The 144,179-nt window shown below is 35.7% G+C and overlaps 1 protein-coding gene and 2 pseudogenes across 1 annotated transcript; 1 reads left to right on the forward strand and 2 right to left on the reverse strand.

Moving 5' to 3' along the window:
* Positions 1–4,596: 4,596 nt before the first annotated feature.
* On the forward strand, positions 4,597–78,280 carry FUT9 (fucosyltransferase 9). The gene is made up of 2 exons (XM_054569731.1): positions 4,597–4,624; positions 77,193–78,280. The coding sequence occupies exon 2, from the start codon at positions 77,201–77,203 to the stop codon at positions 78,278–78,280; it is 1,080 nt and encodes a 359-aa protein (XP_054425706.1). The 5' UTR covers positions 4,597–4,624; positions 77,193–77,200.
* LOC129067645 (nuclear distribution protein nudE homolog 1-like) lies at positions 8,729–9,928 on the reverse strand (annotated as a pseudogene).
* LOC129067644 (heterogeneous nuclear ribonucleoprotein A1-like) lies at positions 48,489–49,723 on the reverse strand (annotated as a pseudogene).
* Positions 78,281–144,179: the final 65,899 nt, after the last annotated feature.

Here is a 144,179-nt window from a genome sequence, read left to right on the forward strand (position 1 = left end):
GAGCCACAGAAACAAGCACAAATCACACACTTCTCCCACAACCACTCTTTTATTCCAGCTCCTACAGAGATATGGACCAAGGAAGATGGCTATTAAGCCACCTAGACTAGAATTTGTCCCACAGTAAAATGTTTAAGAAACATTCATTAATTTCTCTTTCTCTCTCCTTTCTTCCTCACTTGGTTTGGTGTTTTTAGGTCCAGGATTCTTACTCCCATTTTTACCTCATATAAAGAACAAATCAACATTTTGTACTGTGAGAAGAAAAATATTGAAAAGGAGTCTTACATCTAAATCATCCTGTGTTGATCACATGAGGCAGAATGTGGGACCAAGAATGAAGCTCTGGAATCAGTCTGTCTGAGTTCCATGTTAGTCACACCATTTACAAGCTGGGTGACGTAGGACAAATCGCTTAAGCTGTCAGTGCTTCATACTCCTCTGAAATAATATCTTATAGGGTTATTGACAGAATTTAATGAGAACATGTATGTGAAACTCTTAAAACTGGGGCTGGTATATAGTGAACACTTTTTTTATTATTAGTGTTAATGTTGTTCAAGCTCTCAGCATGACCAAAGGGTCCTGCCATGACCAGCCCCTCTTACCTCCACTGCTTCCTGCATGGGCTGCGTGCACACACTGCTTGTCTCTTTGTCCCACTAAGGCCAGGTTAGCTTTTAGTCCCAAATATTTTACCTCTGTTCTCCTTATCTTTGCTCATACTGCACTTCCTAGTTGTAATTCAACATTGTCTTTACACAATCTATTTTCTGTTAAGCTTCAGCCATGTAAATTGAATACTGCTATATTTGTGCCCCTGGCGAGACATTTTGTGCAAATTTCCTCATTCCCCTTTCTTCTCTTCCTCCTCTGGACTATGAACCCTTCAAAGACAGAAGAGTGTTTTAGCCACCCTTTTAGCCATAGCATCGAGCAGCTGTTATATAGAACTCATTTAGGAAAATGTATGTTGAATTAAAGAAGGCTTAAGGGCCAAGTGTAGTAATTCTGAAGTCATAAAATTCTGTTTAAAGTACAGCCACAGGAATTGGCTCAGTGACCTCTTCTGGCAGCAAATCTCATTTATCACTATAAACTGCATAAAGTAATTGTCTTTATTTGTTCAAAATTCAATGTCCTTTAATCACATCTGGTGAATCGAATTAAGGAACTTATCCTTATTAATGGAATCCAATTTTTTAGTATATCTGAGATATTTCGAACATCATTTAGAGTCCTGCAAAATTTTCCTGTTGATAAGTAATGCTCCAATTTTTTTATTCCCCTATTCTTTTATTTCTAAATATCATGTAATGTTTTTGTAATCAGTTATATTATCTTTAATCAACAATAATTAAAAACAATTATAAGATATAAATATATCTCCATATTTTTTCCTTTAGTGAATTTTACTTAAATTAACTGAAGAAGTCTATATAAATAAATATGTAATTTATATTTTTCAAATGGACTCTTTGCTAAAGAAAAAAGATAACCTATCCTACATGATGGATCAAAAAATGCATTTGTTTGTGAAATGGGTGAGAATGATTTTATACTTTATTCAAATACATCACAAGTCCAAACATCTCTCTCCATTGTCATCATCTCCCATCACTGCTACTGCAGTAGTCTTTAGACTGGCTACCACGTCCAAGCTTGCCTCTCGCTATTATCCACAGAACATTTGAAGTGATCCTTTAAAATTTTGATCAGTTACTTAGTCAAACCCCTCCTATCCCCACTGCATAATGAATAAAGCCTGACCTCCTTACATTGACCGACAAAGCCCAACATGACCTGGATACCTGCCTACCTGCCTACCTCACTCTACCCCAGCGCCACTATGCCCTGGGTCACTATGTGATCTGAATTTTTCCCCTCCCTGAATATACCATATTTGTTCCTATCCTGGGCTTTTGTACCTCATGTCCTCTTTCCTTGCAATGCTTGATCCTGAAGATAAGAGTACTTACCTTCAGACCAAACATGGATCCCTTCACGCAGCCTACCTCCCCTGTCTGCCTGTGCTCAGGGAGACTGTCCGGTCCTGTTGTGGGCCGCTCTGCTGCTGACACCTCTCACAGTTCTTTCTCTGCTCTGTCTCTACCTCATGGTCCAGCTAATTCAGTCTGCTTCCGCTCTGGGCACTCAGGTCCATCAGAGTCCCCACTGTTACATACGTTGTCGCCTCCCTCTTCTGACACCTAGTTAAAGCTGAAAAACCTCACACACCTCTGTAGCCAAGCCATTTTGCTTCCGGTACGCTCTGTTTTTCTCAGCCCATTATCCATGCCACACAACAACCAGAGGAGATTTGAGATTGCAAACTGGGTTTATTTTAACCATGGGAACCTTGTGACACTACTGAGTGTCTGTGTGTTAGCGTGAGATTACGCAGCATAGTGGTCCCTTCCCAAAAACACTGAGAATTCCCTTAACTTAGCTAAGAATTTCTAAAGCTACTCCCACCAGATGTTTGACCTCAAGAAGCTGAGAGGAGAAAACAAGAGCTGTGTCAGCCACTTTCCTCTCCCAATATGGTCTTTCTCTCCACTTTTTCTGTTATATCTCATGGGTACACATGAAGAACGCTCTCTTCCTATTGCTTTCTGCATGGTTTCAAACTCTATATAAAATTCCATGAAAACTTAGTCATTTGTGCTTGCTGAATAACATCTAGATGAAAAGTAGATCAGTCAGTGAATCAGCTTAGTGTTTTATGCTTATGTAACTAAACCTCCCAATCTTGACAAAACATCCAAATCATGGACTAATCCACCAAGTCTAGACTTTATAGGGAAGATAGGACTAAAGGAATTTAGAAATCCCTGTTTCTCAAGCCTGACTCACTTTAAACCATTCATCAACATAGATGACAGAAACTGAGTGTCTTGTGCTCCTCTCTGCCCCAGGTCAGGTGGATGTTTTGACTGCTCTAGCAGGAAAGACAAGGATACAGGAAATCAAATGCCATTCTTGCTCTTTTTACTGTACAACATCTGATTTGACGCTTTTTAAATGCTTTTTGCTGGAAATTCAGAAAACCAAACACACAAATCTGAGTTGCCAAGTAGAAAACGGGACTCGGGCCACTCACTGGTCCTAATCATTTGCTCTTATTTTAGATAGGATTCTAAGTGTTTGATTTGCTGACTCCAGAAAAAAAAATTTCAAAAGCATCAAATTAGATGTTGTAGGGTAAAAACAGAGCAAGAATAGTATTTGATTCTGAGAGAATATTATTGTCAAAAGTTAACAGATGCTCAAATACAGTCTGTAACCAGTTGAGATAGGTGTAGAATGCCCCTTTTCTATTTTTAATAACATTAAATATATTAATCTTTAATTTCAAGATATACAGCCAACACTTTATATATATATATTACATGTAATAAGTGTGTTTGTAATGTTATTCACTTAAAAATATCAAGCACAAGATACATACAGTTTCAGAAGAGAAACGTGATCTACCTTATAAAACAATTTTTTTTTTCAAATTGGGGGCTCAAATAATATTGAAAGTAGATATCCAGGCAGGATTTTCTTATGAACAGTGTCCAGGAGGACATGTGCAAGTGAAGACTTTTCTGAGTAGACATGTGAATTAGGGCTGAATTGACCCCAGCTCCTCACCTACAATAACTTCTGGCTTTTTATATGGACTAGATGTTTGAATGATCAAAACCCTGTGAAATGAGGATAATAAAACCCACCTTATAGTATTGCTGGATGATTAAATTACAATTATACACACCAGAAAATATTGAACAGCTGATACAGAATGTAGACATCTTACTCATTTACTGCATTTTATACCTTTGAGAAAAGATTAAGTAACATTCAGTTTTACAGATAAGACAGATACCCCAACTATTCTCCATGTTTTGATTATCTTTAAATATGTTTTAAATACAGTTGCAGTATAACTGAAGTATAACTAAATTAAGGGGAAGATTAAATTATTTTCCTCTCAAAGGCCCCACCTCCCAATACCATCATCTTGGACATTAGAATGCAGCATGTGAATTTGTGCGAGGAGGGATGGGGATCACAAACATTGAAACCATAGCAGCTGACATAAATCAATATGCAAATTAAAGATGTTTAGACAAATCATCTAATTATTTGGTCTTTATTTTATTAGGCATTCAGGTAATTATAAACATCAAGATGACTCATAAACTTTTTGTTTTTATTCTATTTTTGGTTTTTGAGTTATGGACTTAATTTATTCTGTTAGTAACAAACAAAAAATAGAGAACATGAAATATATTCAGTTAACAAGATATACCTATTTCCTTAGAGTTTCAATTGCAAGATTCAATTTTAAAAATAATATTTATTTTATTGATTCAATAGCATTTTGCTAAAATTAAAAGAAATCATAAATTAATGTAAACAAAGACACAAAAATACATCTAGAAAGATCTATGATTGTAAAATGAGTAATTTCTTTTAGCTTTCCTTTGGTTAGTTACATATATAGTACACTCAGCATATTTAACATAATTTTTCTCTCTTTCCCAACAGGTTAAGAATTCACTAATTCAAGAATATAAAATACAGTGGGATAACTTAACAACTATCTATGTGCTTTCCATGATATGTTCTCTATATTGTAAGTATACATATTTATATTCCCAAGCTAGCTTGATTGTGAAAGAAATATGTTTAATTAGAACTTGTAGATAATTTAGGTTGTTTTAGAAAAGTATATGCTACCATTCTTCCAAAATACAAAATAGTTTTAGGTTATCTTATATGAAAAGGAGTTCTGCAAATTTAGGTTTAACATTGTATCAAACTTAAAGCTTAATATAGTTGTCTATCATGGTAGAATAATATACCCATTATGTTTAATTACATTTTTATAGGTATTATACTTAATGTCCTTAAGATTTTTGTGCCACTCTTATTTTCCTAGAAATTTAAAAAAAAATTGGATATGCAGAATTGTATGCTGAAGTATCAAAATTTACTGAAATGTCTTAAAATATAATGTTTATTATTTCAATGTCAGCTCAATTTTTCCTATGTTAATTATCTTTTTGAAAAATTGTTTTAGTTCTGGCAAGATAATACCTACAGCACTAAATTACCCATATATAGATGTACAAGGGGGAACCCCAAAAGCCCAGATTTATCTTCTGGATGTGGGTCCTTTGTGGTGCAGGCTTCCCCCACTAGGTGAGTGTCCTAGGAACCCATCTGTATCAGTGCATCAGCTGCCATTGTTGTGAGAGGCTGCATTCGGCTTCAGTGAATTTTTTTTAAAGACTCTTTCAACTTGTTTGCCCATTTCCTGATGGGTGATTTATGAAAGCACCTGCCCACACACTGCTGAGTGTTCAGCAGTTTTTGACCAAGGTAGTATGACCCCATGGCCCACCCTCCCTATTCACCTGATCTTGTCCCAAGCAACTTTTTTTTTGTTTCCCTGGATGAGAAATGTTCTCAAAAGGAAATGTTTTGCCAGTGTGGAAGAGGTGAAACAAAAAATGGCAGAAGCACTAAAAGGCATCAAAATCACTGAGCTAAAAAACTGTTTTGAGCAGTGGAAGAAAACATCTTAATAATTGTATTACATCAATCAGGGAGTATTTTGAAGGGGACTGAAGTTTAAACATACAAGAATAAATACACAATTTTTTATAAATAAATTCCAGAGGTTTTGGGTCCTCCGAAATATATATATAAATGTGTGTGTATATACACAAAATTTACTTAATAAACTGAAGAAAAAGAAGAAAAGTTTTCTTGGTTCAGTAGTGAAGACTTTTACTATTAATTTCACGTTGCTTAAAAGTAAGGAGAGAAGTGAAAATCTGGGCTATTATGCTTTGTTTTTGAGTTAATAAGTACTAACCACTAAGCACTAACTCACAACAGTGGGAAGGAGGCAGCCCCATCCATTTTTGCTCAGAAGAAAGTAAAGTGACTGGAGCCCTTATTAGTCAACAGTGTTCCCAAAATTTATAACACATTTAGCGCCTCAGGAGATGCTGTTCCTGAACAACACTTGATTCTACCAAACCTACCCTACCCATCTCAAACATTACCCTCCATTCTCTCAGCCCTTTTCTTGTGAGAACCCCTTTCTGAGGATAAAAAATATATCACTAGGGACTTGAAATTTAGTGAGTCTTGATCTTTCTCCTCAAAGACAGGAGAATAAGCTGTGCCTGACTATGGTGTGGGGGTTGGGAGTTGTGGTGGATAGACAGTCATTAGCATGCCTTTTTAGAATGCTGAATGAATGCCTTTTGACACAAAACATAATTTAATACACAATATATGGTCCTAAAGCAGTGTTATCTAATAGAATTATAATGTGAGCCATATGTGTAATTTAAATTTTTCTTGTGGTCACATTTGAAAAAGAAAAAAAAAAACATAACAGGTATAATGGGTTTTAATAGTAAATTTTATTTAACTTAATAGTATCAAAATACAGTCATTTTAACATGTGATCAATGTAAAAACTATTAATAAGACACTTAACATACTTTTTTTTGCATACTAAATTCTTTGAAATCCAGGGTGTACTTATATCACATCTTAATTTGGGTCATTTGGATACTAAATTTTTATTGGATATACTTGCTCTGTATTTAGATTTCATAAATTTATAGCTGAAAAGAGGAGATTCACAAAGCCAATTTGTTCCACCCTAATAACTAAATTGAGTATCAGTATTTTGATTTAAATTAATTAAAATTAAATGCCATTTAATTTATACCAGCCACATTTCAAGTACTCTACAGTCCCATGTGTCTAGGAGCTATTGTATTGTACAACTCTTTTCCAAAGGACTCTGGATCTAATGTTGTAATTCTACTTAACGACTTTTGTAGGCTGATACCAGAGCACACCAGTGAAGTATATAACTTTAAATTTTTAACGAAGAAAAATTGTCAAATCCTACACATCTGATTAAAAAGACATTTTATAGAACAACATGTTTTTGAGAAATTATGGATAAAATGTACAAGAAATAATGGATAAAAATCTCCAAGCAGTGAGACACATTGAAATGTTTTTTTCAGTGTACATGTTCTTTTGTACTATAAAGGAATTAATGTCCTTCCCCATTACAGAAGAAAGAAAAATGAAAGAAAAAAAGACAGTTCTTTTTCTTTTATTTTTCTTTTTATTGTTCAAACACATTTGTCTCCATTTTTCCCGCCACCACTTTCCCCTGCCCCACCCACCCCCACCTCCCACCCTCAACCCTTCCCATTTTGGCTTTGTCCATGGGTCCTTTATACACAGTCCTTGACTTGACCTTTCCCCTACTTTTCCCGTTACCCCCCTTCCTCCTTCCCTCTCATAACTGTCAGTTTGTTTTTTCTTTCCATGTTGCTGGTTATATTTTTCCTGCTTGTTTGTTTTGTTGATTAGGTTCCACTTATAGGTTTGTTCATTTGATATTTTTTAAATGGCTATGTGAAAGATGTTAAAATAATGAAAATATAAGCTTCAGACTTGTAAATCACATAGCTGATAAAGGATTTATATCCAGAATATATAAAGAACTGTTAAAACTTAATAGTAAGAAAACAAACATCCCATTTTAAAAATGAGTAAAAGATCTGAACTTCATCAATAAAAGAAAAAGATGTATAGATGACCAATAAGTATATGGAGTATTTTTAACATCCTTGGTTAAGAGAGATGCAAAATTAAAATCACAGAAAGATACCTATTAAAATGGATCTATATGTGTATTTAAATCTGACAATATCAAATGCTGGCAAGCATGCAGAATCACAACGACTCTCCTTCATTGCCAATGGAAACTACAAATGACACTGCCGCTTTGGAAAACTGTATGCTAGTTTTATTTATAAAATTAAACATATACTTACCATATGATACAGCTCTAAGAGTCCCACTTAGGTTTTTACTGAAGTGAATCTAAAATTTTACACAAAACCCTATATGTGAATATTTATAGCATCTTTTTATCTTTAATTACACAAATGTTCTTCAAATGGTGAATGCATGAACTAACTGTAGCATATCTATGTGTGATGGAATACTATTCAACTGTAAAAAAGAAACAATTATTGATTCATGCAACATCGTGAGTGCTTTCTTTTTAGTGTCCTTGATTTTATTGTTTATTTAAAAAAAATAGAAGTACATCTTTTACTGATACAGGTTAGAGAATGTTTCTAGGATAATGAACTAGACACTGAAGCTTAATTCTCTGTAGAATTTCAGTAGCACTTGAAAATTGACTTTTTCAAATCAAGGATATCTTTCGTGTTCTTTTGGAAAAATAACTTAGTAACAAAAGGAAGGTCATTAAACTACACGCATGCTCCTGAATTCATGTCTTCTTTTCACTTGTGACTGAAAGCATGAGACAGCAGTTCACGACAAGCAGAGCTAAGTATATACACCAACCAGGACTTGGGTCAGCTCAGAATGGTGGCGCAGCCTCAGCACCCACACCTCAGAGCCCTTTCCAGAAGGTCCAGTCTGTCTCTGTCCTTCTGCAACACACCAACAAGGAGGCTGGGGATTAAGAGACAACATTTCCCATGTCAACTACCTGGGGCCACAGGTGATGGCCTCAGTCATTGGCTAATGGGACTGCTTGCCTATATTTCTCAAACTAACTTAAAAAAAAACACCACCAAAAACCTAGTGTGAAGAAGGGAAGATAGGTAACAGCTCCTGCACAGACACCAATGGCTTCACTTCTGTGAATTTCCTAAAGCAACATCTTGACTGCACCCTAGGCTGATGGCAGCGATGGTGAGGACAGATTTGAAGGTGGCTTCCCAAATTCCAGGTGTTCTCCAGACCTTCAGACAGAGCAAACCAAATTAAGTGGACTTTACAGCGGTTACAGATTGACTATCATCGGGCCCACAGTTATAAGAGGGAATATCTAGAGTCAGAAGCAGTGTCACTGTGTCTCAATTTTCTCTCCCTCTATCACCCAGAGGAATGCAGGTGCTGCTTGGCCTTCTGTCACCGCCATCTCTGTACTTGCTCCCCAACCCTGACGGGGGACCACTTGTTTGGTTTGGGGACTGCTCGTTCAAGAAATTCCGGCAGGATGCAAGTTTAGGCTCCAGTGCCCCTACTTTCCGCAGTGGGTCTCCCACAATGTTGAGGGCTGATATCTGGGCTGCAGACATGAGGCGGTTCCACCCATGGAGTCATCCATTCGATGTCTGAATGTCCCTGGTGTGGTTAATCTAGAGCTGGGCTCCCGATGAGCCATGGGAGTGGATGGCAAGGAGCCAGTGGCCCACACGGCTGTCTGTCCTTTCGGCTTCCACCAAGCTGGGCATGGGGGTTCTGGGTTGCTCCTGCTTTTGCTGCACAGCCAATTCCTGCCCCAAATCTCTGGCTTTATCCTTCAGCCACTAAACAGCTTCTAGGAGATTCCCCTTCTCATCAAGTTTACTCTCCAAGAAGGCATTTCTTTCAATGGCTTGATTCAAGCACTGCTCAGAGACTTCCAGAGACATAATTGTGGTCTGTTTCACTCCTTCCAAGTCATCATTTGCTTGCTCCAGCTGTCAGGTATATTTATGCAGCTGATCTTTAATTGCCTTTGTCTGGGCTGGGTCATCCTCAAAGGTGGAGATCTGGGGGCAGCCTTCGGAATGCTGCATCTCAAACTTCGCCTTGACGGTTTCTAGCTCCATGCAAAGGCGATTGTTTTCTGATGGGAGGTACCTGTTCCTGGTTTCAATTCGTTGTAGCTGTGTCTCCAATTCAGCTTCATCTTCTCAGCTTCCCTCCTGGATTTCTCGGAGTTCTTGTGTATTCTCTGCCCTTTGCTTGTAGGTCATAGCCAGATCTTTCCAATAATTACCTTCTTCTTCCTCAGAGCTGAAAGTCTTCCCAGCGTCCTCCATTGTGAAAACAGGAATAGAGAGGTCACCCTTCTTGTGGCGTGGTGTCCGGGCTCGGATGACGAAGACGAGAGGCTACTGCAACAAGGGGGCGGCTGAGGGCGTCATGGATGCATCTTAAGTGCATTTTGTCAAGTGAAAGATGCAGACCCAAATGACTAAATATTGTATAATTCCATATGTATGAAATTTTAGAAAAGGCAAAACACAGAGACAGGAAGCAGATCAGTAGTTGCAGGGTTTAGATATGGGAAAATTGACTATATTTGCATCACGATGTTGGAACAAATATGAAAGACTGTTGTTTTCTGTGTAGTTTCTTATAATTTTCTGCATAAGTGAATAATAAATTATTTGGGATGGCAATTTTGTCCCTCTCCATTAAGCTTATTTTTTTCATACTCAACATAATTTAGGGCAATTGAGCACAAAACAAAGATTCTAAGAACTTACATATCTTCTGTTCCTTTCCCTACAAGCATTGATAAGCTGCTTCTGACATGAGCAAAGTGTGTTAGTTCTACCGCAAATAGGAATATGCCCTCTGGCTTTGGCTGCGTGTTTCAGGCTAGTTATTATGTGTAGGTGTGCATCCCAAAACAGAACCATGGTTCAGATAGTAAAGATGAATTAGACTATAGAAAATATATAACATGGAAGCATATCTTAATATCTCTACCAAAACAAAAAGCTGAAAATTGTCCTTGGACTTGTAGTGAAGGGGTAAGGGTCAGTTTGGGAATCTGTCAACTCTCTGCTTGGCACTTTTTATTAGCCATTTATACTTACTCATTTATTTTGTTTATGTTCTCCTTTTGGTGATTTACACAAATTTTTGATATGAGGAATACTTTTTAAGATGTTTTGAGATACTTTAATAGAATCTATGCTAAGCCAAAAGTTCCTATAAGACCTCTTAAAAATCTTCATGAAATATAATCACCATGAGCAAAGACCTATAGACAGACTCTTATTCTAAAAATGCTAGGCAAAAATGCAAAAAGTATATTATTCTGTTTAGTTCAATGTGCTTTTTATTATTTTTGCATATTATAGACAGTATGGTTCATTTATGTGTGTGTGTTGTATGTTTTTGTGTGTGTGTATATATGCTGGGTAATGGTATAAAATATGTTTCTTACTGTGGGTGACAGCTAAAAACTTTAAATGCCACTGTCCAAAAAATACCCTAGAGAGATAGAACTCTCTCTATGAATATGGGAAGAAATTTTTCCCATATTCAGAAGCCAGTACTTTGCTTTAAATATTATCTTAGCTTCTATGGTGCTTTACCTACATAACTATGAAAGCATCTAGAAGAGTACAAGAATGAAGTAAAACTCAGAAAAGGAAAACAGTAATGAAATTATTGCAAATACTCGAGAGTAGTCCATTAAAAAAAATACAAATATACCCTAAAATTCAGTTAATAAATGGTGATTGCAGACTAGTGGGATTTAGACCTCAGCTGTAAAAATTGCTGGTTAAGGGGCCCTGAGCAAAATTATTTAACCACTCTAAGCTGCACATCCTTATCTAGGAAGTGAAGATAAAACTACCTCCTGTCTCCCCAGGCAGTTAAGAGAATGAGGTTATGTAGTTCATAGATTGGATTTAGCGCCTCATGTGTAATACATTTTCAACAACTGTTAAATATTAGTCGTACAGCTTTACAGGAGGGATTACAAAGTACTAATTTCTAGATTGACTTAAAATTGTTTATGTTTTACCTAGTTTTGCATGCCTGTATACTTTATAGCCTGTTAGAAGTTATTTGCAAAATTAGTAAGTCTCTCAAGTAAAAAATATAAAGTTTGTTTTTTTGATCTTTGAAGAGATATTTATTTGTAAGGCTCTAGGTCCAATGTTAGATGATGATAGTTCCATTTTGCTTCATTTTTTTACTCTAGATAGGAGTGAACTAGATAGGAGTGATTTTTTAAATTATTTCAGGCAGGCATGTTTAGAGATGTGTTTTTAAGAATGTTTACATCCTTTTTCATGATTTCCAAATACAGAATCCCACAAAATATGAGATTGACAAAGTTAAAAATTTTAGACACAAGAGTTTTGGAGAGAATTGAATGTGAAACATGAAGAGATATGAACAGAGAGAAAGAAAAATGTACTTTTAAAGTAAAATATTTTCTGATTATAAAATTAACATATGCTCATTATAAAAACACAGTTAATACCAAGAGATAAAAAGAACAGTGTTAATATTTTGGTGTGTAAATTTTAAATATTTTTTCTCTGCATATATAAAGCCAATAACTTCTTTAATTGGATCATATCATACATAGAGTTTATTTTATTTATTTTGTCTTCTTACTACTTCTTAGATGCTTTTTATATCAACGTATATGAGTCAATAGTGTTGTTTCAAGAACTGGATAGTATTTTATTCTTTATCTGGACCATAATTTTTTTTAACCAATTACTTATTTAAGAACATTTACCTTATATCTAATATTTAAAAATTGCAAACATGCTTTTATTCTTGTATAACACTCTCACTGTCCCTCTCCAGATATTTTTTTCCAGTTCCCAGATGTAGCCACCAACTATTAAATGCCAACTATATGATAATCACAGTGTTAAGAGAATTTTATATATTTTGTACAATAACATACTATATATTGTAATTTTGTAATAACATACAATATATTAGTATATATATTATTATTATAATAACCTTGTGAGACAAGTTCTAGCATTAACTCTATTTAGAAAAATAGGCAACTGAAGATCAACAGAGTTGAATAATTTGACAGAAGTCCACAGAAAGCTAAAATTATAACCAGTACAAATGATTCCAAAACTCATGTCTGTAAATATTACTCTATTCTATCTCTATCTTGTAGTATATACATCTTAAATTTTTATTAGTATTGATTAATTTGTTTCAAGAAAATTTAAATTAATTTTGATGAATAAGTTAAATTCCTTTTTTGTAGGACAACTGTAATTCATTTGTCCCTAGTCTCCAGTTCATTATTTTTATGGAACCTTGTCAGATAGCTATATGATGCATTCAAATTTCATGGCATTTTCAAAAAAAGGCATCACACAATTGTTGAGGATTTTATAAAATTAGTGGCCAAGTTAAGAGCTAATAGGTTGTTTTGAAAGAAAACAGAACAAGTTATTGGCAAAAATTAGCTTATCAAATGGCTTTATTAATGTGAACTAATAATAAATGGCAGACAATATCAATGAGAAACTATTATTGTCTTAGTATTCTGGCTGATCATTTTCTCTGGCTGATAGTTACATGAAGGCTCAGATGTGTATAGTATAATCGAATGTTAGCGTATGCATAATTCATATACATAAGGAATGTTTTGTTCACTAAAAATTTGTGCTAGTAGAGAAGAGATATTTCGTTAGTTGCTCCTTATTGTTCTTTTGAAAAATATTGTAACCTCAGACAATATTCTACTGAAATTAGAAGTGAATTAGCACCCGTTATTGTACCCCAGTGAACAGTGTTAATACTCAAATGTCAGCAGTTGTACCTTAATGACACTATTTAAGCTAGGTTTAGGCCAGAGACCAGTTGGCAGCCAATCTAATTAATCCCGACCATGGTTCAAAATAAAAAAAAGCTGATAATGAACATGGGAATAGTATAAGATTATGGATATTAAGTATACTGTGTGAAGAAACACATAGCAAATGTAAAACTCTGCTTTTCTCTTCTAGAGTATGCTCGGTGTTGAAAGGAAAGGCACTTTTGAAATTAGGCGGAGGAAACAAACATTTCTTCCCAAGACCAATACTACCATCTCTGTAATTTCAAGTCATTCCCTCAATTAGAATATCTCAAAGATATATTCAATTAATAACAAAGCCCAAACCATACTCATTGCCAGAGAAATTACTTTTCTGAAATAAAGATAATAGGATCTCTTAACAAGACCAAAAGAAAATCATGCAAAAGACCTGGTCACTTATATATTGACTTTTTTAAATACTTGATCATTTCCTTTATCTCCTAGTTGGCTAAGAAATATATTGATGCAGTATGATGGAGCATATTTAAAAATCACATCTGTATGCTGCATTAGATCATGAACAAAATCATTTCAGAGTAAAATATCACTAAAGAGTAAATTAGAAAGCCATTTACCCTTGACTTTCTAATAGTTGAGTGAGTTGAATCATTTAACCTCTTAGCTTTGAACATGATATGTTGACTTAATATCTGATGAAGCACCAGAAGTTGGATCTCAGAATTCAAAACTATGGAACAGAGACTCTGTATTCTTGCAGTGAATATTAATAGATATAATGAAAAGTTTATATTTAATTTTACTAGGAAATGAAATGTATTAGAGCCTATTTATCCTAGAGTCAGATATAAGCAGCATCATCTTTCTTATGAAATAATTGTATTATGTTTTATTATATTTTATCTTTGTATTTCAATTGTGATAAACATTTTACTGTATCTAAAATTGGAAATTCTTTTGCATACTAATTATCTATTAAGAAGTCTGCAGATGCTGACAGATTGATGTCATGCTTAGGACTATCTTTTTCACAGCCCTTGGATGTTATTTCAATGCTTTTAATATTCAGGAGAGCAAATTTTATTCCAAAAAAAAATAAAGAATCACTTAAGTGTGGCAAAGTAATGTGTATAGGAGCTTGGGGATATTCAATGTTTTAAAGTAATGAGATAAAAAAAAATAATTTTGATGGAACTCTCAAACCAATATTCTCAGTATCACAAATAATCAACTTAATATAACTTAAAAATCAGACTTGTTCTTTACAGCATACAAACTACATACTGAAAAAAATAGAGTAGGTTATGGGCACATGAAAACTTAGAATTTATAAATCTTTGACACTTACTTTTTTCTTGTTTTCCATATGCATCAAACAAAAATTTATCCCTGGCTGATGTGGCTCAGTGGATTGAACACCAGGCTGTGAACCTAAAGGTTGTTGGTTCAGTTCCTGGTCAGAGCACACGCCTGGGTTGCAGACCAGGTCCCTTTTGAGGACATGTGAGAGGCAACTGATCGATGTTTCTTTCCCTCTTTTTTCCTCCCTCTCCTCTCTTTAGAAATGAATAAAATATTTTTTTAATTTAACAAATATTTATGAACGACCTTAATTAAAGACATATAGTGAAGCACTGTAGGGTTGGAAACCATGAGACATGGCTCCTTTCTGCAAAGACTTGGTAGTTTTACTTTTCTCTTTCTCATGTCCTAAATTCTTTCTTTCACATATGTTTCATTTGAAAGAGTACCGCGGTCTTAACATACTCCATGGAAGTTGTCAAATAGATCATTTGTAAAGGGACATGGTCTGTTTTTTCTTTTTTGACCAATTGTGTGCCTTAGCAAAAATCAACCCTAGATTCCTTTACATTGCTGTAGATCCAATCAATACCTGTTTCATTCAAAATGTAAAGACATACTAATATTATTCTCTAAGGAAAGGAAACAGGGCTCTATGAAGGAATATCTGATTCCATGGCTGGGGCAAGGAATACACAGAAGGATCTCATTTGTCAGAATAAAAGGAAGTGTTTAAAAAAATAGAATGGGGACCAAACAAAGGAACAAAGGAGAAAACTCAAGGAGCTCCCAGTGGCTAATTTGAGTAGCATATAATGGAAAATTTTATCAACAAAATAAATACTTTAGTGTCACAGTATAACCTAATGGATTAAATGAATAGCTATGAATGCATACTTTTATGTATAATTGACTAAATAAATAAATGAGGGGGGAAAAGTTCTATACAGAAGAATCCCAAATAATTTATATAAAGAATCCATCCTCAAGGAGAGGGAGCATAACTTCCAGCTCCTTAGTGTGAGCTGCAGGTAGTGCCTTCCTCCCAAATAGTACAATATTAACATGGAGAAAAGTAGGAACTTTACAATGTTGAAACCTGATAAACACTACCTCAGTCAGGAAACACCAATACTAGGTCAAGGTGATTATGTGTATCTTTGGTACGGTGTGATAAGAATGACACTTCATCTCTTTGGTCTTCCTCCTCAAATCCTATAAGCTCAGTATAACCAGGAGGATAATATCAACAATCCAAATTGAAGGACATTCTACAAAATATGGTATCCTGGATGGGATCTTAAAACAGAAAAAGTGCATTGGGTAAGAACTAAGGAAAGCTTAATAAGTTATGAAGTTCAGCGAACTAACACGTTAGTATTGGTTCAGTAGTTGTCACAAATGAACCATAGTAATGTAAGATGTTAACAGTAGGGGAAATTGTATTTGGAGTATACAAAAATTCTCTGTACTATATTTGCAACATTTTTGTAAATTTCAAACTATACTGAAATTATAATTTGATTAAAGAGGGTATATATAAAAGGGCTACATGGAGCAATAATTTAAGATCTATAGAGCCTCCCAGGAACAACTAAAAGAAAACTAAAAAGTGTGTGTGACTGCACATCTGTTGAACTGCTGGACTGTTCTCTCAGTTTCTTGTGTTGATGCGTAGTCTACATATGTCACTGTTCTTACAGTCTTTTTTATGATAAGCTACAGACCTTATGAGTTTTTAATTAGCCCTGCCCACTCTAGATTTAAAGAATAAGGTAACAATTATTTTTCAATATATATGGAACTAAGTTTGACTATTTCTTTGGGAAAAATATCTTTGTAGAGAAGGAAAGAGGTATTTAAGGTCTTAGATGAAAGAAGCAGAATAATCCTAGCAAAAAGGGAGTCTTATTTAATTTTTTATCCTTTACTCTTTCTTTTATGCACATCTATTTTTCCTTACTACATTATAAAAATAGATTTAATGCTGACAATGAAAAATAACAGCTTCCAAAGAAAAATATATGAGAGAATATTCTTTAGTAACAGAGCACAAGCACTTATGTGTTTTTCTAACACCTTGATTTTACAAGGAAAGAGACATTTGAAAATGGCACTTCCTAATGTAGAAACAGAGAGCGAAAACTATTAGCACAGATGGTTAGCAACAAGGTTGGGGACACAATTAACAGGTTAAAATTATATCAGTGTAAAGTCTATCAGCAATACAAAAGCTGTTGGTAGCAGCAGGCAGGACTGAAATTGGCTTCATTAATAAAGCATCCTTTCATTTCCTTTCTGTCAGCCTCTTATATCATTTGTCATGGTAACATAGAGACATTTTTAAGAGTCTACAAATGAATTCTACTAATCAAGAAAGCCTATCCTTTGTGCAGCGTGTGTTATCTGTTTAAAGTAAAAGTTTCCCTTTCAGAAATACTTAACCCTAGTTTGATGTGTTCAGGTAAAAGTTCACAAAGTGTCACAATAATTAGACACAATTAAAGCAGAGGTCATCCTTTCAGAAAAATTCATTAACCAGTTATTGATTGTCTTCAGTGCAGAAAATGCATATCTCGATTTAATCTCCATATTTTTTTAAATTGTCCAGATGTTAGAAATAAACATTGTATGTGCTAGAAACAAGACTTTTGCCTTGTAAACTCTTATTTCCAATGAGAATATTCATATCCTTCCATTTTACTGTTCAAATATCTAAGATATGCCATGCATTATATAACAAATCTTGACAGAAATGGAGTTACATTCAATTGATATAAATGTTTTATGTCCTGTATTGACCTTAGAATTAGGTAATAATTAAAACACTTCAATTTCCGGATACTAAACAGGAGTTTTTGTAAATAAGCTTTTTTTGCTAAATCTAGACAAATAGAGGTTTGTTTTTATTTCTTTCATTATAATTAAAAATATTTCTCAAATTATCCCAAAGTTACTGTCTGTTACAGGTCGTCTATAACACAATATGAAAGCTATGATGTAACGATCAGGTTCTTCTGAAATGTGCTTTTTCTTACTGGTTTTTATATTTGAACAATATTTATCCTGATGATGAAATTTGGACAAAATATAGTCTAGAGAATCATTTCCCCAAAATTTGAAAACTACTAGTTCTAAGAGATTTTTTAAAAATTATTCTATGAAAAAAGAAAACATTCCTTGAGAAACAAATTTCAGAAATTTTGCTTATCAGCCTCCTCTAAGTTTCATCCAATTGTCATATTAAAGGTTCTTGTAAGTCCTATAGAAATGATGCCTGCCCAAAATATCTTGAAAGCAGTAGGAGTAAGACTGCAGAAACAAATAGCATCCAAACGATGAAGGATCTTATATGTCTTGCTGAAAAGTTTGGAACTTTTTTCAAACTTTCCCTTTAGAATGACCACTTAGGTAGCAATTTGAAGGATCGATTAGAGGTATATTTAGGGAACTTTTTCAGTAACCAAAAAAACAAAACTTTGCAAAAGTAGTTATAATCATGCTGCAAAGAAGTAGAAAGATTACAAATATATTAGAGATGAATGACAGGATTTGAAAATTGGCTGAATGTGACTAGAATTCATGACTTAAGTGCATGGCTTTGTTGCTCTGTGGATGTTGGAGTCCAGTTACCAAGGATGAGGGACATAAGAGGGAGCATCAGAAATTAGATGGAGTAAAATGGAGAATCTGTCTTTATGTATGCTGAGTTTCAGATACCTGTAAAAAATCAAGAAAGATTCTCAGTGTATAGTTGGATAGAAAACCATAGAATTCCAGAAAGGAAGAAAGAAAAATCTCCAGACAGATACTACTAAATAGGTAGTAAAGTCACGGAAATGGTTGGAGGCAGTCAGAGACAATAGTCAGAATGTGAAACATAGAGAGTAAAGTACTCTGCAAAGGGAAAGACGTAAGTGAGCAGTGTCACAGAACATAAGTGCAGAGAAAAGATCAAGAAAGAGGGAGTAATTATCATCACAACTGAATAGGTCAAGTGGGACATATGTATAAAACACTGTACATTGGATTTAGTAATGAATCCATTGTGATTATGGCCAGAACAATTTCAGTGAAACAGCAAGGCAAAACTGAGCAAAAGAGGTTTTTTTTTTTTGCTCTTAAAAGAGTTCTTTTTTAGTATCCAGGTGGGGGGTGTAGAGTGGAGAGAACAAATGTTAGCAACTATTTACTTTGGTAGGAAAGAGAGTGTGACAAGACAGTGAATATGAAAGACATAGGTAGAGAATATTATTTTGTTCTTCCATTTTTTGTATATTAAAGGAGCAAGAGGTCCGGTGAAGAGGAAAAACACTGAATGTATAGGCAAAGGGATCGTTGGTTGATTTACATCTTGCAAAAGCAGGAAGGGATTGGATCTAGAAGGACTGATCTTTCTCAGTGACTAAGGAAAATGATAATGATAAAATATCTGCAGATAACATGGTAAGTTCAAATGAGGAATACTGAGGAATTTCCCCTCCGCTAGGTTTTATATTCTTTTTAAAAAGTAGAAGGCGATTTTTTTCCTGCTGAGATGAAAAGAAGTTTAAATCATAGGGGCTTTAGGAAAGTCCTGAGGATTAGGAGAGAGGCAATCTGAGGAATGGATGAGTGGCTAGGGACTTTCTGTCAAGCTGTTGATGACACAGTTGAGTTAGGAACAATGAATTTATAACAGCACCATGCCATTTTGTTGTTTGATTGTTTGAATGCAGGAAGTGAGAAAACAGTTAGATTGACCCAGGGTTAAGGTTTAAAGGAATTGAGAGTTTTAGTGAGATAAAGTCTAAGTAAGGCAATGGTAATAAATATAGGAGGAAGACAAAGGACTTAGAAGGTTTATAGCTCAAGTGAATTCAGTGGCACATCCAACGGAAGTAAAGAAGTGAGAAACGTGGCAGTATAAGATGTCAAAGAATATTTCATGTTAGATTTTGTGGACAAAGACATAGATTATGGTAATCAGCCATGAGGATGATGGTTGAAGGAGGGTGCAGATGGAGATCATTGAAGGTGACAGGTTAAGTATCTAACAGCCACATGGTGGATGTCTTGTCTGTATGAACACTGTGGTTGCTGTGGTTCCCTCAGTTAGGGCAGGATTAGTTTAAAGAGGAAAACTGAGAGTCAGGCGTCAAAAAATTCAGGGGTCATTGGAAACACACAGGAAGCAGAAAAGTACAATAGGTAGTAACAGAAAAAACATAATCTACCTGAATAGCCAGAGCATCGGATATATAAGAATATTTTACCCAAAGGTGGAGGATAAAAAGTAAAGGGTATTGAGGAGAAAGGACTCCAAGGCTGGTGAAGTATAGAGGAATGAAGAGCCTCTAGTGAGAGCCAGGAAATTAAGGCAAGAGGATTCCAGAAGGCACCAAGGAGAAGCAGGGGTTTGTGTCAGAAGAGAGGAAGTCGAGCTGCAGAGCAGTGCGGGTGTGAAGGGAAGGAGGGGGTAGATTTTCACAGGGGCTTGAATTTTCTGTAGGGATCCAGCATGGCAGAGATAGGAATCTGCATGAATTAATTCACTCTCAAGTTTTCAGAGAGCTCTAGAATTATGTTACAAGCTAAGGACCCAGAAAATTTGAGGAATAAGACAGTGATAGACCAGTCCTTGCTAGGACTTGATACACTAATATACTACTTCAAATTCTGACTGTCTTTTCTGAGATATGGCTGATTATGACTTGGCTACTTTTCTTTATTATGATTCATACCCTCCCCCTCCCTGTCTACTAGATACGCCTCTCCAAATTCAATTCTTAACCCTTTTCCATTTTATGTCCCTGGCCTCTGTAGGGATTAATTAGTCCAAACACATCTAAGCAATATACAGATATCTCTGAAAGGATATTTTAATGGTACTGTCAGGGATAAGGCCAACCACATATACACATGGGTATTCTGCTCATAAACTTGCCTTAGCTGTAAAATCCTATTAAAAACTAGTAATTTCAGAGGTGGAACAGGTTAGAGAAAGATGGCAAAGAAAGTCAATCCCATTAAAATTTTCTAGTCCTAAGGCAAGTTTCTAGTTCTTAAATTCATCTGCATAGCATTTTTTTTTGTATTAACAAGTGATACTAAAGGCCAGATTAATATGTGTTTGTAGAAGTACTCAAATTATCTTGGAAAAAAATAAGATATGATCAAGTAATAAATAGGGAAAATGACCAGAAAAGGGCTGAGCTATGTCAGTGTCCGTATGGCTAAAGCCGTAGTCTGGGAGAGAACTCCCAGAGTTTTGTAGTCTCAGAGAAATGCAGCCCATAGTCTGGCTGCATTTTGTCAAAAGTGAACAAAGGACCTAATCCAAGAAGATCCACAAGGAGGAAAATGATCAAAATCAAGACAGATTTGGATTAACAGCTACTTTGAGGTTCATCATTAATGAACATAGAATGACTAAATGAATCTGATCTTAGGTCAGAGGCTGTTTGTCTGTTTTACTCTCTTTTGTGTTTGTCCAACTCCGCCCACTCCAAATAGTTCATTTTTTCTGTATTCAGGTCTATTAAGGGATAAATATTGCAGATTATTCATAAAATCTGACAGGAAAGAATAACTACCAGAAAGACTATGATACAGTTTTTGTTTATGCATCCTCAAAAATCTCATTAAAATACACATACTATGTGCAGGGAATAGTGTTTACTTATTAGCATGCTCCATCTCTGTAATTGTGCTAATACGGGCTTCTCATTATTATTATAGTTTTCTTCTTAATGTTATTTTTACCCAAGAAAGAGCACAGCTAGAGAGGAGAATATATAGCATTATCAAGTTTTTATCATAATAATGAACTTAAAATCATAGCAACATATGATTTCTAAAAAAATATTTTGCCATAGTTCATATCATATGACCGTCGTAAAAGCTCTGTGATATTGACAAAACAGGTATTTTGCCTGCATTTCAGCAAGAGAGAAATTGAATCTTAGTGAAATTTAGGGCCTTTCCATAAATAGTGTAACTAGTCAATGTCAAATGATGTCAAAACCATTTTAACTCTACAGACTGTGTCCTTACTATACTGCCTTCAGACAGTATATTAAGTAATTCTCTGTGTGTGGTGGTGCTTTGTTTGTTTGTAGTGGCATGACCTTGGAAAAGTAACTTAACCTCCCAAAACCTGAGTTCCCTACCTGGAAAATGTAGGCATCAATGCCCTTTACCTCAAGTTTGTTATGAGGATAAAATGAGATACTGAGTGTAACTTCTCAGCTTAATGTCAAGAAGCACAAATGCTACTTAAGCTAATTATGCTAATTATGCTAATAATTCACCTATAAAATAAGAGGAAAAATTAGAGAAGTTGTGGATTCCTTCACAGGCATTAATTCAATAAGCATTCATTGAGTATATATTTTATGCCAGGCACTGTGCTAGGTACTGGACAGAAAAAAACTTTATAGTCATAGTTCCTTGACTGCAGTGGTTTCTTGCCCAAAGAAGGAGAGTACACATGCAAACTAATACTTGCCAAGTGTATTCCAACCATTAAGGTAGAAAAAGTTGGGAAGGGGGCCCTACCTGGTGTGGTTCAGTGGATTGAGCACTGGCCTGTGAACTGAAGGGTCATTGGTTCAATTCCCTATCGGGGCACATGTCTGGGTTAGGGGCCAGGTCCCTAGCTGGGGGAGTGAGAGAGGCACCCGACTGATGTGTCTCTCACGCATGGATGTGTTTCTCCCTCCTTTCCCCTTTCTATGAAAATAAATAAAAAATTTTGTAAAAAGGAAAAAGTAGGGAAGGGGGTTTTGTGGCATCCAGCACACAGTGGTTAGGAAAGGCCTGGAGGTTTAGGAATGTTTCCTAAATGTGGCATTTCCAGAGAGAGAAGAAAATGAGCTGAGGCAATGAAACAGCAGCTGCTTCAGGGTGCTTGGAAAACTAAGCATTTTAGAATGGCTAGAGTTTAAGGATGATAAGGGCCCCAATGGGATAAGCTAATGGTTAGACAAGGTGATAATTTCTCAAATGCACCTTCCCCCCTCCCTTATCCCTCCCTTTCTTCCTTTCTTTTTTCTTACTTTTTACTATAGCAGTTCCCATGCTCCAGCTTCCCATTGTCAGGCACACCATAACCTCTGTACATGTTGGTGCTGACCACAGGGTCATTAGCAGCAGTTATACCAGCAGTATTTGTTCAGCAGGGTTCTTTTAAATTGTAAAGATATGAACCTGGTGAGTTGACTGAAATTTCAGACAGAACTGGGCCAAGTTGTTTGTCTATTTGAACAAAGGTAAGTGGGAAGCATATGACTGTCCTATTAGAAGCTAGAAAGGAACCATATGACAAAGGATAGTGAAAAAACATCAATAAAATAGTATAAGCAGATTCCCCCACCCCAAGCCTCTTCAACCCCATTTGTTTTGCTTTTGCCACTTGGAGACAGATAAGCCCAGGCATAGTGAATGAAGAGGTAACGCTTCTCAGATAAACAGTGAACGGCACCTCTTAATCAGCGTGCTCTTCGCCTCCACATTGCGTGTCCTGATTAGCCCTCTCTCCTTCAGTAGTACCCTTACCTGGATATATTTTCGCAACATGAGGCCTTCAGCTGGGTGAGCATGCATGCACACACTCGCACGCACACACTCTCACGCACACAGTGAAAACCTGTTCGTTACATCATCTGTTACACTGTGGGAAGTTAGTTTCTAAATCCTCTTTTTTCTTTAGTGACTTTTTTCAATTAGTTGAACAAATGATGATATTTGTTTGTAGTTTCCAGTGCAGTTATTCATTTAGGAAAATTGGTTGATCAATGCTATGCAGGGCTATTATATCTTTTTCTGCTGAGAAGAGAAAAAAGTGGTATGTCAGATTGAAAGAACTGGAAAAACAGATTGCTGAATTAAAAGTGATATCATTAGATGCACCCTTCAATAATTGGTTAGAATTGGAAACATTTAAGTCTGTACATAATCAAATATTGTCTGGAAATGTTACAGCATCCTTATTTTATGCTAAATAGATTTTTATGGAAGCAGAATAAAGGAGGAAATCTGCTTTCTAATTTGAATAAAAACACGATGGATCTCTGTTATTTCAGCTATTGAAACACCGAATAGGAGCATGCTGATTAGAAAAGGAAAAGAAGAAATTAATTTCATATTTGAGATCTATTATCAAACACTGCATATTTTTAAAGTGAAATTATTCATAACAATTGAAGATGAATTTTCATAATTACTTGCAGAAAAGAATAGTATTTCTAGCTTCTATTCAAAATGAAAAGCAATCTAAAGAAATAACAGCACTCTATCATCAGTATTATTGGGAGAGAGAAGGTGGTTTATTAACCCCATTCACAGTAAATACAAGAAAGATTTGAAAGAATTCCACTTGCTCCATTCCAAAACAAAGAACTGTAGACTCGCATAACTTAATGACTGTACCCACTCTTTACTTTTACTATTTGTAATTTCTCTATTATGTCATAGTTATTAGTGAATGCATCCTTCTGCCTTATTATTCATTCATTGAGTAGGCAGATATTTACTGAACACCTATTTTGAAACAGGCAGTGTTTCAGGCTGTAGGGACACAGTGGAGCATGTAGAAAACAAAATTTCTTACATAAAGAATCTTGTAATCTATTTGAAAATGGACAATGTAAAAAGTAAATAAGTACAATACAGAGTACGTTGGATAATAATAAATGCTAAGGAAGATAAACGTGTAGGAAAATACAAATTATGGGAATGGGTTTTAATTTTAGTTATAGTGATCAGAAAAGATCTAATTGGGAAAAGTTTTGAGCAAATATTTAGACATAAAGGAGCTGCCCTTGTGAATGTATAAAGTAAGGCTTTAGGCAGATGTGCAAAGACCCTGAGGCAGGCAACAGTGAGAAAACTTGTCTTCAAAGCACATTAGAGAGGCTGCGGAATACTGGGAGCACTATTCTGTTAAGACTTATAGACTTCAAGGTCACAGTGAGATTGGACTTTTAATCAAAGTGAGATGGAAAGCAGCCAGATTTTGCACAGAAGAGAAATGATCTGTCTTATTTCATTAGATGTAAGCTTCTAAATGCAGGGGATGCTGTAGACCATGCAGTTTTGCACCCTTCTCTAAGTGGCATAACATGGTACTTCTTACATCGGTTCAGAATATATTTTAAATAAATCATAGTTTCAAAGACAATCCAATTTATTTTCTGATTTGCATCCTATCACTCTACTGGTTTGTAGAAAGCTCAATAGCCTTTTTATCTACTTGATTATTTAGTGTGTAATCAACACTGGAAATGATTTATTAATGATGCTGGTTACCTTTTATATGCCAGATCTAAAGTGAAATGTGGCTCTAACTTAAACATGAAAAAAGATAAATTGTTAAACTTCAAATGAAAACATGAAGGGTCATATCTTCATAGTTCAGTTTAAATGTCTGTACTTAATTGCTAAACTATAGCACACAAAATAGAATTCATCCCATAAATAAATAAATAAATAAATAAATAAATAAATGCCTATAGATTGCTTCTTAAGAATAGGTTAATTTGATAAGAATAAAAAAAGTATTTTATTGCATCCTGCATAGGAAAATCCCTTGTTTTTTCTCCTTTGAGATGGCACATTTAAAGAGGAATAAATTGATTTTGTAGTGCCACTTTCTTACAAAAAGATGCCAAAGAGATATCTCTAAATATCTATTTTCTGTATCTTTTCATTCTTTTCCATATTACCATAAAACAAGATTATCACTTGGTGAAAGTTTTGTTTTATTATAAAATGGTAAAATGAATTTTAAATTTATTTCAAAGTATGCATTCAGAAGCCAGTTAAAATACACCCCTGGGTCTGCTGTATCCATGGTTTTATTGCTGTTCATTGATGAGCCTTATTGTATAATACTAAACTTGGAACAGAAAATTCTCCATCTTTGGATAGCTGTAATTTAATCACGCTTGCTTTCACTCTCTTATTATTTCATAATGAAATATAAAATACCATACAAGCAAATGCCTCTCTTCCAGAAATTAAATAGAGAGCAAAGAATTCACAGGCCAAAGAGTAACAATCAGTACATACACAATTACCTTCTCACATGCGAGGTAATGCCACTCTCCTTTTTTTATTTCTTATCTAATACTAGAGTAGCACAATCTTTTCTACCAGCTTGTATAAGAACCTATTATCCTCATCTTTATAATAAAGCAAAATAAAAGGATAAGCAATTGTGGGGTATAGAAATACTAAAGATATTGTTGTGTTTTCTGGGAAAAACTAAATTTCAGAAAGCATATAATTAAAGATTTTAAACCTAAAGACAAAAGTAAGCCTTCCTTGTATATTTAAAAGTAATGGGAACATTTGCACCGGGAGTGAAGATTTCCTTGTTCTCCATCCTTGCTTTTCTAATTGAAGTATGAAGACCCCATGGGTGGTCAAACAGTCACCTCACACAAAGTGCTAGAGCATCAGTTGATGGCTAGCCCTGATGGATTCAGACTTGCATAACTAATCTGCAGGAATCCTTTGAAGGTATCACAGCCATGCTAGATAAGAGGTATTCATGGGCTGAAATGTAGCTAATAGTTTAGGGAAAAAATATGATTGATATGGTTTCACATCAGAGATAAAGGTAAAATAATCACTGAATGTGGGATAAAGAGCACCAAAGGGAAAATTAATTTTAAAGACGACTACAAAGAGAAGCCTTCAAAAGAAACATTTGTTTTGGGAAAAAGGTGTTGAAGCAGGGCAGTGCATGTGCAATTAATTGAAGGCCAGTCCTTCAATAAAAACTATTTTTACCTTACCACATACTCACAAAGCTGATAGCTAGAATTCTAACTGCTTATCATAGCAGATTAATCAATCACTTCTAAAAATGTGAAAATGTAGGTTCAAGTGACGGTAAATTAGTAAATGACCTTGAACAATTCAGTTTATCACTCTAGGTCTCAGATTATTCCTAGAGAATGAGAAATAAGGGCCAGATAGATCACTAAGGCCCTCCTGTCTCCAAAATGATTTTATTCTAAGAGCCCTATAGATCTCTGGAGAATTTGGAGGATAGAAGACTGTCAACAACCACTATCAAAAATTAAACAAGCAAAACATGAATAAATATTCATCAAACGAGTCCCACCATGGCGGTGGATAATGTATGAATGCTTAGTACATCAAAAACAGACTCTCACTGCTGGCTTTTGTAAAGTTTACACTTTTGCTTTTAACAAAAATTACACGGCATAATCAGTTATGCTTTGGAAATGTGATCTGAAGGCTGTTGTTCCTGAGGTCTTGTATACTTCATTGACCCTATGAGGACAGTGAAATATTCCAAAGCCTGGAGTGGCAGTTGGGGAAGTTCAGGTTGTAACAATTGTACATTGCCCAAGATACATATCGTTCTGGGTATATATTTTGTAATAGGGTTGCTATGACACTAAAATAAGAAAAATTAAATAATGACTCCTATAGTGATATAACTAAAAGAAAATGTAAACAAATCCAATGTCTTTTCTATACATACAATCCTGACAAAATGTCCTCTTACTGCTTTTAAATGACTATGGCTTAAAACTTGTGCTGTTTGATTTTGAACTACTTAAGCAAATGGACTACTTTCATTATATAGTTCCCTACCATCATCTTACACAGTGTACTCTATGCATTTTTGCTAAGTCGAATTTAATTTTTCTACCATCACCAGAGTTCATTTGTTTTAATGAAGAACATGGTTATCAATTTAAATGACAAGCAACCGAATTTACAACAGGCAGAAAGTCTCTATTAGAAACCAAAATGAAACATTTTCATTTAGAATGGAATAGAATAGAAATATTGAGTTAAAATTTGTTCCCTCCCATGTCTTATAACCCAAAATGGGCAAATATTTTAATACCTAAAGGAAATGTTTTCTCAGGATAACCCTTCTTGAAAAGTACCCTCATTTCACTAAGTCACAGAAATTCAGTTGCTTTAGATCAGACCCACGTTATCAACGTCAAACAAAATTCAGTTATTCACACTCATAAGCAGAGCCAAGAATAAAGCTGGTGAAATATGGACATTGCTTAAAAAAAATACAGCTGCATGTTTCATCAAAAGGAAACCTTTTTTTTTTTTTACCAGAATTTTAAATAATTATCCTTCTAGAGCAAAGGTTCACCTGGAGCTTGGTTCTTCTAAGGAAGAATATCCAGTAATAACAACCATATAGGAAAGAAAATGCTGTAAATTTGAGACTTTCAAATAAAGCACCATGAGAATTCAGGAGAAGAAGGGATCAGGGATCAGCAAGTCATTCTGAAGAAGGGGCATTTGAGGGTAGGCCTGGGCTGTCAGAGTGTGGGAATTGAGGGCAGAGGTTGGGGGGAAGGACTCCCCATCCCCAGCAGAGAGAGAAATATGAAGAAAGGGAGACAAGCCAGTGAGCGAGGTGCAAGGCGCCTACTGAAAAGTGTACTTCCTTTCACCCCGTCCCTACAGTGTGTGTGGAACAGCAGTGGGCAATTAGGCACTGGACAGACAATGGAGCACTTTGGACACCTGACATGGCCCCTGATCATCCGATTGGATGATGCATGGGGGATTTTGAGATGGGGACAGACAGACCGAGAGCTGCGCTTTAGGAGCCTGGTGCTGGCAGCACTGCACAGGGGGGACTAGGGTGCCCCCTCAACAGCTCAACATCAGCACCTGATCCATGTGCCACTGAAAGTCAACCTGCGTTCCATGGGCAGCACACAACCGGAAGACTGCCTGCCTCTTTCCAAAATACCCCAGTTCTGGGAGCTATTAAAACCCTTCTCTACCTGAGGTTTGGGAGCTGGCCCGATACAACAGTTATAACAAAAGACATATGTACTTCCCCAGGATTGAGGGTAAGAAGCAAAATAATATTTTAACAGCTCCTACTTTGTTCCTCTTTTGGATTTTAAAGTTTTATAATAGCACGGTACTTAATTTATCTTGATATTTGAGCTACACCACTGATATCAGCTTTCTAATTATCTTTATCAATGATGCTATACAAAGGAAAAGTGTGATCCCGTAACTTAGATTTGCAGGTAACAGATAGAAGGCTACCTGATGTTTTGGATATATGATTTCCAAAGTCTGCAGATGTGGTAACAGAAAGAAAATGTTTTACCCTAAAGTCATTTGAAGGCTAAATAGATGTTAAATTTAGATTTTAAAAGAAAGTGATGAGAGCTTTGCTTCCTTGAGGCTTAAATGCTTTGAAAAACTTGATAGTGAATGATCCTTAGAGTGAATCCTACTTCAATATAAGCCTCATTCCATGGGTCAGACCATTGCAGAGTATGTATAATAGAAATTGGGGCTTTTTTCCCCAATATATATTACAATGCCTGAAAAAGATAATCTCATTTTAACACAGAGAAAAGAAAATCTATCAAAGAAAACAAGAGAAATTATACTTTCCTTTCTAGCCTTTGCTGCCTAAAATGAATTGAAGTTGTTTGCCTGTTATCAGATCAAGTGCTTGAAGGAGACCAGCCTTCCTTAAAGATTTTATCAGGTAAGAACATCAGTCTTGCCTTCCTACTTGATTCAGGACACTGTAAATGGCCTCAGAGCACATCCATATACCAGTCCACTTGCCAAAGTTGTGCAGAACTAAACTCCACCAAATTCTCAAGAGACCTGTTACACAAAACTCAGAGAAGAATTTTGTTATATACAGATTCACCATCCTCATCTCTCCTGAGCTTTGAGTTCCAGCTAGGATATTTTGGACCTAAGGAAGAATTTATCCTTTTTCTTTTTAAGGCAGCAGCCATCCAATATAAAAGGAGCTGCAGAAAGAAGATATACTGTGAGCTTTGAAACTGTTTTTAATCACCAGAGCCTGCTTCATATCATAAAAGCATCTCTCAAGCTCTATAATTTGTGGTAGAAAACAATGGCAATCCTGAAGAAATACAAGCAATGGATTTGAACGATGAAATTGAGAAGCATCTAGAAAGTTATTCACAGGTCCACTTAATGCCAGGACCTGCCAAAAAAGAAATCTAGAAATGTATTTAGTGCCATTGACACTGTGCCCATCTTTACTTAAGGTGAGGTCAGTGTTATGCTTTGAGAAGCTATAGGCAAGGAGTTGGTATAATAAAATGCGCTACCCAGGATTCTGTGCTTTAGACACGGGCCCTTCTCTGGGTCTCCTCTTCCTCCATCATGGTTTTAACTACTACATCCTGTATATGCTGGTGACACCCATGTCTATAAATTCAACCCAGGTCTGATCCCTGAGGTTCAGATTTCAATAGTGACCTTGATTTATACATGGACATCCATCCCACAGGCATCTGGTGTCCACCTTGCCTTTTACAACCCCTCTGTTACCTCTCATGGGACTCTCACATTGAATTTAAAGTGCTTATTTCACTGCCTATCTCTCTCACTGGACCTAAAGTCCTATGAGGGCTGGGGCTATGTCTGTTTTGTTCATCTTTGGAGATGTGGAGTCTAAAACAAAACTAATAATACTTTTCTTCCCGCCTTCAAAATTCTTCTAGCTGGGCAACTATTAAATTAACAGAGACAGATTAACAGGAGAAAACCAAATTTTAATACATGTGCATGGAGAATTCACATAAGCATCGCAATTTAAAAAATGATGAGGTAAAATTGGGTTATATCTCCTTCCTATATGTCATTTTTGACTAAGGAGAAAAGGCAAGTAGGTGTCTGAAATTTCAAAGGAAGTAGACAATTTACAGATAATTGAGGAAGAGTTGAACATCCTTGGCATGCAAATATTTGTTAGGCAACCAAGAAACAATGAGAGGGTGAGGAGAATCTAGTCAGTAGGCCCCTGCCTGAAGCCTGTCCAGCCACCATACTCAATGCAAATTAGGATGCTAAGGGAACATTCTAAGATTTCCCTTCTGGAGTAGGCCTTTCCCTGAATCTCTTAGGCAGGAAAGCGGGGAGGGTCAAAGGTTTTTTTCTCCGTCTTTTTCCTTAAAATCAATCCCAAAAGGCAGAACTTTTGGTCCCCTTCAGAGGCCTAGCTCCTGGTATATAGCAACTGTTCAGTAAGTATTGCTTAAATAAATTAGTCAATGGAGTGGGGTGAATAATTCTAGATGATTATACTTTCATAAAATGTCCTGAAGCAATGTGTTCTCTAGCCATTGCCATTTAAGATGAAAGGATTCCATTAGGACTTGTCTGTGTGCCTTTCTATTTAGAATCATAGTTCCCTGAGTCGCTAGGTATTGTTCTTTCCAACTACGATTTGCTGTGTGACTTTGCCTATGAAGATATTCTGCCAAGTACAAATAACTTAATATTACTGTCCATTCAGTTGATAGAGTTGTAATTGGAGAATTGTTGCCTTTCAGAAGAATGTTGCTAAAAATGCATTCAAAGCAATTCCTGAAGAGCATAATATGAAAAGTGTTTCATTCCCACATGTACATACGTTTCGGTGAAAGCTGAGCTTTGCCTCCCAGAGGACAGGGCAACTGCATCTGGCTACCTCCTGGGAAAACTAGGAATCTGGTTAGAAACAGCATTAAATAGACGTGGCAATTTTAAGTATGATAGGAAGCTATTCTTCACATTAATAAAGAATGAGTGCCTTAGGTCAAGCCCGTCATTTTTCTCCATTTATTAGATGGATGTCAAACAGGGGTATGTACATTTAACACTATCATATATTTGAAAGTTGCTAAGAGAGTAGATCTTTAAAATTCTCACTACAAAATATATTGTGACTATGTAAGGTGACTGATGTGTTAACGAGCCTTTTCCGGGTAACCATTTTTTAGTACATATATATCGAATTATGTTGTACACCTAAAACTTATACAATGGTATAGGTCAATTTTATCTGTTGTAGGTAATTGGTAGGTTAGGAATCCAAATTCTGTAAATACAAGTAAAAATTTTCAAAAAGCAATGAACCAGGCCGTCTGAGACTTAATTCCTCTCAAGTAATCTGGGGTATGCTTTGTGCCCTCTCTTTTAGGAGACACTGCTTCATTCCTCCGTGCTGTCTTCTTAAAACCCCAAGGGGACATTAGGCTTTGATCGACACCTTGCATTGATCTATACTCTGGGGCTGCTACAAAAAACTGACTTAATGTCACTTTTTTATAAGTGTTTGGGATCCCTTATAAGTAGATAATGTAAGAAAATTATGAATACTTTCAAAATTTCTACCTAGGAATGAAATTGAGAAATATCCTTAAAAAGTCAGCAAAATCAGACTGAATTAAGCTTTAAAAGAAACAACAACATATGTTTCCACTGGAAAGCTGTCTGTGCCCTGATAAAGACCATAACATATCTTAGATCTCTGCAAAGATCTTCACTCAGACAAGACAGAAATAATAACTTGTTAAATGAGCATATGAGAAATACTGCTTACCTTCTGAAGTCTTTCATTTATGGCAGTATCTCAAATCTTACTTTTTCAGTTTCTTTAGTTTTCCATTATGAATGCTAGAATCACTGCTATTATTTTTTTTAAAAAAGAACATCTTTATTTCTGGGTTCCATAGATTTAATTTCCTGCCCCTTTCAGAAACATTTCTTTTGCTGTTAATGGCCAGCAGCTTTTCAATCTGGAAGTGAAATGAAATGATTGAATTCTTAATTTTCCTTGAGGGGGAGCTACTACATTTATCTTTTTTTTTTCCTGAATTTAATCATCAAACTATGTTTCTACCTCATTAACCATATTTCATGACTGGATTTCAGTGTGAGTAATGGGAGAAAGTGGCGCAGATGCTTTTGCTGGGCCAGGAAACTTTCCCCCCACCCCTTTTGTTCTTCTTACTAGTTAAATAATTGAAACAACATATGGCAGATTAACAGAAGAAAATCAAATTTTAATGCATGCACACAGGGAATTCACATAAGCATAAAAATGACAAAGACGGCAAGGTAAAATTGGGTATATATGTCATTCCGGACAAAAGAGAAAAGGGGGAAACAGGGTCTTCGATTTCAGTGGGGCACTGGGAGCAAGAGGCAGACATCCAGCTAACAGGCCCCTCCTTGGATTCTAAAGTAAAATGCTTAACATGGTTGTGCTGAGGTCCCCTTCCTGAAGCAGGTTCTTTCTGAGTTTGTTGCGCTTCACTCGGCATGCAACGGTTGCACATTCTGGGGGCACTCGCTCCCAACCTCCATGCTTTCCATCCAATGGTTAATCTTGCTTGACACAACATATGCTTCCATATGCTAATGATTGTACTTCATATTACTCTCTAAATAAGAACTCAAAGTACTTTGTAGTTAATCACTTTAATAATATTCATCCTGCTTCTTGGAGTTGGATATTAGCAAAAGGGAAAGAAATACTAGGGCACAGAGTACTGAAATCGTTTTTCCAAATGATGATCTGCTGTTAGTTTTGAGTTTTCAGTTCTGCCTTCTTTAATTGTCTATATAGCCACAATTAATGGGCTGGGTTTTAATTTTTAAAAGTATAAGGATATTTTTTGGATTATAACAGTAATAAAAAGGCAAACAATATTTACGCTGTTAGTTGGAAATTATAAAGTATGTTAGTAAAGATGGTTTGGGTTAGAAATCACAATGCATATCTTAACTTCTTTTTAAAAGTAAAAGAAATGCAATAACATATAATTTAAGAGTCAGGAGGTGAGGGCTTTGGGTACAGTCCGATCAAGTCCAACTCAATTTTTTTATAATTCTCAGCTCTTCATTCTTCCATAAATATTTTCATTCTTAGACTTATTTTATTCATGGCTGCAGAATGGCTACTACAATTGCAGGTATCATTTCCATGCACCGTATTATCCAGATAGAAAAAGAACTTCTTTTTTTCTAGTGATTTGAAAATTCTGGGAGCACCCGTCTCATTGCTAGGTGGGATGCTACCTGATTCATGAATCTCTTAATAAAGCCAATTAGATCTTTAAAAAATTCCAGGCTTCATTCTGCTTGGACCGAATTATCATATGCCTACTTCTGAAATAGTCACTATACCTGGACTCAAATCCTGTATATGCAGATTGGAAGACAGGGATCAGGTTTGGATTGGATCTCAAAGAAATTCTCTCCTAGGTGGGATCAATCCTCCAAAGTGCTTGCCTGCTATGCAATACAGACAGACAGGTACAGTGAATGCTGAGGAGGCAATGACAGTTCTAGTGCTTACTTACTCTTTTTTTACATTTCTATAGGTTTTTCTTTATATCAAAAAATCATTCTCTCTATTGCATTTAAAATGGCCTCTAATCAGCAGAGCAAAGTATCTCTCAGTTCTATAGTTGTTGAGGTTCCCTTTCCTATAGTACCTGCCATTTTTCAAAGTTCTTAGAAAGCTTATAAAAATTTTAAAACCTTGTTACTAGATTTCTTTTAAATCTCAAGAGTTATTGATTGGAAGTTACAAATTTTAAAAAAACACAGTGTTAAATGATTTATTGTAAAAGGTCTTTCTTGTCTTTTGCAGGGAGGGGAGAGGTTTTATGAGCTGAATTGTGTCCCTTGTAAGTTCCTATGCTAAAGTCCCAACCTCCAGTACCTCAGATATAACATAGTTTTGAAATAAGGTCTTTAGAAGAGGTTATTCAGTTAATATGAGGCCATTAGGGTGGAAGCCTAATCCAACATGATTGGTATCCTTATAATAAGAGGGAGAGACACCAGCAGTACCCACAAAGGAATGATCATGTGAAGAAACAGCAAGAGGCTGCCTATCTGCAAGCCAGGGAGAGAGGCCTCAATAGAGCCTAACCCTTCCAGCATCTTGATCTTGGACTTCCAGCTTATAGAACTGTGAGAAAATTGATTTCTGTTGTTTAAGCCACCAGGTCTCTGGCATTTTGTTTTGCAGCCCTAGCAAACTTATACAGAATGGTTGTTTCTTATGTGCCATTAAATATTTGATTGTTAAATCAATTAATTTTTAGTTTTGTTTTTTAATATGCCTTTGTTAGGTGGTTTCTACCTGTTTCTGGTCTAGGACTTTCCCCTGTTGCTGGTTCCATTTTTTTATATAGCTGTACCCCTTTGGAAACTATAAAACCAACCTGCCTCTTTCAGCTTTTTAATTTAAGGTTTTGTGGTTTCAGTAAGGAGAGCTGATTTTGTGGAAGGAAATAATTACTTTGCTGCTGTTCAAAGCATACTTCTCATATTGGATGAGACTGATGTATTTCTCTTCAAAAAAAGGAATATGCCATGTTATCAGCAAATTTTTAAATCTTTACCCTGGTCTAGAACTGGTCATTTTGCTTTAGACCTTAAAATACTTGAGGATAAGACCTATGAGCCAGCATACCTATCACAATGACCCCTTTTTAATTTTGTTGTTTGTAGCTCATTGTTTTCCCATGGGGTCTTGGAAACATTCTTGTTTTTTTTTTTTTTTTAAAGCACTTTGTCTCTTTATTTCATAGCACCATAATTCTGGTTCTTATGAGCTATAAAGGAAACATCCCCTTTTTACTATACACTGAGATTTGGATGTTGAATGTATAAATTGTGACTGCCTATCTCTACAGAACTGAAGTATGTTACCAGTAAATAAAATTATGACCAGGAAATGTTCATTTGAAATGTTCTTTTTTTCCCCTCAGTTCTCATTAAAGTTGGATTGGTTTGTTGTTAGAGAAAAGGAGAGAAGTAAGAGACAAAACTTCTGCCTAAACCTTGTCCACAAAGTAACTGAATTAACTAAAGCTAGCCCTAGACAAAGATGTTATGAAATCATGACTAGCTAGGAAGACTAAAGATCTAGTTACTTGTATTTACTACTAACTTTTTGACCCTATATAATATAATCAATACCTTCACCTCTATGTTAAATGGGTGTGAAAATTCTTCTATCTATTTTACCTCAGAAATCTGTTACCAAAATCACTGAAAATATCACAGAGGAGGCCCTTGACCACCTCAAAATTTATTAAATAAATATTAAATAAGGCAAAGTGTAAAACACTTGAGACTTTTCATAATTTTTCCTTTATTCTGATGACTTGCTTTCTGGGTTTTTCTCTTATAAGAAATTATGTAATAAAACTACTTCAGATATGTGCACCAAATCACAGTGAATGATATTCCTACATTTGGTGTTGCTTACATCAATGTGGGGGAGGAAAAACTTTCCCCTACCTTCCTGTGTTCTTCTGGCTGGTCTAATAATCAAATAGCCATGCAACAGATTAACGAGAAGATTGACCAAATGTAATTTCATACGTATGTATGGAAAGCCCACATACTTGAGAAAGTCAGAGACACCATACACATGAGAAGTTTAGAGAGAGAAAGGTAAAACGAGGTATGTAAGACATCCTGAGCTAAGGAATGAGGTAAGATACCCTGAGACTTCAGAAGGGAGAAGCGTCATTATTAGGAAGATAATTTAGCTTTTGGCACGCAGTAATTAGATGCCTGCCCTGCCCTATAGATAGATCATAAAAAGATATTTTTGTGATGACTCTTTCTATGGACAAGGTCCCTAAGTGAAATTCTTTAAGGGAGAGGTAAAAGTTTCTCATTAGCCCACAGGGTCCCATTTGCTCTCAGCTCAATATAATTTTACATGCCAAAGTAGCACATCTTGAGCAGGCCTGTTCTGAATTCCTTCATTAGCTAGAAGGAAAGTTCTAGTTTAGAATTTATTCTAGGCAAGTAATGACACTTAAAAAATTAACAAAGATTTAAGTAACTCTTTAAATGAAGCAAAACTGTATGGAAGTATTTAAAACTTTAAACCTGAAATGCCAAGGAGGATGGTAAAGCTAATTCAACTAATCATTTCAAAATGTTATGTAACTTATTTTATTTTTATTATTTTTTATTTTTTATTGTATTTTCCCATTACCATTAAGCCTCCTTATACACACTACTCCCTACCCCGCAATCACCACACTGTTGTGTATGTCCATGGGTCCTTTTTCCCTTCCACTACGTCTCTCCACCCCTACCCTCCCTCTCACTTAGCTGCCGTCCTGCTCTCTGTGAGTCTGTTTCTATTTTGCTGGTTAGTTCAGTTTGTTCATTAGATTCCACATATGAGTGAAATCATACTGTATTTGTCTTTCTCTGACTGGCTTATTTCACTTAGTATAATGTTCTCCAAGTCCATTTATACTGTCATAAAAGGTAAAACTTCCTTCTTATTTTTTTTTTTTTTTTACAGCTGAGTAGTATTCCATTGTGTGAATGTCCCATAGTTGTTTTATCTACTCATCTACTGATGGATACTTGGGCTGCTTCCGTATCTTGGTGATTTTAAATACATATTTTCTGAAACAAGAAATGAACCTACTTGTTAGAACTACTTAGTCTTGCAATTATAATTTATATCAGTAACATATAATACAGACTAACACTGCCTTGCATTTTTCTATTTTGATAATCCAATGATAACTTGTCTCCAAGCTTACTATTATCTTCTTTTTAAAGAAAAACTCATTACAGAAATATATTTACTCATAATATGATGCAAATGAAAGTAATATATCTACAGCAAATATGATTTTCACTGCTATTTTTCTTTCTATGTAAAGAATTTCATCTATATTAATTACATAACCCAGTCTCTAAGTATCACTAGTATAACAAATATTATTAGAAAAGATAATTATATATGGCTTTAATAATAATGACTTTTAAATAATACTTTAGTAATCTGGTTTTCTGAATAAAACATTAGTGTTTACCATAATTTTCATAATGCTATTTGCCCTAACTTTATATTCCATCATATTTTGAAACAAAAAAACAAAAGAAGAAAGGAAAGAAAGAAGGGAAGCAGGGAAGGAGGAACAGAAGGAGGGACAGAAGGAGAAAGAGAGAGAGAAAATCAGAGACAGAGAAATGAGGACTCGTACTAATTTATTTCCAAAATGGATTTTCTAACAAGGTGAAAGCTTAATGGCCTTTAATCATCCTCATGTCATAATGCTGGAGAGAAGGATTTTCTCCACTATATAGGTATACAATCTTTTAAAAAATTTTTAAATATTTTATTGTTGTTCTATTACAGTTGTCCCCATTTTTCCTCCTTTGATCTCCTCTGCCCAGCCCACCCTCCCGCTCCCACAGTCAATCCCCACGCTGTTGTCCGTGCCCATGGGTCATTCATAGATGTTCCTTGACTTACCCCTTCCCCTTCTTTCACCATTAACCCCCCTCTCCTCTCACCCTCTGGTCCCTGTCACTCTGCTCCTTGTTTCCATGCCTCTGGTTCTATTTTCCTCATTTGTTTATTTTGTTCATTAAGTTCCTCTTATAGGTGAGGCCATATAGTATTTGTCTTTTGCCACCTGGCTTATCTCACTTAGCACAGTATTCTCCTGTTCCATCTATGGTGTTGCAAAGGGTAGGAGTATCCCTTCTTTCTTTCTGCTGTGTAGTATTCCATTGTGTAAATGTACCGCTGTTTTTTGATCCTCTCATTTATTGATGGGCACTTAGGCTGTTTCCAGCACTTGCCTATTGTAAATTGTGCTGCTGTGAACATAGGGGTGCATAGGTTCTTTTGAATTGGTTTTCAGGATCATTAGGGTATAATCTTAGTAGTGGATTATATATTTTTTATGATATATAATAAAAAATTATATTTTTATAAAATATAAAAATACATAAATAACTACAAAGGGAACTAATAATGAAAAAATAATGCAAATTGTAAACTATAGGACAACCATTAAAAATGAAAAAAAAGTGTGTTTCCTTGTAAGCGTAGCAAAGCCCCGCGAACTCTCCCGTGCTGCCATGGGTTTCCCACTTTTTCCTCCAGTGAACTTTATATATTTTGGAGATCAACCCCTTGTCCAATGTGTTATTGGAAAATATGTTTTCCTATATGGTTGGTTCCTTTTTCATTTTGATGATGGTTTCTTTAGTCGTACAGAAGATTTTTAATTTGATGTAGCCCCGTTTGTTGATTTTTTTCCTTTATATCCCTCGACCTAGGAGGTATATCAGCAAAAATATTGCTGTGTGAGTTTTCTGGAATTTTCCTTCCTATGTTGTCCTCTAGGGCTTTTATGGTGTCATAACATATTTAACTCTTTTATCTATCTTAAGTTTATTATGGTGTTTGGTATAAGTTGATGGTCGAGTTTCATTATTTTGCATGTACCTGTCCCCATCTCCCAACACCATTTATTGAAGAGGCTATATATACTCCACTCTATGTTCCTGTACCCATTGTCAAATGTTAATTGACCCTAAAGACATGGGTTTATTTCTGGGCTCTCTATTCTCTTCTGTTGCCAGTCCCAGACCATTTTGATTATAGTGGCATTGTAGTATAGTTTGATACCAGGTATTGTTACAGGTGTCTAATCTTAAATCAGTAAACACTTTTCAATGTAAGTTAAACTTCCTATGTTATACATATTAAATTTTTAACCCATTTGAATTTATGACCTGGCAGGGAATTTATTAACTTTTCATGTGGAAACCATTTGCAACAGCGCAAAAGAGATTGGTTTCTAATTCTTTAATCACTCCTTCTGGGACACTAGGGACCAGATACTCATTAACCAGCCCTCACACAAGGAACTTGCTCTGTTCTCTTAGTTATCAAATATTCTGGGGAAACATTAAAAAATCTCTAACCATCTCTGCTGCTCATTGATCACCCTAACTGTCCATGACTTCATTCTCTGCCATTAAAGACTAAAATCCAAGCTCTTCTCACCTTTATTCTGCATCAGCCAACAAAGTTTGAATCCTCAGAACTTTGGCATCATTTTTTAATTTTATTGTTAAGAACTTATTCATAGAATATCTGCTCTGTCCCTGACTTTACATTCTACACGATGATGTACAAACCATTAAGTTGAGCCAAACAGGAAAAAAATGATTTAAAGCAACTCTTCTCTAGAACTCCCTTCCAAATATCATAGAATGGAGTAAGACAAGAAAAATTAGACTATGTTATTAATATGGGTTCTGTAACACCAAAAGAATTAGTAGACCTATATGTCTGTAAGATGATTTTAAAATGTATAATTTCTAGAAATGTCTCCCAAAACAGGCTTTCAGAGTCAGGCTTATTACACTCACTAAATCTTTTTGACTTGTTTTCTTTCGCTCATATAAACTCTACCCATCATATTTCAAATTACCGTTTGTGCTTTAAGCTGTCTTCCACTGGAGCCAGGAACCACGTTCCAGTCATCTTTCTATCACCTCAACCCCTAAGCATAGCACTTTAATTTAGGATGTAATAAGAGGCAATTATTTGTTGAATGAATGACTGGTTGAATCACATTTTAGCTTCACAAATGAGTCTTGTATGCATAGGATTTGGGACATATTTATTCTTTTGGGTTTAGAAGTAATTAATAGTCTTGGTAAATTGTGCCACACTATTCATGCTTTCTTAGTGACAAAGTTAAACTTATGTACTTCTTGTTACTACCTCGTCTACATTTTATTGTTCTACGTTATATTCACTGATTGTTCCTTGGATATATTTTTCACTGGTTTATATTTATATTAATTTAAAAAGCAAAAATAAATTAGGCTTAACATAAATACAATTAGAAAATGGCAGAAGAATCTTTGGGACACTTCTTAGTTATGTAAAATAAAAGATCAATTTACTTCTTTGTCTATATAGGCTTTCTGACTGACCTTTAAAAATACTGCCATACCACGTTCCCAGTTTAAAATTTTTTAAAAAGCCTAAAATGGTGTGGAAACCACTAAGGTAGTTTTCGGTACACAGAATTAAACTTGAGAATTCTAAAATCCGTGCCAGCGATGGGATCATGTCTGTATGAAGAGTTGTGGGAAGGAAGAAGTGCAGAAGGGACTCTAAATAAAATTCTAGATTGCCCAGTCCTTGCAACACCTAGTTATCTGTTCTGATGAAAGATATACAGTTATGTTTCCTGGGTTTGCAGAATAAATAGCTTTAATTTCCATTACTATGTTTCTAGTTGAATAACAAAGATTTTGTTTACTTGGTTTGGTTAACAGTCACTCGAATCAATCCAGTGAAATAATTGGTCACTGTAATTAGAACAGTGTGTATGAAAGCTTTCAAAAAGATATAAAATACTATAAATTTTCAAGGTATATTTATTGGATTATTCATTTAAAGTGTAATAAAAATTTGTCCCACTTGGTAACTCACTGAATCATCCCAAATCAATAAAAAATATGGGAAAGAAACCTAATAATGTGCATGGATAATTTTTAAAAATTTTACCATCCTAGATAGTTTGCTCTTAACTATTTATGGAAATGAGCTTTGGTGATAACATGAGAAAATGAAAATGTGGAGATCTATCCAAAAGATAAATACATTTTCATTACAGATATCCTTTTCCATGGAAAATCATTATCACATTTGGACTTTTTCTGCTATTGCTTACTATTAATGTGGTAGAAATAAGCAGGATGAGGTAATGATGATCATGAGTATTTGTGTGCATGTACATGCATGTGCATGAGAGGGAGAGGGAGGGAGGAATAGAAAAAAAAAGGTATTTTGTTCCTAAATTATGACTGTGGAAAGACAAATTAAAAGTCACTGAAAAACTTCTATAGGGTAAACTGATTAAATTGGGTTAGTTTAATTTTGTAACACTAGATTAGAAACAATGATTATCACAAGAAAGACCAAGCTCATGGAATAGGCTTTATAGCTATAGCTATATAGCTGTAGATGAATATAGATATGGGTATGAATATTTATAAATATATACATTGACTGATTGGATTTAATTTATTTGGAAGGAATAGTAAATAGTTTCAGTATTGGAGGTTACTGCCTAAATGTAGTACATGATTACACAAGGACCGCACAAATATTTATGATACCTAGAGACAACTTCACACATCTATCTGTATGCTATACTATGAATTCACATTTTCTGTAAAATAAAAACCACATTGTGCTAGCAGATTTCTTTAGTTTCTTACACTAAACACTACTCCAAATACAGGGTACCCTTAAACACATCAAATTAGTTTTTAATTTCAGACAGTCTATATTCAGTTCTAGAAGGTCCATTTGGTTCTTTTTATATATTCTAGTTGTTGCAACTCTGTATCTTTTAATTCAGTTTGTCAATTTTTTAATCATAAAAGTGATACCCAAGATCACTAGATTCTCCAAGCTTTTCTCACTATTTCACATTAAACAGAATCCCAGGGACAAGCAGTATCTGAAGATTGTATCACTAGTACCTTAATTTTTTATGTTATCTGCAGAATGTGTTACATTTCTCATTAAATCTCTTTTGTAATAAACCTGTGTACTCTCAGTGACATTGCGGTCCCGGCTAAACAATGAGGTCACACAGCAAGATGGAGAAACTGGAGGAGCACTGGCACTATTTCAGCCCTGGGGCAAGCTCACTAGCTGACACAGCAGAAGAGTGGCCCAGCTAAAGTGAAAAAACAGCATTCTACTGACTGAATCTTTTATTTGGTGCACAAATAACTGGTAATTTCAGTTAGGAAACAATGCCTTTATCTTTCAAAGAATGTCTTCGATGCACTACACCTCAGGTAAAATATGCCAAAAATCCAGGATGAAACTTTTTCAGTCAGTCCATATTTTCTTTGAAGGCAATAGAACTGTTTGCATTTTCAACAAGTCAACCAGTCCTTCTTCTGCTTAAATTTACAACAGTTGACTCACAAATCTTTGCAAGGGTAAGGTGTTTAAAGATTTTTTTTTCCCTGCTGAATTACTTGGCATTATTCTAGTATTCAGGGGTATTGTATTTAGAAACAAGTTCTATCTAAAAAAGGCCTAATATCATTCTGTAGTATCATGATTTGCTGATGGTTTCTTAGACAGGTACACCCAACAGTTTAAAGGAAGTTTTCATATAAAATACAAAAGCCATCAAGACCCACCAGAATAGGCTCATGGTCATTTGATTACTAAAAACCTTTGGCAAAAATTGTGACAGTGCACAAGGACTAGGGTGCCTTTTGATCTGTTCGCTATGGGAAGAAGTGGGAAACCCATGGCATCGCTGGAGAGTTGGTAGGGCTTTGCTATACCCACAAGAAGACGCACTTTTTTTTTCCTTTTTAATGGTTGTCCTAGAGTTTACAATTTGCATTATTTTTTTCATTATTAGTTCCCTTCGTAGTTCAGTTTGAGTAGTTTCTATTGACAAATCTTCAAACTCACTGATTCTTTCCTTGGCCATGACCATCAAAGACACCTATAATGAAGGGAGGGAGGCTAGATTAGATAGAGGAAGAAAGGGATGGGCCATGGAGCCACACCAAAGGTCACAAATGACCATAAGAAGCTCTGGATACGGGATGGCCCTTTAAAGAGGGCCTGCACTGAGGCAAGAGGGCCAGGACTTAGTACTCTTGCCTTGACAAAACAGTGACTCTAGGGACAAATTTGGGAAAGGCACGCAACTCTAGAGGGGCTCAACTGTGAGCTGCCAGTAGCTAACAGGCCCTGCAAATGGGGAATGAGTGAGTGCGAAGGTCGTAAAAGAGGGAGCTTAGTGGTGGTGGTGGGCAGCTCAGTATTGCCTATGGGAATTTTAATGAATGCGTAGCAAGTAGGATCATGTCAATTCTAACTTCAAGTTAAGCTGTTCTAAGGGTTTTAGTTGCATATTAAATTCACCCTCACTTAAATATGGTAAAATACTTTCATTACCCTGGAGGAGAGAGTTATTTCAGGATTCAACGATATAATGTAAACAAAAAAGTACTCAGCATAGTTATGGGCACATAATAAGTACTTGATAAATGCTACCTAAGTATGTATGTGTGTGTGAATGTGTTTCTGGTTTGGTTTTGTTGTTGCTTGTGTTTTGTTTTGTCTTTCTGCTAAAAGTTAGAATTAGACTCATCTCTCAGGAAGTTTTATTTTATTGTAGAAGTGCACAATAATTTTAAACTTAGATTTTTTAATTGAAGAACTATTCTAAAATGAGTAGGCATTGTAACAAAGCTTTTTTATCTCATTTTCAAATATTTTAAAATACTTTTAAAACTCTTATTTTTTTGTTTTATATTCCACATATGAATGAAATCACATAGAATTTTTGTCCTCTCTCATCTGACTTAATTCATCTAGTACAATATCCTCAAAATGCATTTGTTTTGTTATCACAAATGACAATATTTCATTATTTTTCAGTCTGAGTAAGATATGGCATATTTATATAGGGTGGGGCAAAATTAGTTGTTCCTATGGAAAATAATATGATCATTAATAAATGATTATACAAGAATAAACTGTATTTCACATACGCTCAACTATATACCTACTTTTGCCTCACCCACCCTGTACAATGGAATACTATTCAAATCTTTTTAATTCTGCTATTTACCAATTTTTTTCTCCTCAGCTTTTTCAAATTGTTTGAATTTGACTCATTTGGGGAAATTCAAATCAACATTATTTTATTATGTTGAGAAAGAGAATTTCTTCTGGTGATGATGACTAAGAGATTCTTTCTGTCAGCCAAATAAATTTGGAATGAAGTTGAGTGAGTGATTTTTTTTTATTAGCCTATGAAAAGGCTATTTATTTCCACATGTAATTAGACAACAAGTAATCCTAACTTAATGAAATAAAACCAACTTTGAAAACAAATAGGCCTCATCTGCTGTTCCAGCTAAATTAGATACTGAAAAATACTTCCATTCTGATGTGTTTTGAAATGTCTACTGAAATTACAGGTATAATATTTCAAAGAATTAGGATAAAAGCTTTGATCAGAGAAGGAAATGTATGTGCACAGATAACATCTCAAGATGCACAAACCCACTTTGCCATTTTAAACTTTCTCTTATTTATAAGTCAATGATATTAAATAATGCAAGAAAATTGAGTTTCCACCTGAATATCACAGAAATGTAAATTTCATGGGAATTGAGTATAAGTACTTTACAATTTGCACAGTAGGTCAAATTGATATTGTGATTTATGAGAGTTAAATGTTTTATTTGATAGACATAGAAAACCAAGATTGTCTCTGGCAGAAGTTTAAAATAAGTTATAAATAAGATTTAATGTTAACAGCAGGGATTTATACTAACCATAAACAGAAAACAACTCACATTAATACAATAAAGTCATGAACTACATTACATCAAACTTAAACTGTCCTTTAAAAACTAGAATAGGCAGTTAAAATCAGTTAAACTAAAATGAAATCTATTTCTTTCATACACACATATACATACATATAGTTGAATAGAAATAAAATAAGAAAATATTATTGCTGTCACATAGAATCACTGCCTTAGAGATTGAAGATAATGGTTTTCCTTTGGTTTCTCTTCTAAGCTAATAGAAGTCCATAAAGTATGTAATAATGTCAAAAAGCTACTGTCCTGGGATTAGAAGGAAATGGATTTCTCTAGCTCTTCATTCAGACAACACATTTGAAACCCTGGAGAATGAGGCATTTGGGGATTGTGCTCTGAATCAAGTAGAAACTAAAAAAAAAAAAAAAAGCAACAACAAACAGCAACCAAAATCCCAGTATTTTATAAAACTCACTTTCTCTAAGTTACTCACAGCCTTGATTTAGAACATAAATCTATTAACAGTCTACTGTTTGGGGGACAATCTGTGGTTTATTCTTCCTGCTTTCTTCCTAATTTCTCCTCTTAAGTTCTCACTACTTGAGTTTCAGTCCCGGAAGCAGAGCCTGAAACAAAGACCTGATTGCCAGTAATTTTGAGGAGCATCTGATTTTAAGGAACAGGAGCATAGAACAGGACAGGTGAAAAAGGAAAGATAAAAGAGGCTCCTCCCAGGATGCATTATCAAGCTGGCCACCAGTCAGTTGGCTGGCCCTGAAGCTCATGGCACATTCTGAGGAGTCATGAGATGTGTCAGAGCTGTTTGCCTTGGGGATGAAAGACAAAAGTATTTTTCTGTCAGTTCCTAGCCCCATTTGGACAAGGTTGACTCCCTAGATGTTAACTAGCCGGCACTTCTGAATGCTGTGCAAGATCCTGAGAATGTCCTCATACAGTCTGTGTCAGAGAATTCTCAAGGCAGTAAGCGGGTGGCACATGACCCAAAGAGAGGTCTGTTTTGCATGTGCCAGAGCTGGCGGAGGCCTGGCTGGGGATGGTCGCCTCACTGCGGCAGAGGTAGAGTGGCAGGCCAGGCTCAGAGCCTGGGGAGGTGGGCACCAGAGTTGTCTGAGACCCCAGTCTTCTTCCTTATGCCACCTGGATTCAACTGCCCATTTAGTGTTTCCAGACGTCTCATTCTTGTTGCCATTTTCCACATCCTGAGATGATTTTATCTCCGATGTATGACCCTTATTTCTGAGATCCCAGATAAAACAAAATAGAGATATTTTTAACCTTAAATACTTAAAACAATTTAAATAGCAACTTTAACAGCAAAATTTTGAATCCCTCTACCTCATCCAAGGGCTCCCATTAAATCAAGGAATGCCATTCTTGATCTTCCCTCATTTCTCCCAATCCTAAAATTCGGCAAGTTGACATGAAATGCCATCTGGAGATCCTGTGCAGAGACACCTAACAGAATAATTTTTCTAATATTTAAGAACATTTTGGTTGACTATCATTTGACAGTTCTAAAGGTAGAAAATATTTCCTCAAATCATCCGTGTGAACTAACTAAAAGAAAGCTTTCCTTTAACGTTTTTCTTTGGAACTGCCATTTACCACCATATGTATTTTTACATGTAGTTTCTTCCTGCCAAAATGCTTGTTTGTGATTTTTTAGGAGTCTGAATACAATTTTAAGTGATTATTTTGCTTCTGCATTTGGAAAACAACACTACATCACTGAGACATGTTCAGCTTATTAAGCACATAACCATTATAATCTTCTGCCTCCTTTCTTAAAGACAGTCTGAGCAGTGTGGGTTTCTGCGCCATAGCAGCAATGTTTAGAGACGGCTGCCAAAAGTTAAGATGAGAAAGGAACCTTGCTATTACAAAGTAAAAGGGGTGATTGTTGAAAGTTTATGGATGGGAACAGACAACTAGCTAAGAAGCATGTTTAAATCCTTTAAGTTAAACCAAGGACTAAGTTTCTAGAACACATTGGTAAATGTGGCCAATCTGAGCAGCTCAGTTTGCAATCTGAGCAAAGGACCTAAAGCTTCAGGTCCTTTACTTTCATCTAACATGTTGTTGCCATGTCACTGTTGTGCACGATGCTCTGGCTATTCTGCCCGGAGGCATTCCTCTTCCCTTTTTAAAAGCTGCTTTACAGGGAGAAAATCTAATGAGTAAGTCATAATTCCAGAGTCAATGTCGAATCCTGTAGATCTTCAACAATTTTCAAAGTTTTTATTTTCTCAATACCATTTGTCCAAAAGGATTATCACTGTTTAGAGCAAAATAAATATAGCAACACAATTCACATTCTTGAAGAGATGACTATATACACTCAAAACATAACAGAGTGATGTACAAACATTTACATAATATGGATTTAGGTATGAAATTTCCCCAGTGTCATTGAAATATTAAAAACATTATTAATGGGAAAAAATTGTAAAGGGCTGGAGTCAAAATAGATGGTTTTATGAACTTGGGAGAAGAAACAGAAAATGGGAGGTTTAAATTTGGACTGAGAGAGGGGCAGGAAATGCATTTGTTGTAAAAAGTAAAATACAAACAGTTCCACAAGGCACATGGCTTTCTGTTTTGTCACAAGGGTATTTTTTTCTATTGTGTTTTAGTTCCTAGCTTTACCTCCACATCCATGAGGGACTGGTTCCCATTTGTCTTTCACATCTCTCTTTAAATATCTCTCTATCATATAATTTACATAGACACTTGTCACTTTCTTGGACTGTATTTTATTTTCTTCAGTTTGCCTTAACTGATATTGTTGTGTTACTTGTCTCTATTTATTATCTTCCGTCCTCCACTAACATGTTAACTGTGTGAGAGAACTTCTGTATCTTCTTTACCAGCTCTATTAAGAGCAACTTGAATAGTACTCAACATGAAGATGATAACAAATCATATTTATTAAATGAATTGATGAGTGTACCACATATAACACCATGACCTTTCCTATTTCCTGGTGGGAAGTGGGACTTAAGCATGTCTTTATCTCAGTGTCTTTGTCTTCACTTGTGGTTTCCTTGACTATGAGCTTCCTTCACTTAAAATTGGTCATCAAGGAACATGTATAAAGGATCCATGGACAAAGCCAAAGTGGGGAAGGATCGAGGGAGGGAGGTGGGGGTGGGTGGAGAGGAGGAAAGTGGTGGCAGGAAAATGGAGACAACTGTACTTGAACAACAAAAAAAAAATTAAAATTAAAAATAAAGTCTATTCAATAAAACAAGAAATGATGAATATTTTATGAGATAAAATATTCTTACATCAGTCTTATAAACATACAAATTTGGCAAAAATGGAACACCCAGTCTTTTATAATTACAATATGATAATTTAACACATATTATGAACACTTAAAAGAATGTTACAGATTTTCTTTCATTTTTCAAACACTATTTTATAAGATCCACCATCATTTTAGAGCACTGTTAAGAATTTTAAGTTTTTAAACAATTGTGATTGCCACATTTGCTAAGATTTCTTTTAAGAACTATTTGCATAACAAAGTAGTTAATAGTTTGTTTTGCATAGGTGGTTGTTTAGTTTTTCTAAAGAAGAATATGAAATTTTATTCTGTGGATCCAGACTAAGAGAAACCAAGGAAGTGTCTTTTTTTTTTTTTAAGACACATTTATTCAGCGTCATGATCAGACTATTACATTTAGCAATCAACAGCATGGATGCAAAAAAAAGAAAAAAAGAATAAAGAAAAACTGCATTAAAAACCCTTTGTTGGAATGCTTTATACTTTCCACAGAACAGAAACTAAAATAACCTGTTATACAATTAGTCACAAACACAGTCCTCGAGTTTTTTGCCCATTCACATGAGTATTGTCTAAAACATGTCTTCTTTGTGGCAGCTAGGCCCTGCCACCACTGTGCTTGGCTGAGTTCACAAATCTGTTGTAACCTGTAGCTTCCCTGTCACTTCTCTGGCTCTCCTCTCCTGCTAAGCTTTGTTTCCTGGCAGCAATTAAAACCTTCTGCCACTGCCATAGCTACTGCTACTGCTGGAACCGCCATAGCCACATTGATTTTGTGGTTTGGCAAAGTATTGGCCTCCACCACCATAAGGGCCTGAGCTTCTGCCTTCAAAGTTTCCTCCTTTCATGGGTCCAAAATTTGAAGATTTAATGTTGTTGCCAAAATCATTGTGGCTTCTGCCACCTCCAAAATTGCATCCATTATTACCAAATCCATTATAGCCATTCCTACTGCCACCATAACCACCACCACCATAGCTACCACCAAAGCCACCTCGACCGCTGAAGTCTCCTCCACAACCAAAGTTGTCATTCCCACCAAAACCACCTCCACGACCACCTCCAAAGTTTCCAGAACCACTTCGACCCCTTTGGCTGGATGAAGCACTAGCCATCTCTTGCTTAGATAGGGCTTTTCTTACTTCTCAGTTGTGGCCATTTACAGTATGGTATTTCTGAATGACAGTCTTGTCTATAGAGTCAATGGTCATCAAAGGTTACAAAAGCATAAACTCTCTTTTGCCACTGGCTCGATTAGTCATGATTTCAATCACTTCAATTTTCCCATACTGTTCAAAATAATCTCTTAGGTGATGTTCTTCAGTGTCTTCTTTAATTCCACCGACAAAAATCTTTTTCACCGTTAAGTGGGTACCTGGTCTTTGAGAATCTTCTCTTGAGACAGCCCTCTTTGATTCCGCAACTCTTCCATCCACCGTGTGTGGCCTTGCATTCATGGCTGCATCCACCTCCTCCACAGTAGCGTATGTGACAAACCCAAAGCCTCTGGAGCGCTTGGTGTTTGGATCTCTCATCACCACACAGTCTGTGAGCGTTCCCCATTGCTCAAAATGGCTCCTCAGGCTCTCATCTGTTGTTTCAAAGCTCAAACCTCCGATAAAGACCTTCCGTAGCTGTTCTGGCTCTTTGGGGGACTCTGACTTAGACATGACGACTGCAGGAGAGGAGACTTCACCGACGCTTACTCAGAGGCGTCCACCGGCAGAGAGGAGTAGTCTAACGAACATATCCTGGAAGTGTTTATTAGGACCTCTAAAAGGAGGAATTTCCCTCACTGATTGAGACAGGAAATATGGAATCCCATGGCCTGATAATTCTCTCATTTGCTTTTGAAGTCGCAGACCCCTACTTGCCACACCTTCCCTTAAAGATGCATAAGCAACATGTTAGGGATTGAAGTAAAAAAGATGTGATTGGATAAATGCAAACGTATCACCACTCTATGAAACAACTCAAATTAATGTCTTAACAATTATAGCTTTGTATTTAAAGATCAGCACATTTTTTTTAAAAAGATGTTAAAGAAACTTAGATTACTATTAAAGATAGCCAAGGATTTTTTGATAACTTTTTAAGAATATAAAATAGCTCTGTTAAAAAGTTGACCAGGTGTTTCCAAATTACATGGAAACAGGACCAAAGTAAATGGTAGCAAATGTCAAGAAGAAAAATGTAAATTATACCTAAAAAAATCTCTTCACCGAAGAAGTCTACTGAAATAGAACAGTTGTCTTTTACTAGTTAAATATAGAATAACTTGGAGACAGAGGTTAAACAATATAGCTTTGATCAGAGTTTTCCTCCTGGCAAGCAATAGACAGACACAAGGGTCCCCAAATAAGAGAGGTTGACCACTACCACAATAACAAGATTGACATGCACATTATAATCCTATTTTCATCTTTCACCGTAATGCTTTTGTTTGGAACCCAGAAAAAAGTAATAATAAGATGAACGCAGAAAGTATGAGTAAGTTCAAGAGGTTTAAGAAGGTGGAAATAAATGGAGAAGAGAAGAACTTACAGAAAGTAATCTGTGTTTAATAGGAAACCAAAGAACTTCTCTCTGGCCCAGATCTGGAGTCCTCTGCAAATTATCTAGAAAAATCCCAAACAACAGCTTCCTGAAATTAAATGTAAGCCATTTCATATATATGCTTTGTCTTTTTTTCTTTTCTTTTTCTGTACGTTTTAAGATAAGGGTCTAAAATGTGTATCTACTCCAAAGGAATAGTTGACTCCAGAATGTGTCAGGCTTGCACACTAAACCTTGCTGTGCTCTAATTGTGTTGCTATGGCAATCATGACTTCGCCTTAACAATTAGGAGTTAGCTAGATTGCAGGACTTCTCTCTTGAAGCAGGACTGAAAAAAATGTCTCAATAAGGAATCAAGATTCTTTCAGGGACTATTTAATGCTAAAGTATGCCCTTTTGGCTCCCACTCCCTCGAGGCTACAGTTACGCAGACAAATCTTGGAACTCATCAAAGAGAAAGGAAGGGTGCCTCAGGGAGCCCGGCCCCATCACCTTCCCAGCTAGCTTGCTCAGCTGTGCCTTCATAGTGTAAGGCAAGGTACCATATTTTTATTCCCTTTCTGCCCCACTCCCACCTTCTATGTCACCTAATTATGGCCCTAATACTACATTGTATGCTAAGAAATATATATAAGAAATATGGTCACTTCAAAAGAGGCAGAGAAAAATTATTAGTCATCAAGTATTGTAACTACTCTGTAGCTAGTAGTGATAATTACCTATACACAGATGTCAGAGACACCTAATTTAGTGTAGGTTTAACTAGCAATACAAAGATGATGTAGAATTTGTTGCTTAAAATTACTCTGGTTTTCCACTTGAGCCATCAAATATCAATAAAGATATAGAAATAAAAAGATGCACATTATATTTTAAAATAAGTTCAACCTGATGTTTTAAAGCAAGGGTTACAAACTTGTTCTGTAAAGGGCCAGGTATTAAATACTTTACCCTCATGGGCCATACAGTCTCTGTCGCAGCTTCTAATTCTGTCCATGTAGCACAAAAGCAGCCACAGACAATGCATTAAGGGTGTTGCTGTTGTCCAGTAAACAAGCAATGGCTAGATTTGACCACCAGGCATATAGTTTGCTATCCCTCTATTTAAACTGACCCTTTTGGTCATTTTAAATTTTGTGTTCTCTCAGATACTCTCTCCTTTCACCTGCTTTCTCAAAACTTTAGGTAAAGCCCAGGAGAAGGAGGAAGAGCATCTTCTTGTCCAATATCTTCCAAACTCAGGATCAAGCTTCTTTTCTAGTTGTTTCTGGCTCTCCCTGCTGGTTTAAGTTTAAGGCCAGGATAACTTTGATCTGTGACTTCCCCATAAGGACACCCAGTCCTGCCAGCCAGGAGCTGCCTGGCTGCTGTGGATTCCCATCAGTCCCTTTGGTGTTTTGACCTTTAAAGGGACTGGCTGTGGGCAAGCTCAGTCCCATCCCAGACAGTCAAATCTGCAGACCCACAGGGCTACACCTTGACCTTCCCCACAGGCAAGCTTCCCAGGCGCATCTGCATCCCACATGGAACCAAGGACAGCTCAGGGAAGCCGCTCCTGAAGATTTAAGGTATCTGACTGCATTCACCAAGCTGACTGGGATGGCTCCTATGGCTTCTTAGAGGCCTCCTTGCTCCCCAATGTGTTTAATATTACCTTCAATTATCTGACATCCCCCTCAACTTAGCCAAAACCCAGAGAGCTTCCGTTAGTCTTAGATCTTGATAAAAAAAGGAATAGGCATTTGAAAAATCCTCTCTCAGAATAATATTTGAGTTTGCACCTTCTACTACACATCAGAAAGTGAAATTACATTCTCTTTTTTATTCTCAAATCAACCTTAACTTACCTACCCCACTCTCCTGATGACTTAGGTAGATAGATCAGTTAGGATAAAGGTCACACACTGAGAAAATTCAAAACAGAAAACGTGTGCATAGTTCCAAACTACTACTCTGTTATATGTTACCTTACATATATTTCTTCAAAACCACCCTTCTAGGGTGGATGTCATTATTCCAGTTTAGCCATAAACTAAGGTATGGGGAACATGTTAATAATGCTTGCTCAGCTACTGTATAAGGAACAGGAGATGCACCTTAGTCTCTGACCCCATCCCCACTTCTCATTCCACAGCAGGTCCTGAAAAATGCAGAAGCTACCCGATGGTGAAGAGCATGGTTCTGAGTTCTGGCCTCAAAGTCCCCAGTGTTAGTTCTGACCACTTGACAAATTAATGAACTCTCAACCTTTGCATAGGGTAATTGAGATTAAATGACGTAGCAGTTATAACAGCTATCTTTTATCAAGAAAGATATATCTATGTGCCAGGCAGTTTGTAGAACACTTTGATTTAGCTCATTTAATTCTAAAACAATTCTATAAGGTAAGGATTAAAAATATTCTTATCTATGGACACTATCTAATAAAATGCTCAGCACAGAATGTGCCATATAGTACAATAAATGTTCGATAATAATAATGATCTGTTTTATTAGTGCTCCTCTATTAGAATCCTACCCACCAGAAAACACTTCTACAGATATCTGTCTCCCCAAAGCAGAAATCATTCTTGATAGACAGGCTTTGTTGGCTTACATTGTGGAGGTAAAGGACCTCCCATTATCAAAGGACTAAGAGTGGCAGACTGAAGAACAAATTTTAACGTCCACCTACACTGCCATTCTGCTCAGCTCCCATTGTTGGTGACTTCTACAGGTGCAGGGCTCAGGACACAATGGCAGTGTCATGAAGGAAAAGGAGGGAGTAAAAGGACATGTACCAAGGTGGCCAAGACAAGCTACTGGACTGATTCAGTATCTGGGCAAGACTTTTCTGTTTTCAATTTATTTGTCCGTTTGAGTTATTTTTTCCTAATCTACTCAATAAGTTGAATTTGGACTTTTTTTCATTTTGAATTCTTAGTATCACAACTATATTTCCCTGTGTCATGAGAAGAGTTATTGCTATGGAAAGAGTATTGGACCAGAAGCCAAAATATATTATTTGAAGTTTCTACTTCATCACTAAGTATGTGATATTAGTGATAATTTAACTTTACATATCTATTTCATAATTCTATCAAGCTATAAAATGAGACTGTCAGATTAGATATTACAAAGATATCTTACAGCTAAGAATTGTCTTAAATATTTTCTCTTATCATTGATGCAAATGCTCAAAAATCTCTTCATCTTTAGTCAGTGTAAGACTTGGGAATATTTCCATTGTCAACCACCTGACAATCATTAATAAAGGAGCTCTAACCCCAAGCTTTGAATAATGCCATAATTTTTTGAAATAATTACTAATGAATCTCAATTCTTCATTTAATTTACTATTTAACAGAAATATAAATGGAAGGAATATAAGTTACTGGTACAATAACTAAGGGTACTCCAGCCCTATCAGCATGTTAATCATTTAATATTATAAACACAGTTAAAAAGCATCAGTCTCCCTTCTCATCACTGTATGAGAGTTGGCTTTTGGACTTTACTTATGTTTGCTTCACATCAGCATCTACTGTTAGCAATTCATAAAATCACATCGTAAAAAATACTGTATTTTTTTGCCTTAAGGATCTAATTTATGTTCTTATTTTATATAATTACCATCTGTAAACAAACAAACAAAAAATACTTTGTCCTTTCTCTAGCTTTGGGATTTCTAAAGGATCTGAACCTTCATATCACAAGGAGGAGAAACCCCACTCCCTCAAAACGTTGACCTTATTGTAGTTGGACATTTCCAGATATTGGGAGTTTGGGTGTTGTCATTATATATTGCACATGACCATAGAAAATGTATCCCTCTCCACTCCATACAAAGAAAAGAAAGAAAAAAAACATGAAGTCAGAATGTTTGCTTGAACTTTCTTTCATCCATTCATTCATTCATTCATCTACTCAAATCGTAGATATTTGTGCCTCCCATGTACCAGAAATTGTGAAAGGTAGCTGGAACAGAAAGTCAAAATAAATTTGGTTGATGCTTCCGTGAAGTTGATGGTGAAATTGGCGACGAATACAGGCAAACTGACTATGGTCTTCTTATAATAAAGTATGTCTGAAAGATGCACAGCAGCTAGGGGAGCACAAAGGAGGAAAGGCTTTTTTAAATGAAAAATCTTTTAAAGAATGTATTGTTCAACAGGATTTTGTACTTTACTACTTTTTTTCCTTACGAGTTCTTTAAGGAAGCTTAATTATATTTGTGATAATGCCCATTTCTAACATTGTGTCACATAAACACAGAAAGTTAAAAATACTTAATGAGCATGTGTTATATGCAAAGCTTTATATCAGTTAGTTTGCCAGCTTTAAGAAAAAATGGACTTTCAGTACACAAGTACAATGAAAATTAAGAAAATGAAAATGAATGAAAATCACTTACTCCAAAAGAGACACCTGAAAAATATGTTTTTAGAAATTGAAGGTTAAAGAGCGGCACAGTACATAAGAGAAAATGAGTTTCTTAATCTCATGGAGCCAGATTTGCCTAATGAGCATACAGCTTATGACAAAATAATTGTCCAGTAATTACTCTAAAAGATGAAACAAAATAAAAATTAAAATGGAGCAAATTTGCTTTTGCATTGTGGTCAATGACAAGCAGTGACACATTCATGCTACAAAATACCACTTTCTTTTTGACTGACCGCTCAGTGGTTAAGTAAATAGGTCACACCATGTAAAATTTCCTGCAACCCTGCCCCTCAAAGGAAGTAGAAAGTTTATTATTGTTACCACTGTATGTGATAGTTTTATATTCAGTATTTAAAAATATCTATGTCTTAAGCCATTTATATGTGTGTGTAGCATATATTACACTTCACAATTACTGAGTGCTTGCTATGTGCCAGGGCCTGTTCTAAGTAATTCACACATATCAATTCATTTTCTATGCACAAAACTATCGTGTGGTAATTTTTCTCACTTTTTTATATGAATAACTGAGAGATGGAGAGGTTAAGGATGTTGCCTAAAAATTTCACAGAGAGCCAAGGTAGATCCTGGAGTGGAAACCAAGCACGCTGTGTCCAGAGCAGCTGTCCCCAGTGACAGAACAATGTGCCAATGTGCCAGAAGCCCCGGATGGTCTTCCTATCTGCATTTTTAAAAGACACATCTAGCATGTCTTTCACATGGCATAAAAGTAAGAAAAATTTTAAGTCATAGATGAACACATGGTGAGCGAAGTAGTTGTCACCTTTTTATCTACTACATTGTGATATTTTTAAAGTTAGAAAAAGACAAACAGATGATATTGTAGAATACCTACTGGTGCTTCAGACACCAAAGACAAGATATTCAGGATGTGTCTCTGCTTTCCAAGCTCAGAAATATGATTTTTTTTAAGTGCACCTAAAGATAATGAGTGATATTAACATATACACACATGGGTAACTGAATGGCAAGTTCATTCGTTCAGAAAGGAGGATGAGGGTTTTTTTTTAATTTTATTTTATTCATGTAGAAATTTGTATGAGCAATACAATAAAGAAAGTATTGTGATAGACATTTGTAATAACAGGTATGGAAATGTAGAACAATTTAATAGGGAAGTATATTAGTCCACTAGGGCTACCATAATAAAAGACTATGTGGCTTAAACAACAGAAATTTATTTTCTCACAATTCTGGAGGCTGGAATGGAAGTTCAAGCAAGGTGTCAGTAGGGTTTGTGTCTCTTTGTGGGTTTGTGGGTGTAAGGGGTAACTTCTTAGAAGGACACTAATCCTGTGCGTTCATGGTTCCACCCTTGTAACCAGTTAAGGCCTCAACATTTGGCTTTTGGGAAGATATAAACATTCACTTCATAACAAGAGGTAATTATGCATCTGATTTCTATAAAGATAAACACAATTACATCCATGGAAAATGACATAAAAACACTCAGAAGAGGTTACTATTTCTGTCGCTGTTGTATTTTAAAGGTATATATACAGTGAGATGTTAATATTTTTTAAAATAATGCCATAGGCAATTTGGGGAAAATGCATATGATCAAAATTAACTCAAATAGTAGAAAAAAATAAAATACATAATAAAAGTAATTGGATGTGTTATCAAAGAACTTAAAAAGAGGGGAATCAGGGTCTACTAGTCTCAAAATCTCAGGGAAATATAAACTTCATGCTGTAAATGCTTCTCAATATACTACCTGCTGCATTAAATAAGTATTTATAACAATGCTTAGCATTTATTTTACATTTAAAAATTTGCTAGGAACAGTGCAATGCTTTTATTATTTCATCTAATTCTTTACATAGATATCCTAGTCTTAACACCAAAATTTAAAATGGAGGGCCCCATGACAAAAAATACATAGTCATTTCTAGAGATGTATGCAAAATTACTCAAATAAAATCAGTAACAATTTGTACAGAAGATTAACATTTTGTCAATAATTTAAGGAAGATTTACATAAGGAACTCATACATTAAAGTCCTAATAAGAAAAATCATATTCTTAGTACAAGGAAAAGGATGTAATGAAAGCAAGTAAGTGAAAAAATAAAATCAGTAATTGATGTAAAGATGGACTAGAAAGCAACTTCCTTAACATAAGAACAGTATCGCCACCTCACAAATACAAATGTGCCGAAGATGACTATCACCATTCTTATTTACAACCTTATTCCAAAAATTCTAAGCCATGAAAAATATATTTACCTATTGGAAACTTTAAAAATATATACATTGTTTATAAAGGCTATGCATATATATATTTTTTAAAAACATATTTCATTTATTGTATTTTTTCCTTTACCATTTATCCCTCTATATAAACTCCTGTCCCCTTGCAATCACTACATTGTTGTCCACGTGCTTGAGTTCTTTTTCTTTTTCACTTGATCCCTCATTCCCAACCCCCATGCCCAGAGCTGTCAGCCTGCTCTCTATCTATGAGTCTGCCTCTATTTTGCTTATTCAGTTTGTTCATTAGATTCCACCTATGAGTGAAATCACATGGTATTTATCTTTCTCTGACTGGCTTAGTTCACTTAGCCTAAGGTTCTCCAGGTCTATCCATGCTAACACAAAGGATAAAATTTTCTTTTTTATAGCTAAGTAGTATCCCATTGTGTAAATGTCCCATGGTTGTTTTATTCCTTCACTTACTGATGAGCAATGGGGTGGCTTCTATATCTTGGTGACTGTAAATAATGTTGCGATGAACATAGGAGTGCTTATGTGCTTTCGAATTCATGTTTTGGGTTTCTTCAGATAAATTCCCAGAAGTGGGATCCCTGGGTCATAAGGCAGTTCCCATTAAAGACTCGGTAAAACCAAAATGAAATTCTTAGAATTAGGAGTCCTGTAGCGTCTCCCAGTAAAGTATAAATTGCAAAATCATTGGTTTTACTTTATTTCAGAAATAATTAAGAAAATGAGGAAATATAAGATACTACCAACCTTTACTCTGGGATATGAACAATTTTAACAGAAAGAAATGTTTTCATTGAGAAGAACAAATAATTTTGATGTGTCATTGTTTTCAAATAATTTAAATAGACAATATAAAATGTTTCTTCAAAATGCTAACCATTTGTTTATTCAAGGATGGACTTGACAAAAAAATAATTCTAGTCTTATTTAGAAGAATAAACAAGTCACATAGAATTCAAGAAAAAATTAGGAAGGGGAAATTTATATAAACAATGTAAAATATCACTATAATCAACAGATAAACCAATGGAATAGATATATATTCTTGAAATAAATTCACAACACCTGAAATTGTTTGATAAATAAAGCATCATTAAACATTATGCAAAGGAAAGATTATACAATAAATATTGTTGGGAAGAATCTGCTATGTATTTGAAAAAAATATATTAAGTTGTTCTTTGCTATATAAAAAGTATGTAAATATTCCCAAAGATGTTGAAAGTCACATAAAACAAATTACAATTAAAACTTAGAATAGCATATTGATTTGACTGATCTTTAGTTATGAAATACTTTCTAAGTATACACAAGGGAAGCAATAGGGAAAGATATATACTTGGCTATATAAAATTTAATAATTTTTGTATACACAAAATGCCCTCCAAAAATCAAAGGACAATTTACCAAAACTTTGAAATAAAGATGAATTTGAAATATTGAAGGGATATTATCATTGATAAGTATAACTGATAAAACATTCCTTCAATTCAGCAAATTAAACAGTAAAAGCAATTTGGAAAATAGACAATTGGTCTATCCATTTATAATTAAATATGAATAACAAATAAATATAAATTTACTAGTTATCAAAAGTGAATAAAATAAAAACTTGGTTATAATTTTTAATCAAATTCAAAGAAGCACGTTGTGTTGTGACTGATCAGTGCCTGGCAGGTTCATGGGATTCATGCATATGAAGGAATATTCATGGAGCCATTGGGATGTCTGACATGCCTTTATTCGATGGAGCCATGCAGGCCACAAGCATGTGTCTAAGTCTGTGCCCCCACTCAGAAGCCCCTACCTTCTTAAGTACTAGAAGGAACAAATCCTGCCTCAAGCCAAAATTCTTAGGTAACATAGCATGAGCTGTGCAAGCGAGCCAACTTCATGTTATGGGAACCATTTATCAGACCCAAGGCTCCGAGACCCAGACTCAAGGCTGTGAGACCCCGTCTCAAAGCTGTGAGAACACTACTTTGTCAGACCATTTCAAGGTTGTGAAAAACTGCTTTCCTTAATTACCCAGACACCTAGGTGAGGACGCCAGACTGCCTCCATTTACCATACACACATATACCTTAAAAGATAATGCTCTATAATGTCAAGATGCTGATAAACAGGGTTCTATCCTTTAAAAAAAAAGATATGAGTTCCTACATCATTTTTAAGAAAAAAAAATATATATACGTGTGTGTGTGTGTGTGTAATCTCCTTGAAATTGTCCATGCTCTTTCATCTAAGTTTCCCCTTTCTCTACATCAGTCCTAGGGAGATAATGCCATCATAGATTCATTGTATAAATTGCATATTGTGGTAATATTTACATCAGAACAAAAGTGAAAATGTTCTTTATGACCAGCAGTCAGCAAATGGTGAATAAATTATGGTACATTCATAAAGTATATGGTACATTCATATAAAGAAATGTTATCCTGCCATTAAAAATCAATTTTTGTTCTTGGTAACAAGAGCAAATGCTCACAACTTAAAGTTAAGTTAGGAAAAAACTGGCAAGAGAATAAGATATCTGTTGGTTCTCACTATTGTGTAAAAAAAAAAAAAAGCATACATTGTTGCTATTAAATCTACACAGGTAAGTAGTTGAGATAACTAAATAGGTTTATACAAGACTAGAAAATAAAGACAAAATATTTCTGTATGTTGCACTATAGACTGCTTACATTTATTATGTTTGTGTATTTTCAAAATAGTGTACAGTAAACATTAAGCTAATACAAAGGTTCATATTATCCCATAAGATTCCCATCAATCAGAGATTATTTTACTATGAAGCTTTATCAGTATGTGCAACCAGTGAAGAGTCAGGGAGAGGTCCAAAACATCCTGCTTATCTCCATAGGCCCCTGCATTTTGCATTACATGTTGTCTCTGGTCCAGGGTAACATAACGGGTTCCCAATGTCACCTTACAAGAGTGTGGAGCATTTATGTTATTAAACATCTCTATTTCATACTTGAAGCAGCTAGCCTGTGATCCCTCCTGACTACCAGAGAGATGCTTCTAGGGACGGGAAGGAAAGAAAAAAGGTGACCTGGTCTAATGTCCTTAGTTTGACTCACAGGCCAAGAGACTCATAATATTTTCTGAATCTAAACTTGAATGGGTTTATAAAGCATGGCTCCCTAGAACACATCACATAAGCTACACAACTCTCTTAACTCCTTACTCCCCAACATTACTTTTATAATAAAACTGTTTTTGAAACATTAAAACATGGAAAAAACATTCAAGTCACAGAGTTTACTATGAATTGGAGGAAAGCAAGACTAGTATCAGTGGTAACAGTTAGGGGTTCATTACAATGAAGTCACAATAGGAAGGAAAAAGAAAGTGAGATTTAATAAATACATAGCATTGCATTTTAATTGACTAAATGTAGTAATTGACTAGACTTCGGGTTAAGGGAATGGAAGGAAAAATTATTGATTTCCAGGTGGAGGCTTATGCAGGAATATGGATGGTATGGCTATTTGTAAAGAGAGGAAAAATAGGAACAATGTTTGGGAAGGTGAAGTTTCTTTAACTGTGATTATATTTCAAGTATAACTGTGATTATATTGAAATTATAATTGAAAATAGAGACATAGAAGTTGAAGACTTATAAAAAATCAGAGATAATAAGTGGAATGAGGTTACTTTAGTTATTTAGATTCCAGAATTATGAGGCAGGGTCAGCCTTCGATGGGAAGACAGTTGTATTTTTCCACTGTGGTGGGAGAGGAAGAAACAAATGTGTTCTCTTTTAATCTAGTCTCTTATCATGTTTGCCAAATATGTCACTTTCTTTTGAGCATTCAACTACTTGGTAATTTAGGATCATGTATGCTACAGAGAAAGATGCCAATGGGATCAGTTTAATTGTGTAATTGAAGTCCTCCCCTCTATGGACTTGAGTATTTGTATCTCTAAAATTAAACATTTCTCACTTGTGGATTTTTTTACTTCTAAATCCCTCCTTCCTGCCTTTTTTCTCATATCATCTTCTATTAAGTATGTTAATCAATCAGTTCATTTTCAGATTATTCAGCTGTGAGTTGATTAAACTTGCCTCTTTCCTACAATCTTTCTGTCCACACTTTTATCATATTATCTCTTACTTAGGCTGTTGACTTCTTTGTGGCTCGACCTTCCTATTCTCTTATTGTAGGTTTCACTTGAAGTTTCAGAAACTCCTCATTAATGACAGTGATGTGTTTTTATTTAATCCTTGCAAAGCTAGTGCTAATTAGTTTCACATGAGTTCAAAAGATGATCAGCCTGCAAAATTTGGTCTGATCAGAAGCTGTTGTCATGGCAATGCCCTATCTAATGCAGTGTTTACCTCTATAGATAGATGTTTTTTCTTTTATTCCGGTGACCTTCTTAGTATCTGTTAATGTATGTATGGTATGTACAATATTTTGTTTCTGTTTTCATAACTGTAAGAGCAAGAATTTTATGTTGAAAAGGGTGAAGGAAGGAGCCAAGGAAAGTGGAGAGTTTGTTTCTCACAGTCACTCCCTTGCCCTGCAAACTGGCCTAAAGCCTCTACTGTTAGCAGAAAACAAGAAATTAAGGGTAATGTTCTGGAAGAGATGGAGTATCTCGGCACAATCAAAGCTGCTGGAGAGACAAAATTTGATTCAAACAGCCAGTTTTCAAACTGCAATGTGAACCCAAAAACTCTGGCACCCTGAGGGGTAGAGTTCTGGGAAAGCTGAGTGTGGAATTTGAGGCCCACACATTCGAAGGGTAGTAGCAGAGATGAGGCTGCATCAAGTGGTTCTCAGACTTGTAGTAGACAAAGGAAGACAAGGACAGAGCAGATGGGGATTGCTGCTGACAGACAGGTCTGGGGTCCAGATGAAACTCCCACCACCTTTTACAGATACAACTGAGAAACATCTTAAAGAGGAGAAAGCCCTGGCTGGTGTGGCTCAGTGGATTGAGTGCCGGCCTGCGAATCAAGGAGTTGCCAGTTTGATTCTCAGTCAGGGCACATGCTTGGGTTGCAGGCCAGGCCCCTAGTTCGCAGTGCACAAGAAGCAACCACACATTGACGTTTCTCTCACTCCCTTTCTCCCCTTCTTCCCCTCTCCCTAAAAATAAATAAATAAAATCTTTTAACAAGAAAAGAAAAAAAGAGGAAGAGAAGTTTCTGGCAGTAAGACCAATGGAAGGCAAACCATCATAATGTGGTCATGAAAAGCATATGACTTTATGTAGTAGTCTAGCGAGATCCAGGGAGATAAAATTTATAGACAAAGCATTCTTTTTTCTGTTTTAAGTAATTGTTGCAGTAAAAACTTGTAAATACTTTAGAAATATTAACTGATGAATTATGTGAACACACCCTAAGATATAACTAAAAATTTAATTAAAAGGCGAAAGATTTATACGATCTGAAGAGAAACCAGAGTATGAAAGTTTAATTAAATTAGCCCTTTTCTCTACCTTTATTGTTTTTGGGCAACGTGGCTCTATGAGGGAAGTTAATTTTTAAAGCTGACTCAACAAAGCAGCCTATAAGGAATTCATCTGAAAGACAGTGTGGATAGCAGGAACACATACAGAGAGGCTTTGGATTAGCGACTGTGAGTGTGTCAATTGTCTTGAATATTTCTTTATTTGCATTATATGCACCCCAATAATATAACAAAGCTAGACTTCTCCCTGCTCTCACTCAGCCCTCCACACTCTCTTGAGGACAGGAAAATTATCTAGAACTTATACTATTCTGGACCCAATGTTCTTGGCCACTAGTTTCCAGAATAAGAGCAAGGAGGATCTACTTTGTTCTAATGAACAATGAATGACTCCAGAGGAACAGATATTTTTAAAGAAATTTTAATTCCTATATATATTTCTTTGCAATTGTAAGCTGGAATCTCAATTCTCAACATCTATTTTTAAAGCAACATGTTTTGAAGTCTAGCTACCAGTGTCCACATATTGACTGACCATTTTGTGATAAATACGTCAGTTTCCTCATTTGTAAAAATGAACATAATTGTTGTATATATTTAACCTGGTCATTATCGGATCTAAAGGAATTGATATTTGCCCTGGCCAGGTAGCTTATTGGCTGGAGCACCATCCCATACACCGAAAGTTTGGGAGTTTGATTCCCAGTCGGGGTGCATACAAGAGGCAACCAATCTATTTCTCTCTCACATCAATATTCCTCTCTCTCTCTCTCTCTCTCTCTCTCTGTCTCTCTCTCTGCAGATCCTCAGGTAATTAAATAAATAAATATTTGCTAAGTGCTTAGAATCATGTTTGGCATATAGAATGTGATACATATTTATTTGCTAAGTGAACAAAAAGAATTTTTCCCAAAGATTAAATGATAAAATCTATATTAAAGTCTTAGCCTGGTGTCTACAAAGTGAATGGTCAATGGTGTTAGCTACTGGGTTACTAAAAATCTTTTGTTTGTTGCAATGGTATGTCATACCTGATTAAGTAGTAGGGATTGAATACTGAGGAAGAATACCCAATATATACCATGTGAGCCCAGCAACAGTTAAACAGATGTGACAATGTTAATTAAATAATCAGAAAGATAGAGGTAAACTTGCTGATGGGGCAACAGCCATGCAAAATGGGTGACATGTACTTGGGGCCTTTGGTTTAGTTGAGGGGGGCAGTGTTGGAAGGTTGTCAGGAATCCCTGGATAAGCAACTGTCAGTGGAACTGAGAGCTGACAAGTAATACGTAGCAAATCGACATAGATTTTCCAGGGAACAGGTAGGCAAGAGCTGGTGCAGTGACCGTGCGCAGGAGGACAAGTGTGGCGACGCAGAGAATGCAAAACGGAGCTCGGTGTGCACTCAGGCTGGGGACAGAGGCAGAGTCCCCAACATGCAGGATGTTTAAGCCACATTAACACTTCTTACCTTTATCTTAAAAGCAAATGGACTTCATCAAAGGTCCTTGAACAGAAATATAACATTTGATCTCTGCTTTGAAGAGATCGCTCTACTTTTGGGACTCAAACTTCAGTGCATGTCAGGATCACTTGAAGTACTCTGTAAACTGGATGGCCTTACCCCAAGTTTCTGATCCCATTTGTCTGGGTGTGGGTAGGAGAATTTGCATTCCTAACAAGATCCCTGTTGATGTTGATAATGATGCTGTCAGTCCGGGGACCACACTTTGAGAACCACTCATCTATTGTACTGCGAATGAAACGAAAGGATCAAAAGTGAGTGCCTGGTAGACCACTTAAAAAGCAATGTTAGTGGTCTATACAAGAGATGATAGACACTTATCCTATGGAGATGCAGAGAAGTTTACTAATCTAAGGAATACAGGAGGCAAAATTGGCAGGATTTGGTGCTGGGTCAGGTATAAGATTGGAAGGACAGGGACATATGGAGGAGAATACACTGGGTTAATTGTGCTACTTTGTATATATAAGGAGGGAAGTCTCATCTTCAGAATCAGGAGTGCATAGGAATCTATCAGGCCAAAATGAGAGGTTTTTTAAAAAGGCTTTCATTGACTTTCACTGGCTGGCTACTATGGGCTAAAACGTGATAATAATCATAGAAAGCACCAGAGCTGACAGCCAAATTATGAATGACTGTTAGCCTCTGGAGAAGCCAGAAAGCATGTTCTGGGAAAATGCCAAAAAAGCAGCACCTGGCTCTCTTTGTGGTATTCCCTGCGGGGAGGTGGCACATGGGCCAAGTTACTTTTGGGCTCAGTGTCAGGTCTGATTGTTCCATTCTCCGCTGAAGCCATAAATAGAGCTTCTAATTTGAATAAAGATAGCGATTAAGAACTAGTGATTATGACCAGAGAGAGAAGAGAGCAGACAAAAGATCAAACTAAAAAAGGTTAATCCCTGAACTGAAAAAGGAATTTCAAAGACAGTGAATATCAGAATTGCCCAAGATGAAGTTTACTGAGCAGGAAAACTCGCAGTTGACAGCTAGTCAAAGAAAACAAATGTCTGAGACAAAAATGAAAGTGAGACTAAACAAAGAGAAAGACATTTTTTGAGAAATTTAAAGGTAATATCCCTGAAGATGAAGCTAGAGTATGTTCTGAGGAATATTCAGTTAAAGAATTGGTGACTAAAACTGGCCTATCAGTGGCTGCTTCTCCAGTGTTTGAAGAAAATAAACTGAGGCTTGCCTCTGGATATATCCAAAGGTCTTTGTGAATGGTCCAAAACACAAATCTGATAGCATTCCAGAGATCAACCAGTGTCTTCTTGCCAAAGAGTAAACTGCATCTCTTCCAAAGGCAAGAGGCATTTCACTTAGGCTCTAATGTAAGAATTGTGGGAACTTGGAGCAGGAATGCGCAGGAGAAAGGTTCATAGGAATGTAAGAAGGCTAGGAAATCTTTGAAAGTGAAGCAATGAATATATAAAATTTTACAGTACTTTGAGGCAGAATATATCTTGGTATATAGGCATAGAAAGTATAGGGTAATATACAGGATCTGGCAGAAGTAATGCCTGCTTAAATGTGGTTGGTAAGATAATAATATTGGTGTAATAATTTATAGTTTTAATTTGGACATTTCACCTAAAATGTTACATGGTGTGCTTGAATATCATATTATGTTACAGAATTACATGATTATGACTTTGTAATAAAAGATTTTGTAATAAAAAAGGAACATTATTTGTGCCAAACCCTGTATTTATTCTTAAAGGATCTTAGCATAAAAATTTAGGGAGAAGTAAAAGCAAAACAATAATAAAAACAAACAAATGCCCCAAGTAAATAAGACCAGCAAACTTAAAATATAGTATCCAGAAGAATTTTGCAGAATCCCATACTGCTATCATGGCACTAAACATCATGATGATGATACGGGGTACAAATTGGTCTCTGAGCCTGCCTACACAGAGTACTAATTGTTCAGTTAGCTCCCTAACCTGCCAACAAATACCTGAACTCTGAGTGGAGTCTGTGGTTTAACATAAAGTGAAGATAGCCTTTTGCTGTTTATTTATAGTTTACTTTAAATTCAAGTTATTATGGGCACATTTTGAAAGATTCAAATTATATACTTCATATCCTGCAGAAAGGGAAAAAGGAATGGAGAGATAATCAGGTTTTTTATTAAAATTATTATTCTTTTGCTTAATTAGGGTTTTTTATTTATTTGTTTTAAGCAATAAAAACAATGATAACTAATATAAATCAAACGTGAACACTTGCAAGCTTATGGAGTAGCTCTTGGAACTCAAAGAATTTCTGGAAAGCCAGGCCCAGGAAGGCAGGGACCTGGGTACCTCCTTGGAGCCAGGGTTTACAAAATTGCCTTCTCAGTGAATCTCACTGTGATTAATTAGCTTCAGTATTTTTTCTTTTAACCCTCACACTCAGTTCAGAGTCCCAGAGAGGGAGTTTAAATGACCTGGCTCCCCTGTTCAGCACTGATTAGGAAAGGGTGAGACAGCATTCTCTGCAGTCCCAAAAATTGCACACTGGAGAGAAAAGTAGTATTCCAATAGAAAATTGGGGTGCTAGTATCAGAAGGAGAGAGAGTAATTGCCAGGCAGTGAAAACCAGCAAATATCTGCTATAGAATCCTTTCAGTACAATATGCTTATGGAGGAACATTTTATAAAAAGGCTAATTCCACTAATGACTAAAAGACCCTGATCCTTATATTCAACAGAAATTTTTATTATTATTCATAATGAATTATGTTTTGAATATAGAAAAGATTGTGTGTGTAATAATAGTAATAGATACAGTAATAATTTACATAGAAATCAGAAGGGATCTATTATTTCAAGAGAGTTTCAGCTATGATGAGAATTCTGATTCTTGACCAATTAACAGAGAATAATAACAACTGCAAACACATCGTGCACTCTATGGTCCAGGTACTATCAGAAGCAATTTTACAAATACCATTTTATTGAAGCAGGAAAAAGTCACAATGCGTCTATATGTGATAAGCTTTTCTTCTTTTTTTCCCCTACTATTTCTAACTTTAGTCTACCCACCAATTTATCAACAGTTCATTTCTGGACTTTGGGATTGGTCTGAGTCGATCTGAAGAACCCCAAGTGGATCTAAAGTTCTGTTCAAATTGTCTATGACCTGAACACAATTTCACTAATGATAAAAAGTCTCACCTTACCAGGAATACTTGTTTCTGCACCCACATCACAAATAGAGTCTATGTGTACCGCAAAATTATTGTGAAACACTTTGACACAAGAACTCCTGAGAGCATAAGGGAAAATCTCTCCCAACCCCACATGCCTGAGAGCATGAGACAAGAGAGGAGGGCTGAAGAGGTAGGTGGTAGCGGCAATCTAGGAATAAAGTCCCAAGTGGCAAGTTACAAGCCCATTGTCCTATTAAGTTTAAAATAAGTACTAAAAACACACACACATGAACATAGTAGAATTACCATTCCTTAAAGAAGCCTCCTATTCCTAGTTTCACAATCCTCTCCCTAATACCTTGGAGTATATTTATGGTTTGAGAGGCACAAGTCACACCTTTTATATTCCAGTCTCTCTTCCATTCCTTAACATTCAGTAGAGCATTCTTCATGTCCGCCCGAAGGTCGTCTCTTAGTGGAAAACAGAACGATGTGCATACCAAGTCTTATCAAGTAGGGCTTTTACTAAACATGCTGTTACTTTTAATGCTAAAGTCTTTAAATGACATTTTTCCTAGTACTTGAAACTATTAAAAATAATTGGAGAAGTGTTCTATACAAGGTACTGTTACAGTTTGTTCTACGCAGTTTGTTCAAAGGCAGTGCCTGCTGCCTGTGGCTAGAGCTGCCGTGGAGGGGCTGCGGGCGCTTTAAGAGCAGGTTCTGTTCGTGAGCAGCTCCAGGCAGCCGGGGGCCCAAGATGGCGCCGAGTAAGGCCGGGCTCCACTCACCTCCTCCCAGGACCACAGTGGCATTCCAACTAAATTATAGAAAAGTCGTCCTGAGTAAGCAACTGAAGACTAGCTGGATAGATGCCTAATAACAAAGACTCACAGAAGAAGCCATGGAGACTGGTAGGAAGTGTAGAGGCGTGAGAGGGCTGGCGGGCTTCCAAAGAGTGGCAGCGAAGGTTCCAGAGAGAGAGCTCAGCTGTGGGTGGGGAGGGGCCCCCCTGAAAAGTGTGAGGTGTAAAGCCCATGCTGGGCCCCCCAACCTAGAGCACCAGAACTGGGAAAGGCACCCAAATAATATCTGGCTGTGAAAGGCAACAGGGTTTTTGTCTGCCAGGGAGAGACATCTAGCGACACGGGTATCCTCTTAAGGGTCAATGCACAAATTTTTTTCACAGACACTTACCCCAGGCTCTGGAGGAGGGAGGACAAAGCAAACTAAAACCACATGAAGAGAGTCTGGGTTTGATACCTCCGGGGAAAGGCTGCAGGGTAGCCCCCATGTGCTGAGTCATTCCCCACACTTCAGAAGCAATCTTTCTTGGGCAGAGCACTCCCTTCCATGCAGCATCAGCCTGAAGATAAGAAATAGCCCTACCCACTAGAATCCTTCTCGCCCCACCCTGTGCATCTTATGCCCTACTGAAGAATACAGCTGGAGGCTATTTCAGTGACTAAACCCAACCGGAAGCCTGTGGGTGGTAGCAGATCTCTAGGTGCTTTGAGACTTTTCTGACATGCCCTGGGCATGGCACTGGTGAACTGGTGAAAGTTGGCTTTGATGCGCAGCTTGATCCTTCCCACATGCACCCAGGCCCAGCAGAGGGAGCCACAAGCTGTGGATCACTGATAGCTCCAAAGAGGCTACCCAGGACCAGTCACAGGCAGCATCTGATATAGGACTGTATCAGAATTCCTCTGAAGAGGCCCAAAACCAATATACCCAGGGGCCTGCTTCAAAAAAACATAGAGTAAGATCCAGTAAGCTTCACAAGCAGGATACCCACAGAGAGATCTCAACAGGCACCAAATGCTGCTAATGTGAATTCTGCTTTGTGTGATCAGCTCCTGCACAGCAGCATACAATTGTGTTGGGGGTTGAGTCTCACAACCAGCCAGACTGAAGGGTGATCTCATGCATGAACATGAAAATAGCAATCAAGACTCAAGTACAACAGAAGGGCCCATATAATGTGCACAAGGGATATTCCTAGAGCACCTAGCTCAGGTGATCAGGGAGCCTGAACCACTGCATAAGGCAACCCTACCAGGGCTGGGAGTGATAGCAGATTTGCCTTATAAATAGAAAAACACACAAATAGGCAGCCAAAATGAGAAGACAAAGAAATAGGCCCCTCATTAAAGAACAAGAGAAATCTCCAGAAAAAGAACTAAATGAAATAAAGACAAAGAATTTAACAGATATACAGTTCAAAGTAATGATTATAAAGATACTCAACAGTGTAAAAAAGACATAGAAACCATAAAGGGGAACCAGTAAAAAATAAAGAATGAAATATCTGAAATAAATAATACACTGGCAGGAAAACAGTAGGTTGGATAAAGGAAGGGATTGAATTAGCTATTTAGAAAACAAGGTAGGAAAAAACCACCCAATTAGAGCAGTAAAAAGAATAAAGAATGCTAAAAAATAAAGATAGTTTAAGGAACCTTTGAGACAAAATGAAATGTAAAAACATCTACATCGTACAGGTACAGAAAGAGAGAGAGCAAGGAATCGAGAATGTGTTTGAAGAAATAATGACCAAAAGCTTCCCTAAAAAAAAAAATGCAAGTCCAGAAAGTGCAAAGGGTCCCAAACAAAATAACCCCAAAGAGGACACACTAAGACTTCATAATAAAATAGCAAAGGTTAAAAAACAAATAAAATCTTAAAAGCCACAAGAGAAACAGAGTTAGTTCCCTGCAAGGGAGAGCCCATAAGACTGTCAGCTGATTTCTCAACAGAAACATTTCAGGCCAGAAAAGATTGACATGAAATATCCAAAGTGATGAAAAGCAAGAACCTACAACCAAGGCTACTTTACCCAGCAAGCCTATCATTTAATATTGAAGGAGAAATAAAGAGTTTCCCAGACAAGAAAAAAACAGCATTATCCTAATTTGAAAACCAGATAAAAACATTACAACAAAAGAAAATTACAGGCCAATATCCCTGATGACCATAGAGCTAAAATCCTCAAGGAAACATTAGGAAACCCAAATCCAGCAATACATTACAAAGATCATACACCATGATCAAAAAAGAATTTATTCTGGGGAATAAATAATCACATAATCACATAAGTCCATAAATGTGATACCTCACATAAACAAAATGAAGAATAAAAATCACATGAGCATATCAATGGATGCAGAAGAAGCATCTGATAAAATCCAGCACCACTTTATGATAAAAACTCTAAGCAATGTGGGAACAGGGGGTGCATACCTCAAAGTAATAAAGGTCATATATGATGAACCCACTGCCAGCATCATACTCAAGGGTCAAAAACTACCGTGTTCCCCTTAAGATCGGGGACAATAGAGGGATGTCTGCTTTTGCCACTCTTACTCAACATAGTACTAAAAGTCCTAGCCATAGCAATCACACAAGAAGAAGAAATAAAAGGCATTCAAATTAGAAAGGAAGAAGTAAAACTCTCATTATTTCCAAAGGACAAGATACTGTATACAGAGAACCCTAAAAATTCCACCAAAAAACTACTAGAACTGACAAATGAATTCAGTAAAGTAGCAGAATACAAAATAAATATCCAGAAATTAGTTGCATTTTTATATGCCAATAATGAAATCTTAGAAAGAGGAACCAAAAAAAACCCATTTACAATTGCTTCAAAAAGAATAAAATACGTAGGAATAAATTAAACCAAGAATGTAAAAAACCTATACTCAGAAAATTGTAAGACTCTGAAGAGAGAAACTGGAGATGATACAAATTGCCCTGACTGGTGTGGCTCAGTGGATTGAGTGCTGGCCTGCAAACCAAAGGAGCACCGGTTTGATCCCCAGTCAAGGCACATTCCTGGGTTGCAGACCATGTCCCCCAGTTGGGGGCATGCAAGAGGCAACCACACATTGATATTTCTCTTCCTCTCTTTCTCCTTCCCTTTCTCTCTCTCTGAAAATAAATAAAATCTTTTTTTTAAAAAAAGATGATACAAACTAGTAGAATCATATAACATATTAATGGATAGGAAGAATTAACATCATTAAACAGTCCATCCTACCCAAAATGATCTACAAAGTCAACTGATTCCTATCAAGATACCTATGGCAAATTTCACAGAACTCAAACAAATATTTCAAAAATTTATGTGAAACCAGAAAAGACCCTGAATACTCACATTGATCTTGAGAAAGAACTAAGTTGGAGGATTCACACTACCTAATAAAGGCCATAGTAATCAAAAGGCTACAAGTCCATAGTAATCAAAACAACAGGATACAAGCATATAAACACACATATAGATCAATGGAATAGAATAGGGAGCCCAAAAATAAACTGATGCATTCATAATCAATTAATATTTGACAGAGGAAGTCAGCACATACAATGGGCAAAAAATAGTCTTTCAATAATGGTGTTGGGAAAATTGGACAGATACATAGAAAAAAATTAAACTTAACCACCTTCTTACACCACACACAAGAAGAAAGTCAAAATGGATTAAAGACTTATATGTCATACTTGAAACCATAAAAATCCTAGAAAAAAATCATAGGCAGCAGAACCCCAGACATTTCTCAGAGCAATATTTTTTCTCATATATCTCCTCAGGCAAAGGAAACAAAAGAAAAAAATTTAAAAGTGGAACTACATCAAACTAAAAAGTTTTTGCACAACAAAGGAATACATTAACAAAATAAAAAGATAATCCACAGAATGAGAGAACATATTCACCAATGATGCATCTGATAAGGGGTTAATATCCAAAATTTATAAGGAACTTATAAACCTCAGTGCGCAAAAAACAATACAATCTTTTTTTAAAAATTGGCAAAGAACCTGAATAAACACTTTTCCAAAGAGGACATACAGAAGGCCAGTAGACAAATGATAAGATACCCAATGTCACTAATCATCAGAGAAATTCAAATTAAAACCACAATTAACCTTGCACCTGTCAGAGTGGCTCTCATCAGTAAACCAACAAACAAGTGTTGGCAAGGATGTGGAGAAAGGGGAACCCTTGTGCACTGTTGATAGGAATGCAGACTGGTGCAGACACTGTGGAAAGCAGCATGGAGTTACCGCGAAAAATTAAAAATGGAATTGTTTTATCACCCAGTGATTCCACTTCTGGGAATTCATCCAAAGAACTCCAAAACGCTAATTCAAAAGAATACATGTAGCCCTATTTTCACTGCAGTGTTATTTACAGTCACCAGGATTTGAAAGAAGCCCAAGCATCCATCAGCTGATGAGTGGATAAAACAGCTATGGTACATTTACACAATGGAATATTATCTTGGCTGTTAAAAAAGAAAATTTTACCCTTTGTGAGAGCATGGATGGACTTGGAGAGCATTATGCTAAGTGAAATAAGATATTCAGAGAAAGACAAGTACCACTGATTTCACTTATATATGGAATATAGTGAACAACATGAATTACCAGCAAAGTAGAGACAGATTCCTAGACAGAGAACAAACAGACTGACAGCTCTCACCACTGGTTTGGGGTGCTGCGGGGGTGGAAGGATTGAGCAAAAAAGAGTAAGCACTTAAGGAAACAGATAACAGTGTGATGACTGGTGGCACAGGGGGTGGGTGGAGGTAGAAGAGGGCATAGGGAAGATACATGGCAATGGGGAAAAAAAAGACTTGTTGGGCATCCAACTGAATTTTAATTAGAGGAACAGGTGAAAAGGTTTCTAACAAGGGCTACAAGAAGCAAACTTTTCCTACAGTTTCTGAACAAAGCAGGGGTTATTGAGTAACTGACCCTTCTGTTTAGTAGTTGATCTTGACAACAGTGAAAATACGAGGGGAGAAGGTGTGCAGAGAGTTGACCAAAAAAAAACAAAAACAAAAACAAAACAAACAAAAAACAGAAATCTTAACTAATACAAAATGTCCTGGTGCACAGTAGACAGACTATTATTTCGACCTGGTGACCAATTCTTTCTCATTTGGCTAAAAAAGCGTCGTGGAACTAAAATGTGTAAGATAGATGCTAACTTTGAGTCATGACAAAGAGGCAAACATGGGAGATTTTGCTCATCTAGTGATAGGAATACCCATATGTCACTTTTAATAGTGGCTATTCTATATATAGAGAGAGATTAAATATACCAAGAAAGCAACTAAACATATATTCATTCATTCATATTGGGTTCATTTATGTTTATCTAGTTACCATGCATTTTACCTTACACATCGTTGAGGACTCAGCATTCATTCAAACAACATATACAGCCTTTGCTAAGTCAAATCATGTACAGTAAATGCTAATATTACTCCATTTAAAAAGGAGATCCTCCCAGTAAATTTTCTCAATCTGTAGATCCCAGGGTCTATAAAAAAAAAACTGATATATTCTCAGACTATTTAAATGTATAAAGTAGGGTAAAGTGTTACTAAGCTTCCATAAACCTGTTCTGAATTGCATCATTATATACTTTCAATATCCTTTATTGCTAAATTTTTGTATTTTTGCATTTGTGTTCATAAGTGAAATAAAACTTTTTTAGTTTTTCATATCTTCTTTTGATAACAAGATAATAATTGGCTTCATATACATTAAGCTTCTTTACTTAATTTCTACTTTCTAGAATGATTTTTAAGTGACAGTAGTATTCTCTATTCATTGAATTCATGGTATCACTCCTGCAAAACTATCTAGGTCTAGAGTTTGTTTTTAGTTTTCATTTATGAATTCCATTTATTTAACTGTTATTTGCTTAATCATAGTCTCTGATTAAAATTGGCATTTTTCTATTTGTGCAGAAGTATAACCATTTATTTTATCAGTTTTTCAAATGTATTACCATAAAATTACTATAGTCATTTCTAATTTTTTCTATGATAAATCAATAAATTACTCTTTCTTGATATTTAATTTGATTTTCTTTTCTTAATTATCCTTGCCTAATGTTTACCTTAGTATTTTTTCCAGCTTTATTGAATTATAATTAACATATAATATGGTATTATTCTAAGGTGTTCAACAAATAATTTGATATATTTATATATTGTGAAATGATTACCACAATAAATTTAGTTAATATCCATCACTTCACACAGGTACATGTGATATTATCTCACACTTCTGCTCTCCATTTCAGTGATTTTTATCCATACCGCAATTCTTTATTTCTTCCGTTTCTGCACCATTGTTCTTTGTCCAGCTTGTTGAGTGACTTATTTGTTAATTGATTTTCTGAAAACTGCAAACATAAATTTCCTTGTAAGTGCTGTTTTAACCACATATTACAAAATGTGACAAGTAATACCAATGTTATTTATTTCTAAATAATTGAGATTTTCTTCATATTCCTTTTTGATTTTCTCTATTGTTCAAAAGTTAATTAGAATTTTCTGACATCTTTAGTATACACATTTTGGGGTTTTTTTGTTATTGACTTCACAGATCTGCAGCTAATTCTGGCAATAAGCCTCAGTCTTTGATTCTGATAATTCTCTTCTAGCAGTGCATCCAGGATAAAATTTCCAGAGTCTTTGGACTCACAAAATCAAGCTTTACTACATAGAAAATATTATAGGTTTTAAGAAAAACTACATAACAAAAACAGAATATTTAAATGTTCACATAAATTTAGGTACTTTAATAAAGAACAGTTTCTTTTTCTTCACTCTTTTTTCATGTAAAGTTTCTACACTAGTTTGAGCAAGATTTCAAAGTCTTTTAATGAATCTTAAATTGAAATACTATATTATTTTGTTGAGAACATAACAGAACCACTTTGGGTTCTGTTTCTCTGGGTTCTATTGCCTACCACCAAAAAACTGTGACTCCAGTGCCAGAGTCTTATGAAAAGGAAAGGAACTATTTATTCAAAAGTTATACAGGTTTAGAATAATGGCAGAATTCTGCTGTTAAATTCTACTCCCTTTAGAAACAAAAAACACCCATAATCACACAGCCCTGCCTCTCCTTGCCAAACCCTGCCAGTCAGGGGTACTGTTTCACAGGAAAAGAAATAGAAGTCTGTAGCTTAGCTGGGCAGATTCGCATCTGTATTCTGGCTTCTTCAGTCCTCTGTGCTCAGCTAGGCTCCTGCTCTTAATCCAAAACCACATGGTCCCTCCTCATGGTATGCTGGTTGGTGTCCTTCTGCATCCTTTCAAACCGTGTGACCAAGACAGCCATCTCTCTCCCAAGCCACATGGTAAAGAGGGCAATGGTTGCCCCCACATTTGGGTTTAAATCCCAACATAGACCTTCCTCTGTAACTCCATTTCCAACCCCTCCCACACTGGATTACATCTGCCCTAACCCATATCTCCTGCCCTTTTTGGTTGCCATCATTAGTCCAGGCGGTTGTGGCCCAAGACGTAGGAGCCGCCTCCAAGCCTCTCTTGCAGGCACAGCAAGCCCCTCTTGCTACATTATGAGTTAGAGTCAGACCCATCCCAGCTACTTAACATTACTAAAACACTGGCCAAGTTCTTAAGATATGTAAAGTAACTCTCTCTCTCTCTCTCTCTCTCTCTCTCTCTCAATGGCCCTGTTCTACTTCCCCTCCCCCCAAGCCAGATTAGTCAGGGGACTTTCCCATTTGGGGGGACCTTTAGTTTAGCACCCTCTTACAGGAATAATGTGTTTCAGTGGGTTCATAAGAATTTGACTGAGACAGGTTTGCAAACATATATTTTATCTTTGTGTTTATAGTCATAAGGAGGCATGAATGAGAAAGAGAAAAAAACCTTGATGATGCATCCATTAAAAAAACTTAAAAGCTTTGACTCATTTTTTAGCTACAATCTGCTAAAATTTATTAGATGAATATTGTTCTCCATAAAAGTTACTATGTTTTGAGACTCCACTTACTGTCACTTTACACTAATATTATTTTAATGCTAGGAAAATCTATTTTTAGTGCTGCAATACCACCTAAGTGAGACTGTTGTCCTAATATCGATAGGGCATTTGATTATCACATCCTAGTAGATAGCAGGTAGAAATTATTCAACATAAACAAAAAAATTTTAATTACGCAATGAGGGGTTTTAATTTAACCAATTTTTTCCTTAGTGCACATACCAAAAAACAAAGTCAAAACAAACAAAAACATTTCAAGTCAAGAGTTACCATGTTTTACAGGATGAGAGTTATGTTGCATTTTTAACGGTGACTATAATTTTGTAACAAAAATAAAAACATAGCATTTTCCTTTTAAAGGTTAATTTTTTATTAAATTTCATCTGAACTGCAAAGTTATAATGCAATCAAAAAGTACCCTTGCAAATATGTGATTATATCAACTGGGAGATGTTCACAGGTCTTTTGTAGTTTCAAAATACTAGAATTTTTAGTCATAGCTTTGGTGATGATGGTCTTTGTGGTGCAGTTTTCTACAGCAAATTAAAATATAAGTGGTAAGGATGGCATTGGAAAAAATCTAACTTGGCTTAAAGATCCCTGGTACATATACAGGGTCCGGCAGAAGTAAGGCTTGCTCGAGTGTGGTTAGTGGAGTAATAATATGGGTGTAATAATTTATAGTTTTAATTTGAACATTTCTCCTAAAATGTCATGTGGTGTGCTTGAGTGATCTTGTTATGTTACAGAATTACATGCTTATGATTTTGTAATAAAAAGAGGTGTTATTTGTGCCAGTCCCTTCATAACAAATTCTGATTCATTTGTAGCACTTAGGGGAACATTCCTTTTAAAAGTAGTTTTCTTGGCTAAAAGGAAAGCTGTATTTCTCTCAGTGGTTTGGTAACAAACACTAAAATGGAGAAAATTCAGTTGATTTTGTGAATAAGTGCATTTTAGGATTTACGACCTGTTTATCTCAAATTATATTTATGATTAATACTTCATTTCTACCCCTACCCACCCCTCTATTTTTCTTTTTCTGTTTCGTAGAAAAAATTATGACATCAGCATCCAAAGGAATTCTCCGCCCATTTTTAATTGTCTGCATTATCCTGGGCTGCTTTATGGCATGTCTTCTCATTTACATCAAGCCCACCAACAGCTGGATCATCAACCCAATGGAGTCAACCAGCTCAGTGCTGAAAATGAAAAATTTCTTCACTACCAAAACTGATTATTTTAATGAAACTACTGTTCTGATTTGGGTGTGGCCATTTGGGCAGACCTTTGACCTTACCTCCTGCCAAGCAATGTTCAACATCCAAGGATGCCATCTCACAACAGACCGCTCTTTGTACAATAAATCTCACGCAGTTCTGATCCATCACCGAGACATCAGTTGGGATCTGACTAATTTACCTCAGCAGGGTAGGCCACCCTTCCAGAAATGGATTTGGATGAATTTGGAATCACCAACTCACACACCCCAAAAGAATGGCATTGAGCACCTATTCAATCTCACTCTGACTTACCGCCGTGACTCAGATATCCAAGTGCCTTATGGCTTCTTGACGGTGAGCACAAACCCCTTTGTGTTTGAAGTGCCAAGCAAAGAGAAGTTAGTGTGCTGGGTTGTAAGTAACTGGAACCCTGAGCATGCCAGGGTCAAGTATTACAATGAGCTAAGCAAAAGCATTGAAATTCATACCTATGGGCAAGCATTTGGAGAGTATGTGAATGATAAAAATTTGATTCCTACCATATCTACCTGTAAATTTTATCTTTCCTTCGAAAACTCAATCCACAAAGATTACATAACAGAAAAGCTCTACAATGCTCTTCTGGCTGGCTCTGTACCTGTTGTTCTGGGGCCACCTAGGGAAAACTATGAAAATTATATTCCAGCAGATTCATTCATTCATGTGGAAGATTTTAACTCTCCCAGTGAGTTAGCAAAGTATCTGAAGGAAGTCGACAAAAACAATAAGTTATACCTTAGTTACTTTAACTGGAGGAAAGATTTCACAGTAAATCTCCCACGATTTTGGGAATCACATGCATGCTTGGCTTGTGATCATGTGAAGAGGCATCAAGAATATAAGTCTGTTGGTAATTTAGAAAAATGGTTTTGGAATTAGAGTTTTCCTACATTTGCACACCTGGAAAATTATTTTGATGAAATATCATTCAAGTTCTGAGAATGAAAAGAGAGACAACATTCTACTTTTCTGTCATTTATTTTGATCACTCTCTCGGGTAACATATTTCTTGATGAAGATTTTTAAAAGATCAGCATTAGCAATCACTCCATTTGGTCTTAAATTATCCTGTATATACCTAATTATTTGCACTGAAAAGTAATTTATTCTTCATTATCATTTTTAAACATTGTACACATTTTTGTAGTTGTCCTTAATGTACATTTGTGATATAATTACTGTTTGTACATTGATCATCTGTTTAATCTATTTGGGAAATGAAGATATACATCTTAAAATATGAAACATTTTCACTAAATACTGTAATCTCTAGTTCCAAGTTTGCATAATGTAACAAAAGAAAAGTATTTGTAATTGAATTCTAACCTCTTTGGCTCTGAAGTTGAATGAAGTGTATAACTGTCTCTATTTGACCTATTTTTCCCTGTTCACCACATTTGTGAAGGTAGAAATAGTCATGTAGTGAATAAGAAAGATAGTGAAGCAGAACTGTTCTATTGAGGAAGCTATTAGATTTCCCATTTATTTTCATTAAGCTGACTTGCAATTATAGCCACTTGTTCTCATGATCTTAAGTTAAATTATTAAAGTATTTTTAAATATCCAATTTGTTGGAATTTTAGTACCTGGAATATAATTCTAATAACACGTAAGAAAATCAAAAACAGTTCTCTTTTTGATCTGGTAACACTTATTATTATAATAAAATAATTTCCTCATATAACAAAATGATATGTATGGATTAAATCACATTTATAAATGGCACATAGATGTACTAGTCTTAATTACCTATCAATTTAAAATATTTTCTCTAGCCACAATAGTTAAAAGCTTATTTTACCATACAAATAGACATAGCATTTGAAAAAATTTGTCCTTTTATTTAAAAGAACCTAAACAAAGTTATCATCAAAGAGTTAAATATAAGATGTGAAACATAATAAAATGAGGATTTATAAGCTCTTAATGCATATTTGTTGAATGAATAAATGAATGGCATTGAACGTCATGGGAAAAATTTTTTTTGTTTCAATGAAGTGACAGTTCTTGTCTACAAGTACTCACTGGAGACGATATTTTATATTCCGCTTTATAACTATTCATATTGTAACACATTTGACCATGGCCCTCCGGGCTTTACAGAACCAAAATAAATTTGTAATTACACTAAGTTTTTTTGAGAATTCACCCATGAACTTAGCTGCTGAACAGCATTTCCCCTCCCCAAGATCAAGGGCTGCATATAAGCAAAGAACAGCAGGTGAGAAACAATGGGATGCTAAGGATTCTTCAGGAAAAGAATTTCCCAAAAGAACCTGTAATGACTTTATTCCAATCAGAGCAAAAACTCTCAAAATAATTAGAATGTTCTGATAAGATCTGTTTGGGTCTATTTGTGACTTATTCTAATAGTCATAGTACATGTTAACATCAGTAGAATGCAAATCCACAATCTTCTACATCAAATAAAAGACAGATTTTAAATCAATAAGAAGAAAGTACCAACTCTTTCTAATAGGACCGCTATGAGGGAATGAGCTCTCTAGAACACTAGAAGATTTTGAGCAGTGGAAGACTCCTGTATTGGGTGGAGGATTGTTGGATATTCAGAATCACTTCTTTACTCATGATTGAACAGGCATGCTGTGTCAGGCAATGCCTTAAGCAGAGATAAAGATGAATGAGGAAATATCACTGCCTTGAAGTAGCTTACAATTAAGTAGAGAGATACAGAAAAGCTTCCTTTGAATCTATGTTTATGTATATCATATTCTCAATGGAGTTTATATGAATCACTGCTGATTTAATTAAAATAAGAAAGCAAATTTCTCCAATTGTTTCTGAGCTGCAAACTTTGTTTACTCATTTATCCCAATGTAGGTTCCCTCCATATTATCTTTTATAACTACACTGATTCAAGAAGTAGTATATCTGTGTGGATACCCTCCTAAGTAAAGAAAGGTCTCCTCCCACATCTATTCTGTCATGTAAAAACAATCATATTGATTCACATACATTTACTTTATTTTTTTTTGACCTATAAAAAGTAGAGAAACAGGAAGAGAACTTATTACAAAGAAGTTTAGAAAGTACCACCTGTTTTCTTCAAAAGCAGAAAAGCGACAACAACCCACCTTTGCCGTGGTGGATGCTCTTGAGTTCAATGAACTGAGAAACTTGAGCGCATTGCCTCTATTGTTAACTATAAATTTGGACTCATTCTTAGACTGTGATTATAATCATATGCTGATCATATGACCAAAGCCATGGCAATAATACTAGATGACTAAATGGCACATCTGCATATTGAAAACCCATTGCCAAGTCCCAGAACAAGTTCTCTGAATTTGAAGTGCCAAAATAAATTATTCAACTGGGCCTTTCAGTTCTGGATCCCTTAATCTATCCGTGTTAGGGCTGGAAGGGATTATATCATTGTTTACAAACCAGTCTCTTTATTCTACCTATGAGTTAACTAGATCCAGAGATAATTACTCAAGACATATGCGTGCACACACACACACACACACACACACACAACTAGTAACATAGCCAAGACTAGAATTTAAAAACCTGTATTTCTTAATCCTCATGTTATTTTTCATAATATTTTCACATTATTATAGAAGTATGTCTCAATTCCTAAAAAGTGAATGCCTAGTCGGTATTATTAGGGCCTTTTGAATGATGCATGCTACATGGAAGCATTTTGACTTTTGAAAAAAACTATACCGTAAATAAAATACTGAACTTGTTAGCATTCTTTCTGGTTAAAAATATTTAAGTATTTTAGGAGTTGAGCTTTATCAGAAGGAAATGCGCTTTTACTACATTGTAAGTAACATGAAACCCTCAAGATGGTGTGTTGTTCTCAGCCGCTCTTTTAATAAATCCTGTGGATTGCAAAATTCTTTTTAATGATATCTCATGGTGAATGATACTGATTTGACAAAACTGGCTTGCTGCTGATGGTTATAAAAATAATTATGACAGGGAATAAATTGTGGATATAAAAAGAGAATGGACCATTTAAAAAGTTTTATTTCAAAATATCAAAAATCTATTACTTTCAATGTTCTGATATTTCAATATCAATTATTGTAGGCGGCCTTACTAGTAAGAACATATAAATGTTAATTATTACAGGCCCTATAGTAAGAATATATACTGAATTCTCTATATCTAGCAGTATTACCCGCTAAAAAAAGACATGACAATCATATTTAATGACAGCCATAACTTTGACAATATAGGTAGAAACTGGTAAAAACCAGTATCAGCTTGAAATTTTTATATTTACTGCATTAATCCTGATAATCCTAGAAAGTCCAGAAATATGTTCTGTTGTGTGGGCTTAGAAAGCTCAGAGCATTGAAGTGTAAAGTGACAGAATATTTAGGAATTATTTGCTGAGCCTTTAAAGTCTTGCCTCTGTTTGGAGGTTAGATATGAAAAGGATAAGAAACAATAATATTGAAATCTTTTCATTTGCCTGCTTTCAAACTAGAGTCATGAGTCTTAAGGTAATCACCTAGAAAATGTCTTTGTATGAATTAATAATACCAAAACAAGGTTTAGATCCTTACATTATGATTTTGTTTTTAAATATATCTTTGAATTCCCTCGAACACTGATCTCACTTAGGGAAACTTCTTAACGAATTAATTATAATCAAGCTGCTAAATATAATGAACTTCAGGATCTGAAAGATAAGCACTGTGCTTAACACAGAGGAAGAGCTCAACAAATATTGTCGAGTGAATTTAAAAAATTGCATTCATGCACAATAGTTTTTTAAAAAGTGATAACAGTTACACTTATTGGTACCAGTTAGAGATGATATTTTACCTTTTTTCATTGGTCAGTTTTGCTGCCTGGATGCAAAGGAAGACATATTATGTCCTTCCAGTCTTTCTGCATTCCAAGTCCCCTAAAGAAGTAACATTTCAAGAAAGATTTTAAAGGACTTGGTACATGTAAACATTTTATTCAAAGGTTAACATACCAACTGTTTCTAATAGGAAAGACAATTAGTATTTAAGGCAAACGTAAAATGCAAGCACTGTAAAGGGCACATATTTATTACCCAACTATGCACGGAGAGAAAACAGTTTCTTTCTCCCTAAATGCACTCTTTTGTATTGCAAACATCGGTCAATTACACTGATTTTTTTTCTGGATGTCTCTTATATAGAGATTTTGTAGCATTTGCAAATATAGGAGCTCCACTACTATACAAAGTGCTCTCCCTCTCAGTAATTCATATTGAATGCATCCATATTCATAAGCATTAGGTAGAACAGTTAACAGAACATAAATGATAGTCTGATATACAGATATATGAATAATAATAGATTGGGTTATCAGTTCAACAAAATATAATTTTGAGAAAGCCACTGAACCTCTCCAGACTCTATTGTTTTTAAGGTTCCTTCTAGCACTACCTCTATCATCTAAAATCTAAACTAATATATGCATGTATTTGCAAATGAAGTCCCAATCACCATCTCAAAATAATTGTTAAAGGTAAATACTCCAAGCAGATTTTCCTCTTATTTCTCTGAATAGAGATTTAAAGTATAAAGCGGATTATTTAAACTAAGATGTGGAAAAAATCTAGTCCGGTGCTTAGAATATAGCAAATGATCCATTAACTAACCTTCCTCTTTAACTCCTTCTTCTCCTGAGATCTCTTAAGTCCATTGCAATTCATGTACTCCTACTCACTGAAATTGTCTGCAGAAAACCAACCGTAGAGTGGGCATTGTTTTAAAATATTTTAGATTTTTCTATACCATCCATATTTTTATTACAATAATCTAAAAATTTTTATGGATGTAAAAATGTCAGGAAGCTGGTTAAGGCACATAGTCAAACTCCACATGAAAGTAACATAGGGAATATAACTTCAGTAAACCAGATTGAATATATCTAGACAACTTAGTTATTTTTAAATTTATGGTTAATGCATATTTTTACTCATTTTAGTTAGTTTGAAAATTTTTTTTGATTTTAAGAGACTTTATGACACTATTTCAAAAGTGAAACAAATTATATTTAAAAATTGTTCTAAATGAACAAATGTAGCTTTTAAAATTATTTTAATTACTTCTGGGTTAATTTTTTGTTAAAGAAAGTCTCCAACAACATCAGCTGCCTTTTGTCAATGTCATCAAAAAGCTGGTTCCTAGGCCACCTGACTAAGAATCACCAGAGGTATTTATGAAAAATATTGATATTTGGGCCCTGCTCATCCTATTGGAATCTCTTCAAATAAATACAAAAAAACATGTTTTTAATGCATTCCCTACATTTTTCTGTTCCATGCCAAGTTTATGAACCATTGTCAGCTAGCAGTTCTCAAACACAGATACGTCTTTGGGACTTCCCATATGAGCTGCACAAGAATCATTTGGAAGAATGTTAATAATACACAGAATTATGCTTCTAATTCTCTGGGTCTGAGATCAGAACTGGAATCTGTATTTTAAAAATCTCCCCAAATGATTTGAATGTGTTGTCAGGGTTGAAGTCTACATCTTAGCCACCAGTTAGGTAGGAAATATTATATTGCTCAATTGATATGAGTTATGGCCTCTCTTTAGTTTACATAGAATCTTTCTGAATATGTCACCAAAGTATTTCTCTATTTCAAGAGCCCAGATATTCTCTACACCTAATAATTTTGTGCACAAGCATGGCACTGACTAATCTCTTGATGTGGCTCGGGTTATTTATAGCCTCTGGATGTTTTAAATTCAAATGGTGTATATATAGCAGTATAGCTCAGGCTTGGATGCACATCTGAAATCACCTGGAGATGATTTAAAATTGTTGATGCCTATACCCTATCTCCAGAGATCTGATCCAACTGATTTGAAATAAGACCCAGAGGTGAATAGTTGTAAAGGCTCCACATTGTGAGGCCACCTCTAGCAGTCACCGTTCTGCATAAAAGACTTGAGCAATGCTTGCCTTGGAAACATAATTAGGAATACAAATGGTTATATACCTTGAAAAAATATCTTACTGTCTCCTTAGGCTCTAACTTTATGTTTGTATTTTATAACATGAAAGACTGGACTATTCAATTACTAGGATCCTTCACAGCCATAAACTTTTATGCTTCTGTGATCTGCTTATCCTCTGTGTGTTTGAGAGACCTCTTTCCCATGTCCCAAACTCCTTGTTTAATGGCTTGAAAACTAATTTGCAATTGGGATGTGGCAACAAGATATAGCACCAAGATCTGACGACCACAGATTTATAATTAAATCCTAGCTCTGCCACTCACTGTGTGTATGTTACTTGACTTCTCTTAGCCTCAGATTTTGCATATGTAAAGTGGAGGTAGCATCTTCCTGATGTTGTGTGTGTGTGCGCGCGCATGCGTGTATACAAACGACATAACATTTAAGTGACTAGATAATGTATTTAATTAGTATCATTTATTATAATAAAAATCATTGTAAGGAGTCCAAATCTATTTCCACAGTTTCAGTTTTAAACCTCTGAAAACATTAAGACAGTTTATTAGAATCATTGCAAATTTAAATAAGCCAAAGGAATAATCTTCAGGAGAAGATAAACAAATAAATATAGGGTGGAAGTGTGCATTTATGTCTTTTTAAATTACTAAGCAGTGGAAGGGGCGTGGGAGCTGGCAGTGAGTGGTGGTGTATAAGCATTACTAAACATATACACCATTTCTTAAAATAATCAGACCCCAAGCAGGCCTAATTTTTTCCTCACTGTTATGAGCAATCAGTAAATTAACAGTCAAAGATCCTCAAAGATCATTTTCTGGTAAGGAAACTGGTCTAAAATTTTCAACAGCTTAACTTAATCGATCACTTCAATAGTCCACTAGCTTAGCCCCAAACCTAATTAACGATATAAGTTAGAAAACAGAATTAAGTCTCCATCCATTAATACTTTTGCTAAATTTAAAAAAGAAATGCTAGAAGTTTCTTTATACAGTAAATGATACTGTATAAATTCAATAAACAGGAATATAATTGTCTAGTGGTGCAGCAACAAAAAAAATTTTAGCCAGACTGTGATTAAATCTACTCGAATTGTTAATTGCATAATAAATAGAATTTTGATGTAATCTCAACTTTTCATGTGTACAAGTTCTAAATTGTACTGTAATAAAACATAAAAAGCAGAATTTTAAAAAAATTATGTGTGAACAAAATCAACGATATTCAACATAGCATTTTTTTTGTTAGTTCCTACTTGTCTTGCTTTAAAGAAATTCAGAATGTTTATTTCAGATGCAACATTAGAAAATTTAAAAAATTGAGTTTTCTTTAGTTCTCTGGCAAGCCGATTATTAAATTAGTTGTATATATGTAAAGTATGTTAAATTAGAGCTTCTTGAAAAGCAAATATAAGATTTATTGGGAAAATGTTAAGCGTGACTTTTGTAAAGAGGTATGTTTACTACAATGACTCTTTACACGCATGGCTACATTCCATTTTGATTAATAAGGGTGGAGGAGCTAGAAGAGCAGGCTTGGCAGAAATGGTACACAGACTAAATTAACAACTCAGTACTACTCATCATGCAAGAAATATATGCCAGCAACCAAAATGCATAGCCAGCTCTCAGACCAGCCTCATTAGCCACCTTCAGGACCTTAGATGAGACAATCCTGAAGACGCCATCCTCGTCTAAGGCGAGACCGCCAAAAGAGACCTCACTGTTATGTAGGGCAGGATATGTGTCTCCAGAGACTGTAATTAGATCAAGGCCTTTCTCGCATACTGATTTTCTACTTTAGGAGCCCTCGAACAAACTGAGAATATCTGGTTGTCTATGTAGAACTAGGAGCAGTTCACATTTTTAGAACCCAGCTGACCTATCTCAAATATTTTACATATTTCTTTACAATAATAAAGGACAAAGGCTACCATGCTTGAAACCAGGAGTTTATTTACAAAGAGAAACTTTCAGCTTATAGATGTTTTACATTCAAGTAGTAAGAGCCCTTGCCCTAAAGATTGACAGGCTCTGTGGCATTGGAAATGGAGATAGAAAAAAAGGAGTGAAAAATAAGGGGACCTTTTTTACTCTTAACTAGAAATTTTAACCTCTACAACTATCAGCACGATGGCAAACTTCAAAAACAGTATTTTTATTCATGTGGGGTTTTTTCTTCCTTTCTCATTTTCTCTTTCTTTTAAAGGTATGGTTGGTAGGAGTCGGGGTTAATGAAGTAATTGTGACAATATAAAAGTAACATTTTCATAACTCATATATAGGACAAAGGAAAGAAGGAATGTTTGCTGGAAGAAATGCAACTGGTCAAAACTATTTTGAATAAATTACTGAGCTTAATCATCCTCACTGGAATAATATGGCTTATTCTGAAACCAGACAACACATATGTATCATAGAGGTTTTAGAGGGCAAAAGTAGAGGGTTAACAAGTCTAAAGGTAGATTCCAGTACAAAAAACTGCAGAAAGGGAAAAAGTAACAAGATGACAAGAAACGAGAAAGGGAGCAGTAAGCTAAGGATCAGAACCCAAGTTCTAGTCTGCACAATCTCTTGTATAATTCGCTAGCTTTTCTGAGTCACAGGTTTCTGTCAATGGAATGTGGTGGGCTTCACATTGAGAATCACTCAAGAAATTCTTAATACACTTTGACTGGTTCGTTATATATTCTGGTTTAATTAGCCTGGTACAGGGCATGCCTGCCATATATTCTTCTGGAATTTTTTTTTCTTTTCTTCCTTCTCTCTAACATGTGGCCATGTCACTGTTCTGTGAGCCATAAGAAAGGAAGGAAATAAGTTACAACTCAGTCTCTTTAGGAGCTCTAATTAAAGGGTTGCTAAAGAAGAAAATTGCAAAGGAGTTTTGCAAATGTAAAGTGGGGACTTTACATGCTTCCTCTTATCTCATTTCTTCAAGAATACAAGGTATATGCCTATACACTTTTATGTATTTTAAGTATAACTTTGAATAAAACAAAGTACTCAATTAAGGAAAGTCAAAACTATCATGATGAAACAAAATGAACAAAATGTGTCAATTCTAGCCAATACTGTGAACTGTAAGGGTCAGTAATCCATAAACTATTTGGATGGTAATTGTATGTTTTATTAATTTAATGTGATTTTGCACTATTGTATTGTCATATTTAAGCAGACCCTAAAACCTAAATGCCAAATGTACAGTTTATAGGTTCATGTTATTTCTGATAAGGATTTAATTGCATTGTGCTAATAGTTGTTTAATGCTATTAACTTTCTGTATGTGTTATTATTGTGATGCAGACCCATAAGGTTGTTGTAAGCACACTAACTGATCATCTGGATTTTTATAAAATCACACATTGATCAGAAATCACTTTTCTACTTATTTTTTTGTAGAGTATTTTTCCACACTTGAAAAAACATGATTATTTTATATCAGACATCAGCTTTTCTTTAAAATTTTATTTTAGTAGTCAATGCATGTTTGAAATAAAATGTGTTAGAAATTAATGATATTAAAGTTGTGTTATATTAGAGCAAAAATGCATGCTGTTGGTGAATCATGCAAGTCTGGGGGAATTTACACTGCCAACTCACACACAGGCACGTCTCAATCCATATGCATGATTCACGTCCTTTCAAAAGTCCTTTTTAAACTTTGGTAAAGTGAAAATGTTGTTCTTAGTGCTGATGAACCAGTAGACAAAGCTGCTTTGTCTTTTTTCTAATATTGCAGCATATTGCAGTAAACTTGCCACCCTCCCCCAATTTTCTTCTTGGAGTTGCTTGTTAGCAATAAAATACAACAAATAAAATCATTTGTTGGCAAAGGATACAATTTACTGCATAGCAACTTACTATTATAAAGCATGAAGATATGGGGGGTGGAAATCATCTTAATAGTTCCATACTATGACACAATATTCTGGCAGCTTTTTCTACAGTCAAAAATGATATGTCTTATTTTTTTTTTTACACTGCCAAAATCAATACTACTGCCAGGGCAGGAGAAACTTGAGGCCAGGTCTGCACAACACTAAATTGGGTAGTAGCATAGAGCATCCACACAATGTGGACAGCCTATCTGTGGAACAGGTAGAGGGGAAAAGGAAAGGTAAACCAAATCTTTTTTCTCAGTAACTTGGGTAATTAAGAAAAAAAATGATTGCATAGAAAATATGAATTTTGGTTGCAGAGACCAAGCCTCTACATGCTGATAATTTGCAGTAGTCTTTAGGAACAGAAATTATTCAGTGAAGTTTCGTTTCTGTGTTTGCTTTGTGTTCTTTTTCAGGAAATATACTTGTGCTTTCGAAAGGGCTTAATTCCAAACAGATAATATTGTGGACCAATCACCACCACCCCAATGAAATAAGTCATTCATCATATTATGGTAAGGCTAGAACATAGAACTTAGTGACTTAAAAGACCAATATAAACATTTACATTTTTGGACAGTAATTTCCTTGCTATGTTATTAAAACAGTGGGGATCCTATTTATATGTTTATTTATTTGAAGAATTTGCTTCATTCAAGTTCCATTGTAACAGCTCAGTGAAGTTAATATAATGTAATGAAAAGTTGACTCTAGCTACTACCCCAAGTGAAAAATCATGAAACAGAGTCTTGTTACATCCTGGAGTAAAGCATGAATCCAAATGATGATTAGTCAGTCCAACTTTACCAACCAGGATGTTGATGTGTATAACATTCAACAAATACTGATCTGGGCTCTTAGTTTGCAATTGTATTGTTGTCCCTCCATAGATTCAACCTGTAAATAACATAAAACATTATGGCAGCTAAGCAAATATTTTAATAAGCCATGAAAGGCAAAATGTCATAGAGAATCTGTAAATTCAGCTATTTGGGGAACTTGTGTTTTCCACAAATTATACTTCATAGAGCTATCGAAATTTCCTTCCCTTAGAACAACCATCGCAATGTAGATTCCTGTCCATTGATGTCTCTCTGGGCTTCTAAATATATAGTATAATTGTTATAGTTATAATTTTGTGAAATTTTGTTCAACAAATAATAGTACTTCAGCAATCTGTGCTAAGATCCCAAGGCAGAAATAACTGTGTAAAGGACTTGAGCCTATATGTGTAAGAAGAAATCTCTTCAATCACATTCCTATATTTAGTGTAAGTACTTCACTGATTTACCAATAAAATAATTCCTTGGGTGTGTAAATAATGATGTTCTATTTGGGCCTAATGAATTCCTGTACTGTGAATATTTAAAATAAAAGAATTCAATTTCAATGTGCAAAATAGTTAGTGCTGGTTATTTATAACGCTTACATTTAAAGTCATTCACTTGAGGAGATTCATTTGCAGTTACATGCAAATCTAGATTACCTATATATAATGAATTAAAATGTAAAAACCAAATACATAGATTTTACAGATTATACATTTAGTACAAATACCCAATAAAAAAAGGCAGTGTACATGTATAAGCCGTTCTACACAAGTTCACTTCCTTAATCTTGCATTATTGTAATAGACTTGGGGCTACTTAGATCTATTAATGATTTCAATTTGTATGTCGTGGGGTGGATAGAAGAATCTAGCCAACTGTCTTCACTCAGCCTTAATCCCAGCTTGGAAGATACCTCATCGTGCATTCTCAATTTATGCTACACTACATACTCTCCAGATTGTTTTTATTCAGGGCTACACACAACAATTACCTATAGACTAAGGTCTCAAGTGTATGTATCTATTATGGACTTCTCTCTACATCTGTAAGCCTCCAAGTGCTTACTGTCATCTAACATCCCATAGATCCCTTGCCTTGGATAGGTCACTGCAAGGGGATTTCAACGTTTAATTATCTAGTTTTGTGTTCACTTAATGTCACTGTTACAAATTATGTTGTTTACAAGCTTAGAAATAATTTTCTTTCTGTTCCTTTTCTGCACATCTACTTGCCCATCAAATGTCTCTTATATATGTCCCCTTTCTCCCCGTCTGCTGACACTGCTACATTTAGTCAATGGGGCCTCCAGCATTTTTTACCTGGGCTAAAGCAATGACTTTTTAAAAATTGTTTCACTCAGTTGGTATCAGGTCATAGATATTTCTTTAAATTTGGCTTCTACCAATATTTCTAAGCTCTTGTTTGCTCCTCCTTTGTAATGCTATTTCACATTTGCTCTTCTGTGATAGCTCCCACGCCCATCCAGTACCCGGGCAGATTCTTTGCCCAGCGAACTTTCAGCATTTTTAAGATTATGCTCAAGGGTCATATCCACCATGATACAAAATATATTCTATATGTAAATATATGAAGCATGATGTAAAGTCATTGAAAATTTGTAAGCAGATAGAGTGTGAAAAAGCCACAAAATATCTTTCTAAAACTAAATCATTAAAAAATAGAAACTAACATCATAACATCTTATCCATCTTCATGTTCAATTCCAATGTGTTTTAACATATAACATTTAACTTTAGTTGAAGAGAGGTACTGGGTGGGATTCGGAGGCTTGACCTGTTGGTTCTGGATTAAGGCTGCTTACGTTCCACTTTTAGCACTCTCACTGTGAGCCGTGTGGTCTTGGGAAGGTTATTTCAACCTTTATTACCCCATTTTCTTCCCTTAGAACTCAGGAACAAAAACAGCACCTTACTTACAGCATTGTTGTGAAGATTAAATGAGTTAATACTCATGAAAGATTTGTAGTTGCACCTGACACAGCACTCAGTAACTCTTAGCTATTATTTTAAAAGCAGTACATTTCCCTAAACCTCTTTTCTTCAGTTCCTCCAGTCTCTATTAAACCATCTTATCCTAAAAATTTTTGCTTTTGTTAAAGTCTTAGATCTCCAAATTTCTCCTCTGTTGTTGAATTGTCAGAGAAAGTCTTTTTATCACAGAGAAGAGTTAGAGAACATGACTGGATGTATATACTAGAGACAGAAAGAACATTGGATTTTTGATAATTTACTATCAGTAATCAGAGACTCCAAAACAAAAAGTTCCATATAGATCAGACTCTGTTCTGGAAATTTCTATAGCCACAGTAAGCTGGTGATGTGGTAACTCAGAATATGCCACAACACAAGCAGTCTGATAAACTTCCTTGAAAGTAGAACTGGTTTGGGGAAAACTGAAGACTTCAGTTCTGTCAGTCCTGCCTCCCTCTCTTTCTCCCCTCCATTGCATGCCTAAGGAGAACTTAAAAACTTCAGGATTCCTTTATGTTGCCGTAAGTGGACAGAAAAGCTCAATTTCCAGAAGCTAGCAAGGACATGAATCCCTACAACACACAGTTAATGTAAAAAAGATCAAATAGATTATTCCTGAAGGTTTAACATCCTTCTGGGATTGCAAGGTTGTACCATAATATTAAATATTTAGCACAAAAGCTATAGCCAGACCTAAAACTTGGGATTTTAATTATGCAAACTATAATTACCTCGTAAAAACACTACTTTTAGAGATTATGAACTTAGACGCTCAAGAAAACATTTGCATGACCATTGGGCCATTCATTAAGCCTGTTGGCATATGGTATTTATTTTAGTTAATAACCATGTTTGCAAATGATTTCTCTGCCTCCGAACATTGCATCAAATGGGTCCCTTAAATCTATGTCCCAAATTAGGCTAGTATCAAGCACTCACTCTTTGTGATGCTTGTTGAATAAAAATTGGGCCAGTAGTCAAAACCATTTCAAAAGTGCTTTGCAAAAATATTCATTTTCAGAGATTCTTACCACACTTTCATATATTAGAATCCCTAAGACATCCTTCAGTGAAAGAGTGTGTTTACTTTTATTTAACCTAGCATTTATCATATACGTTTTATTGTAGAAACTCTAGTTCCTGTAATACTAATTTGCATCCCATAAAAATAGTTGTCCAAGTGACACTGAAAAATGCCGCTCAAAGGCCAGTTGTTTTTTGCTCTAATGCAACCTGAGCTGTCCTTGATGTCTGCTTTTGTCCAGCCTGGACCCAAGAAATCAGAGTGGCTCCAAATTCACATCCCATGCCCATCTCGGAAATCAAAAGTCCTCTCTAGAAGAAATTTCCAATATTCTATTAGTTATTTGCCAAAACAACTAAGCACTTCCAATTCTTTCAGTAGACTACCTAATAAAATTATCCCTGGTACATAATATGAAATGACAAAAAAATTAAAAACTCATCTTCTATCTCGGAATTTGTGAATGTTAAAAGAATACACTAATCCTGAAATCAGTACAAAGCACACACTCACAATGAGTTATATTAAGCAAATTCCTTCATCCTGTTTCCCACCCTCCCCTTCTTTAATCACCCCCCGTCTCAAATGCCTTTCAGATATGGTCTTCTTAAGTACAGTGAGAGAGGACAAACTGGGAGAAGCTGAGACCTAAAAATAGTGCTGCCAACTTAAGTAGGGCAGGTACTAAGAGGTAAACCTATGTTTTAAATGATAAAGGTAATCTTATTCCAGTAAGTACAGCATTATGTGATATCCACGGATTAAGGCAACAGTCAGCAAATGATTAGCACAATAATAAGTGATTAGAACAGGGCAGAGAGAGCACATACATGTCTATATATGAAACAAAGTACCCAGTTATAGAAGAGAAGGCTGAAAGCAGGGAGTCAGGGTAGGCTCATGAAAGGCAGACTCGGGTTACTTGGAGACCAGGACTTACATAACATCAGGGACTCAGGAGGAGACGACCAATGGAAGACTCAGAAGTTCAGTGAGCAGAATGGAAACCAAAGGTGAGACCACCTTAGAGTACCTTAGAGTCTCTAACAGAAATCAGCTCATTTTCAGACAAAAAAGTGGAAGCAAAATGTCACCTAGCAAGTCATCCATGTATGAGACATAATGCACCAAGAAATCATGTGTTCAAAGGAATAGAATCTTAAGAAGGGTAAAATTTAGTTAATTATTTGGAGATAAACTTAGAATGAATTTGAAATGAAAGCAGTTTCTTTCTATTGTAGAATTATTGTATCAAAGACAATCACTTTCCCCTGTCACAGAACAGTGATTTATTCATTCAACAAACAGATATTTAGTGCCTAGTAGATGCAGGAAACTGTCCTTTGTTTATAGAAGATAATAGGTGAGTAAGATACAAATTCTGTCTTCATATCTTTCATGATTTAGCCCAAGATAGATAACCCATGTGCTTAGGGGAGAAATCACAGTCACAGGAGGGAGAAATGCACATGAGAAGGTGGAGAAGGGACATGGCATTCGAACGGAACAGGATAGGTATTAAGAAGAGAAGGGGAAGACTGCCAGGAAAAAGGAAGGTAATGACTCCAGCAGAGAAAGGGGGAAGTACAGAGAAGAAGTCGATAATTCTGTTTAATTGTACCCTTACAAAATAAAAATAAATGGCGTGGAGATTGACTATGGGGGGGGGGCAGGTTGGGCGGAGGAGGGCAAAAGGAGAAAACAGGACAATTCCAACAGCATAAACAATAATAAAAATAAAAATAAATAAATAAAAATATTCATGAGGGATGTCCCTCATGAATAGGTAATAGACAGTCTCCACAGGAAAATCTCCAGCTTCTAGCAAGTCCAGCATCTAGCAAATAAAATATTGAAATATTGTTTTGTATCTCACCAATTTTGAAAACAAAAATATCAAATGAATGCTGACAAAATTGTGGTACAAGTGTATTTACATATTGCTGGAGGACTAAACTTTTTATCCACTATGATAAGCAGTATAAAATACACCAGCTGCCATAAATAGTTTAAAATAGTTTAAAAGAAAATAGTTAAAATAGTTTAAAAGAAACTATTTGCATAAATAATTTAAAAGAAAATAACTTAACAATTGGAAGAGAGCTATCTGGACCAAAATGTTTTCATGTTTTCTTCACTATGTGTGATAAAAAATATAAACAATTCAAATACCAAACAGTACATAAGGTTTTTATAAATCATGTCACTAATACATTATTGAGAGGAGGTGGACATGGGGTGGAAACAGGGCCATCTGTAGCAGTATCAGCAATAAATATAAAGCTTAAAAAAGTGGCTTTGTTATGGTAGGGACAATATTGGTGATTTAAAATTTGTTATTATCTCTGCCACATTGGTTTTAATAGGAAAAAAGAGCATTTCACTTGATCAGTTTCTTACAATATAGGCTTTCTCTCTTAAAAATTATTCATTCTTTAAAATAGCTTTCTGTTAGTGGTAACTAATAGGCACTAATTCATCTATATACTTTTTTCTCCTAATTTCACCAGGGACCTGAAGTACAGACTATAGCCATAGAACAGTGTGAAGCCTTGAAGTAGAAGACACTGTCATTAGCATGGCATTTATCAGCTGAGCTCAGTGGCCATGAATATGAATGTAACAGAGACTGTGACTGAGAAAGTTTCTGCTGTTGCTGCTGCTGTGATGGTTACATTCTTCACTGTGCACAAAAAAATAATAAAGCTTTTGAAAAAAAGTAGCAAAAGCAATACTATTCAGTAATAAAAATCTTTGCATAGTTAGGCCCTGGCCATGTTGTTCAGTTGGTTAGGCCATTGTCCCGATACATCAAGGTTGCTGGTTCAATCTCCAGACAGGGCACATAAAGGAAGCAGCCAATGAATGCACAACTAAGTGGAAAAACAAGTCCATCTCTCTCTTTCATCAATAAAAACAACAAAAAATAACTTCAAAAAAATCTCTGCACAGTTAAATATCCACAGACATTTACACCCAGCATATTAGTCAATTGATCCTGCTTGGAGATGTAGATGGTTGTATATATTTGCTTTCAACAGAATCTTGTTTGATTAAAAGTAAAAATGGGTTTCAAGAGGCTGCATCTTTTTTATTCCTCTCTCAATGTCTGTCTTCTTTCTGTTTCTCTCAAGACAAGGACATATATTCACAGCTTCTTCACTCACTCACAGAAGCTTCACCAAATAACTGTGCTTCTGGAAACCACTAAACCATTCCTACCTCTTCATATTGCTAACATTTTCTCTTTAATTGCTAAGTGCTGGTTTCTGTATGCTTCAAACAGGTTTATACTCTAGAAAAAAATCACTCAGAAATCAATTTCACGTCCCCATTTTATATTGACATAATTTTCTTAGTTACCAATCTCCTGTAAACTAATTTGTATTACAAAACCACATTCAAATCACTTGAGCTATTGTAATAGGTTATTCATCTCAACATACAATACCACAATGCATTATGACTCCACAGATTCTTGATTTCATGCAAGTTTCTTAAATCTTCTCATCTGTACATTTAGAAATATGTATCACTTACTTAATATGATTGCTATGAAAACTAAATGAGAACATGTTTACAGTATTTAGCATAGTGAAGTATTTATTATCATTACCATTAACTTCTGTAGGTGAACGATGGATTCCTGGGTAAACCAAACGTGTCAGAGCTAACTAGTTCTTTTAAACACCCATATTGGACACGGGTTGTTTTAACATTGCATCATGAAATTTAAGTTTTGGTGCTATCAACATTATTAAATCTGCCTTTGTTGGAAATATAAAGTTAAACAAAAACAGTTGGTTCCAGTATTTGGAAGAAGTTGACTTTTGAGGGGAATATATAGATTCTAAACTAATATTAACATTAATGCTTATTTACTAATGTGCAAAACTATCATTCACAAGTTAATATGAAACTAAACTGAGAACATAGCTGAATAATACAAATAACTTAGAAAACACTAATCATTTCCAATTTAGAGTCAAAAATGAAATTTTTCTTACAAATAGAATGTGGAAAAAAATATTGACACACAGAATTTTGATGTCAAATATATTTCACAAAGTAATCTCCTTCAAAAGGAACATTCAATTCAAGAGAAAAATTAACAAATAACATAAAAGAGCAAATGGTCATATTAAAATGTAAATTGCTTCATAAAGCCAGGAATAAGCCATTTAGTCCAATTCTTTAATTTTACAAATAAGTTAGAGTTCAGAAAAGTCAAGTGACTTTCTCAAAGTTACATAGTCTATGGTTGATAATAAGTAGTTCTGATCTCTTAATTGCTAGTGTTGTGCTTGTTCATATTCCCTACCATGCTTTTATACCATGTCAAATAAGAGAAACAGAAAATAGAGCAGCAGATTATAAAACAAATACCATGCTCAAGGTCAAATGTTAGCTCTAAGTCAAAGGGATTTTTTTTCTTTTTCATTAATTAAGAAATCAGTTAAATTCGTGGGTAGCTGATAGGAAGTTAAAATACCTCATGTAGAATATATTGACTATCATGATTCATCTTTAAATTCAAGCCCAGTTTAGCTAAAATTTCCATATGAATATAATTGTGATGAAAGAATAATACCTTAAGTGATCATTTTTAAAGCTTGATATTTCAATCAAAACAACTAATTAGTTTATTCTTCTTCCATGTTTTGGTTAGTAATCAGCATTAGGTCTTATATTCATATTATATATGAAAATATGGGCAAAATTACAGTGTTATTTAGTTCTTTACAACAAAATCAATGCCATAGAAACTAAAAAATTAAAGTGATTAATTCAGAACATCAATCCAATTATATATATATATTTTTAGAGCCAGGACAAATATTGAAGATTGAGTTCCAGCATCTTAATTTATTAATGAACAAACTATGACCCATAGATTATTTACAGCTGTAGGGCTTCAATGGCAAGAACAGAAATACAATTCTTCGGTCTTATTCTTTCCAGGGATTGTTCAATATATTTTAACATATGTATCTGAAAATTCAGAGCCTCAGGGCTCAGTTCTCGAGTTGATAACTGTGTAACTATTCACCCTGAATGACTTCACTGAAGAGGTTTTCAAAAGGAAAACACTTTAATCTAACTTTAGAAAATGCAATAAATAAAAGAGAATCCTCGACACTCGCATCGCAGCTTATCTCAACTTTCCACCTGAGGCTCCATTTACTCGGCTTGCTAACGTGTGCACCAGCCGGGTCTCGCCCTAGAAGAAATAACAAGCATGATGATTGAAATAAAACAAGGAGTGATAATAAAAATGGGAGGATAAGCGGAAATAATTCTTTTAAGGAGAAGCTTGATGTGTAAAAAAATAGAAAAGTGACAGCTTTTTTGAAGGAATAAATATATTATGAAGGCGAGTGGTTACAACAGATTAAAAAGAAACTCAAGGAGCATAATTTACTAGAAACAAAAAGCAAAGAAAAAAATTAACCACAGAGAGAGAGAGTCTTCTTTCATGCATGTAATTAGTCCAGAGGTTCTGGTGGGAAAGCGGAATGAGGATAAAAAGATAGCTTTAATAAAAGATAAGAAAAGTCACATTTTATCCAAACACCAGATCACAAAATCAGTAAGCACATGGTTTGCCATACACCTAGGGATTCCCGGCATCACAGGTAGAACAAGATGAGAAAAGGAAAAATCCTCTAAAATGCCCTAACTTGTACACACACACATACACACACACACACACACACACACACACACACACACACAGGAGTGGGGGCTAGATCAAAAAATGGGCATACGCTTACTTTCTTATGAATAGAGGGAAGTTGCCTAGAATTCCCAGCCACCGTTCCTCTTCAAACCCAGTTCCCTTTTTCTTTCCACTTCCGTCTACTCCTACACAAACTAGATTAAATTTAAAAATTTGTCCATGTTCAGGCAGATTAGTTCAAACCTATCAGTGTCACAACATTTTTTTTAAAAAATGAAGCAATAAACTTCATTAATGAGTCAGAATGAAGGAAAAATATCAACACTGACAGGTATCTGTCTGTCTGCCAGCCTCCTTTCTAACTCCAAAAAAAGTAATATCAAAACTCAAAGATTACCAAAATGTTGGATAACTGAAAAGTAATTTAAGTTTTTAGATATATAAATAGAGGATTTTTTTTAACAAAGTTAATGTAATCATTAGCCACATGTTCATTGATATTATGGTAAATTAAAATCCATGCATTTACAGACTGTTTTCAAATGCAGGCAACAGGATAAATAACCCAGATACACACACTTTCTACAGTCATGGATTTTTCTAGAATGTGGAAACTAAAGCTTCTCTGCCTCAGGATGGCTTAGGGGGCACAACTTCATTAGCAGCTGTCATTACTTCTCATTGGAAATGCAAAGCACTTTCTTATTTAATTAATATTCATAGAAACAACCCTGGAAATTTAATCTGAACAATTCGTTTTCAGATGAAGAAACTGAGGCCAACAACTGAAGATGTATGCGGACCTTACAAGTCAGTAAACGAAAAAGAGTAACTACCTTACATTGCTTATGAACTAATACACAACACCTCATTCAATGGCTCACATTATCCAGTTTGTGGTTGAGTTTACCCATTCATTTTTGATTTAGTAACCTTGATATTTTACACCACTTAAGTTTTATTACCTGGAAATTACATCTAATTTATCTCCACAAATACTTCGGCATCAAATAAATGAAATGTAAATCAGTAGTCAGGTGGCTTTAAGACTGCCTCCTAATTAGATTTGTGGTAATTTGTCTAACAAATATATCACTGTGCAATCAAATTAATGTATACAATAAATTGTAAAGTGGCTCCTCTGCCACTGGAAGACTGTAAGGCATGCTGCGTACCAAGCTGTATGAAAGTTCTCTCGGTTCTGCAGTAACGAACTCAAATTACATGCATGTTCTCCCTCTTGCATGGGTAATCCAAAGTCCCAGAATAATCAAGTATTTCTCATGTGGACTTTGAGTTATGCCTTCTGCTAGTAACATTTTTCCCACTGCAAGTCTTTCTTATTATTAAAAATTCTCATGGTCTTATTCATAAACCTCTCAAAAGGCTTCTTTGTCAGCCACATCAGTCCACCTGACAGAGATAATGACAGAAGCTGGCAGAAGGAGAAAATTGATCAATGGCTCCTTCTTGTCCAAGAACTTCCAATATAAAGACAAAAGTATCCCATAAATTAATCCTTTCTAAGCACACGAAGCTTCATAAACCTGCAAAAAAGCAGGGTCAGAGAGAAAATGAGATGGTCTGCCTTCAGCTCTCAAATGTGTTTGCAATCTGACTTGCCATTCTTCAGAGCTATTTTTAGTAAAATGGAGTTAATGCTCATGTCTTTCACCAAAAGTTAATAGCTCAGTATGTTCTTCAAATACGCTTTACCTCAAAATGTTGAAGATAACATACCTGCTCAGCTACCAAAGCATTTTGACTGTTGGTTCTACCAGGAACTTTCTTCAAAGCGTATTCCTGGGCTGCATTTTTTAAAAATTAGTCAGATAAAAATACCATTGCCTTATATTGAATTTCAGTAATTCTTAGGAGATTGCATGAATTTAACAGAGAACAGAGCTTTTATATTCAATCTAGAATATTACTTTAAAAATAGTATTATCATTACTACTATTACTATTAATATTATTATCGCCTATATTTAAAACTATCATTTATGATATACATACCACATGATATTCTATGCCAGACCTTTCATTTACATTATTCTACCTAATACACACACACACACACACACAAATCCTATGGTAAATACATTGTCCCATTTTTCAGACACAGAAACTGAGCTTCAAAGAGATTAAATTGTCTAAAGATCATGGATAATTAACTGACAGAGCAGAAAGCTTATCTGACTCCAGTGTTCTCAGTATCCAGCATGATGATTTCCACATGCGTGTGGAAGTGTCTTACATAAGGATTTAAAATTCCTTATGTAAGCTCCGCTTTTCCACTTCATTCAGTTATAGATTCAACAAGTATTTTTTCTGAGGCTCCTGAGTGCCAGGTAAAATTTAGAGGCTTATGAAAACAGCGGAGAGAAAAACAGACCTGATTTCTACCCTCATGGAGTTTATAAACCCATAATCACACCAATAAATAGAAATTGCCGACTGTGCCAAGTGCTATGGAGAAAGAGCAGAACTACAGGAAGGTAGGTGTTTGCAACATCTTGGGGAGTGAGAAGGTGGACTGGTGGGCGTGGGTGGTGGGGGGATGTAAAAGGCACTGCAAAGGACGGGAGAAGGCTCAATGATCACGACTAGACCAGGGCACAGTAAGGCTGAGTGAGAGCATTTCTGTGAACATGTAGAGAAGACACAGCAGTGGATAGGAAACGGTGTCCTGCCAAGAGTCAGAACTCTGTTAGATTGTTCACATCAACCTGCACAATTAACTCTCACAACTGTGTGTAGAAGGATGAATGATGAGCCTCATCTTACCCATGAGCTAATGAAAAATACATGACTATTCCGGCACAGAGCCAGAGAGCAGGAAGCTGTGCTTCCCGGGAAAGCAGGCACATTTCACCATGTTGCACTGCCTGGGGATGGCCTACTAAGCAAGTTGCTGCAGAAAAACACACACAGACCGTCAGCCAAAGCTTTACTGCTGACTAAGAACTGCTTCATGACAGAGCTGCAAAGACACAAAACAACAACAAAAAAGCCTCTCGAAATGAAAGGAGTCAAAGATGAGGGTATGTACCAAAAAATGAAAATATTTTTGTAAAAATTATCACTAACATGCCCTGGCTGGTGTGACTCAGTGGATTGAGTACCAGCCTGCAAACCAAAGGGTTGCCGGTTTGATTCCCAATCAGGACATATGCCTGGGGTTCAAGCCAGGTTCCCAGCTGGGGGCGCACGAGAGGCAACCACATATTGATGTTTCCTCCCTTTCTGCCTCCTTTCAACTCTCTCTAGAAATAAATAAATAATATCTTTTAAAAACTCATCACTAACACCCTACAATGTGCTTGAATGAAAATTACAACAAAAATATCAATGCTTGCCGCCCACCCCCCACCTCGCCCCACGCCCTTTTCATTCTAAACTTAAATTCAATGCTCACATTTGAAAGGATTCATTCTAATCACCTCGGTCTAAAGGAATGCTGAAAGTTGTGCTGACGTGTTCTCCCCAATTGATGCAGACTGGAAACCCAAACACATACAAAGCAATTGTGTCAATAGGACGAATGTTGGTTTCAAACATTTCCAAATGAGACAATGCAACTGTGTAGCTGCTGAAGTACATTCATTTCTCCTTGCAATATAAAGAAGTTTGAATTAGAAAACATCATTCCCTTTTAGGGAGCTTTTCAGTATAAGCTAAAACTAAAAGTGTTTATATAAGACCCCTATATCCTAAACTCATATAAGATTCCTTATCAGAAACCCTGTTTGTGCAAAGGTCTTCTAAACACAGCACGGGGGTGCAGAGATCATGGTCTAAGCTGCTTCGAACTCATTGTCTGAGTCCCTCTGGAGACTCTCCAACAGGCCTTCCAGTCTCTAGATTAGTGCTCTTGCTAGAATAGCCTTTCTACCCACAGTCATTTCTGAAAGCCTTTATTCCTCAAGATCCAGTGCAAATAATGAATATTTAAGGGAGTTTCCTAGATGTCCTATTCAAAATTATTTTGTCCTCCATATACTCTCATGGGACTGTTTTCTCTACTATTGCACCTGTTTTAAACAAATTTCTTAATAATTCATGGGTGAAAGTAGAAATTGTAATAGAAGTTAGAAAGTAATTAGAACTATATAATAATAAAAATGTTTCTTTTAACCAATTGGGATATAGACACGTTAGTCTGGGTAGTATGCATCCCAAGTAGCACTGGTATTTACAGTGCTGTATAAGATTTTATTTACCAAAGGGTAGGAAATAAATGATGTGGCTTTTTATCTAAAATTAAAAGTCATAATTTTAATGGGAACAAGAATCTCTCAGTGGTCGTCATTTTTACCCCTGTGAGAGAGAATATGAGAATAAAAGAACATGGAGAAACGTAGAGTCAAGAGGTAAAATGGAATGTAGCTCTGAACAGGGCTCTGAATATGTGTGACTCCATATGTACCTCAGCAAGTTGTACTGTTGGACTTGTCAGTTGTTTTATTAGGAATTTTTTTCTCTATAATAAATCAGCCTACGATATTGCAGCTTAAAATGATAAACATGTATGATCTCACACAGTCCTGAGAGTCAAGAATCCAGGAGCAGGTTAGATTGGTGTGTTACCAAACAAATGGACCCGTGGGGGGCGCCCAGATGCTATTACCAAAACAACGACCTCCCCCTTCCCTGGGGTCCCTCGGTTGTAAGTCGTTTGCCCACTGCCCTTGGAATTATGACTCTGAATGGCCGAGTTTGGTGAAAAGGAAAGGAACTATTTATTCAAAAGTTATACAGGTTTGATTAATGGCTAAATGTCGCTCTTAAATCTCAAAATCCCTTTAAAATGCCCATCAACACACACAGTCCTGCCTTCTCCCCTTTGCCCAGTTAGGCCAGTCAGGCCAGTCAGGGCTACCATCCCTCAGAAGAAAAAGAACAGAAGTCCAGGGCTCAGCTAGGCAGGCCTCTCGCGGTTCTCAGCACCATCTGCTGCACTGCCATGATCTCCAGCTCTCAATCCATAACCATGTGGCACCTTCTCACGGCCCACTAGCAAGGGTCCTTTCTCTCCTTTTCTTTCTGTGTGGCCTTCCCATTGTTCCCCAGAGTTTGTGTCCCTTTGTCTCTCCAGCAGGCCCCTGTATTTCCTCCTTCTTCTCCCAGTTACATTCCGCATTAAGTCTTTCAAACCTTCCTGATTAGCCTTGGTTATATGCAAAATAACCCTCTTTGCATATGAGGAATGAAGCTATCCTGCTATTGACATGCAACATGACTGTCAGTGGCCCTGCTCCACTTCAGGTAAGAAGCTGGCCTGTCACTGATAGACAAAGTAACTCTCAATGGCCCCCGCTCCAGGCTCCCATCCCCCATGGTGGCCTGCCTTGGGGTGGGGAGAATAAATTTTTCTTGGACACCCCAATTTCTGGACCCCGTTACAAATACCCTTTGCAGGGAAGGGGGAGCCTGGCTATGCCCCATTACAGGTGGTCGGATATAGGATCACACATGAGATTGCAGGCAAGATGTCAGTGGGGTGATCATTATTGGAAGGTTTATCTGGGACTGCAGGGCCCTTTCCAAAGGGGCTCATTCACTCACAGGGCTGTTGGCACGAGGCCTCAATCCCTCATCACAGGGGTTTGTCCATAGAGCCACCTGAGCATCCACATGACATGGCAGATAGCATCTCTTGCAGGGAGCAATCCAAGAGAGAACAAAGTAGAAGCTACAATACCCTCCTGAATATATCCCACAAGTCATATACCTTCCCTTCTGCTGTCATCTGTCGATCACACAGAGCAATCCTGACATGCTGAGAGGGGTCTACACAGTGGTTTAAATGCCAGGAGGTGAGGATCACTGATGCCATTTTCAAGGCTGAATACCTAATTGCACAAACATATCTATGTTCCTTTGCTATTTTTTCCCTCTAAGCTCTTTTGGGTTTCTTTCCCTGGCAACCACAATAGAGTTTAACCTAATACATAATCATCAACAAACACCCTGCCCCCCAAAATATCAGCTCTATTTTTAAACATCTTTAAAATAGAGGTCGTAGGGAGTACCCTAAGTGAAATTCCAAAATATTAAAATTGTTATTAAATGTGACATTTGATCAGTCATAGACTTTCTGAACATCATTACCATCAAAAATGTATCTGGACCACACTTTTACCCTTATAAAGATCAAAGAAATAAAAACAATTTTATTATTTTTAGAATGAATATAACTTTAAAAGTTTGTAAATCTTTCACACATATTTTTCTAGTTAGTGATTCTACTAATCCTGTGAAGTAGATGTGTCAGATATAGCTTACAGCATTATTCAGATGAGAAAATGGAAGTAGAAAGGTTGCTATTAGCCCAAGGTCAACGTAGCCCAGCCACTAGAGTGGCGGAGCTGCAGAGCCAGGGCATTCGCAGAGCCACACATCTTGTCAATCCAGTTTGTACTGTGCTGCCCCTCCGCACCCTTGCTCAGGCCTGCCGGCCGGCCGAACACATTTCACCCATATCTAACGCCTCATCCCTGTTTCACATTCTCTCTCTTAGACGGTGACTTAGCACGATTGCCTATGTCTGCCCAAGCTTAACTAACATGGGTTGACCTACAGTCTGACTATTTATTAATTTTAAAGCCTATCTATGAGAAATTGATACACTAGCTACATTTTTAAGACTACGCTTTCCCAGGATCACATCCTAAATGTAGCGACAAAGAAAGAAAAACTTGCCAGTGTGTCGCAGACACAAGACTGGAGAAATAATTATATTTTGCTTTTCATTGTAATGTTATAATTTAACAAAAGTCATGCCCCAATAGCTAGATATCAGAAGTGGTTGGGGAAGGAAGGATAGTGTTTCTCCTGAAATTCATCTGAATCTTTCCTTTTTCGTTTTCTTACAAGAGACGTGAATATCTGCAGAATTGAAACCTATATGGTACATGAGGACAGTATTACAGATTCCTAGACAGGGCGTGACCGCCCTTCATACCAAAACACAAGCTTTTATGTGTGCTTTTTAAACATAAATAGCATCTAAATTTAAATTTAAATTACTCAGCATTCAATATAAGGCATTTTCATTTTAAGCTTTGTCGCACTTATTTCTGACAAGCATAATGCAGTAAATCAACCAATAAAAAAAAATCATAAATTCCCAGTGATGACTTAAGATATGAGCCATATTATCTCTCCTGTAAGGTTAATTATTTCCTCTGTTTTTTAGTTAAAATCTCAGCCCCTCTTATTTTTTTTTCTTTTTTATTTAACTCACTGGGGTGACACTGGTTAACTAGACTATACAGGTTTCAGGTGCACAATTCCAAACACGTCATCTGTACACAGTATTGTGTGTTTACTACACCAAGTCCAGTTTTCTTCCATCACCATTTATCCCCCTAACCCTCCCCCATCGCCTTTCGCCCCCGACCCCGGCAGTCACCACTGTAGTGTTCATGTCCATTAGTTTTTTTTTCTTTTTGCACAATCCTTTTATCCCCCTCTTGACACCCATCAGCTTGCTCTCTATCTATGAATCTGTCTCTGTGTTGCTTGTTGGTTCATTTTATTCATTAGATTCCACACATGAGTGAAATCATGTGGCACTTGGGCTGCTTCCAAATCTTGGCTATTGTAAATAACACTGCAATGAACAAGGGGTGCATATATTCTTTTGAATTAGTGTTTCAGGCTTCTTTGGATGAATTCCCAGAAGTGGAATCACTGGGTCATAAGGCAGTTCCATTTTTAATTTTCTGAGGTAATTTGATAATCTATTCAATAAATGAAGTTAGTAAAATTGAACAGATACATGAAAAAAATGAGACTAGACCACTTTCTTACACTATACACGAGAATAAACTCAAAATGGGTTAATGACCTAAATGTTAGACTCAAAACTATAAAAACCCTAAAAGAAAACATTGACAGTAAAATCTTGGTCACTGCTCATAGCAATATCGTTTTTCTGATATATTTCCTCAGGCAAGGGAAACAAAAAGAATAAACAAATGGAACTATATCAAACTAAAAGTTTTTTGCACACAAAGGAAACCATCAACAAAATGAAAAGACAATCCCTGGAATGAGAGAATATATTCACCAATGATACATCTATTAAGGGTTAACATCCAAAATGTATATAGAATTTATACAACTCAAAACCAAGAACATAAAATAATCCAGTTACAGAATGGGCTAAGGACCTGAATAGACACTTCTCCAAGGAAGATATGCAAATAGCCAATAGACATATGAAAAGGCCCTCAAGTCACTAATCTTCAGAGAGATGCAAATTAAAGCCACAATGAGACATCACCTCATACCTGCCAGAGTGGCCATCATCAATAAATCAACCAACAGCAAGTGCTGGCTGAGGATGTGTTGAAAGGGAGCCCCGTGCACTGTTAGTGGGAATGTAGACGGACACAGCCACTCAGTCCCTCTTCTCACCTCCCCTATAAATTTCCTTCACTTTCTCCCCAAGGTAGCACTACAGTTCCCTGAGTCACGATAAGCTCTTATACATTGTATAAAGCACTATCATCCTAAAGACTTAACTCCCTTCTCTGAGAATCATTGAAAACAGCAGGAAAAGCCTGCCGATTGTCCTTTTGTTGGCAATAGCAATTTTCCCTACTAAATAGAAGTGATGAAAAGACCAAAATGCAGGTACTCCCAGCCAGGCAAATAAACCTACAGGAAACTACATAGTAAATTATGTTAACATCTAAGTTTTGTGTGTTTATATATGAAAAAGGAAACAGACTAAGTGAAGTCAAATGGGTTATCAGCAAGACATTTGATTTATTTAAAAAATACTACTTGTTGAAACTGAAAAAAGCAGAACATTTGATAAAGATAAAATTTCACTCTTTTACTGATTAAACCTTTTTTTTTCTTAGTTAACATGAGCAGTTGTTATGGAATGAGCTTAGCAGGTCCTTCACTTCCAGCTCACAATTTTTAATACAAGATTAGCTTACCAGATAATTTTTTTATGAAAATCACATTTAGATATTTGACCACATTTAAAAGTTCAATGTAAGTTTAAACTCAGGAGTCCAACAGAAATTGCTATTTCCAATGTCTTTCTCTTTATTGATGGGAATTTCACTTTAGTTTTTTTTCTGGAAATGTTAAAAAAAAATTGACTAGGGAAGACTAGTGTTCATTTTTCCTCTGTCACTCTGTCTTACCTCAGTTGAGTAACAGAATATGGTTCCTGAAGGAAATACTGATTTGCATTTTTAACAGTGGAAAATTGTCATGGTGGGACATTGTAACCCACCCTACTATTCTTTTCACATTGTTTCTAAAAGCGCTGACTCTGACTACTATGTAGCTTGTAGTTGAACAGCATGTTTGTATAAGAATCCTAGGAAGTAACTTCAAAAGATGCGGACACCAACCTTCAGGCATCCCAGCTCCAGGAAACTTGCTGACCACCATCCGTGGAAACCGGATGACTGAGGCGGGGATGACTAAGCCGGGATGATGCACAGCGGACCATCCCTTGCCGTGTCAGAATGGACTGTGTTCATCCGCACGTTCTTGGAGAACTTTTCAATCTTCGCCATTGAACTCTTTGTTTTGTCCCCTCTCCCTCCTTATAAAAACCTCTGCCTCCCTTGAGATGGGCTTTGAGGTGTGAACCCCCTCCCCACCCCCATCTTCCAGGTGACTAATACCTGAATAAAACCTCTTTCCTTTACATCAGCACCTGCCTCTCCAGTAGTGGTCGGCTTTGGTAGGGGCAGGCAGTCGCACCTGCTTTCGGTTACACTTCCTGTTTCCCATATTTTCCCTCCAGGGCACGATGCAAACAGTGCTGAAAAAGAACTTTAAAGGTGGTGCTTTACTCAGTGACCTCTAGAATAAAAGAACTCTGACTTTGGATAACAGAAGTTTAAAATTATGAGTCTTTTCATGAAGGTCAGCTTTGTTTTTTCTCTAGGTTTGTTTTAAAAGTAGTACTTCAGGGGATTTTTGTCTTATACTGGGGTCAAACTAGGGCTAAGCAAGTTAAAAATAAACGTAGAAAAAAAGGAAGAAAATAAACGTTAATGTAAATAGATTGCTCAGACTCATTCCTGACTATCATCCTGTTCCTTAGCCTCAGTCTTCTTATACATCATTGCTCCCAGCAGGGTACAGTAGGTGATGGAACATGTATGCTTAAAAAAGAAGGATGCTCAGGACAGAAGAGAATCAGGGTGGGTGTAATATTAGAGTGGCAATTCTATAGCAGCTTAAAAATGCTTAAAAGTCAATGACTCAGTGTTTGTGGAAATGAAATAAGCAAAAATGAAAAAATGTCCTGAGTATGAAAGTCATCACCAAAAATTACCTTGTCAAATGCTATGCATTCATCTATAGTAGAATCTGTAAATAAATGGTTTCAGGTGGTTGCAAATGGATTCTGATACAGCAGAGAAAGTAAATGAATTACAGCTAAACACAACAATACAAGTGGATCTTAGGAAAATAATTTTGAGTGGCAAAAAAAGTGTAGAATAATATATACATATATGTATATATAGTATGATTCAATGGGATAAAAGTGCTTCAGACAATCATTAATCTAAACAACAGATTGTTTGGGATATAAACATAAAATTAAATTACATAGAAAAACAAGGAAATAATAAATCCAAATTGAAAATGTTGGTTATATCTGAGGGTGAAGGAAATGGAACAAGGACTCAGAGAGGAACACCTCAAGGGAATAAATATTTTACTGTTGTGTCATGGATATACAAGTCCTCATTATACACTGTTTTTTTAAACAAATACATGCATATAAAAATAGCCAGTTAGCCTTTGGATTTTACTTATATCTGATTTTTTAAAGACAAATTTTACTAGTGGCATATACCTTGAGTGCCACTAACAATCACTAATAGTGATTAGCCCTTGAGTAAACACCGATCTTCTAAAGAAGAGACAGGCCCTGAAACTGAAACACTCATGGAGAAGACAGGTTTTGGTTCCTGCTTTTGGATCTGGATATGGAAGGACGATGTTTAAGGTTATTTGCTGAAGTGGTGTCCAGCACAAGGAGGGAGGCATAAATGAATTTTGCTGAATTCTCGGAAAGTCAGAAAGTCAAGAATTCCCAGGGAGAAAGTCAAGTCCCAGTTTAGTCAGCTATTTTTAGAAGTCTGTTTCTATTAGAAACTATTGTTGGGTTTTTACAGTGAACATATTCTAAGAAATCCACATTTTCTAAAATCAATAACTCCTTACCTTGACCTATATAGAGCTGGGATATACTAGAAAACCTCTAGTCCCAAGCACTAATCACAGATTTAGCATAAGCAACTGTTGTATAATGTAGCTCAAACAGAGGATGAAGAACTGACAAGCAGTAACGCTCACACCTATTTCAGTGTTTACTATTATAAGTGTTTTGGGTCTTTACTTTTAAGTTTGATGATGTTTTTGTGACCAGAAATATGTTTTTGTTTGTTTTTGCTTAACATTCTGTCTGAGTTGCTTCTAATAGAAGGTGATTTAATTTATGTCTTAATTTCAGGTTACTTTTCCTGAGACTGCTATGAAATTTCCTTCCAGTATTCAGCAATATTCCAGAAGAATTTAATCTGTTAGATATAGGGAGAAAAAAATTATCAGTAATATAATTAACACACAGGATTCTTTTTATAATGCAATGTTTCTCCTAGATTAGAATTTTTATGAGATCCCAGAGCAATTTTTTAAAAATTTAAAAAGGAAAGATAAAACCCGATTTTATGTTGGTTAATTTACTGTATATATTTGTAGTTGACTGGAAGCAATTAGTGTGAGGAAAAGATAGTATCAATTTCCATATCATTGAAAAGAGATATCTGGAAATAAAAAATATAATTTCATCTGCAGTAATTTACATATTGTATATGTATACATAATATATGTATAGATATAGTTATAAATATATATAAATATATAAAGTCACCATAAAATTGGAAAACCAAAAAAGAAAAGCCACAGAATCTTATGGGAAGGTAATAGGCCAAATTAGAAATGTCTAAAACATCATCACAAGGCATCAATATTCTTCTTGCAGTAAATGATTGGGGAGGGTGATTAGAAAAGAGTTTATTAAATACATGTGCTATATTTATATATTATATACTTATATATAATATACACATAACATGCATATATGTAACACATAATATATACTTATCTATTATATACATATGCAATACTTGCACATACTAAAACATTTAACTAAAAGCTTTTGCCTTTACAGAGCTAACACCTTATTAGTCACAACTGACTTTTTTTTCCTACTGATTTGCGGGTTTATCTGGACACCAATCATTGCTACTGGTCTATGCCACCCCCATTATTCATGCCTGAGCACCTTCCAAGAATCCTTTAAACTCGTGGGTCAAGTCCTAAATATCAAACACAAAAGCCATATCTTTGAAGGGGGTGCATTTCAATTGAGAACAGTGACCAACTGGGAGAAGGAAGAAATGGATATATTTCCACTAAAAATCTCTCATATAAATACTTTATGAAGAAGGGTGCCCCTAACGCCTGTGGGGAGAGAATCTTGATCTAATATCTTAACATGCTTCCTGGATGAATTCAAGTCCTGGATGAATGGTGTGGTCAACCTGGATGTTTGGGACTGTAAAAGAAAAGCTCTAGGCCAAAGTTACGATTTTGAACCTAAAAGGTATGGACACACACCTATCCGTGTCTTAATCCTTCTGATATCCATATCCCTTAAACTTCCAGTTGTTCTTTAAACAGTGGAATCCTTGAAGCTAATGAGGTCTGGACTGAGGCCAGTTTGGAAGTCTTCCAGGTAAATCTCTGTGCTTTCAGAGCTGATTCATTAAGTAGTCGGTTCTAAAAATGTTAGGATTGTTACAACTAGGAATACCAATGAAGCCCAGCCAGAGTTTATTGCAAACAGAACATTACTCCTTTCTTTGTATTGCTTTCATTGTATGTATGAAAGTAACCCAGAAATATTTTTCTCTCAACAAAAGATGTAATTTTTTAAAAATATTCGCAAAGACTATCTTGTTTCCCACTTAAGAAAACATAGTATTTGACTATAGAATTATGCATTTATTTCTCTAAATGTCAAAGCAGAGACTTCTAAAGTTTTCAATAAAAAATGTTGTTATATAGTGCAAATACCACTTTCTTTTACACAAAGACTAACAATTACACACTAACATAAAAACACAGAGCAAGGTTGAAAATGGAATCCATGATTTTAATTCTTGCCTTACTCGGTCACCGGGTCTGGTCCACATTTTTCTCTAAAAAAACATTTTAAGCAGAGAAAAGGTAGGGGTACAATACTAACAAAAATCTGGGTGTGTAGAAAAAGTAGAACTCACTCCAAAAATGTTAAGGGATATATCCTTTGTAATTCCACAGCCATATTTTAAGTCTAACAATTCTGCTGACTGAAAGTTGAATGTTAAAGATATAACAATATTGTTTTTAAAAGCATTGCACTTGACTACTCTTCGATCTCATGTCTCATAAAATTAAAATGTTTTTTTCACCAACAGCTATCAGGAAGTAATCCTAAAAAGGTACACAAAGAGAAAGTAAACATGCTGGGTTAACACAGGTGTCTAAAAAGTGTATCAGTGTTTATGCGTAAGAATGCATGACCTGCCTGTAATGATGTGGCTGGGAATATGTAGATATCACTAGAAGACAGATGCACACCTCTGGCACTTGGATACCCTCAGCATCTTCTGAGGACAATTAGAACAGAATCAGAAAATGACCTCTGTGGGGGTGTAAAGTACAGCATAGGGAATATAGTCAATAATATTGTAATTACTATGTAAGGTGCCAGGTGGATACTAGATTTATTGGGAGATCACTTTATAAATTATGTAAGTGTCTAATCATTGTGCTGCATACCTGAAACTAATCTAAAAAATATTGAATGTCACCTGTATTTGAAAAAGTAGTTTCAAAACTTTAAGAAAAATACAGGAAACTGGGAAAAATAACGTAACAAATAGTCGTATATCTACCCTATGGAATTAACAAATGTTAAATTGAAAAAAAAGACTAGTTAGGTCAGCTATCTCTATCCACAGCCTAATGGATCCCATGCCCAAATATATCCTTTTTGGAAGTTACAGTAAGATTGCTATGAGTCAGATCAGATGCCTTCAAAGATAATTTTTGATAGAGGATAGATTTGAAAATAAAGTGGAAAAGGATAAAATTGCTGTTGTAGGACTCTTAAAAAATGTCTGTATCATAATATCTGTGAAAAAGATCTGAAATAAAAATCCTATAGAGTTAGCATACAGTAACTTGAAACTTACCTGTGATGTGATTCTGATGTTTATAGAAAGTTAATTTAACAGAGAAAATGTGTTTTGTATCTTTTAAAAAATTCACTTTAAATACTTGGTTTATCCCACTACAGAAAACAATCACTGGGAATATATAAGTAACTATTAAATGGGTACATAATTTTGTAATAAATCTCAGCCATCTGCTCCCTTCTCTAGTTATGAATTCGGGAAGAACATAATTCACTATAAATGGTACAAAAGGCTACACATGACTCAAAAATGGAAAGGATTTAAGTATTATGTACATATAATTTCTAAAATGTTTCTTTTCAAGATGATACAGCTTTCAGACCTAAACACAAATCAGGGGAATTATTAACTTACCTCTGGAAATAACAAATTCTTCTAAAAGAAAATAAAAATTGGTTGAAAAAAGTGTTTCATTAAATCTGTTTTCAGTCTCCAACTCGGAACACATACTTTTAATATCAAAGGTGTGATATTAAACATAGCTTGATTTAAATGTTATTTTCAGTTGGCCTTTCTTTTCCTCTTTTTTTTTCTTTTTTAAGGGAGTGAGAATGCCAGAAACTCTCCGCTATTTGTTTCGTACTATTTCCCCATGTGAAATTGATAAGAAGTAGTAGAAAGCTACTGACAGGGAAAGATGGAAATTAACAACACGAGAAGAGTATTTTTGAGCTTTTATTTTGACTAAGATAAATATTTACTAGTATCGTCTTAGCCTTCATTTGTCACTGAGATTATACAGCTTATACTATAAACTCTCACATGAAGGATTTATTGTCTTTAATAAAGTGAGATAGCACTCATACATATATCTCTTCAAGATCCTCCTCTGCTTATTGAGGGAATGGCTGATAAATAGAAGCAAAGCTTCATGTACCAAACTGAAGAGAATGGCTTTACTATTTTATAGGCAACATTAGAAATAGGCTTACTGAGCTAATTCCCCAAACAGGATAGCATTATATGCCTGTAGTGGCACATTTTGAAGAATTTTATGGTTCAGTTCTCAAAATTAAGAAAAGTACCTCAGAACTTTATAGTGCTTCATTTTCTTTACATTTCAGTCAACCAGGAAGCCATTTATTAAATGGGGGTGGGAAGGGAGGATCATTTTAGCTCTTAAAAGGCTACACAAGGGAATTAAAACTCCTCTGTTCCTCTAGATGTTTTATCACAGAACAAAAAAAAGTTAAGTAGGTTTTGTGCTAGTGTCACAGGCTACAAGCCCCATTTTTCTGTGAGCTACAGCCTCCATTGTGCCCTCTGACCACAAAGCACACCATGAACTGTGCACCTGATGCTGTACCGAGCCCGGCGAGATTCCTGGGTGCCTTTAACAGTGGGGGTGTTGGTTCTTTTTTGGCCTCATGCTCTCATCATTTTCTACCTCCCTCAGTGATAAGTGCAAATCTCCCTGACTTCTTGTTAGCGAAGTAAACAGACAAAACACATTCCATGGAAAATAAGCTTGAGAGGCAACAAGGAAAACGTAAGGTGTCCTTCATTTTGTTCTGTGAGACAGAAAAATGAGTATATTGTCTTCAAAAGTCTTTGCTAATCGTGATGAATCAAAAAGAACATAATTTAAACAATGAGGACATTTTGGTCTCACAAGGCGAAGAATTTCTGAATACAAAAATATTGACTGTAAAAAGAGTGTGGCAGGAGAGGGTCATTGGAACATATGCCTAGCCATGGCTGGTAGAGGAGCGAGCAAGTCCATTCTGTTGTGATAGTAGCTTAGCAATATGAATCAAGAGCCTCTTCATAAACTTAGTTTTGTCTTTGATTCAGTAATTACATTATGAAGACTCTGTCCTCAGGAAGAAAAGAAAATCTGATGTTCAACAAAGACATATTATTAAAAAAAAAGCTGGGAACAATATAAGCATTCAACAAACTAAGTGACAAATGCATCATAGAGCATTCTTATATGACAAGTTGTATAGCCAATAAAATACTATTTTCCAAAATTGTTAAAGACTTCATTATATGCACATAAAAATATTAAGATAAAAAGATAGAATGCAAAACTATGTACCACATGGCTATACATATAGTATATTCCCATACAGATTTTATCTGTATTTATGCATATAACATTTTCAAAAGATTTGTGAAACTAATTGATATAAACAATTACCTGTGTATGTGTGTGCATTAAATAATGTATCTATTGCATTATATTGTATCTATCTACTTATATTTGAAGTAGTTTGAAACACCCCAAATATTATTAGCTTTTATTTCTGGATTTAGCATTATAAATATAGGTAGATTGTACTTGCTTCTTAGTCTTCTTTTGTATCATCTTATATTTTTAAAATTAGGTTGCATTTTTTTAGATTAGAAAAATGAACTGCATGGTTTAGTAAACTAGAGTTAAGAAGTCAGTATCTCTCATAATTTATATATCATGATAGTTCCATAACTTTGTACAACCCAGTTAAATCCTCCACCTGGGAAAAATCGAACACCCAGAACTAGATCAGCTTATGGAAGTGAATGAGGCAGGCACTAGGGAGCACAGATTTGGACAGACATTCAGAAAAAAAATCTAGTCTAGCAAATGGAACACTGTATCTAGAGACTAACCAACAGCCACAAAGACGGTCAGCATTGAGAAAGACCCACCCAGAAAATGCCCAAAAGATGAACAGAGCCAGAAGGACACATAGTCTCTTCAGAGACCCAAGGAGACCAGATGGACAAGAGCTGCTCAGAAGACCACAGCAGGTTCTCACATTCCAGCCACTAGGGCGGAACTTCAGGCCCCAGGGAAATGGATAATACCAAAAAAACAAACAAACAAACAAACAAAAAAAACCCAAAATGAGATGGGCATTGGAAAGCAAGGCATTCAATTTCTAGAAGTATGATGATTCAAAGTATGGACTGAGTCCCAGCTCTAAGGTAGAAGTGGAATATGGTCCTGGATTTAGAATTTGGAACTAGGGTACAGGTCAGAGGAAATGAAAAAACAAGCATGACATGACTGGAAACGTAAAGCTGGTTCACAGGCAGGTTCATTAAAAGGAAATGGAATTTGCTTTCAGTCATGTTCTGTTTGAAAGGAGAGCAAAAAAATCATGTGGAAATAGCTGGTAGACAGTTGACCTGGATATTAGATTTGCGTGAGCAATCCAACTGGAAAAAAATCATTGTAGTCATTGGCTCAGAGACAATGTGCTGTCTTTGCTCCCTCTGCTCGCTTGCCCACATGACACCTCAGGAGGCTGTTCTCTGTACACTGCTCACCCAGTCTAGCTTACCAGCTGGTTTCAGGTGGACTTTGGCCCACAGGAGTCAGAGAGAGGGAATTACAGGGGTAGTAGGAACAGAAAGTGAGCGGGGTACTTCTTCTCTGCTTCCAACAACTGTGTCCCTCTGTGATTGCAGCTCACATTAGCAGGTACCTCCTGCCAGCTCTCAGGCCTCACTAGGCTCTTCTAAGTTATAGTCCCGCTTTTTCTTCAGACCTTGAAGTGGAGATAATTTTCCAATACCATTTTCTCTGGTTATCACACCATTTTTTTCCCCCTTAACTCTGCTTGCACCTCTGTAATCCTTTAAAACTTTTTATCTGAATAATCTGGTGGTAAATTAAGTTTTCTGTCAGTTTTAAGACTGAATCAGGTGATGGAAAAAATTTCTTCATTGTGGGGGAGGTGTTCATATAAAGAAAATATAAGATTCCTCTTTGATTCACAGACTCAGGAACCAAACAGTGTTTAACAATGACACTTAACAATTGGTACCTTAGAGACATGGACAAAGAGAAGCGATATCTGAACAGACTCTGTTGACTTGCACGTAGTCCCCAGAGTCAACAGGGAGCTCTCAAATCTCTTCCAATTCATTTGTTCTGTTTTGTTTTGTTTTTTTTGTTCTAAAATCCCCTGCCTGTGTCCAGTTGTTAAGATGGTCTCCGCAGCATTAGTCCGGCCCTCTTCTCAGGTTGCTGGATCTTGAATAAACCTACTTTCCTTTCATCAACCCTTGTCTCTCACTTATTGGCTTTCTAGCAGCAAGCTGCTGAACCTGGGTTTGGTACAATTTTTATCCTGCACTAACTTAATGGTAAAGAAAAATTAAAATACGAATATATACCCCAATGTATAATATTTAGAAGTTATTTGTATGAATAGTTGCATGAAACTCTGTGATTTACTAATTCCCAGGTCTGGTTATAAATTCAGTGCAATTATATACTTGGCTGAGTTGCACAGAAACCTAGAAAAGACACTGCAAAAATATAAAAATCCAAATAGAAAAAAAAACGTTTCATTGGCTGCTTTTACTAAATCATAATACCTTTTTTCTAACTTGGCCATCAGAAAGAATAATTATGAAACTGAGCTAGTTAATTTTATCTTACCTGATATCAATCAGATCTTACAAAGCAACAAACATAATGTTATATTAAAAACACAGATTTAAAACAAAAACTCTTCCTTTGGGAGATCTTAAAGAGATTAGAAAATTCTGTTTTCAGATATGCAGACTTTTGAGTTTATAGGTGACACGCACATTATGGTTTTTGTTAACAAAGCTACATAAGGATGGGAAAATTTCCAAACCATTTTCAAAATTATCTTGTCAAAACATATGATTCTTCGTGAAACCATTTATTTTCTTACTCATTGTTAAAATGTCACCTTTATCTTGAACAGACAGATTATGTGTTGTTTTTTTTAAGTATCTTTGAGGTAGTGGTATACCTCCTTATCTCCAAAAAGTTTAGCAAATTTGATACATTTATTTTTTTAAAAATGTACCTCTTTTTTAAGTTGTTGGCTTCTTTAAATACTTGCCAGAAGACAATCAGAAAACTGCTATGGTTGAAAAAGACTTTTATCTATTGTATTAAAAAAATACAGAGGTCAGCTGTTTCAAAGTCTTGTTTTTACAGAACTACATTCATAATATTTTAAAATGGTGCAATTTCATTTTCAAAGTCTATAAATAATAAATTAATTTCAGTTGTGAAGATCTCTCTAGACCACAAACCATGTTTATAATTTTAAACAAATCAGCAGTTTTACCAGCATAGTTATATGTATATAATTCATCCACAAAAGAGTAGTTCTATTTATTCATAAAGCAAAAATAGTTAGTTTTTTTTTCATCAAATTATTTATATTGAGAATATATGTCCTATGGGACGTCTTTCTTTGGTTGCTCACAAAAAGTCACATAATCTAGCAAGTGCCATAATCTGAATGTTGAAAAACCTAAATATCCATCAGCATAGAAAAATTCCCACCTACCTAAAATATATTTTAATACATTTTCTTTATTTTTAATCGGTGTTTGCCATGTATGTTCCAATAGTTTTATGAATAATGAATATGTTTGTCCCCATACTAATTTCAATATAACATTTCAACTCTGTTTTTCTATTTGTTTGTTTGTTTGTTTTTTAACCAGGGCAAGAACAAATGTTTCTTTAATAGTCCATGGCATTTTGCCCTTCACTACTAAGAAACCTCAAAATTTGTATAAATATTTATTGTATTAAATTTTATAAAGTAATGGATTATTATATGTCCCTAAATATTACTGAAGAAATGGTCATCTTCTCCCAAATGTGTAGTTTTTCAATGCCCTGCTACTCATGATGGCTTTATAATTCCATGATTAGCCAACACCTCAAGGCTAAATAAAGTTAGGACAAGTTTTCATTCTTAATGACACTAAATGTATGGATTTCAAATAGTCTTCTTGATCATTTTAATTATTTGTGTCGACATCTCAAATACCTTTATGTTATTGTCTTTAGCTCACAATATGGCTAAAAAACAGCCACTATTAGTGTTAAAAGTGTGAGCTCTGTCATTTTCTTATTGTTTATTTGCATTTGTGTTGTTAGTAATACATTTAAACTATGTCTTTCCAGGAATTTTTTAAAACCACTTGTTAACTTTGAGAGGTTTAGTTTGATCAAAACTAATTAATATAACCTGCAAATCCACTTGATCAGGCACAAATAAATTACAGCCATCACAATGTGCTGAACTCAAATGAATAGAAAAAGGACTTGTGTCAGCACTTTGTTTTGACACCTAAACTTCCCTCAGGATAACTCCTGGTAGGTGAGGAATGACAGGCATGCCTTCTGGGGTGCCAGTGTCATCCTTAAAGTAAATATTAGCAAATCCTAATGAAAAAGTCCAGTTACCCCACTTTGGGGGACACTGGTATAAATGACCCCTTGAATTCCATCTTATCAAAGCAACTGCATTTGTGAAGATATAACAATGGCTCACCTACAGTCAAGGTTTTACTAAGAGCCAGTGTTTTTTAAAAAACTCTTCTAATCACAAGTAGATGTATTGGTCACTAAATGATTTTCAATATGCCAAGTTAAAATTCTGTATGTACATAAACATAAATCCAGTATTTTTAACAGAGTATATAAATTACCAGTATATTTTCATTATAATAAGAGATGTTTTGCACACAACAGAAATAGCTTCAAATTTGGGGGAAACAATATCAGAATCATGTACATTAGTAAGAAAATTATTTCTACAATGAACACCTACTTTTGCTATTTTTTCCTTCCATTTTCTTTCACATTAGGAATAATCTTAAATAATTGAATGTTATAACTGGCCATGGTTTTTGTTCTTTATTTGAAGTAACAGACTCTGATCCAAAGTAAAATACAATTGGATTTTTTTTTACTTTCATATAACTGTATCATAGTAGTTGACAGAAGAGTGCATTATTATTTTTATAGTTAAAGGATTAAAAACTCATGGCTTCTTTCTGTAGACCTAAGAGAAACTATATTCATTTGTTATTTCAAATATATCATGAAAATGTTTCTAAAAATGTATTAAAATTTACATCCATCTCCTAGTAAATTGACATGTATAAAACAGGAAATGCAATATTACAAAGGCTCTAATGTAAATGCTAAAAAGAATTCTATCTCCTCTAGGAAACCTGCAGTGTAATCAGTCTAATTACGCCTAAAGTAAAGCTTCACGTGCAGGTAAAGTGCTGGCGGCGCAGACCTGCACAGGTGTTTCTATTTTAGGATTAGTCAGCTAGGAGCTCTTTCACTTTTAAATAGCACTTATTGAAAACCAAAAGCCTAATTACTCATTCATTCAGTCACACTATCATATTGGTCACCTTATATGAGCAGAATACATAAAACAATTTACTTCACCAATTTTAGTCTTTACACTTTAGTCAAAGGTATACAAGCACCTGCATCGCAGGTACATGCAATTAGCTTGGATTCATAGGGATGAAGAAATAGGGCAGGCTCTCATATTGCTTGCTCTTGTGCCCCTGTAGCCAAGTAGCATTTAAAAAGACTCAAGACAGACAAGTTTAAATTTAATCAAATGTTGGAAAGCCTGAGGAAATTGGCACCTTAGATGTCAGATAGTCAGAAAGCAATGAGTGCCCTTTCTAAGGGCCTCTCCTCAATGCCAGACAAGGGGAAATTCCTCAACAACTTCTGTGTATGATCTCTTAAAAAGAAAAATGGAATTACAGCATGAGAGTCTGCGTCTGCCTTTGATAAAATATAACTAATAAAGTATTAACAGTGCCATAACCCAGAATTTTGACAGCTAAAAGTCAGATTATTTCCAGTAAAACATGCATTCCCAGCTTTCAGCTGAGAAGCTTTTGAACAGAGGTTTACTCATAAGATAGTCTTTTCTTAATATTATTTTGATCAGGAACCCCTAATGAACCATAAAAACTCCTGCATTGTTATTTAGCTCTATTTACAAAATTCCACATGCCATTTATGAGAAGATTTTCACAGAAGCTTTTTGAAATAATATTTGCATAAAGGCATTACTTTAAAAAAAAAGTAGATCTAGGGGCATGGGTACAACCAATTCCTTCTGGTGGGCAGGTAACATCAGTGAGAACAAGCAGGCTGAAGACAGTAGAGCAAGATGGGAAATGAAACTACACCAAGTCCTCACTTAACATCATCCATGGGTTCTTGGAAATTGCAACTTCAAGTGAAATGATGTATGTGAAATGATGTATAAAATGAAGTCAATTTACCAGAGGCTAATCAATATAAACAAGAGTTATGTTTCAATGGTCATATATTTCTGGTCACAAAAACATCGCCAAACTTCTAAGTAAAGACCTAAAACACATCCAATATTAAACATCGAAATAAAGGTGAGCTATACATACATTTGAGAAAGATGAAGAAACACAGTTATTCCAGTTTTGGGTCAAGAGTGGCCAGAGCCTGTCCTGGCGGCTCAGGACACAAGACAGGACCCATCCCGGGCAATATGCTCTTCCACCGCAGGACCCCTCACACACGCACACTCGGACTGGGGCAGTTTAAGCTTGCACCTGCTCCCCTCACGTGCACACCCTTGGGGTGTGAGAGGAGCCAGGAGTAGCCAAAGGAAACCCATACAGACACGAGGAGAATGTACAAACTGCACAGTGACAGTGGGTCTAGCCAGGAATAATTTTTTGAAATCGTCAATGTTATAACAAAATGATGCTGAACGAAACCTCATTTGAGAACCTGCTGTAGAATGAGCCCCATTTACGGAGTCACTACTACTCAGCCCCCACTGACTGCGGGCCCGTGCTCCTCAAATCTTCTGATTGTTCATATGGGACTAAAATCTGGTTATACCACTTAGAAGAATTCCGAGGTAATAATTTAAGTGAGACAGGATGGTGGATTCAGCTAACTGGTTGAGGTGCTAGAGATGAAAAGTGATCAAATCTGGGTATATATATATATTGAAAGATAAGCTAACAGACAACTGCTTGAAATGCAATGAGATGATGCTGACCATCTCTTGTAAAACTCTGTCTAGTCATGGTAATAATAAAATATGACGTTTCCATTAAGAGGGGAAAAAAGCTAACAAAAAGAGAAAAAAAACTCTTAATGTCTTCTAGAACCTGGTCCCAAATTTTTATTTCCTCACTTACTTACAAGTGACCTCTCCCCACACCTCCACTCCAATTCTAGCAAATGACAATCTTCTGAATACACTATGTATATTTTGGGGTCATACTCTTGATCAGACTTCTAGCTGTTCTTCCGCATAGAATGTGCTCCACTAAAATCCCCTTAGCCTTTCAAGTTTATGAGGACTTCCTTAGTAGCCTAAGTGATCTCTTACCATCTCCTCTCCAAATTTGCAATGATTTTTAAAAGAATAGGGCTTGGTAATAAAGGAACTTTGCACTTGTCCCCAGTTCTGGCTCTTGAAAAAAAATGTCTAAAGTTATAGCAATATATTTCTTACGTCCTCTTCAATTGCTCTCCTAACTCAAAGACTCACGTCCTCTATAAATCAGAAAACAAAATTACTACAGTGGAAGCCAGTGCAGGAAGAACTCTGGAAGCTGTGCATATTGAATTGTGCAGTTTTTCAGGGAGCAGTGACTGCTGAGAGGAGCAGGTAACCAGGAGATACAAGTTGGAAGAAGATAAACCTGCAATAAAGCAGAGGTACACCTGTGAGCGCTTACCAGCTTTTGGAATATGAACTAGAAAAAAATGCATTAAATAAACCCATGCTTTGTTAATCTGAGAAAAAGATTTAACCATCACTTATAAATAGGAGCAAGGCAAAAGACAATTCATTCATTCTGTATTCTAACGATCTGAGTTTTAGTAAATCTTACAATATTCAATGGGAAGGAAGGTTGCCATGGAACATAAAGGGAAAAATATTGTAAAGTAAAATAATACAGCATTTAGAGATTCAAACAACATATGTTTGTAAAAGATCTACTGAAAGATGTATAAGAAAAGTTAAGGAAATTACTCAGGCTGTGTATGTGTATAGCATGTGTACAGACATCTTGTACATAGTTTTGTGTTCAACTTTTTAACCTAATTTTTTCAGAACATTTAACCAAGTTTTAAATATTCTTAGGAGAAATAATTTTTATTTGCCATATAATATTGTACACAAAAATGTGCCAAAATGAATTTACCATTCGCTTTATTTAACTTTCCTGTTGTTTCAGTCTTTCACTATAGCATGTATCTTTGTAGAACATCATTTTTTTCCACTGTTATAAATATTATTCAATGTGGAATTACTTATCAGAGAAAAAAAGAGTAATATATTTAATAAATATTAATGGAACAAGTGAACATTAAAAAAACAATTTCACATATATTGCATATGGAATATGGAATAAAGATAACAGAAATAGAGGAGGGAAGGAAGGAAAGAAGGAAGGAAGGAAGGAAGGAAGGAAGGAAGGAAGGAAGGAAGGAAGGAAGGAAGGAAGGAAGGAAGGAAGGGAAAATGAAGAACGGGGAAGAGAAGAGACAGGGAGGGAGGGAGAGAGAGAGGTAAAGGAGGAACAGAAGAGAATCCCTAGCTTTAGCCCACACAGAAAGAACAGGCCACCAGTTAAACCAGCCTGAAGCAGTTCATCCTGAATGAAACCATAAAGTGGTAGGGGTTCAAACAAGGCAAGGTGAACTACACCTCAACCAGAGATCAAGGAGGAAGAGCCAGGAGGCAAGGTTGGAGGGAGGTTTGCTGCTCTCCTGAGCCTACATTCTTCTACCCAGACTCCATCGTGGGGAGAAGAGACATTTTGAGAGGTCAGAAATTTCTGAAAGAAAATTAAACCTTGAGTTGACCTGAAATATTTAAAATGATTGAGGCTAAGTTAATTTGAATAAGCAAGCTTAATCCCTTTTTCTACTTTGGCAGAAGTAGAGCTTGAAGGAAGTAAGAAATCAGCTTTTTTTGTTTTTTTAAAGGAAAGCTCTATTTGGCACACACAGTTTTTTACTGGTAAAATCATACACACTGCACTTAACTTTTTATTTTTCCATCTTTTCAGAGGTATAATTGACAAGTAAAAAAATCATACATATTTAAGATGCATGATGATATTTTGATATATGTATACATTGATCAGTAATCATCTACAGTTAACTTTTTAAATCCTTTATAATACATGCTTCTGTACACAGCTACCAAAATGACTAAAAAGATGAAAAAATGAACAGACAATATCAGTGCTGTCAGGCTATGGAGAGTGACTACTACACTCAATCTGCGGGTTAGAGTGTAAATTGGTAATAACTTCATTTTATGTTAGTATCTTCTAAAACTTAACATATGTGATCCTTATGACTCAGCAATTTTACTCCCACGTTATACAATCAATCACCAAATCAATCACCCATGAATCAAAATATTCTTGGAATTATTTAAATATTCTTGGGAGAAATAATTTTTACTTGCCACAATATATTGCATCTTTTTTCCACTGTTATAAATATTATTCAATGTAGAATTACTGATCAGAGAAAAACGAGTAATTTATGTGCTTCTGAATCAATCACCCATGAATCAAAAATATTAGGAAAAAAAGAAATCCCAGGAATTTTCGAAAGCTAAACTCGAATTTGCCACATACCAAGCGCTACGCTGAATCCCCACAAATGAAATGCCCGGAAGGTGGACTCTGTTGTCCCTATGCAAACATAGGTTATATGTAAATACTATACAATTTTACTGGATTGGTCAGAAAGTCCTTTATATTGTTGTTGTTGTTTTTTATGTATGATGGCTCTAGCAGGGCTTAGTTGTCTTTAAATCTATTTGAAATAATTTTGTTAGGTTGTATTGTGACAGCTGTCATATCAGTGTACATTTAAAACAATCAAAATTGGTGAATTTTTATGCAGCCATTTTAATATTGAAGATGGAAGAAAATATGCAACATTTTTGACATATTATGTTTTATTATTTCAAGAAAGGAAAAAACATAACTGAAATGCAAAAATGATTTGTGCCATGTATGGAGACGGTGCTATGACTGATTGAATGTGTCAAAAGTGATTTGTGAAGTTTCTTGTTACCATTGCCATTTGGGTCAAATAATTCTTTGCGGTGGGGCTGTCTTAAGCATGGGGAGATGTTTAGCAGCCCCTCTGGCCTTTACCCACTAGATCCCAATAGCAGGAGACAGCCAACATACTCAAAGTATCCAGATCAATAAAGTTATTGGTAAAAATGAAAAATGTGTCTTTTACTTTACAGAAAAATCCATCTGGACTTTTTGGCCAGCCCAATAATATCAGGGACTTGGGCATTGCAGATTTTGGTTTCTACAGGAGTTCTGGAACCAGGATCTCCCAGATACCAGGAAATGTTTACCAAATAACACATATAAGAATGTTCACACTGTACTATTCGCCAAAAAGAAGGAAAAAGCTAAATGGCCATCTACAATAAAGTGGATGGGTTGTGGTATATATTTATACAACAGGATACTTTGAGTAATGCGAATATGAATGAACTTCACAAATCCAATGCTATTCAAAAGGCAGCACACACAAAAAGAGTACATAAAATAAAAATCTATTTCTAAAACACTTATAAATACACTAAACTGTCATAGTAGAAGTCAGGATAGTGGTTAACTTTGGGAGAAGTAGTCACTAGAAGGGGGTTCAAAGGAGCTTCTGAAATTCTAGTAATAATCTGGTTCTTGATATAAGGGCTTGTTAACAGGTGTGTTCGCTTTGTGAAAATTAATTGAATGTATACTCATGATTTGTACACTTTTCTATACACATGTTATACTTCACAAACTTACAAAGAAACAAAAAATACCTATTGGAATTAGAGACACAAGATTAAGGATTAAGAGTGTAGAGCAAAAGCAGCAGGAGAAGATATGCATTCAGGAGAGTCCCGAGACGTCAGTTTCAGGCTTCCAATTTCTTCCCCATCCAGAGCCACACAGGACTTGCTTTCTGTCTAACATCAAATCAAAGAGACACGTGCAGAATGTCTATTCAGGAAACCTTGTTTGAATCACCAGGCCCAAGACTTTTACGAAGAGCTGGTCACATAGACACATCCTGCTGTGTAACCAGCCATGACAACTGAAACTCGAGGACCCAACAGTGATATCAGGGGCACATCCTCAGTGATGATGTTTGTGCAAAACAATCTGAACACACTGGTACATCACAGTCCATTTATTCCCTGGGTACACAGCAAAAGCATCAATCATTAACATAAAAAGTAAACTTTCCTATGGTCTCATTCTCAGTGATTGGCCAAGGATCAACCACGGTTCTCGGTTTCCTAGGAGACACACAGGGACCTGATGTGTTGACTCTTCTCAACAAGATCCTAATAATTTTTAATCACCCCTCAGTTATAACCTTCTTTCCTGTGATAATGCTGGTGCTGAGACTACAAGCCCTATTTGTGGGGTTTACAAAGGACAGAAATCCATGTTCTCCTTATTTCCATATTTAGGCAATTTTACACTTCATAAAAAACAAAACAAACAAAAGCTTCCTGATAAATCAAGAGTAATGTATTTGAAGTATATAGATATTTATGAACTACCAGCAAATAAAATGTTAATAGAGACAACACCCAAAAATAATTTTGATGAATTTCATTTTGCTGGGGTCTTTTCTCCTTTTCTAAATGTGAGTGATCTGACTTTGGATGAAAGTTTATTTACTGTGAAGGTGTAAAGCCATTTTATAATTGAATGCTAAGTGTCATTCAATTTTCATTGTAATGCTGACACTTATCCCATTTCACAGTTGTTTTCTGTCTCACTAATTCTAGCCATCGCTTATATTTTCCTTCTTCCAAAACAAAAGAAGATAACACTTAAGATATATCTTCTTTTTGCTGCTCTTCATAAACATGCTTATCGAAATATGTAAATATACACTTTATTTTGTTAGGTTTGATGTCTCCCTGCTATTACAGTCCTCTCCTTTGTGGCAAAAAACACATTTTATTTTGAAACGTCAACATCCAGTATAGTATCTGTCATGCAGTATGTAAACAACAATGTATATTAAATGAATCATTACTTTAAAAAATATGTCATTGTAAATTTGTCCAAACCTATAAAATGAACACCACCAAAAGTGAACACTAATATATGCTATGGATTCTGGGTGATAATGATGTGAATAAAGGTTCATCCGTTGTAACAGGTGTGCCAGTCTGCTGGGGGGCATTGAAGATAGGGAAGGCCATGCACCTGTGGAAGCAGGCGACATGTGGAAAACCTTTGTACATTATGCTCGGTTTTGCTGTGATCCTAAAGCTGCTCTAAAAAATAAAATCTATAAAGAAGTAATGACAAAGCATTTTGCAATATTTGAAGAGTTCTGCTATCATGTAAACTTAAGTGTTGCTTGCTTTGAAATATAGACTTTAATAAAAGAGGATTTTACAAGTTTGTAAAATAAGTCTGCATCACAATACCTCTTCTACCATTTCTCAAAATCATGCTCTTGTCTGAAATAGAATCCTCTTAGAAATCAACCATGTCATTAGGAAAGCCTCAACTCAACTCAAATTTGTGCTGTCTCAGAAATAACTGTCAGTCTTCATAAAAAGTACTGCCGATATGTGTAGTGGATGGAAGAAACTTCAGATGGATGGGCAAAAAAAGTAATTAAATGCACTTCTCTTTTCTCCCTTATTCACTACAGAGAGCTCCTACAAGATCCTACAAGATAAGAAAACACACAGCTAAGGGAAAAAAGAGAGCCACATTTTCTAATGCTTCTGGTAAAGGTCCTGTTATGTGTGGAGGAAATTTATGTGTATCAGTGAAGAATATGAAATGAGATTAATCTCTTCAGAGTACATTTAAAAAATACTCTAAAAGATTTACAAGTTTTCCTTCACAAACTTACTTAAATGTCAACTTTTATTCAAATATTTCATGCTTTAGATTGAAGCTGATCGTATCTGTCTGAAACGTATCCCCAGAGACCTTGCTGTTATTCTTCAAAGTGACAGAATTGTTTGAAGCAACCCCAAACTCCTTCAAATCAGATGCTTAGAGTGGAGAAAAAGAGGAGAACATATATATGATGCATGCAGGGAAAGCGCATACCTTGTCCTCAAACAAAATGATCACAGTGCAAAAAAGATAAGACAGCCTCTTGCACCAATAATCCTAGTATGCTTTTTTGCATTTCCAGAAATTAGACATTAGATTAGAATTGAATATATGTGTGCTCTAAAGCTAAAAGTTGTATAATGTAGGATGTAAGGCAAAGAAGAATTCTCATGGGTATAGTATTTGCTCACTTCTCCCTTTGTTCATTTTCCTAAGATCTATGCCTTTTATATCTGCTTTTGGTCCCCTCCTTCCCCCAACCTGACCTCTACTTTTCTTTTTTTATTTTTAAAGATTTTATTTATTTATTTTTAGAGAGAGAGGAAGGGAAGGAGAAAGAGAAACCTCGATGTGATAGAGAAACATTGATTGGTTGCCTTTTACACATGCCTGGACCGGGGAGTGAACCTGCAACCCAGACATGTGCCCTGCCCAGGGATGGAACTGGTGACCTTCTGCTTTACAGGACAATGCCAAGCCAGCTAAGTCACACTGGTCAAGGCTGACATCTACTTTTCAATAGCCCATTCAATGAGCAATTACTGAGCACATACTACATATCTATGACTTGAAGACATGTTACTTAAAAGGATGGAAAAAAATATGTTTTTTGTTATCTAAAATGCTGTTATTCGAGGCAGCCATGCCAAAGAATATAAGAAATGAAGAAACTCATGTCAGATTATAATAACATTTTTTTGAAGAATTTTATAAACTAAGCAAACCATTAACTACTCTATTTTATTTAAAAAAGAGAATATAGAAAACTTAAATTTAGAAACAAAAATAAAAGTATCAAACAAAGGAAATAGAAAAATGTATTAGGCAAAACTCTATGTTAATAAATTACAAATTTTCAATAAAATAAATAATTTTCTGGAAAGTAAAATTTACTGAAAATGGGTGCATTTTAATCCTACCAATAATACTGGGGAATTTTGAAAAAGTTGTCAGAAGTTGAATATCCTCATAAACAAGCAGTTCGAATGGCCAATATTTTATTTTCTTTGGAAGACCTCATTCCTCTATTAAGCAAAATGTTGCAGGGAACAAAAAAAAATGGGAATGACTCCCCCAATTCACATATAGATGCATATAACCTTGATATGAAAAATATCTAAATATAAAGCAATAACAGAAAACAGAAAGACAAAATGTGACAGTTGACTGCAAGAAGTGAAAATTTCTCAGGAACACCATTTACACAATTAATACACAACAATTAAACTGGAGACAATGCATATCAAAATAAAACAGCAAATGTTATGATTAGGCAGTATCAAAAGTGTCAAGAAGAAGAAATATAAATTAATAATGGGGATATGTTCAACCTTATTATCAACTACATTAAAATTAAAATAAGATTAAATTTTATCTATTATAGGCAAAGATAGTTTTAAAATCTATCTGTGCAGTGAATACCATGGACAAGAGTGTTAGGAAAAAATAATCTCATTCTATTATTGAAATCATAAATTGTATATCCATATTTTCAATTACAATTTTGTAGCATGCATCAAAATTTTAGTGTATGCCATTTGGCATAACAATTTAATTTCTAGAAAATTTATTTAAATTAATAATTTGAGACATCCACAAATTGCAGCTAAAATGGTATTTCCTGCATTATTTACAGTAAGTATATGAAGTAAGCAAAAATCTAACAAAACTGATCAGGTACATTATGGAAGCAATTAAATATCACATTTAAGAAGAAAATATCAATAATCTACTGTTTGATGATCATAAATTATGCAACCAGAGTATACATCCAAATTTCAAAGAAATTATCAAATTTGCCAAGTGTGTGTTTGTATAGAAATAAATCTTGCAAAATATATATCAAAAATATCAACACTGTTTCATCTTCGGATGGTAGAATATACTCCCCCTAGTTTTCTTTATTTTCACATTTTCTCCAAAAAAAGGTATATGACTTTTATATCAGGTATAGTGGTAAAAGTACAATAATAATAATAACAATAATAAGGGATTAGATTCAAAAAGTAAGATAGGAAGAAAATTCTATTACAATATTTCAGAGAATTGTGATATTTCCTGTTCCGATTCATAGGTAAAAGTTTGACTGCTAGCTTTCAGGAGTGATTGAGAAATAGTTTTAAACTAGAGCCAAGGGAACTGACCAGATTCCTGGTACAAAGACATTTCCACTCCACTGCTCTGAGATGAGAACTTATCCTTTGGTGGTGATTCCTCTCTAAAAGAGTCTACTGACATCCATTATGAGATACTTATTTCACAGTTGCTTGAAAAGAAGTAACAGAGCAGGGTGTTAAGGAAAGACACAGCTTTGTCCTCATTTAAAGATTGTCTAATTTTTTTAAAGGCTAATCCAAGGAAAGACAATTTTTATTTAAACATTTGCCATCCAACACAAATATTTCAAACCTGTATAAAAAAGAAAAATGAGTTAAATATACCTGATTTGCCCCAAATACAAAGAAAACTAAAAGTGGTTTGCCAGTGAATGAAATTTCCTAGAGTTAAAGACATTATGAGCAAGTCTGTGATTAACAAATCTGGAGAGCCGATGTTAATTTTGTAGGCCTGTCAAATTCTCATTTTCTCTGTGTGCCTTTTAACTTCCACTGTTAAGTCTTCTTTAATTCCAAAAGTAGGAAGAAAGAAAACCAATTACCAAGAGAAAATGAGAATAGTGCTAAGAATGTTTTTCTCCTTTGATTTGATTAATGGCATTATGTGACTCAGTTATTTTTAGCTATTGATTGAAAGATTCTCCCTTCCCTTACATAATTCTCATTGAATGTATTTTTTCCTTTTTATTTATGGTGCTTTAAACATGGTATATGACATATACTTGGATAGTGTATTTTGAAAAATTAATATAATAGTGAACATTGATTTTATATATAAAATAAGCAAGCTCGAATCAGCCAAAAATTATCTTATGGTAACTGAATTATACTTGATGATTTAAAATACAAAATAACAATGCCTTATTTTGTGAGTTAGTTCATTCTTAAAACTGCCTTGTTATTGATCAAAATGAGGGTTTTAAAAAATAAATAGATTCCCCACCTTTCATATAACTAACATGAACACTATTTTGGAAGCTAATGAGTTTTATTGGCCAAGCTATTATATAATTTTTTATTGTCAGCTATAGCTAAACATGTATTGGTTATTATTTCCTAGTGCAAATATAAATAAAAGAGAATTTCCAAATGGTAACATTAATAAACAACTATTTGAAAACAATTTCTCATTGAAAACAGTACAAATGCTGCTTCCATATCTTTGCGATTGTAAATAATATTGCAGTGAACATAGGGGTGCTTATATTCTTTCAAATTAGTGTTTTGTGTTCTTTGGATATATTCCCAGAAGTGGAATCACTGAGTCAAAAGCAGATGTATTTTTAATTTTTTGAAGTATCTCCATACTGTTTTCCACAGTAACTGCACTAATCAGCATTCCCACCAATAGTGTGCAAGGGTTCTCCTTTCTCCATGTCCTCACCAATACTTGCTGTTTGTTGATGTATTGATGATAACCATTCTGACAGGTGTGAGGTGATATCTCATTGTGGTTTTAATTTGCATTTTTCTAATGATTAGTGATGTTGAGCATTTGTCATATGTCCATTTTGAAGAAGTATCTATTCAAGTATCATTTTTTGAATTTTTTGTTTGTTCATTCTATACGGGTTGTATATTTATTTCTTCTTTCTGTTCCAAATCATTGATTTGAATCCATCAATAGATGAGTGGATAAAACAAGTATGGGACATATACACAATGGAATACTCGTTGGCCGTAAAAAAGAAGAAAATTTACCCTTTGCGACAGTATGGATGGACCTGGAGAACACTATGCTAAGCCAGTCAGAGAAAGACAAATATCATATGATTTCACTCATATGTGGAACCTAATGAACAAACTGAACTAATAAGCAAAACAGAGACAGACTCATAGATGAAGAGTAGATGAAAACTAGTAGGGGGTAGGGGAGGTTCGGGGGTGGAGGGGTTGAGCAAAAAGGAAAAAGGACTCACAGACATCGACAACCGTGTGGTGACTGCTGTGGGGAGGAGAGTATAAGGGGACTAAATGGTAATGGAAAAAATACAATAAAGATGAAATTAAAAAAGAAAATAATACAAATGCACTTTAATTTTAAACAGAAATAGGCAGAGAAAAATACAAATAAAGTCTATGCCTCTGCTTCGGATAAAATCCGTTACTAAATTTTCTCAAGGAAAACAGGAAATACACTAGAGCAAAAATAAAAGACATTTTCTGGAAACATTTCTGATGCCATTATTATTACAATATTTGAAAATCCTTGAGATCAACCTATTGGCAAAAAATCATTTTTCTCCATATTTGCACCCTTGAGGATAAGAAGCACCCAATGAATGTTATTGTGTCCTGCGCAGCATGCTTACAAATCCTAGACTGTAAAAATCAAGAATGCAGACTGCTAGTATAAAGCAGGAGCATCTTGGAGTATAGCCCAAGAGATTAAAATCAGAAACCACTACACCCTGAGTTATGTTGCTCAGAGGGAAAACTGTGATTTCCTATTGTTTTGAATAGGTTTTAAAAATGATCTATTCTGTAAAAAGCTCTTCTATGTGCAACTCAGAAAAATAGTAAAATTCAGTAAAAGCCATACAGTAATCTTGTCATTTATTTATTACAAAATATTTTACCCAGATTTCACAGAAAATCTCAGCAACTAGCTGATCCATGTTCAACATTTATCTGAATAGACATCATGCATCTGCTGAGAGAGACTTCTACATGTACAGAAACATATGAAACATGAAGAATATAGTAAAATGGGCCCCCGCTGGTGTGGCTCAGATGGTTGGGTATCATTCTGCAAACTGAGAGGTCACTGGTTCAATTTCTGGTTGGGGAACATGCCTGGGATGCGGGTTCAATCCCAAGTCGGGGCATGCATGGAAGGCAGACTGTTGATGTTTCTCTTCCTCACTTTCTCCCTCCCTTCCCCTCTCTCTAGAATCAAAAAGAAAAGAAAAGAAAAGAAAAGAAAAGAAAAGAAAAGAAAAGAAAAGAAAAGAAAAGAAAAGAAAAGAAAAGAAAAGAAAAGAATATAGTAAAATGGAAAATATGGTCCTTAGAACGTTGATGTTGTTCGTAAACCCTTCGGCTAGTGTTAAAGCATTTGGGAGCAACATTTGCCAAAGTGGCTATAGCCAGGGAACATGGAGGTGGTTTTTACCCTTTTTTTTCCCCTTTCTTCCACATGCTTCTCCAAACTTGGGAGTTACAAAGGTACGTTCAAAGGAGCAGGCACCCTAATTACTGTCACAATATAGAAAAATATTTCAGGAAATCAAAAAAATGGGCATTCTGTTTCTAACATGACTATGGAGTTCATATTGCATACTTCTTATTTAAATATGTCTCATAGACATAAAAAATATCTCTCCTAGGTCTGCAGGCAAGCTTTCTATACCATTTTTTTAAAGAAAAATGCTGAGAAAGGGTGACTTTCTATAAAAAGAAAATAGGTCAGGTGTTTTTAAAGGGCGAATTTGATTTTGACAGCACCAGAGAATCCTCAACCACATAAAAGACTAATTGCAAGGGAATGTTTTATGCTGTTAGAATCATAGTGATTCTATATTTGGAAGAGAACAAAACATGATTTGCTCCATGTCAATGCTTTGTGAATTAGGCTTTATCTACGTATTGCAGGTATGGAATTCAATGATAATTTTTTTCAAAAGGATATTCTTTACCACCTGAATGAGCACTGTATAAGTGCCATGCAGTTGGAAAATATTAATTTACAATGTGCTTACAATCATGTAAGTGTCAAAAACTGTAATTTTAAGCCAATAAGAGAGCTATGTCAGTCTGTGTAATGACCAATGCATCAAAGTGCCTGGCAGTTTGAATAGAGAAAGGAAATAGGAGAAATGAGTTACTACACAGTCTAAATGAGAAAAAAAATCAAAGAATTTCTGTTTATCATCAGTACCATACTTGTATTGTTTATAGCAATTTGGTTTCAGCAAAAATACATAATTTATCAAAACATGAAAGTATTTAAATTAATCCGAGACTGACTTGCTAGGAGGTGACAAAAAACCCCCAAACCCTTTAGGGATCCCATCACATGCCTGAGAATTTTTTGAGAAGAGAAAGAAGACTGTTTGAAGGAAGCATGTAGGAGTAGAGATTGCCTTTCTGTTTGTTCTCCACCCTGTCCCATCTTCCCAGCCCAAGGAAGAAGGGCAACAGGAGGGCCCCATTGTGATACTTAGGACAGTATTTCCAGAGTACAAGACTGGCCTCTTATTTCCTGTTAGATGTTTGATGAGCTGCAAAAAGACATACCCTGCTTAAGATTAGAACAAAGCACTGGAGATTTATTTGAAGTTTAGGAGGGAGGCAGGTGCTTGGCACCAATTAGGATGAATCCCAAGATTAAACATTGGTCGGCGTGACCTTGATGGGTGGACAGATAGCATAAAGGAGAAAGGCCTGAAGATGTAGAGCTTTACAGAGTGAGATGGCGAATTCTCCCATGTACCAAAGGCACACCCAGAAGTTACTAGGGCCAGTATGATACCCAAAAAACCTTGTTAAAATGCACCAGGAGTGTTGTTCATGAGGGTAGGAGTTGGGAGTTCTTTGGAACATGCATTATCAGGACCAGGGAATGGTACAGTATGTAGCAGTCAGGTAGGACTTTGCCTTTTTCTTCTACACACCATTTCCATGTCCTAGGGTGAGAGGAATCAGAGCAGCAGAGTTTAGGAACAGGCCATAAAGCAGGGAAAGTTAGGACAGTGCTGCTTTCTCTAGAGGTCTGCAGTATTGCAGTTCAGGATTACATTGGACAAGGAGGCAAAAATAATTAATCTAATTAACATCAATTAATATTTAATCAATCTATATTAAATACTATCAATTTAATTAATATCAATGTATTTAATTAATACTGAATTAAGTAAGAAGTTGAAGTTTTTTAATTAAGCTTTCATTACACATATACATATCTATATTTCCTTCCAGGCCCATTGAAGAACATTTTTTAAGTCTATTTTACTGGTTATGCTATTAAAGTTCCCCCTTTTTTTTCTCCCCTTTATCCTCCTATGCCCTGCACCCCCCTCCCTACAGCATCTCTCCCCTTTAGCGTCCCCCTGCTTAGTTCATGTTCATAGGTCATACATATAAGTTCTTTGGCTTCTCCATTTTCTATACTATTCTTAACCACTCCCTGCCTATTTTGTGCCTTCCAATTATGCTTCTTATTCCCTGTACATTTTCCCTCCATTCACCCCACTCCCCGTCTCTGCTGATAACCCTTCATATGATCTCCATTTCTGAGATTCTGTTCCTGTTCTAATTATTTGCTTAGTTTGTTTTTGTTATTGTTTTTATTTTTAGGTTCAGTTGTTAATAGTTGTGAGTTTGTTCTCATTTTACTGTTCATAGTTTTGATCTTCTCCTATTTCTTAGATAAGCCCCTTTAACATTTGATACAATAAGGTCTTGGTGATGATGAACTCCTTTAACTTGACCTTATCTGGGAAGCACTTTATTTGCCTGTCCATTCTAAATGATAGCTTTGCTGGATAGAGTAATATTGGATGTAGGTCCTTGTCTTTCAGGACTTTGAATACTTCTTGCAGCCCCTTCTTGCCTGCAAGGTTTTGAGAAATCAGCTGATTGTCTTATGGGAACTCCTTTGTAGGTAAATGTCTCCTTTTCTCTTGCTGCTTTTAAGATTCTCTCCTTATTTTTAATCTTGAGTAATGTAATTATGATGTGTCTTGGTGTGTTTCTCCTTGAATCCAAGTTCTTTGGGACTCTGAGCTTCCTGGACTTGCATATCTATTTCCTTCTTCAGATTGGAGAAGTTTTCCTTCATTATTTTTTCAAATAAGTTTTCAATTTCTTGCTCTTCCTCTTCTCCCTCTGGTATCCCTGTGATTCAGACATTGGAATGTTTAAAGTTGTCCCAGAGGTTCCTAATCCTAAACTTCTACTTATTCTTTTGAATTCTTGTTTCTTCATTCTGTTCTTGTTGAATGTTTATTTCTTCCTTCTGTTCCAAATTGTTGATTTGAATCCTGGTTTCCTTCTATTCACTGTTGGTTTCCTGTATATTTTTCTTTATTTCACTTTGTATAGTCTTCATTTCTTCCTTCATTTTGGGAGTATACTCAGTCATTTCTGTGAGCATCCTGATTACCAGTGGTTTGAACTCTGCATCTGATAGGTTGGCTATCTCCTCATTGCTCAATTCTTTTACTGGAGTTTTGATCTGTTCTTTCATTTGGGCCATATTGCTTGGTCTCTGCACACCTGTTACATTGGAAGGGGCAGGACCTTAGCTATTTGCCAAGGCAGGGCAGCCCACTTGGTTGCGTTGTGGAGGTGTCTGTCATGGAGGAATCAGAGAGGGAACAATGCCACTTGCTCAGCTCTCACCTGCTTTCCGTCACTTCTCCTGCTACCCACAAGTGTATTGCACTTTTCTGGTGCTGATTCCCTGGTGGGTGGCCTTGTGTATGTTCTAGGATCCTGTGGGCCCCTCCAATGAACTCTCCTGTGAGACTGGGAGTTTCTCCCACTGCTGCAAACACCACCAGGTTTTTACAGCCAAGGTTTTGAGGCTTTAGTTTCATGCACTGGAACTCTAGACTGCGCAATCTGTCTCACTCCCCAGTTGTTCCTCCAAGTTTATCCGCATGCAAATGTGGGACCTCCCAGCCCACTAGCTGCCTCCTCGCCTGCCCCGGTCCACCAGCTGCCACCTTGTCACTGGTCCTTCCTCAGTGCCCCGGCTTTCTGTCTCTGCCCCTCCTACCAGTCTGGATGAATGTTTCTTCTTTAACTCTTTGGTTGTTGGACTTACATACAGTTTGATTTTCTGGTAGTTCTGATTGTTTTTTGTGTTTAAATTAGTTGTTATCCATCTTTTGGTTGTGTGAGGAAGTGAAACGTACTTACATACACTTCCATGTTGGCTGGCTGAGAATATTTTTAAGTAACTTTTAAATAATTTTAAAATTATAAGTAAAAATAATTTTTCCTGAATTATTTGAAAGTAATCTGCTGGTGCAATGTCTCATGACCCTCAAATACTTGAGCATGAAATTTCTCTAAACAAGGAATTTTTTTAACCACAAGGGGGGACCCACAAAAGAGGATTTATTTATTAAAAATTGTGTAATTATTCTTTTTTAAAAAATATTTTATTTATTTATTTTTAGAGAGTGGAGAGGAAGAAAGAGGGAGAGAAACATTGATGTGCAAGAGAAACATCAATCAGTTGCCTCTTGCATACCCCCAACCAGTTACCTGGCCCACAACATAGGCACGTGCCCTGATCATAATCAAACCGGCAACTTTTCAGTCTGTAGGCTGGCACTCAGTCCACTGGGCCACACCAGCCAGAGCAAAGAAAATTGTGTATTTATTCTCACATGTTTAAACTCCAGTCACCTTCAAAGTACTCTCCATTTGATGTACTATACCCATCATAATGATTTCTCCACTACTCAAAACAGTTTCTGAACTCATCAGTTTCGATGCCTTTTAGTGTTTCTTCCATTTTTTGGTTCATCTCTTCCACATGACAAAACACTTTTCTTTGAGGACTTTTTTTTTTATCCAGGGAAACAAACAAAGTTGTTTGGGGTGAGATCTGATAAATAGGGAGGTAGTGTTAGAGGGTCATGTTTTTTGGTCAAAAACTGCTGAATATTCAGTGTTGTGTGGGCAGGTGTGGACAGATGTGCTCATAAATCACCCATCATGAAATAAGCAAACAGTTGAAAGGGTCTTCAAAAAAATTTTTCACTGAAGCTGAACACAGCCTCTCACAACAACACCAGCTTGTACACTGATATGGATGGGTTCCTAGAACAATCACCTAACAGGGGAAGCCTGTACTACAAGGGGCCGACCCTCCAGAAGACAATTCCAGGTATTTTAGTGTCCCCCCTCAAAACTATAATACGGCAATCTAAATTAAAAAATAAATACTGATAGGTTATATGGCTAGCATCAAATTCTTGGACTCCACTTCATTTTTCCAGTGGTGTCAATGTTACCCTTTTTACAAATAGAGCTAATCCAGGAACACACATTGCATTTAGCTATTGTGTCTCTTTTTTTAAAATTATTTTTATTGTTGATGCTGTTAGAGGTATCCTCATTCCCCACTCTCCCACTGCCTTTGTCTGCCTCCACCCAGCCGCCGAACACTTGCCTTCATTCTGGGAGAAGTTCTCCTTGACTTTCCTGACCTTGACACTTTTGAAAATTATAGGCAACATATTCTATAGAATGCCCTGCAATTTAGCTTTGTCTCAGGATTCCTCATGGTAAGATTCAGGTTATGTGTATCTGACAGGAATCTCACAGAAGTGATACTCTTGTCTTCACAGTACACCCAATCATGTGCTACATAATCACAACTTGTCCCACTACTGTGATGTTATCTATGGCCATCTGATTAAAATTGCTTTGGACTTTCTACTACGAAAAAATGGAATCATTCTAGTACCAGAAGTGACAGAAGAATTGTTTCCAATATGCCACCAAGGGCTAAGGAAGAAAATGTCATAGAGTCTGTTTACGGCAATAGTGAAAGCTAGAATAAAAGCATTCTCTATTTGTACTCTGTATAATCAAGCCAAAACAAATCAAGACATATCAAAGAAATTCAATCCAAAACCAAGAGATATTTGTTTTGGTTTTAATTGATAGTTTTAAAATATCTATCATATTTTAAAAATAAATAAATATTTTATTTATTTTTGTGTGTATACTTATTTAAATAATATAAGTGACATAATAAAATTAATTTTATTGATTTTAAAAAGATTTTATATATTTATTTTTAGAGAGAGGGGAAGGGAGGGAGAGAGAGAGGGAGAGAAACATTAATGTGTGGTTGTCTCTCCCTGCACCAGGGACCTGGCCCACAACTCTGGCATGCGCTCTGACTAGGAATAGAACTGGCGACCCTTTGGTTTGCAGGCTGGCACTCAGTCCACGGAGCCGCACCAGCCAAGGCATAAAATTAATTGTAAATACTGAGATCTGTAAGAACGTATCTTTAAGGGTCTATACCTAACCCAAGTTTAGAGGAAAGTAAAAACAATGAACTATTAAAGTCAATTTATATTACATACAGAAACAAAAAACAAAAACATTGACTTCAGAAAGAAAGAGGAACAACGGCTTTCTAGTGGCAGATCCAGGAGCCAAACCAAATCTCACAGCTCAAACCTTGTTCTCAGTCACCCAAAAAGCACCTGTCGCGTGTGCCAAATTCCCTCTTCTCTCTCCCTACCAAGGGTGGAGTAGGTAGTAATAACCATAATCTTAATAACAACAAGTATTGACTACACACTATGTGCCAGGAATTTGCCTAAGAATTCTGTGTATGTCATTTCCCCCCTTCTCGTAACAATCCTAGGAAGGAAGCCTACAGGCATCTCAATTTAGACAAGACTGGGCTCATTCAAGGTGTGGCCAAAGGCAGCATCTCAATTTAAAATATAAGGAAACTGAAACGTGAAAAAGAAAGAAATTTACGCAAGTTACATGATTTCTAAGTAGTGGAGTCAGTATAGGAGTGCTGCTAGAACCAGTGTCTTAACTGCCACACCACACTGCCCCGTGTGCCTGCCTTCTTGACTTCTGCTCACGTAATTCTTACTCCTCTGCATTGAAATTTAGTGTGTGTGTGTGTGTGTGTGTGTGTGTGTGTGTGTGTTCACCTCTGTCTCTCTCACTTGAGTATAAACTCCTCCAGGATAAGATTTGTCTTTTTCATTTTTAACACGTGTCTAACAGTCATGGACGTAATGAAGGAGTCAGTAAATGAAAGGGGTAATCCAAAAAACAGGAATTACCTTCTGGAGGGCAGGCAGGCCCCTTGTGGTACAGGCTTCCCCTAAGAAGTGAGTGTGCTAGGAACCTATCTGTATAAGTGTACCAGCTGGCGTTGTTGTGAGAGGCTGGGTTCTGCTTCAATGATTTTTTTTTTTCTTTGAATACTCTTTCTACACATTTGCTCATTTCATGATGGGTGATTTACAAGCACACCTGCCCGCACCTGCCCACACAGCACTGAATATTCAGCAGTTTTTGACCAAAAAACACATGACCTCTTAGCACCACCCTCCCTATTCACCAGATCTCACCCCAAGCAACATTTTTTTGTTTCCCTGAATGAAAAAATATCCTCAAAGGGAAACATTTTGCCATGTGGAAGAGGTGAAACAAAAAAGAGCAGAACCACTAAAAGACATTAAAATTGTTGAGTTCAAAACTTGTTTTGAGCAGTGAAAAACAGTCTCAATAGTTATATTGCATAAAATGGAGAGTACTTTAAAGGTGACTGAAGTTTAAATATGCAATCATAAAATATTTATAAATAAATTCTGGGTTTTTTTGTCTCCCTTATATTGTACATGAATTAAGTATTTGAAATTATTGAATGAAGGGGAAGAAGAAAGAATGCTAAATGGAGAAATCAAGATGAAGCTGGGTATCAGAAGTATGAAAATCTGTCCACAGTAACAAAAGGATTTAGTTTGTGAAAAGATTCAAAGGGCCAAGTGAAGCTTAAAATTCCTAAATTCTCTGCAGGAGATTGGTGAGGATGAAAATGTTAAACTCCATAAAACAGACACAGAAACAATGGCACTGGGAAGGAAACAATATAAAGGAGGTAGGAGATGGTGAAAGGACCGCAGGATTTAGAATGAGGTATAATGATCAGTTTTCCATTGTTCAGAGTGAACTTGGAGGAAGGCAGAATCTCTAGCTGGCTGCAAGGACTTGTGGACATAGCTCAGATTGTGTGAAGCTATTTGCATGGTGGGGACCACAATTACAAGATAAACAAGACAACTTTCAATAGCTTGAATCTGATAATATATTCAGTCAAAATAGGAAGTCATATCAGTTTGGTAATTTTGCCTCCAATGACCTAATTGGTTGCCAAATTTACTTGAAAACTTTTTGAACAAATTTGTGTGCATACAAATATAATCAGAAGTAACCAATGATCTGATATTTACTGAATATATCTATGCCTTAGCACATCTGTTAAGTAAATTAACATACCTTTGGAGGGATTTGTAGCTGGCAGCAGGTGTTTGGCTGCTGACAATAAATAATTATATCACTACTAAACATTCAGTACAGTTCCTGCTTTACTTAGCTGATAAAGAACACAGCAAGGATGAAAGAATATTTATTACATTCCACTAAAACTCTGGCTCAAAAGCAAATTTTAAAATACCCAGTTTAAAAGCCTACCAACAACCAGTTTGGAAGTGTGTTGGATCCTGTTGTACATAACACTGCTAGTGCAGTTGAAAGGAGGAAATGGGCTGAGTTATTAAAAGTCAGGGAGATGAAAATAAAAAAGAAAGCAGGTCAGCGTAAGCTGAACTGGTCCATTGAGGAACTTGCCGCAGAACACATGAGGTCTGGCCGTGAATACAAAAACCTTTGGCAGTCCTGACTAAATCTAAAAACAAAATAAATAACATAGGAAAATACAGCTTACATTATTAGATGGCAAAGAGACAGTTCTTCCCGAAGAGCAGAGGGGAACATTTTCTGCAGTTGAATTGCTGCACCAGCGGTTTGCAGCCTTGGGGTTAGGGCAGGGAAAATTACCGCCTTTGGATCTGACCACCACGCGAGGCTCCAGCAGCGGCAGCAGCCAATCTGAGGACCTTGTTCCAGTGGCTTGCTAGTTGGGAAAGACTAATTAGAGACAGGGATATACTGTGAAGCTTGGTCAACCTCTGGGTCATTTTTCCTGGAGAGGAAAAATTTTTACATTGAAGAATGAATTTCAACATAATTTCTTCAGATATAGAAACAGATCATTATCACATAGACACTTACACCTACAGTGGAAATATGAAGATTTGTTTTTGCATTAAAGATTTGTGACAGTGTATGTTGTTTGTGTTTTTGAAAGTGTCTGTCTTTGAAGACAAGGTCCCTGCCTTTCTTTAAGTGTGATGAGAGCCTAGGCATTGGCAAGGCTGGTAGCTCCTATAAATATTTGAATGATTCCCCTGGTCCTTGAATTATTGCCACCAGATGAAAAAGAAATATTGATGCATAGAGCTCTCCCCAGAAATCCCTGAAAGGCAATGGCTCCTCCAGAGAAGGCTGTCTGGCTCTAACATAGAGCTTTGTGTCTATTTTTCAGCAGTGAAAGCAGACTGTGAAAATGCTGGAAGGAGGATGGGCCTTTATTCCTGCATTGACACTTCAAGAGCTATGGGTAGGGCATGTAAGCACAACATTGTACTAGACTGAAATTTCAACCCCTGACTCCACAAATCACACAGAGAGTTTGTGCCTGGTGGTTCCAGCGCTTAACTGCTGTAACATAGAAACAGCTCCTCATTTATTTTTGTTTTGATGGAATGGTAAATAGATCCAGTTAGCCAAATATGCTTAGATTTTTCTTTTCTGATTTCAGTGCTTAGGAGGATTAAGCAAGCACAGTCTACAAGTAACTAATAATCATCCCAAGAATATTCTTCTTAAATATGCTCAAAATAACACAATATGCTGCATTTTTACATGTTGTTTAATTTACATGTGATGTTTACATGTTGTTTAGTTTACATGTGGTGAGTTGACTCCCACTGCTTAATGGGTCTGCAATATGATTTTTGCATTAAATATTGTTTTTATGAGATTGGTCCATGTTGATTCTTAGCCTGACCTGCCTGCCTAGCTTGTTGACAGTGAAGCAGCCTTGACTTTATTAAAATATAATTGGGTGTCGTATCTCCAAACCAAGAAACTCAATTACACAACACAGGTAGCCAGACAGCCAGATTCCCAAGCAAAGGTCGAAGTGAGATGTGCTGTTGAAGCTTTCCCCAGCCATCGCCGGTATTGCCACTCATCAGCTGCACTCTGAGACTTTGCTTTCCTAACGTGTGACAGCAATGATTTAGATTTTTCAGCTTTAAAAGCCCTGCCACATAAAAGCCCTCCCTTGAACCCATTCATCAAAGTGTATATGCTGTGTTGAATTGGGCCCTTCCTTGAAATAAAAATAGCTTCTAGTCAGCACTCAAGCTTTGGCTTTTGAGTTTTATTTTCTAGGTCGATTTTATTCTGCATGTTGTGTAATATTCCTTTGCACAATCTTCCCAAATTTATTTCTCTATATACCTACTAATGGATATTTGCAGTTGCCACCTTTTTTCTTACTACCATTACAAATAATGCTGCCCTGAAAACTATTTCCCTTGTCTTTCTATATATATATCAGTGATGTGATAACAAAATCAGTCCCATCAAAAGAAGTTTGTGTTAGTTATTTAAATACTCAGCTAACATTAATGTTTTACCATCTTAAACAAACAGCCCAACCCCTTTACAGATCTGCAACAGCAGTCTTGAAATATTTGTCCTGAATAATTATTGAGTGGCCTTGTTTACTAGTATATTGTTGATCTCTTTTCAAATACGTAATAAGTTTTCTCTTTGAAAGTTTGTTTCTTGTGAGCATACATGTTCCCAACTTTGTGGATCACCAAGAAATTTTTGAATCAATGTCTGAATATGTAGGGAATAGGGAAGTATAGACCTTTAATTTACTCAGACTCGTTTTTAAAAGCCTCTAATTTTGATGTTTAAAAAAATTAGGCATCAACTCCAGCCCAAGCTCCTAAGCATTCTGCTTCCTGTATTGACATTTTTTGACAAAGCAGATTTTTAAAAGTACAATTCCTAATATTTGGCCTTTTCTTATAATAAAAAATACCCAAAAATGGACTTTTTGATATGAGCTTATGGACATATCCAAATATGGCAGATACTATGAAAGTAGTCTTAAAGTTTTGGTCTCATTTATACTCTGGTCAAAAGTGAATGGGAGTTCCCACTTCCTTTCCTTCTTACAGCGCTTGCTAGTTAACCTGTCTTTACCAATCCGAAGCAACAGAAAGGTATTTCATTGTAATTTATTTTGTAAGCTATTATTAATAAATCTAGAAAGATTTTACATATGTTTATTGGCCATTGAAGGCCTTTGCCTATTTTCTTTATGTTGATTTGTCTTGCTTATATCATTTTATAGACATTATTTACCTTGGATAATTATCATTTGTGATCTAAGTTGCAAATAACTTCTACAATCTACAACTTGTCTTTTAATTTTTATAATGGCCTTTTGAATTTTTAACTTTATGTAGTTAATTTTTAATTAATGTAGTTAAATTAACCCATTTTTCTTTGTGATTTGTATTTTATTGTGAATTTATTTAAAAATTATAAATATTTTCCTAGTAAATTTAAAGTAAAATATATGTGCTATATATGTTAGAGAGAGAAAGAGGCAGATGGATGAGTAGATACATAATTTCATTCCAGAAAGGTCAAAACAATTGCTTCACTTAAATAAAGGTAAATGCAGTATGTTCTCAGTTATATTTAATATTATTGATATTTATTTTTTTGTCCTTTTGATAGTCAAATAAGTGCTTTAAATCATATTTGCATCTATAATTAAAATAACTGAAATTTTCTAGATGTATTCACTGAGTTCTTTCTATGGGAATTCTGCTTATGTTTACTTTTATTAAGACACGTGTTAGTTTTATTTTGTATTACACTTTATAGCAGGGGTCTTGTGTCTTCTATTTTGTACTCCTAAGATCACTTTGCTGACTCTGACTCTGAAGGAAAGAAAATAGAAGGAGAGAGGTAAAGGCCAAAAGATCTCCCTTAATGAGTACCACTGTGATCTGTCCTCGATGGCCTTTGAGTGTGGCTAATCATTAATGTGATTTTGAGGAAAACTTATCTAGGGGGTTCACTCAGGACCCATTTTCAAGGATCTATTTCTAAGGCACCAGCACCTACCGTTTTCTAATATAGGACATCCTATCTAACCAGCAAGTCATGACTCTCTACTCAGCTCTTGACTTCCGGTGTGCACCTCACACAAGCTCCATCATGGGGGCTCTCTCATCAAGTCCAGCTTCCTCTTGGAGTCAGGGAGCTTAAAGGAAACATTCTCCCTCAGCCCCGCCCTCAAACTCTATAGATTGTTATGTAACGTGGGCTCTGCCACCACAGGTCTATTATCATCAACCTCTCACCTTTAAAATATTTTCCCAAATTCCAAGAGACACACAAATTTAATTCCCCAGGTAATATGAGGAATCCG

The sequence above is a fragment of the Pteronotus mesoamericanus genome, unplaced genomic scaffold, assembly GCF_021234165.1.
Source record: "Pteronotus mesoamericanus isolate MK-2021 breed Mesoamerican mustached bat unplaced genomic scaffold, CSHL_Meso_final contig_20, whole genome shotgun sequence".
Classification (NCBI taxonomy): domain Eukaryota; kingdom Metazoa; phylum Chordata; class Mammalia; order Chiroptera; family Mormoopidae; genus Pteronotus; species Pteronotus mesoamericanus.

Coding starts and splice junctions, on each gene's coding strand:
- FUT9 (XM_054569731.1), top strand. CDS start 77,201: ATGACATCAGCATCCAAAGGAATTCTCCGCCCATTTTTAATTGTCTGC.